Below are 144,179 nucleotides of genomic sequence, written 5' to 3'. Positions count from 1 at the left end.
CCGGTATAATTTCGACCACCTGGGGTTCTTTTACATGCACTGACACTGCACGGTGCATGATGGCCTATTGTTTCGCCTCTATTGAACTGCCCCTGCTGTGGCTGGAACCAAATCTGCATCTTTCGGTTCAGCAGCCAAGCACTCTAGCTACTGAGCCAGCACAACGGGGCGAAGTATCAAAATGCATGCCATTACATTTCCTTCTAGCCGGTGGTTTTCTTCACAGGACTAATGTATACAAGGAAAAGTAAATAGCAAGAAAACACTAGTTTTATTGCACATTATATTCACATTTCAGCAAACATTCTCTAGGAAAAAATTTCTCATAATGTTTGCATGGAAACCATGAACATCTTACAAAAACAAAACAATGCACTTACTCCACTCCAATTATTAATGGGCAAGGTTGCATCTATGCTACTACACTGCACTTATCACAAAACCACAAGCCCCATCTGCTTTGGCCAATCACTTGATGAAACTAACGGAGCCAGATGTCGCACACCACAGACTGGTCGTCTCGCAACATATCTCTGTATATGTTGCATTTCAATTTCATGCCTTTCCACTTAGCTTCAACTGTTGCCAGCATTACTAGTCACCCATCTTTTCTGAAGTTCCTTTTTACGCTGTTGGGATCAGCATCCTTGTTAACGATGGTCTCGGGAATTTTCGATGCTATCATTTTCACATCTTCCTCATCTGGAAGAACAAAGGAAATGACAAGCTTTGAGCAGAAAAAAAAATTAGGGAGACTCCTAATCTCCACCTGTGAGGGTATGGTGTGCCAGCGTTAATGGTTCTTGTCTGCAGATCCCACTGTGGATTCCCGTTAATTTACATGCCTTTTACTACAAACATAATTACTAATTCCTTAATTCATGTCTCTGTTATCTCAGATATACTCATTAGCATACGGTCGTAGGCTGCCCTGTTAGGTGATAGACAACCTGGCATAGACCTCTGTAAGCCTCAACCTTTCTTAATTGGAGCTGAAACGTCCCAGAACATATTTCAAATATAACTTTGTAAGCTTGACTTAACAGCTCCTGCCATGTCGTGTGGACTCGTGACATTTGGCTCGTGGCACTTTTGGCTTGTGCACAGGGGTCATCTGTTAAATGCTGGTTAACATGCATGAAAAATACATTTGCACACAAACTGGTGGCAAATGGTCAAGTGGTGCACTGCAGATTCTGAAATGTATACCTATATGCATGCAAGGATCGCATCATCACATAACATGATCAAGAGTTGTATCAGTACCTGTAGTTACATAGCATTTAAATGCCCATTAAAGGACCACCTCAGACAATGGTTGCTGTTACCACAAAGCCTGTTCTAACAGCATACTGACACCATCCCACTGAGCGATGGACATGTATATGCATACCCTAGATAGCTCATGATTGTGGATCTCATTTATTTCTATGACTTCCAAGGCGTTCCTGAAATCAGAAACCCTACACTTTATGAAATCGGGACAGCTGTCTTGAAAGGTGATGAAAAGAAATAACCAGGTTACCTTGACGCAATGCTAAATTACAGAGGGTGAATATGCTGCATGAAGATAACAAGAAGCTTGTACAAAGAAAAGTGAGAGTGAAATGGCAGGATTTTTGAAACATTGAAATAAACTACAAACTATACTTGTCAAACCTGTCATTAAGGAATGGAAATCATGCAGTAATCAAAAACACAACATGGAGGCCATTTTAGGTCATCTTCACAAAACACATACCCACACCTCACACACAGCTTCATACTTATGAAAGAGGACAAACCAATATGCAAGGAGTGTGGGGATGAACTAACAATAAACCATATCTTACACGTGCGCCAGAGTCGAGAAAAGAGGAAACATTTTGACAATTTTGCAACAGATCCCTTTCCATCCCAGCATGATTCTAGGAGAGACGTGCAAATTTCCTGCATTTTTGGTTTCCTAAAATGTTCCTAAACAAGCTACATCCTAACGAACATTTTAGTCATTACACACAAAATAAATACATTAAACCTTGTTCTTGGTGCATGGCAGCATTAGTCGCTTATGCACCATAAAAATCAACACAATGCTGTAAGTTTAGCTATGTTATATGAGACAAGCTTTCGGTCTGGTGTGGTCCTTATTCACGTGACAGCGCTGTCATGAGGGTCTATGTCCCAGCGATCAGAAAGTGACCTATTCCAATAATTTTACAAACTGAAAGCGATTCTACAGATTTCTAAAGACTGGAGTGCTCAAATGTTTTATCAACGTCCGCCTGCTTTGACAGCCTGGAGTGAAACTGTTGAAGAGAATACATTTTTGTACATTTAACGTGTTTCTGAAGGCGTTGCTTTCAATTACGGGGCCCACAAAAAGCAGCTGAATGTCAAACGGCGCCTAGGTAGGCTTTCTAGCACGACAGCGGTGTAGCGTGGAAAATCGCTCCGCCGGTCCATCGCTGGCGCCGCTGACTTGACAGGCGAACTGTTCAAACTTATAGCTACTGACCACACCTGAAACACTGAACTGCGCATGATCAAGACAGAATTTCTCTAACACTGAGCACTGGTAGCTATCGATTTCGCGCCCAATATTGTGAAAATCTGTCCTCTCTTCGATCATTGATACGTCCACGGTTGAACATTTATGCGCCTCGGGGTAGGCCAGCCGTTGGAACATGGATGTGTGGTTGTAGCAACGATCACTTGCATGGCACACTCTGCAAAATTCCAAGAGTCAGCTTCTGCAACGAAATGTGCAGCGCACATTTTCTACCGCGCACCTAAGTCCGGCGATGCATGCATATCGACCCCATCGTTTCAAAGCTGCGCGGCCGTTCAGTCGGGTCACGCTAACCTCGAGCATGCGGGGGTTTAAACTACATGTACGCAAAATTCAACGACAAGAAAAAGATGCAGGCTAAGTACTTTAGTCTAGTCTTCCCCTAAATACCAAAGAACATTGCTGTTCACAGGGAATTCGGATCATTCGCACTTCCGGCTTTCCGGTTGTGCACTCTTGCGGTGCGGAGTAGGTATTCCCCTCAACGAGTCGATGTGCAGCTCGCCGCAGTAGCAGCGCAGGCCTCTAGTAGATTCGGCATGTCTTCTGCCACGGCTCTGAGGTAGAATTTAAACGAAGAATTTAGCTAGAAACATCCTGTTTCCTCGGTCTGCATGTGAGGAACGAGCATAATGCCATTTCACATACATACTTCGGACTGCCGAATGTTCTGCACGGCGAGGTGTGTTTGTGTTGTGCCGGCGCTAGATCTTCGGAGGTCGATGCAGGACCTAAGACAGCGTAAATGCTAGGAATAGCTCGCTCGCATCACGGGCAGATCGAGGTGATAGTTTAGTGCGAAGCGAAAGCTGCTCGTGAATGTGCGTATCTCGATGCCAGCTGGTGGAGCTGGTGCAGTACGTAGCATCGCCTGCGGCTATGTGCGTGACAGCGTTGCTTGCCGTACACAAGCCTACGTGAAGACCGTGATCTATGTTAGAACGCGGATGCACTCTTCGTAGCACCTCATCGAGAGTTGCGGCTAGCTGATATATCATAGAGGATAAGATTCATTCACGCATAGCAAGCGGAATGTGGCCGTGTTCGACGTGCATATAGCCATGAGCCTGTATATCGACGTCCGCCGTATCTTTACGAGAATCGAATGGATACGTCGGACGTACCTTTAGACACTTCGTTGATTTAATGCAGAGCTCGGCATAAAATCTACCAGTGCAGTCAAGCATCACACCTTTTATTTTCTTCCTGCAATGAAAACCCTGAACCTCAGACACATTCCCCTACCATACTCTTTTTGAAGTTCTGGGGCCTGTCTACTGATATTCTGAGCTCATTTGATTTTATGAATTTCTGCTCAATAGCCTTGCACACTGTGGCCACACATCATTTTTGAGAAAGAGCTTTAAATCATCCATCTTTGCCACCACTTTGTAAAGGTATAGGTGCTTTGTCTGCAAGTGAAATTGTGCAGCATTTACTACTTCAGGTACTGCACGCTATAGGTGCAAGCAACATAGAAAAGCAATGGCACAGACTACTGTAGCCTCCATGCAAATAAAAAGGTACCAATGAGCAGTGATGCCTTGCTAACAGAATACATTTAGTCTCAAAGTGGTCTTCAGCAGCGGAGTGATAGCGGGGGTCGCCAGGTTTGATTTCATGATGGACTGACTTGTATCTCTCATTTTAACAATAACCTTCTCTTACAGCAACAAACGAGAGAAAGCATTCTCTTGAGAAAAAGAACTTAAGGCCCACAGTATTGCAGTATGTGAATTGCCTTGCATATATATTTCTCTAACTGCACTCTTTGCATTACACTCTCCCCCCCCCCCCCCATTCACAGCCACACTTTCCTGAGCACTGCACCCAGTGCAGTCCTCACACCCCTATAGGGACAGCAAGGTTTCTAACCCCTCCTTTATGCTAAAAAAATGCCTTTTTATATCCTGAAAAGCAATCCCACAATGTCTGGACAGCCCGAAATTCAGCAAATACTCGTTTTACTCATCTTTGCACCTTAGTAATGTATAAGAATTTTGTTGCTTTTTTTTTTTTGCTGTTGACATATTAGTTGCATAAAAGGTGGCATATGCCCAGAAAATTTTGTTAAAAATTGGCTATAGTGCATGCTACCTTTATCTTTCATAAGTCTTTTGCAAACTGAAGTGGTGGACCACATTAACTTATTCTTCATTGCATCATGCCATCATTGTGCAATTAAAAAAGTGTCGACTTAGATATATTCACACGTGCTGTTTGATAAATAATTGTTTTTAAACTCTGCGGTTGTGTGAAAGAGATACTAAATGGAAGGAAAAATAGTGTAGCACATATATAACTTTGTAAGTGTAAGGTATAGCTAAATAAGAATGTAAAGAATTTCTGGACTGCAAGCAATCAATGTAACGAATGACAAACATTTACTCAAGGCAATGAAAGTTATTAAAGCATTTCAATGTTTTTATGAACGAAAATAAATGCAGTGTTTGAATATATAACAAACAAATTTGTGATGGCAGTCAGCAGTCTGTTTCAGGCTACAGGTCCAGTTAAAAATCACAATTGACACATATGACGGATGCAAAACTTATTGCCGTGAAAGAAATGCAGAAGACGTAAGACGCTGTTTATTACATATTAGACATGCGAAGGCATGACAAGCTGAAATGGTCCATGTGTTGCATTAGAACAAGCACTAAGTCATTAAAAGATGCATGCATCACATGGATCTCAATTTGACAGCAAACATATGCTGACACTTACAAAACATACAATGCCATTACTCTTCATGTGATATACACTGCAATATTTTCATGTTTTCTAAAGGCTACGCACAGTTCTGTACTACTTAAAAAGTACACATATGCTCCAAGTGCAAGATGGGGATTTGCTTCATTAAACTTAATCTAAAACAAGCCCTGATCATTACATAGTTTTATAATAATCATAGCCCAAATGAGAATAGAATATTCATTAGGCACCTAATTGTTTTTAACAACAGGGTAACCAAAACAGTGAGAGGTCATCCTTTAATACTACAGCTTACTTAGTTTTTTTTTTTTTTCCTAATCAACATATCACTCCCAGCATCACAATTCTGACCTAAAAAATTTGTACAGTCGAATGACCTAGTACGTATCTCTATTCCCTTTGTCCTCGAAGCTTTTTTTTTTTCTTCTTGCCCCCTACAGTCATGGACTAGCTAGCTACTGCAGCTAGGATGTGCTTATAATAGCGCCGGCGCCGCGGTGTTGCCGGCCGGCATCATATGCATTCGCCGGCGCATTAGTTTGGAGAGAGGAAATTAGGCCCTTTTTAGCCAATAAGAGCGGTCACCGAGCGCATTTCTGGTAAAAACAATTCATAATGAACTATTTCGCTTAGAAAAAGACCGAATTATATCGGGACGCGTGGCAACGGGACGGACCACCGTTGCCGACAGCCTGCGCGCCTGAAAGACGTCGCACCGAGAAAGCTATTTTGCAAGGAAACGTTTTGCAAATATATACGAAATGTGCAGAAGAGCGGAATCACCGCAAACATGGTGTGCAGTTGTCACTGGAAAATTCGCCCGGCCGGCCTACGAACAGGTCACACTGCGTTGGCGAACCTCGATTGTTTTTGTCGCCGAACGGTCTCACAATCTAGATAAAGGAAAAGCAATTAAACTGTGATTTCCCCGGCAATTCGTGTGGTGTGACAAGCTGGTTCGGAAACCTCTTCGCGGCTCGAAGCGTGCATATGTTATTTGACGTCGCTGCCGTTTCCACGGTGTCCGCACTGCATGCAAGCTAGGCCTCGTGCCTCTCCGCCGACGGCCATCGGCTGGGTAGCTGCCGTTTGCTTGCGGCGCGCCGCCGGGTCGCGCCCGGGCGCTCTGAAAAGCATGGGGAATCCAGGGACAGTCTAGGGAAAACACGTGCGCCCTACATCCGGACATGACATCATAAATATCACGTGACCCATGACGTTTTTGTGACGTCATATATGACGTCACAAATTTTGGGCCAATCAGCGTTTGCAGCCGAGCTACCCCTAAACGCTTGTCATGAACGGCCACATCGACGATCTGGATGGATACACGGATTGTAACGGGAAGCTAATGCTAGATTTCTGTGAGCGACACGATCTGGTTATAGTAAATAGAGAAACAAAATGTGAAGGCCAAATCACGTGGGAATTCCGCAACAGGCAGACGACCATCGACTGTTGTCTAATGTCGCAGGAAATTTATAGCAAGGTCACAAAAATGGAAATAGACGAAGAAGGGGAGTGTATAGTCTGGGAAGTGATCACAAACGTATTAGTCTGCAGATGGGGCCCTTGATGAAAAGAGAAATGGAACTTAGACAAAACGTAAACGCAAAATTAAACGACGATCAAATAGCGCAGATAGCAGCAGACATAGAGGAAGCAATTGTGGAGAAAAGCCCCATGGAAGACTGGAATTATGAACAGGTAGAACTACTCATAAGGAGGAAAATTCAGGAGGATAAAGTAGCAAACCGCTGGAATGGAAAGAGGAAGCCACGGAGCTGGTGGAATAAGGAAATCAGGGAAGCTATTGAACAACGACGGCCTGCTTCAAGGGAACACCGAGTGGCAAAGAAAGCACAGGTATCTCAGGAGAAAATCGACCAAAAATGGGAACCATATCGACAAAAGAAACTTGAGGTACAGACCCTCGTCCAAAGTAAAATAAAGCAGTCCATCGATCGCTGGATGGCTGACATACACGATGCCTCTAGAGGCGGAGCAAGAAAATTCTGGAACCATATAAGCTGGCTAGGGAAGAAGAATCAAAGAAAGCAGGATCGGATTCAAGATAACGAGGGAAATTGTTTAAAGGGAGACAACGCAGTGAACTACATTACATCATGCAGTTATAGCCGAGTCATTAAAGAGCGACGATAGGGCAATCTCCGCAAATCAGGAAGCAACACAAGGTAGCAGAATACAAAGCAGCTTAGAACTGACCAATCTAAACTGGAAAAAGGCAGAAAAAAATATTCCTAAAAACACATCTACAGGAATAGATGGAATTCCGATCAAGCTGATTAATGAACTCGGTCCAAAAAGTAAGGAAACGTTGTTAAAAGCTCTGGAAACAGTCATAACGAATAAGCAAATTCCGGACAGCTGGCGGCAGAGTGAAATGAATTTGATTTATAAAGGGAAAGGAGACAGGATGCACATAAAATCCTACAGGCCGATTACCATAACATCTGTTATGTACAGGTTAGCCATGCAGGCGGTGAAATTAAAGGTGCAAGCATGGGTAGAAAGTAACAAGATACTCGGAGAACTTCAGAACGGCTTTAGAAATGGTAGGCGCTTAGATGATAGCCTGTTCGTGCTAACCCAATGCATCGAAACATCTAGAGTGGAAAATAGACCTTTGTATTTGGCCTTCCTGGACATAAACGGGGCGTACGACAACGTAATTAGGGAACTCCTGTGGAACATATTAAAAGAAGAAGGTATCGGTTATGAGATAATAGAGTTCCTACAGGAAATATACCGGGATAACAAAGTAGAAATTACATGGGAAGGGATAAGAAGTACGGAGGATGTATATACAAAGGATTAAAACAACGAAGTGTCTAAAGGTACGTCCGACGTATCCATTCGATTCTCGTAAAGATACGGCGGACGTCGATATACAGGCTCATGGCTATATGCACGTCGAACGCAGCCACATTCCGCTTGCTACGCCTGAATGAATCTTATCCTCTATGATATCAGCTAGCCGGACTCTCGATGAGGTGCTACGAAGAGTGCATCCGTTCTAACATAGAATACGGTCTTCACTTAGGGTTGTGTACGGCAAGCATCGCTGTCACGCACATTAGCTGCAGGCGATGCTACGTACTGCACCAACTCCACCAGCTGGCATCGAGATACGCACATTCACGAGCAGCTTTCGCTTCGCACTAAACTATCACTTCGATCTGCTCGTAATGCGAGCGAGCTATTCCTAGCATTTACGCTGTCTTAGGTCGTGCATCGACCTCCGAAGATCTAGCGCTGGCACAACACACACGCACCTCGCCGTGCAGAACATTCAGCAGTCCAAAGTATGTATGTGAAATGGCATTATGCTTGTTCCTCACATGCAGACCGAGGAAACAGGATGTTTCTAGCTAAATTCTTCGTTTAAATTCTACCTCAGAGTCGTGGCAGAAGACATGCCGAATCTACTAGAGGCCTGCGCTGCTACTGCGGCGAGCTGCACATCGACTCGTCGAGGCGAAGACCTACTGCACCGCACCGCAAGAGTGCACAACCGGAAAGACGGAAGCGCGAATGATCCGATTTCCATGTGAACAGCAATGTTCTTTGTGCTTAGCCTGCGTCTTTTTTCTTGTCGTTAGAATTTTGCGTACATTTAGTTTAACGAAGTGTCTAAAGGTACGTCCGACGTATCCATTCGATTCTCGTAAAGATAGGCAACCTGCAATGGAGTTTGCTGAGAAATGTGGCGCCACCTGGAGGCCGACGGGATCTAATACTGAGTCGGCGCAGAAGCTGACGCCGTATATGTTGCGGCCACTGTGTTCCTTCTGCGTTCGCGTTTTGTTATCCCAGTGAGCGTGATTTACTCATTTAGTGACTTCAGTGGCCTCATGCGATGCTTCGACTACTACGGATGTGAACAAGAATAAAAATAAGCGCAAGGGCGGCGAGAAAGACTGCCACAATCACGAAGGAAACCTAAGCGTACCGCTTGCTGGGAGAACCTGGGGAGAATGATGAGAGAAGGAGATATTGGCTGCGAGAGAGTAATGTAACTGAAATTCGTTTTGTTATGGGGACATTGGTGTACAGACACCAAGAAGCTAAAATAAGACGATTACCCGTGAGCGGAGGAAACGGTATAAACTGACTCGGGGAGTCGCACGCTGGTTGGGGCACACTACTCAGTATGCGCTCCGCGCTGTAAAATTTGGCGTGTACTGGTATATGCTGTGCAACATCGAGTGGCATACGTCCAGAAAAGCAACAAAGCCGTGCAGCCGCAGCATCGTATTCCAGCCACATTTCAACGGAGGCGAAATTTAAAAAAAAATGTTCGTGGATCTGTGAACCGGATTTCTAATGCGGTGTCTATTCGGAACCACAAAGCCAAAATATCTTAAAAACTTCCAATTACAGATTCCAATAAGCATATTTATCTGTAAATTAGTTCTTAAGGGGCTGAGAAAGTCGAAGTGGCGGAGCGTAGAGGCCCGTGATACTGTATACGCTGAGAATCGTTCCGCGCCAAATATTTCTTTCACCGACTGCTCAAGCTACTCAAGAGTCTCTTGTCCCAGACGATAGACTATTTCATCATTAGTAGCAACAGTAAAAAATTCTAACTCTTAACGACCCTCCTCTACGAAAGCTTTGCCGTTGAGTGCCAGTATTACCCGCCGGCTTTCCTCAAGATTGAGGTACGGAGGTACAAAATGCATGCCAGTTGTTGTTGTTAAGAGCTTTATTTTTCCAACGGTGTAGGAGACCCCCTACTCCCCGCCCCCGGCACGCACAGTTTTCGTTGATGATGCACGCTACAACCGCACAGTGCTTGCAATCGCCACATCCGTAGCGGGTACCGCACCATGCCTCCTGTAACTTCCGCGGCACTGTTGAAAAGTGCACCACGAACAAAAGTGTTCGTCATGGTATTAAACTGTAAAGCAAAACCGTGAGGAAATTATTATGCTGCTGTAATCAAACAGAAAGAACAAAAAAAAAGAAAAAACGGCGATCAATCTCTTCTCAGGTTCTCTCTGCACTTTCAATGTTTGGGTATGAGGTGTGAACGCAATAGGTAAATGAAAAGCTACGTTTACATCATTTTTCATTCATTTAATTATTTCTTAATTCGTCATCACATATCCGACTGATGCCTTGAGAGAATAAATTTCGTTAAAAAAATTCCGTCTACTCACGCCAAATTCAAATTTGTGCGCGCGGGTGTTCCGTCGCGAGCGGCACGCACTTCGCGGTGACGTCGACACCGTTCACGTTTTAAACATGAGCATTCTCGAACAGGCGGTGTCCTTTCGTCAGTATTGGTTTTCGGAGGTAGCTCTGAAGACATTCGATTGCCTTAAAACCGCAGAAAATGAGAGCCGAGATGCTTCCAGCCGTACAACGCGAACGCAGCCCGACCGCGCCGGCCTACTCAGATTACTCGGCGCCGCCGTTGGCGGCGCTGAACGCTGCGCTCCACTAGCGCCGCCTGACCACTGCAGGTTGCCTATACGGCGGACGTCGATATACAGGCTCATGGCTATATGCACGTCGAACGCGGCCACATTCCGCTTGCTACGCTTGAATGGATCTCATCCTCTATAATGATATCAGCTAGCCGCGACTCTCGATGGGGTGCTACGAAGAGTGCATCCGTTCTAACATAGATCACGGTCTTCACCTAGGGTTGTGTACGGCAAACATCGCTGTCAAGCACATAGCTGCAGGCGATATGCTACGTACTGCACCAGCTCCACCAGCTGGCATCGAGATACGCACATTCACGAGCAGCTTTCGCTTCCCACTAAACTATCACCTCGATCTGCCCGTAATGCGAGCGAGCTATACCTAGCATTTACGCTGTCTTAGGTCCTGCATCGACCTCCGAAGATCTAGCGCCGGCACAACACACACCTCGCCGTGCAGCTGACCATTCGGCAGTCCAAAGTATGTATGTGAAATGGCATTATGCTCGTTCCTCACATGCAGACCGAGGAAACAGGATGTTTTTAGCTAAATTCTTCGTTTAAATTCTACCTCAGAGCCGTGGCAGAAGACATGCCGAATCTACTAGAGGCCTGCACATCGACTCGTCGAGGCGAAGACCTACTGCACCGCACCGCAAGAGTGCACAACCGGAAAGCCGGAAGCATGAATGATTCGAATCCCCTGTAAACAGCAATGTTCTTTGGTATATAGGGGAAGACTAGACTAAAGTGCTTAGGCTGCATCTTTTCCTTGTCGTTGAAGTTTGCGTACATGTAGTTTAAACCCCCGCATGCTCGAGGTTAGCGTGACCCGACTGAACGGCCGCGCAGCTTTGAAACGATCGGGATCGATATACATGCATCGCCGGACTTAGGTACGCGGTAGAAAATGTGCGCTGCACATTTCGTTGAAGAAGCTGACTCTTGGAATTTTGCAGAGTGTGCCATGCAAGTGATCGTTGCTACAACCACGCATCTATGTTCCCACGGCTGGCCTACCCCGGGGCGCATAAATGTTCAACCGTGGACGTATCAATAATCAGAAGGAGGACAAATTTTCACAATATTGGGCGCGAAATCGATAGCTACCAGTGCTCAGTGTTAGAGAAATTCTGCCTTGATCATGCGCAATTCAGTGTTTCAGGTGTGGTCAGTAGATAAGTTTGAACAGTTCGCCTTTCAAATCAGCGGCGCCAGCGATGGATCGGCGGAGCGATTTTCCACGCTACACCGCTGTCTTGCTAGAAAGCCTATCTAGGCGGCGTTTGACATTCACCTGCTTTTTGTTGGCCCCGTAATTGAAAGCAACGCCTTCAGAAACGCGTTAAATGTTCAAAAATGTATTATCTTCAACAGTTTCACTCCAGGCTGTCAAAGCAGGCGGACGTTGATAAAACAGTTGAGCACTCCAGTCTTTAGAAATCTGTACAATCACCTTCAGTTTGTAAAATTATTGGAATAGGTCACTTTCCGATCGCTGGGACATAGACCCTCATGACAGCGCTGTCACGTGAATAAGGACCACACCAGGCCGAAAGCTTGTCTCATATAACATAGCTAACCAAGGTATACCTTACAGCATTGTGTTGATTTTTATGGTGCCTAAGCGACTAATGCTGCCATGCACCAAGAACAAGGTTTAATGTATTTATTTTGTGTGCAATGACTAAAATGTTCTTTAGGATGTAGCTTGTTTAGGAACATTTTAGGAAACCAAAAATGCAGGAAATTTGCACGTCTCTCCTAGGATCATGCTGGGATGGAAAGGGATCTGTTGTAAATTGTACAAAATGTTTCTTCTTTTCTCGACTCTGGCGCACCTGTAAGATATGGTTTATTGTTAGTTCATCTCCACACTCCTTGCATATTGTTTTGTCCTCTTTCATAAGTATGAAGCTGTGTGTGAGGTTTGGGTATGTGTTTTGTGAAGATGACCTAAAATGTCCTCCATGTTGTGTTTTTGATTACTGCATGATTTCCATTCCTTAATGACAGGTTTGACAAGTATAGTTTGTAGTTTATTTCAATGTTTCAAAAATCCTGCCATTTCACTCTCACTTTTCTTTGTACAAGCTTCTTGGTATCTTCATGCAGCATATTCACCCTCTGTAATTTAGCATTGCGTCAAGGTAACCTGGTTATTTCTTTTCATCACCTTTCAAGACTACTGTCCCGATTTTATAAAGTTTCTGACGACAGGAACTCCTTGGAAGTCATAGAAATAAATGAGATCCACAATCATGAGATATCTAGGGTATGCATAAACATGTCCATCGCTCAGTGGAATGGCGTCAGTACGCTGTTAGAACAGGTCTTGAGATAACAACAACCATTGTCTGAGGTGGTCCTTTAATGGGCATTGAAATGCTATGTAACTACAGGTACTGATAGAACTCTTGATCATGTTATGTGATGATGCGATCCTTGCATGAATATAGGTATACATTTCAGAATCTGCAGTGCACCACTTGACCATTTGCCACCAGTTTGTGTGAAAATGTATTTTTCATGCATGTTAACCAGTATTTAACAGATGACCCCTGTGCACAAGCCAAAAGTGCCACGAGCCAAATGTCACGAGGCCACACGACATGGCAGCAGCTGTTAAGCCAAGCTTTCAAAGTTATATTTGAAATATTTCAGCTTCAACGTTTCAGCTCCAATTAAGAAAGGTTGAGGCTTACAGAGGTCTATGCCAGGTTGTCTATCACCTAACAGGGCAGCCTACGACCGTATGCTAATGAGTATATCTGAGATAACAGAGACATGAATTAAGGAATTAGTAATAATGTTTGTAGCAAAGGGCATGTAAATTAATAAGAATCCACAGTGGGATGTGCAGACAAGAACCATTAACGCTGGCACACCATACCCTTACAGGTGGAGATTAGGAGTCTCCCTAATTTTTTGTCTGCTCAAAGCTTGTCATTTCCTTCGTTCTTCCAGATGAGGAAGATGTGAAAATGATAGCATCCAAAATGCCAGAAACCATCGTTAACAAGGATGCTGATCCCAACAGCGTAAAAAGGAATTTCAGAAAAGATGGGTGACTAGTAATGCTGGCAACAGTTGAAACTAAGTGGAAAGGCATGAAATTGAAATGCAACATATGCAGAGATATGTTGCGAGACGACCAGTCTGGGGTGTGCGACATCTGTCTTCGTTAGTTTCATCAAGTGATTGGCCAAAGCAGATGGAGCTTGTGGTTTTGTGATAAGTGCAGTGTAGTAGCATAGATGCAACCTTGCCCATTAATAATTCGAATGGAGTAAGTGCATTGTTTTGTTTTGTTCATGGTTTCCATGAAAACATTATGAGAAATTTTTTCCTAGAGAATGTTTGCTGAAATGTGAATATAATGTGCAATAAAACTAGTGTTTTCTTGCTGTTTACTTTTCCTTGTATACATTAGTTCTGTCAAGAAAACCACAGGCTAGAAAGAAATGTAATGGCATGCATTTTGATACTTGGCCCCGTTGTGCTGGCTCAGTAGTTAGAGTGCTTGGCTGCTGAACCCAAAGATGCAGATTTGGTTCCAGCCACAGCAGGGGCATTTCAATAGAGGCGAAACAATAGGCCGTCATGCACCGTGCGGTGTCAGTGCATGTAAAAGAACCCCAGATGGTCGAAATTATACCGGAGCCCTCAACTATTGTGTTCCTCATAGCCGTAGTTATTTTGGGATGCTAAACCAGATATATATCACATCATACTCTGAGTAAGATGCTATTCATGGTCAGTTAACCATGCACTAAATGATCAATTTTTTTCTGCACGGTACAGCAGCTGTTGTACAATTTTACTTTAGCCTTCATGAAGAATATCACACTGGCTCCACATGGCCTTCTGTTGACCCTTGATATGCGTCACAATCACACACCCGAGTATGTATTTGTCTAAAGGCACTTATGCATGCAAGGAGGGGACCGTTACTTTCCACTTGTCAGAACTGAAATGCATGATCCACATCATTTCTGTAATTCAACTGCTTGCTATTTGAACTGTCCAGCATTGATGCAAGTTTCAAAGAACTGCAATTAGCAAATTAATCTAAGCAGCAAACCATGCCAAGAACTGCTTCGGTTTCATCTTTAGCAACTGTTTGGGAACTAAAATTAGCCAAATGTTGCAAAACATAGATGAGAGGTTACAAAATCTAAAAAACAATGCAGCCTACCTGTGGCATGTAGGGTTTCACATCCTAAAGTGACATATGTAGCTATGAAGAATACCGTAGTGGAGAGCTCCAGACTAATTTGACTGCCCGGGCTTTGTACTTTGCATTGACATCTTGCAGAAAACAGAAGCATTTGCATTTCACCTGCACCAAAGTGCGACTGCCATCACTGGTATTAAACATCACGACCTTGGGGCAAGTAGCCTAACGTGCCACTAAGATGTCGCAGCGTGTACGTACATGCTATACATGTCAACCTTTCTAGCATTAAAGCTGTCACATGCATGGCAGATATTCATGTTCAGCTTTGGACTGACAAGTTTAAAAGTGTACTATTTGTGTTTGTCTAGCATGAAAAACAAAGGAAACTAAGGAAAAACGAAAAAAAAATGAACATAATATGTTGAAAAAGCACTAGTCATCAACACATCAAGCATATTCGTTCCTTTATTAATGATAAAGTGGCCTTCAACAATAGTACAAAGCCTGAACATTTAGAAAGGTGCTGTGCCAGGCAGCTATTTTACAGAAACCTGAACCATTTCACCTGTAGTAATGCGCATCCCGGCGGTGTGGGCTGTGCACTTATTTTTCGGTCCACTCCAACATGCGAAAACTGCATCATGTGCATTCCCATTTTCCGAGTTTTGAGCTCTGTAGTACAGGCTAACAAATTGTCGATGATTTATTTTCGTCTGATTGTTGCACAGCGCGTGTAAATAAATTACCACTGCACCTAATAAACATTGACATGCACGTGCAACATCGCCGATCATAAACGGACACACTGATGTCAGTCCGGACATCGGCGCACTTATCACAGCACTCTTCGTAGTCTCACACAGCACTCTAGTAGGACGTAATCCGTACATCACAGCATCTCACGATAAGCACAAACCATACCTCCAACAAACACGAATGACGCGATGCTTGGGCTAGAGACACGCCGGCGGCACCCAGCTTTTTCAGCGCCGCTTGTATTGTACTACGTAGAACTTGCAGCACCAAACCTCAATGCGAGCAGAAAGCGATGCGTTACGTGACGCATCTCATCACAGATGGAAGTGACGAAACTTTGAAGAATCAAAACTACATAATTACATAACGACCGTCGTAGACGTTAATCCACATAATAACGAGGACCAAAATGAGCGGGCGTGCGGGCCGCGGGCTGGCCGTCAACACCGCGATTACATGCGCTTGCGCTCTGGTCGTGCTTGCCACCCTGCCCCCATGCCGCGGTCCAACTCACGTAAACCTATCATCATGCCATCACGTAGTATATCACCCATTCTAGGCAATATTCTTGCCACTGTACTATTCTTTGTAATTTCACATTTCACGCATTCAGTATGCAGTACATACTTGTTGCCCCTCGCACGTACTACACCTCATACCAACTTCGATTTGGCTACATATGGCTACCATGTTGTTACTACATCTAAAAACGTTGGTTGCTACAACCATGCTACAACCTACAACCACATCTGGGGATCTCGGATCCGTCCGGCTTTCCCGACGGATCCCAAGGCCCATATCGGAGAAAAATGCGTTGGGTCCGTCGGAAGAACCCTACCGATCGGGTCCGTCCGCCGTACCTCTGAAAAATATTTCCCGGATCCGTCGGACGGATCCCGAAGGAAAACGCACCGGGTCCGTCGGACGTACCTTTAGCCACAGCCTACCCTAGTCACACGGTCATTTCAAAGGCGATTGAGTCGATAGCCTCCGAGATTTTCAATCGCGATCGAACTCGAAGGAGTTGTGCCGCTGCTACACGGGCAAAACTCGAAGGCTATTGAAATAGTTGTGGTGTTTGGCGCCAAACTTATATGGCGCTACTATCGTTGCTTTCGGTTTTGCTTATAATCTCTCTATAAATGCAAAATAAAATATAACTGTTACCTTTTTTTAGTAACTGCAGGTGTTTAGTTGTTATTCAAGGACAGCTTTCTTTTTTTTTTTTAACGCGTTAGCGTTCATACGACTGTGCTTTTCATTGTGTTTGTTTTTCTCGGCGGCGCATGCTACAGATAGTAGTAGAGAAGAGTACATAAATAATACGCCTAAAAAAAAGAGCAATACTATTTTAAAACTATTACGGGTATTAATATTTTACCGCGTAAATTAAAGATATACAATAATAACGCTTGTTCACGTTTTTGTATCGTAAACGCGCTGTGCACGTGTGTGCGTGACGCTCCTCGGGTCAACGCTAGCAACCTTGCGCGACGTTGGAAGGCCTTCGAGAGCTCGATCACCTTAAGCTCGATAGAGTTCTGAGCTGTTCCGTTGACTCGATAGACTATCGACTCAATGGCCATTGAAAACGCCCGTGTGGCAGTTTTCGAAGGCCTTCGAAATGCCCGTGTGACAGCGGTATAAATGCTCGAGGTTAGCGTGACCCGACTGAACGGCCGCGTAGCTTTGAAACGATCGGGATCGATATGCATGCATCGCCGGACTTAGGTACGCGGTAGAAAATGTGCGCTGCACACTTCGTTGCAGAAGCTGACTCTTGAAATTTTGCAGAGTGTGCCATGCAAGTGATCGTTGCTACAACCACGCATCCATGTTCCAACGGCTGGCCTACCCCGAGGCGCTTAAATGTTCAACCGGACGTATCAATGATCGAAGAGAGGACAGATTTTCACAATATTGGGCGCGAAATCGATAGCTACCAGTGCTCAGTGTTAGAGAAATTCTGCCTTGATCATGCGCAATTCAGTGTTTCAGGTGTGGTCTGTAGCTATAAGTTTGAACAGTTCGCCTGTCAAGTCAGCGGCGCCAGCGATGGACCGGCGGAGCGATTTTCCACGTTACACCGCTGTCTAGCTAGAAAGCCTACCTAGGCGGCGTTTGACATTCAGCTGGTTTTTGTGGGCCCCGTAATTGAAAGCAACGCCTTCAGAAACGCGTTAAATGTTAAAAAATGTATTCTCTTAAACAGTTTCACTCCAGGCTGTCATAGCAGACGGACGTTGATAAAACAGTTGAGCACTCCAGTCTTTAGAAATCTGTAGAATCGCCTTCAGTTTGTAGAATTATTGGAATAGGTCACTTTCCGATCGCTGGGACATAGACCCTCATGACAGCGCTGTCACGTGAATAAGGACCACACCAGACCGAAAGCTTGTCTCATATAAAATAGCTAACCAAGGTATACCTTACAGCATTGTATTGATTTTTATGGTGCATAAGCAACTAATCCTGCCATGCACCAAGAACAAGGTTTAATGTATTTATTTTGTGTGTAATGACTAAAATGTTCTTTAGGATGTAGCTTGTTTAGGAACATTTTAGGAAACGAAAAATGCAGGAAATTTGCACGTCTCTCCTAGAATCATGCTGGTATGGAAAAGGATCTGTTGCAAAACTGTACAAAATGTTTCCTCTTATTTTCTCGACTCTGGTGCACGTGTAAGATATGGTTTATTGTTAGTTCATCTCCACACTCCTTGCATATTGGTTTGTCCTCTTTCATAAGTATGAAGCTGTGTGTGAGGTGTGGATATGTGTTTTATGAAGATGACCTAAAATGGCCTCCGTGTTGTGTTTTTGATTACTGCATGATTTCCATTCCTTAATGACAGCTTTGACAAGTATAGTTTGTAGTTTATTTCATTGTTTCAAAAATCCTGCCATTTCACTCTCACTTTTCTTTGTACAAGCTTCTTGGTATCTTCATGCAGCATATTCACCCTCTGTAATTTAGCATTGCGTCAAGGTAACCTAGTTATTTCCTTTCATCACCTTTCAAGACAACTGTCCCGATTTCATAAAGTGTAGGGTTTCTGACGACAGGAACTCCTTGGAAGTCATAGAAATAAATGAGATCCACAATCATGAGCTATCTAGGGTGTGCATATACATGTCCATCGCTCAGTGGAATGGTGTCAGTACGCTGTTAGAACAGGTCTTGTGGTAACAACAACCATTGTCTGAGGTGGTCCTTTAATGGGCATTGAAATGCTATGTAACTACAGCTACTGATAGAACTCTTGATCATGTTATGTGATGGTGCGATCCTTGCATGCATATTAGGTATACATTTCAGAATCTGCAGTGCACCACTTGACCATTTGCCACCAGTTCGTGTGAAAATGTATTTGTCATGCATGTTAACCAGTATTTAACAGATGACCCCTGTGCACAAGCCAAAAGTGCTACGAGCCATATGTCACGAGGCCACACAACATGGCAGGAGCTGTTAAGTCAAGCTTACAAAGTTATATTTGAAATATGTTCTGCGACGTTTCAGCTCCAATTAAGAAAGGTTGAGGCTTACAGAGGTCTATGCCAGGTTGTCTATCACCTAACAGGGCAGCCTACGACCGTATGCTAATGAGTATATCTGAGATAACAGAGACATGAATTAAGGAATTAGTAATTATGTTTGTAGCAAAGGGCATGTAAATTAACGGGAATCCACAGTGGGATCTGCAGACAAGAACCATTAATGCTGGCACACCATACCCTTACAGGTGGAGATTAGGAGTCTCCCTAATTTTTTTTCTGCTCAACACTTGTCATTTCCTTCGTTCTTCCAGATGAGGAAGATGTGAAAATGATAGCATCGAAAATTCCAGAGACCATCGTTAACAAGGATGCTGATCCCAACAGCGTAAAAAAGGAATTTCAGAAAAGATGGGTAACTAGTAATGCTGGCAACAGTTGAAGCTAAGTGGAAAGGCATGAAATTGAAATGTAACATATGCAGAGATATGTTGCGAGACGACCAGTCTGTGGTGTGCGACATCTGTCTCCGTTAGTTTCATCAAGTGATTGGCCAAAGCAGATGGGGCTTGTGGTTTTGTGATAAGTGCAGTGTAGTAGCATAGATGCAACCTTGCCCATTAATAATTGGAGTGGAGTAAGTGCATTGTTTTGTTTTTGTAAGATGTTCATGGTTTCCATGCAAACAGTATGAGAAATTTTTTCCTAGAGAATGTTTGCTGAAATGTGAATATAATGTGCAATAAAACTAGTGTTTTCTTGCTATTTACTTTTCCTTGTATACATTAGTTCTGTGAAGAAAACCACAGGCTAGAAGGAAATGTAATGGCATGCATTTTGATACTTGGGCTGCTGAACCCAAAGATGCAGATTTGGTTCCAGCCACAGCAGAGGCATTTCAATAGAGGCGAAACAATAGGCTGTCATGCACCGTGTGGCGTCAGTGCATGTAAAAGAACCCCAGGTGGTCGAAATTATACCGGAGCCCTCAACTATTGTGTTCCTCATAGCCGTAGTTATTTTGGGATGCTAAACCAGATATATATCACATCATACTCTGAGTAAGATGCTATTCTTGGTCAGTTAATCATACACTAAATGATCAATTTTTTTCTGCATGGTACAGCAGCATTTTGTACAATTTTACTTTAGCCTTCATGAAGAATATCACACTGGCTCCACATGGCTTTCTGTTGACCCTTGATATGCGTCACAATCACACACCTGAGTATGGATTTGTCTAAAGGCACCTATGCATGCAAGGAGGGGACCATTACTTTCTACTTGTCAGAACTGAAATGCATGATCCACATCATTTCTGTTATTCAACTGCTTGCTATTTGAACTGTCCAGCATTGATGCAAGTTTCAAAGAACTGCAATTAGCAAATTAATCTAAGCAGCAAACCATGCCAAGAACTGCTTCGGTTTCATCTTTAGCAACTGTTTGGGAACTAAAATTAGCCAAATGTTGCAAAACATAGATGAGAGGTTACAAAATCTAAAAAACAATGCAGCCTAAAAAACAATGCAGCCTACCTGTGGCATGTAGGGTTTCACATCCTAAAGTGACATATGTAGCTATGAAGAATACCGTAGTGGAGAGCTCCAGACTAATTTGACTGCCCAGGCTTTGTACTTTGCATTGACATCTTGCAGAAAACAGAAGCATTTGCATTTCACCTGCACCAAAGTGCGACTGCCATCACTGTTATCAAACATCACGACCTTGGGGCAAGTAGCCGAACGTGCCACTAAGATGTCGCAGCGTGTACGTACATGCTATACATGTCAACCTTTCTAGCATTAAAGCTGTCACATGCATGGCAGATATTCATGTTCAGCTTTGGACTGATAAGTTTAAAAGTGTACTATTTGTGTTTTTCTAGTATGAAAAACAAAGGGAATTAAGGAAAAGCGAAAAAAGAAATGAACATAATATGTTGAAAAAACACTAGTCATTAACACATAAAGCATATTCGTTCCTTTATTATGATAAAGTGGCCTTCAACAATAGTACAAAAGCCTGAAAATTTCGAAAGGTGCTGTGCCAGGCAGCTATTTTACAGAAACCTGAACCATTCCACCTGTAGGAATGCGCATCCCGGCGGTGTGGGCTGGGCACTTATATTTCGGTCCACTCCAACATACGAAAACTGCATGCATCATGTGCATTCCCATTTTCCAAGTTTTGAGCTCTGTAGTGCAGGCTAACAAATTGTCGATGACTTACTTTCGTCTGATTGTTGCACAGTGCGTGTAAATAAATTACCACTGCACCTAATAAACACTGACATGCACGTGCAACACCGCCGATCATGAACGGACACACTGACGTCCGTCCGGACATCGGCGCACTCATCACAGCACTCTTCGTAGTCTCACACAGCACTCTAGTAGGACGTAATCCGTAATCACAGCATCTCACGGTATGCACAAACCACACCTCCAGTTGTACAACAAACACGAATGACGCGATGCTTGGGCTAGAGACACGCCGGCGGTGCCCAGCTTTTTCAGCGCCGCTTGTACTACGTAGAACTTGCAGCACCAAACCTCAATGCGAGCAGGAAGCGATGCGTTACGTGACGCATCTCATCACATATGGAAGTGAGGAAACTTTGAAGAATCAAAACTACATAATTACATAACGACCGTCGTAGACGTTAATCCACATGATAACGAGGACCAAATGAGCGGGCGTGCGGGCCGCGGGCTGGCCGTCAACACCGCGATTACATGCGCTTGCGCTCTGGTCGTGCTTGCCACCCTGCCGCGGTCCAACTCACGTAAACCTATCATCATGCCATCACGTAGTATATCACCCATTCTAGGCACTATTCTTGCCACTGTACTATTCTTTGTAATTTCACATTTCACGCATACAGTATGTAGTACATATACTTCTTGCACCTCGCACGTACACCATGCGTACACCTCATACCAACTTCGATTTGGCTACATATGGCTACCATGTTGCTACGACCACATCTCTAGGATCCGTCCGGCTTTCCCGACGGATCCCAAGTCCCATATCGGAGAAAAATGCGTTGGGTCCGTCGGAAGAACCCTACCGATCGGGTCCGTCCGCCGTACCTCTAAAAAATATTTCCCGGATCCGTCCGACGGATCCCCAAGAAAAACGCACCGGGTCCGTCGGACGTACCTTTAAGACCACTGATCGGGTCCGTCCGACGTACCTTTAGCCACAGCCTTAAAACAAGGCTGTCCTCTATCACCGGTGCTGTTCATGCTTTATATGATAAACCTGGAACGGAGGATACAAGACAGTAACCTAGGTTTTAACCTGTCATATAGATTAGGTGGAAAGGCGGTAGAGCAGCGCCTCCCGGGTTTGATGTATGCAGACGATATTGTGCTGCTAGCTGAGAGTCTGGAAGAATTGCAAACTCTAGTTAAGTATTGCGGAGACGAAGGGGAAGCTCTAGGCTTCAGTTTCAGCGCAGTGAAGTCGGGACTGATGATTTTCAACGGCTCAACTGATCAGGGTCTTAATACAAGGCCATCAAATACCTAGAGTAGCTGAATATAAATATCTGGGGGTATGGGTAAACGAAGGATTGGCATACATTGGAAAGCATGAGCAATCACTTAAGGCCAAAGGGCGAAGGAATGCCGGGATAATGAAGCATTGTGGGGATACAATAGGTATGAGGTTTTGAGGGGTATTTGGAAAGGAATTATGGTGCCCGGACTTACTTTCGGAAACGCGGTTTTGTGCCTAAAATCAGAGGTACAGTCGACATTAGAAATAAATCAGAGATCCGTTGGACGATTAGCACTAGGTGCCCACGGCAAAACTACAAATGAGGCGGTACAGGGAGATATGGGCTGGGCATCTTTCGAAGTACAGGAAGCTCAGGAACGCCTGAGGAAATTGGACAGTAACAGATGGGCAGCTAAAGTATTTAAATACCTGTACTTAAAAAGCGTGGACTCACAATGGAGGAAAAGAACTAGGAAACTAACTAGTAAGTATGCTAGTAACAAGGACGGAAAAATAAAGAGCATTAAGCAACAGGTGAAAAACACAGAAGGTAAAAATTGGATAAATTCGATGGAAAAGAAACAGAGTGTGGAATTATACCGTAAGTGGAAAATGCAGATCAGGAAGGAAGATTTCTTTGATAACTCAAGAGGCAGTGCCCTACTTTTCGAAGCTAGATCAGGGTGCCTTAGAACACGCAGCTACAAAAAGAAATTTAACAATGGAGATGATACATGTGCTGTATGTGGAAACTCCAGTGAAACAATTGCCCAATGATATCCATCCGGAAGTTGATGCAGGCGCAATCACTGTTCCTGAAGCTCTGGGCACTCTGGGGTTTAGAGATACCAGTGGCCGGGTGAATAAACCGGCGGTGGAAACTAGCAAAAAACGACTGGAAGATTGGTGGCTTAAAAGCAGAGAAGTGGCATAATGTTAGTAATGTAGGAACAAAAATTTAATAAATAGAATGATGGTTTAGTTAACCATTCTAAATCACTCATTAAGATATAGGGAGAAAAATGAGCATGATAGCTACTGCTACCACCCCGTTTCAAAGGGGACGCTCCTATATTCCATCCATCCATCCATGTAGCACTCTGCTGGTTGAGGGGGTGCGTTCGTGCGACCGCGGCGTTCTCGCTTTAGAAAAACGCACTGTCTACGTCCACACTTTTTAGATTTGTATTTGGCAGCTATGCAGAGTTTGGATATATTAGCAACTTGTGCTACAACTAAGAGGTTTCTAACTGCAAACGCGTGTCCGATTTCTCTCCGAAGTCCTTGGCGAAAAGTGAATTAAGGCGCTTGTATGAAAATGACTGCGGCGCTCGATTGCCCAATTTTCTGAGGTTTGTGATTCACGGCCGCGATGATAAAGAGTACAGAGACACGCAGGTTTACGTGTGTAACGTGTAAAGCTGTATCCGTATTCCTAATAGGCCGCAGCTGTCAGCACCTTTTTGTCGCGCTTGCCTTCTGGACCGTGAATTTGAATTTACTGTCGGCGCTGTTTATGGAAGAAAGGTGCATAAAAATTGCCACAAGTCATTATTGAACACATCTTAAAAGCTTGCAGTTGCGCATCCTCCGTGCATTATCAGCAGTTTAATCTGAAAATTTTCAGATAACTGTACAATTGCGTATTAGCTGTATTCGCGTAGAGTATGATCGATCGATAGGAAAGGACCTGACAGGAGCTCTAGGAGTGTGAAAACAAGCATTTAGTAGGCATCTCGGGTTGATGAACGGCGGCTCCACTGCTAGCTTCCTTGACAAAACGTACACCTGTGTTAATCATAACAGGCGAGGCGTATATGTTGTAAGCATCCGATTTCTCGCTGGAGCGTGTCTTTTACTACTCTGAGTGCATCAATTAATTTGCTGCCCGAACGCAGTTTATGGCACGAAAAAAAAAAAAAAAATCCGTGAACATATATTTTCGAGAACCACTGTATACGGCGCAAATTTAAGAAGACAACACAAGAAAGAAAAGGACAGTGCAGAGTTCCTAGTTTTTCTTTGTTAGGTTAGTCTCACTGTACAGCGAGCACCACGGAGCGATGCTAGCAAGGTCGCGCCACGATTCTCCTTTTTTTTTTTTTTTTTTTTAACGGTTACGAGACTAGATTTATTTTACAAGAGTCGGACAGTACTGGAGAGGAGAGAAACATGAAAGGGGGAGAGCTTTCTGCTGTGGCTTCGGCATGCTGGTCTTCGCGGGGCGAGCGGGCCATCCGCAGCTTCGGCTCGGGTTTCGCTTGCGCGTTCGAAGTGCGGACCAATTCCTGGAAGCCGTTTGTGTTCTCGTTTCTTCTTCCTGCGCTCTTCTGGTGCCCCCCTATGTGCAGCGTTTTCGACTCGTGTATCCTCCATTTTCTACAGACAGCACGTGCTCACATGGCGTTATTTTATTTCTTGTGTTGTCGTCTTTGCGCCATGTACAGTGGTTTTCAAGTCATGAATGATCGCCGTCATATTTTCGAGCTTGCTCAAGAAGCAAAAGCTGAACTGACAATAGCTGAGTTCCCATTGTTGCGGAAGTTTGTGCCGAGTAAGCGGTTAGCAGGCTTGTACAAGCTTCGCAATTCAATTTCATTAGACTCTATATTTAGCAACATATATATACCCAGTACTGTGAGCTATCACGCACTTCAGCTATAATATGCTGGCTGTGGTCAACAGATATACCAGCGTATTCTTGACGCTTAGTAATGCGTTGAATAAAGTTGTTTCCTAACTACTGGTCCTACTTTTTGTTCACATTCGTGTCTGCCAGCTTTGTGCTTCCTTGATGCAGCATGTCGACAATCCGGCTAGCTGGCCCTGCTTACCCTTCTCCAGGCTTATTGTTTCCACAAGGCCATAGAATGAAATACAACTGAAAAACTAGGCTGGTGTACGTGTCATTGATGTGATCAGGTCATCGTGTATTTATATCCATTAGGGAGGATTTACATTCGCCCCCATTATTTTCCAAGAGCCACATATCTTCGTGGCGCCTTTCCGGTAAGCATGTCCGGCAGCCTAGCACAATGGTTTTGTCATCGGGTGGCTTCTTCGTATTACATCGCCCACCGCAAAACAAAACCTCCGCAATGGCAAGAATACAGCAGCGAAGGGGAAGGCAGGCAAAGGCAAACGGCGCGCAGCGCGCGGTGCCGCGCGCTGCTACATTGAAGGCGGTGGTGGCGGACCCCTGCGGAGGCGCTCAGAACTAGAGGAGTGAGCCCACTACTGCCACTACCCAGTTCTAGCTCACTTTATCATGGAGGAAGATGTTTGTTATGGCATATGTTATGGTGGCTGACAACATTGCATTTTTACGTCGGTTCTGCACCCGACATTGTTGTGGCTGAAGCATCCGACTGCAAAGAAAATGCCTGGGAAATGCAAATTTCAAGGCGCGCGTGGCTTCACAACGACGCTTACAAAGACTCGATTGCACCAGATGCAAGCCTTGCAGCAAGACCTTCAATATCACCACCATGGGCGAGTCGGCATTAAATAGCCATATGAAAAGCGTCAAGTATGCTAGTGTCATGAAGACTGCAGCGAACAGCTTGGTGCGAAATTATTTAGTCCCAAGTACGAGCCAACAGTCAGCCGTCCCGCCTCCTTCGCAGTCGGGAAAGCTAGATGATGCTTGCAAGACACACGAGCTGGTGACGAAATTCTGTGGACTTTGAAGGTTGTCACATCGCATTTCTTCTAGCGGTCATCATCAGATGCAGGCCAGCTATTCCAGCGTATGTTCCCGGACAACGACATGGCCAAAGCGTTTTCTTGCGGAGAGAAAAAATGTGCCTACGTGACGTGCCATGGTCTGAGGCCCTTCTTTGGCATAGTTTCGCCTGGTGTACCCACACTTTGGGGAGAGATTCTTTACACTCCGCTATCTTATGGGCGGAGCCATGACGTCACCTCATCGGATCACGTCAGAAATAAAAAACAACAAAAACAAAAACCGGTGGAGGCGCTGCTGTTGCTGCTGCTGCTGCTGCGTTTTCCGTGCGCGGGCGCGCCTCTGTGTCGTCTGCTATTTGTCCTCGTAGGCAGTCCCAAAATGATGGACAGCGATGACGAGCACCCACAGGAGACCGTAATGAAAGAACATTTGAAGGAGTTGAAGAAAAATGACGATACCGGCTTTCTTGAATCCGATGAGGATCTCGAAGAGTTCGAGAAGAAACTTGCATCTGCTCGCGTCCAGTTTTGCACGGAATCATCGAAGACATTCAAGTCCGGAGCCTGTGAGTTTGCCTGTTTCATGTGTATTATTATGATAGATTCAGGATCGAGAATTTAAGATGATGTTTTTTCAGCTCCCTGTTTGTGTTGTCGGTAGTATTGGCAATGAGGCGCACCGGCGGGTGCGCTATGTTCGCGCGTCTTTATAAGTTTCTATATATAATGAGCATTCAACAAAGTATCTAAATTTACGCGCTTTAGTGCATTGTAGACAATTGGAAAGATTGCGTCGACGGATATTCAGAATATTCGCTTTTCAACACGTCTCACGTGTAGAGGAGAGCGCATTATCCCCATTAAGTATAATAATAATAATAATAATGTTTATTTTTCCATCACCGCAGGTTGATGGAGCTCGAGGTGGGAATAAAAGCTATTAACGCTTCACTAAATTCCCACTCCCTTTATATATATAGCTTGCACATCCACGGAGTTTTTTTTTTATTTTTTTTTTATCAGTATAGTAATTTTTTCAGGTATCCTGTATTTTACCAGATCAGTTTTCAAGCATCAGCTGCAGCGTAGTCCCAGATGAGAATGTGTGAAGAGTAAACTGAATGAACTTAATTTCCTCCGTAGTAGTCGACCGGGATACAATGATCGAGATGGAAGTTCAGGCAGCATATACAATTAAGTGATGTGTGCGCAGAATATATCGCCTAGATGAACGCGCCGACATTGGTTAATTTCTCACGTTTGACATTCTCGGAACACGTCTCGGAACAAAACTTTGGCTGTCCGAGAAAAAGGAAACGCTGTTAAGTAACAAAAAAAAAAAAAAAAAGATATTCGTTTAGCTCGAAATCGGTGGATGCGGGTAAATGAAAATTAAATCAGATGCTTCTAATTTCATATCTATAACCGCTGCTCCAGCCGCAAGAACAAAAATGTATTGTGCCTGTAATTCACGTTCACTTTTCCCCACTCGATGACTTTTTAAAATATTTTTAACGTTCATTCTGTAACTGTCTTAGTGCATTATGACGTGATCCTGCTTTTTAATTGCAAAACGCATGTATGCGCCACACATCCCAACGATCACGTTCCATAGCGAGAAGATCGACGTCGTATCAAAATTGCGCATATGTGCATGCGGTAGCCACTATACAAATCTTTCACTGCTTTACGAGTTGCAGCAGCCTAGTTAGCCTAGTCAGCTCTTGCTCTCGTATGGAATGGTGTTCGAGTATGGAACGTTCCCACGCTGATTCATCAAAAGGTCGCCACAAACGGGCAGTTTTCAACAAGCACGCGGCGGAACCAAAGCTGTAGAAATCGGGCGTGCAACTACAGGAGCGATTCCCTTTGTTTACCGTCCCTGTCGGCGTGTTAGAGGACACAGGACGGTCAGGGATGCGTGGTGCAAAAGGAAACCGCAGAAGCCGCCTCGGGCGGTTCCCATAGCCAGAAACGGGAGAACAGTAGTGGGGAAGGGACCTCGCAGGAGATGGACCAGCGGCCGTGGGGCGCCGTCCGTGTGACCGACCCACTGCGAGGGCGGACGACGGCTTCAAAGGAGCCACTTGAAAAGCCTAGCCTGGCAAAGAACAGGCACTCCGAAGATGCTACGTGCAATCCTCCCCCTAGTTGAGATAGAATCAATGGGGAGGAGGGGGCTGAAGTTTTTCCTATCGATTGCGTCCAGTTGGTCGCTGTATGCCGCACAATAATAAAAAGGAATGTTGAGTTATTACACAAAGTGTGTATGAGTGATGAAAAAAGTAGTCATCCATTTATTGTGTGCCATTAGTTCATCTGTCAAACCATTTCATTCTCAAGCAATATATATATATATATATATTTAGAAAGAGAGAGAGAGAGATCTGTGTCACATATAGTGCCACTTAGAGTACCGAAGTCAAAGTGCCTTGAACTGTAGCATTTTCAGCTGTTAATTGATACTCTGTGTATAAAAAATAAGTTAATGTATTTTTTTTCACACTAATTAATGGTGTTATCTTTTCACACAGCCCAGCTCATGTTTTCCTCAAATCGAGGAGCAGTGCCAATCTCTCTCAACATGCCATTCCGCGTTGTCCGGCGAGTGAGCAAGGACTGCGTGCTGGGCATTGATCGCAACAAGAACAGAAAATGTCCAAGCAGCAGCACGGTAAGGAAACTACACCTTAAATAATATATAAATTATGCACTTTTCTAGAACAGTTACAACTGCTACTCGCAAAACAAGGGCATGATCTTTTTCCAGTAAGAATGACTGCCTAAAATATGAGTAAGATGTCACATTCCCATTGGAACTTCTGCACAACATTCTATTTTGTATTTGAAAGCCTCTTTCATCAGATGTGGATGTGGTTACCTCAATCAGCAGTTTCCAAACTAAACCTTCTGCATGCCAATTACCACCTATCAGATGACCTCATCGGATTCTAGCTAGAGTCCACCAGGGTCATTGTGTTTTCCTGCTCTCTCTTGGTAAACATTTTTGCCAATAACAACCTCCATCTGTGCCATTTTTAACAATTCACTGACTAACATAGCTTGGAGCCAGCAGAAATGCTTTGTGCTTGAATAGGCTCCTTAAGTAAAACAAAAGTCTTAACTATATTAGTCCTGACTGTTATACAGTCTTTCACAATGCATTTTAAACACACCCTCAGCAAGCTATTATAGAATTGCAAGATAATTATAAAGTTGCTCAGACGCAGTTCGGCATTAATTCTGAACAACTGCTACTAACACTTCTTAGAAAATATATATACAGGCAGAAACCTAAATATGTCTTGATGAGCTGCAGATCTACAGATGATGAACATCAGTGTAAAATGGTATAAGTGGACATTTATATTGACTAACAATAAAATTTATTGCTGACAGATGCCTTCATTAATAGTGTGACATCATATTGTGCCATTTTGACAGATGAAAGCAGCAAATATTATCACGAGTGATTATTCTTTCAGACGAGTTGCCCACCTGACTGGCCTCAAGATGTCTTTGGAAAGAAAAGGATGACGTTACAGGAAACAAAGAAAAAAGGATGCACTGCAAGCATACACTTAAAGTGGCTTATTGTATATCCCGACTTCAAGGTAGGCCTGATTTTTCTGTTCCAGGACAAGGATTTAAATTTTAGCAATGTGTATGTGATGTGCAGGGCTTAATATCTGAGAAAGATAAGGAGGAAAAGTCTAAGCGAAGGTATAGCCATTAGCAAGAGGCTTCTGTCAATGGTTGTCTCAAAGCAGCTAGAATGGCCAAAGGTTACTTATACAGGCAACTGAGGATAAAAACTCGTGTTAGAAACACCTCTTGTAGCCTATATCACTTTGTGATTTAAACCCTATAAACCAAATAATCTTAATGCCAGTGAAACCAAGTGACAAAATGCTGTTTTCATTTATTCAAGCATGAAATTAAATACAATTTTCTCATAAAAATAGAACAGGTAAAACTGAAGCTAAAATCTCCAGAATGGCAGGAAAATGTACAAGGTGAATTCAGGTTTATTACTTTGCCCTTCATAATTTTTTGTTCGTCAGCATAATGGGAATGCTACTGACAAAGATGGAATTGTGGTGCCAGGCATTTAGAAAACGAAAGAGCCAGCAGCATGCCTAGGACCATCATAACTTCCTGTGCTGCACGACAGCTTTGCTACAATCAGCAGTTGTTATGGCAAGTTAGTGTCTAGCTCAAGATTCTGTCTCACAGCACTGATGAAAAATGTACATATATGTGTCAAAGTATTATGAAGACAAATAAAAAAGCTGAGACCGTTAAGTTCACATTTTGATGAGAACAGAGAAGCATACCCACACATCAGCTACATGAGAGTTGAAATCATGGCCTGCTCGAAAAAGTCAGACCCAGAACCAAATATATTTAGAAGGGTGGATGATTGGACTTGTTATGTTAGTTCATGAAGCAAGAAAAAAAAAATTGCAGGGCAAAAAAAAAAAAAAGCCAGTCAGGGAACTCCGTGCAAAAAAAAAAAAAAAAAAAAAAAAAAGTTGCCATCGTTCCATAAAATCATTGACTGTCACATAATAAAAAAAAAACATGGTGCAGCGATCTAGTGCTAGATTGGTTTTTCGGCTCCTAATACGTTGAGTTATTTCGCAGAAGGTGGCGGTTGGCTGCACAAAGAAGCACCGGGAAAAATTTGTTAACTACGTCGAAAATGCTGTGTGTGCATGAAATATCTCTCTCCTGTGGCGAACAATGTGTGGGGCAAACGGGCAGATGCCTAAATGATTAGCTGCAATAGCATGGGCCAGACGTTAAGGACATGTGTGGGAAAGGTCTGTTGGCCACTGCCGCATTTGCAAAAGCATTCTTCCCCTTCTCAAAAAAATGCTTGGTTTTAAAAGTGCACGAAAACCGAATAACATGTTAAATAATTGAAGCGAAATAGACTGCACTTTTCAAAGGTGATTGTGTAAGTAGACCCCTGCTGTGCTGTTGCCGAAAGAGCTCGCATATCTAGGAGGTACGCTTTGCTAGTGCATGTTCTGATCGTGCACTTACGATACGATGGTATAAAAACCGCCCTTCCTTTCCAAAATAAATATTGCTGGAAGTTAGCACTGTGCGTGTTTTCTTTTTCTGTCCATGTTTTTTTTGTGCTACGCTTTCTTCCTTGCAAATATATTTGTACCTCTGGCTTAATTTCTAGGAGTGTGAATTCTCTAGTAGTACAATTCACAGTAGCTATCTTACTTAGGTCTGGTGCACCAAGAGTTATAAGCATGCAGCCCAAATATTGCAGAATACAGAGCAAACTGTTTATAAAAATTTTGCACTACAGGAAAACAGGTTATATCAGTATAATACAATAGAATTTATTCTTGGTGATGTCATAGTAATTAAAATAATTCCCAGTGTTATGCAGTATTTAACCATAATGCCACCAATAATATTACATAAGCAAAGGAACAAAACTGTTATAATTACTGGAGGCTGGTTGATATAACTTAAAATGCTTCAATATCCATTGCTCTGATACCTACACATATTAATCTTTTCAAGAAACATATATATTTTGTAGACAATATACACATCTAATAATTGTCATTCCCTTTTGATCATTTTGCATTTCAGGTTGACATCGCTGATGGCACAGGAATAGAAAGGACATACAGAATGAAGGCTGACAAGATAAGACAGCTGGAAAATGAAATAGAAAGAAGAGCGAACATCAGGACCGAGCAACGTATATACATCACAGTGTCATCCATGAGAGTGCACAGTGGGCATGAATTTGAACACATTGCAGGCTTCAGCCAAGCTGTGAGTAAACAAGTATCGGCCAAAATACATGACCTTGTGCACGAAGGCACAACATGTGTCCAAAGAGTTAAACAATGCTTAGACTTTTATGTCAAAGAAGTTCTCTTCGCAAATCAGCCAAAGCCGGACACAAGCTGCCGAGCATTCTTCCCAACTGATGCAGATATACGTAATCATATCCAGGCTGCGCTTCATAAAGACAGGATTAGCTCCCTAGATCAGGAAAATGCCGAAGTCTTGATAGGCACATACCAAAAGGATGAACCAGACAGTAACTTTTTTTACAGATCATACAAAAAGAAAATCTGTAACAATCTGAGATGTGAAAGTGATGAAGTACAAGAAGAATTGGAACAAGAATGTGAAGAAACACTTCTCTTCTGTTATCAATCAAAATTCATGAAAGAGATCATGCTAAAATATGGCCAAACTGTTGCATGCCTAGATGCAACCAATAAGACAACGAACTATGCTTTGCCACTTTTTTTGATCGTTGTAAAGAGCCCACACGGCTATATGACAGTTGGAGCTTTTATACCACAATTTGAAACAAGCACTTGCATTGCAGAAGCACTTGCAATTTTCAAAAAATGGAATCCAGCTTTCTGCCCCGACTATTGGATGATTGACAACAGCCAAGCTGAGATAAATGCTCTGCATGAATCTTTTCCGACAAGCAAAGTTTTCCTGTGATTTCCACCGAGAGCAGTCATGGGACAGGTGGCTCAAAAAGAGTGAAAACTGTGTGCAATCAAAGGAAGCTGTACTTGTTGCTCTCCGGAAGATTGCAAACTCAACTAGTGAAGAGGAAATGGAACAGAACATCAGTGTCTTGAAGAGCTCCGAACATTGGGAGAATGAAAAACTGAAAAGGTACATAGAAGGACATTGGCTGAATGTTAGAGAGATGTGGGTGAGAGCTTACAGGCTAGATTTCAATGTTGTAATAACAACAAACAACGGTACAGAATCACAAAACAAAATTTTGAAGCACAAGTATTTGAAAAGTAATGAAGGAAGAAAAAAGTCTCTGACCACGTTAGTATCTGTTATCGTAAAGATGTTTTTACCAGGAAGGCAACAGGAATACCATAGGCGTTTGATGGCTGCATTGTCATCATACAGGGCTTACAGTGACACTGTACCGAAATATCTACATAACAGACCTCCATCTTTCATCAAACACATGATGCAAAGAATGTACACAGCTCTAGAATACACTGAAAGTGATGTCAGCAGCACAGGTGCGGCCGGAGAGTTCACTGTGCGATTGCAATCTTCCCCTGGCTGGCACACGGTAAACATGTCTCGACCAGAATGTACATGCATGGACTTCAAGGTGACCAAATTTCCCTGTAAGCACTTCTGTGCAGTCTTCCGGCTAACAGAAATTTCATTCGAACAACTACCTGAGGGCTATTTAAACAGTTCATATATCTCTGTAGCAGAAATGCCCACCGCTTCGAAACCGGGCACCGAAGTAGACTATGAAGTGAATCCCCACCAAGAGAGTGACCAACAAGAACACAATAGTCAGAATGAAGAGTCAGTGCTCCCGATAGCCTCATGCTCCTCCAACCAATTAAAACTAAAGCGAAAGAAAGCTCGAAGCCTTGCAGAAAAGTTCACCAGCCTTCTTTACTATTGTACCGATTCTTTGGCTTTGGACGATGCTAATGAGAAGCTCGAGGCAGCTTGTGCTACTTTGAGTGCATCAATTCCATCATCAAGTGGCTTACATATACGAAGTTCTCCGACCAAAGGTTGTTCAAATCATAGGCCCCGTCCTCTGCAGAAGAAAAATCTCAAAGCAAAAACAAGTTCCTTGTTGCCAGCAAGGATGAGCAGTGAGCACTGGCGCACTAAGGGTCGCATTGGCAAGCGTGCTGAGGACTTACGCAAAACAATCAACGTTGACCCTTTTCTGTCGGCAAGCAAATGAATTTACAAAAGCAATCAGAGGAAAATCATTACATTGGTCAGGAAGCAGTATTTATACGAGAGTCTCAACATTTCAAAGTGGCCAACATGTGGAGACTACAATGACGTAACTGCTGTAGTATAGCCCTGATTTCAAAGAAACTGCTTGTGGTTTTAGCCAATACATGAAGTTATCAGTTTTCATAAGCCACTGCTGAAAAATTGGCAGGACTCTGTTATACTGTTTTCCTGTAGGTAAATGGACTAAGAAGAACTCTAATTGCATGGCGGTACAAAAATGCAGCCACAGACTGAAGAAACTACTCTGCGCTACCTAAATAAGGCTATGCTTCCAGGCAGCGAGATGAATTCCCTTTTTGATGGCTGGTTGATTTATGGGGTTTAACATCTCATAGGGACTCAGGCCAATGAGGAACACCGTAATGGAATGCTCCGGATATTTCGGCCATCTGAGGTTCTTCAGCACGCATTGACATTGCGCGGTATGAAGGAGCGCTGAACAAGGGATAAAGGGAGTGGAAGCCTCAGTTTGCAGGTCGAGTCAACGTTTTGACAAGTGGACTTGTCTTCTAGGACGAAGACAAGTCCACTTGTCGAAATGGACTTGTCTTCTAGGACGAAGACAAGTCCACTTGTCGAAATGTTGGCTCAACTTGCGAACTGAGGCATGCTCCATTTACCCTTGCTCAGTGCACCTTCATACCGTGTAAACCATCTTCTTCCTCTCATTCTACCTGACATTGCGTAGCACATGAACACCTTGCTTTTCACCTCCATCGAAAAGCGGTCGCTGCAGCTGGATTTGATTCGTCCTTTGGTTCTGCAGTAGAGCACCCTAACCACTCAGCCACCGCAGCGGGGTACCTTTATTATGTTCAGCAATCTGGTACCTGTGGGCATATGTACACAGTACTTTGATTTTGCATGCAAATTTCCTAACTTTTGTATTTCTCTTTCTTGTGCTCACACGCTCATCTAGTGACATGCTATAACTGCTTACATGTATGTACCACATCTTAGACGGAAAAGTTCACTGCTGTGTTCCCGAGTGCACACAGCTTGTATATTAAGAGATCTTCTTGTTGGGCTAGTTGGTGCCTATTCATTATAAGTTAAAGGCGCCAAAACAACACGCACACACACAAGAAAAGAAGAATGGGACAGAGCGCCGAAGTCTTAATAGGTCCCGTTCTTCTTTTCTTGTGTGTGTGCGTGTTGTTTTGGCGCCTTTAACTTATAATGAATAGCTTGTATAGTATCCTACTGCATTTTCTGTTCCTGTAATTTGTTTGCCTGTTCTTGCATTGACTCCATCATATTTATGATGAGGTGATGCATGTTGACATGCACTATTTACTGTATATTCCTGCATATGCCACCGCAGACTGCTTCATCAGAATGCAGTTTGAACAGACCACTTTATGCCTGCTATGCCGTCTGTATGCACGACAGAGTTGTGCGAGTACTTTTTTTTTTTTTTTTTAAACCTCTGTTGCGGTGTCTCAATGGTAAGGGTGCTCGACTGCTGATTTCGAGAACGGGGGATTTAATTACAACCGTTTCGAAAGGCGTTCCTCTGCTGTGGGATTTGACTGCACAATAAACAATCCCACGGGGTAAATGTCGTGTTAATAATGAAAAAAAAAAAACGACACCAAAACCAGCCTCTGCCATCATCCGTCATAGCCGATGCCGCTTTCATGCGTTCAACCCGGGCCAATATGCATTTCTTTTCTTTTGTTGTTGAAGGCTTCTGTGCATTAGTGAGCCCATTTTGCTTTAGAGAGATGCTCGAATGTTTGGGAAACATATTCCCTGCACCTAATTGTTACCCTAAATATTACATAATACACCTAGATCAATGTACTTTACTGGTAGCGTATTATAATCATTATAATCCCTTTTTGTCCAAGTGCTGTCTTCCGACAAAACTCGTCATTTCTGACAAGGGGAGTAAAACAGCTTCATGTGGGCTTAAATATCAGTGTTTAGTTCGGGAATAAATAATTTTTATAGTCGCATGATAAGATGACCTCCATTTCTTTCGGAATAGTTATATATCCGGCATCTGTTTTGGAAGCAACCCTAATATTTTACTTCGCATAAGATTTAGTCACTACTAAATAATTAGTGATAAAGAAATTTTTAGCCTGTAAAACTGCTTCCCAGAACATGACAGTGCCCATGCGCAGTTTATAATGATGTCTTCGCGGCGAGTAATTCATAGCTTGCACTTTAACGTTACTGAAAATTATTCGCTGATTATTGTAAATTCTGTCAAGTGTGTAAAAGTTCTCTCACAAGGTGAAATTTATTCGCATTGCAAAACAAAATAATTACACTACTAATTTACCGTTATATATTAACATCACACACATCAGAAATCCCTTATACTCTCCTCGGTTTCAGGAAATCATTTACAGTTAGTGGCGCATGCATTAATACACTATCACATTCTATGACAGTGGCCGCAAAATGCATCTCGGCAAATTCAATCCACTCAGCGCTGTACACGTGAACAATCAGCATTCCTGTGCGGCGAGGTTTCCTGTACAGTGTCGGCGCGATCTCATTTTTGGGGAATACTTGTGCGTGGTTCTCTAGGCCAGAATTGATGTGCACTCAGTCTACAGCAACTCGCCATGCAGTGCGCTGCCAATGCTACATTTAACCTGCTTAATCCTCGAGTCAAGTACGATGTGATGAACCAGGCTGCCTCGATTCAATCCAAATTACTGCAGGTCAGAGCACGAACCTTGTATCTGCGTGGGCTTGACACTAAATTCGCCGGTCTCACTCGCATGAGACACGTGCAAACTGTTTAAAAGTCGATAAGAAAAACAAAGCTGTCATTAGGCAGGCCCAAGCATTAGGCGCGTGAGCGCGGTACAGCGCAAGAAACGTGCAAAGTAAATCTAGAAGACTGGTGGTTGCGTGCTTTGTTTTCCTAAAATCCGCTCTTCTTCTGCTGCATTGGCGAAATCCTTGGATGTTTTTCTGCAATATTGTAGAAATACTGCAGAAGACACGTTTTCATCGCCAACAAACCCGCCGTAAACTCGGAAGCAGACCTATGCAGCGTGCGTTTCTGCGAGCGCCGCCGGCTGCCGATCCACACTACCGGAGTGACAGTGGCGCCACCTCTAGGTCGATCTCGCGGCGAATTGTGGTGTGATATTAAGAAGTTTATTGCAGCTGCAAAGAAGGAAGTAAGCCCCCAAAATGTGGATCATTTCACAACTTGTGCGAGTTTGCCAGTGATGTATTGCTGCTAGCAAAGCTTCAATTTGCACTAGGTGTGGCCATGACCCTCAAGCCATTCCTCACTGAGTACCAAACGGATCAGCCCATGGTGTTCTTTCTAGCAAGGGACTTGGAAACAGTAGTCAGGAAGCTACCGACGAAGTTTCTGAAGTGCTTGGTCTTGTCTTCAGCAAAAGGAGTCACTGGTCTCCCGACGGCTTAGTGCAATACAAGTTGTTCCTTGAAATGTATCTCTTTCGATTTTGTTCAGTAAAGTTGGTACCCAATATTGAAAACTACTGCACGTAGCATTGTGCAGAGTCCTTGAAAATACTCCAACTGGGCCTTGAAATTCCTTGAATATCCTTAAATTTGCCCATTTTGAATCTGTACGAACTCTGCATTTACAAGTGCTGAGTCAAGATGGAAAATGTTCTAGTTTCTGTCGTGGCTGTGGATTCATGTGACCAGATGACCAATTAGCTCCTCACTTCTGCCCTGCTCTATTACATTATGCAGCTTCGTCTGCAGTACTATATATAAATTAATATTTGCTGTTATTATTTGCACAAATTTGAGGTGAGAACACGGTGTAAAGTGCAGCCATTTGGTTATGGACTTTTCGCATGTCTGACACACGTGGCAGTTTATTTTCAGCACCTTTACTCTCAAGACCAGAAAAGCACCCGCACATGCTGTACTTGCTGACTGCACGAAAAAGAACAAAAGAGGGTTGATAGCATTTAGTTTCTATGCAGCAAAAGGTATGAAATGTAAAAAATTTGCCAAAAAATTTCACAGGCAGCTGTGCATTGAAACTTATATCGGGTAAAAGGTGGTTACAAATGAGACATGGCTGAACTGAACAAAGTAGCATTATTTATTGTCAGCATACATATTTGCTACTTGTATCAGCAGTACCTGGCAAGATTTTTAAAGAGGTGATATTGGTCCTTCATATCACTGCGAACTTTGTCAACATGAGAGGACCACAGGCTGCGGAGCTTCTCCGATGCTGCACTGGCCTCATCCCATGACCATCTGTAGGCCGGCAGCGCATGCTCCAGAGTGAAAGGACCATACTGGGTTTGTTCCAAGTGCACCACATGAGCGCAGCTATCGAGATCTGCAAACATTGATAAAAAAAAAAAAAATTGTGCTTCGACTTCCATTCCCTCAGCAACACTGATGAGCTCCACAATATGTTACCCTGAAGGCTAATTCCACAAGTAAATCCTCCAAAGCACTGTGGCCATAGGTTCGCACAGCTGACAGTCACACTGCTGCATTCCTTGTTTCCTCATCCACAAAACAAGCCTACTGGGACACTCAATCTTCGCTATGTAGTCAAGTGCCACTACCTCCAGATACAAAGTTTATGTAGTTATTTGGTTCCGAATACAAAAGACATCCAACCTATCAAAATTCATTATCAACTGACAGAAGAGTATGAAGAGTTGTGCATGGATGTCAAAAATGTTTGGAAGTGGTACAGCGATCTCGCAGCTGGTCGCACTGAAATTCACAATGAAGAAAGAAGTCAGAGACTATATTTCCAACAAGATAGCTGCGAAGGTTGAATCATGCATTAAAATTAGAGGGCCACTCTCAATGATCGCTACATTTGGTTCCCGAGATTACTCAAAACATAGCTCATATCTGCACCGTTGGCACACGAAAAGCAACATATATATGTTGGATGACAAAGGAAACCAAAACTTGGCGACGCCACAGGCAACATTTTGGCATGGTTTGGCTTCAACGCTTCGTGGCTATGCGCTTTGCGTGGTTCTGTTTTATGCCTCGCCTTGGATTTAAGTGCAGAGCAGCAGAACAAGTCTAAAGCTCTCCTTGGCACACTTCTTTCTAAAAACCTAGTATGAAGTTTATACACAACTCTATAGTTCATCATACAGGATGGCCCTGCATGAAACCGGGTGGAACTGTCATACTGGATGACCCTGGATTACTCAGTGGCCCTGATTGCTGGGAGAAAAAACGATGTCTAGAAAAAAAGCTGAAAGCTGAAATAACCACAGCTACAAATTAGGAAAATTAAAACAAAATAAAACAAAAAAGTATAGCAGCACTAAAGTGCATTCACCACTACACCATGTCGAGTGCCAACACTACTACCATTATTTTTACGTCTACTGTGTAGCTGCACTTTTCACAGTTTTGGCATTTTTCTAAGCTTTTCACAGGTGTAAACACTCAATGAAGCATTGAACGAATTGCAGTTGGTTCATATGAAGGGCTAATGGTGAAGGAAACAAGAAATTGTGTAAAATAGGCCCCGTGTTTCTTTTTTTTTTTTCTCTACCACACTTCATTTTTCATCCCTTGCTACTATTTAAAACACCCATATGTAGCAGTCTCTACTCATCAGTAGCATGAAGGCAGCTAGGCGATGTCAGCCACTAAACCAGTAGCTTTACTTGCTGCAGACACTGTCAACTCAGTGATGTGCAAACAACTCATCAGCAGAACTAGCCCAGCCATTAAAAGCATTACACGCTCTACAGGGCTGAGGTTACCAGGAATGGGAATTCAAAGGCAAGGCAGATGCAAACATAGTGACAGCTAATAAAGATGCCTGCAAAACCCAGCCAGCAGTAGCTTTTATTTCGGCTGTTGCTATACCGCACCACTCACGCCAGCCACCAATTACGGTGCCCATGTTCATATTGACGGTTGAAATCACAAGCAAATCCCAAGTTTGAATCAGAGCGTAGAGAAAAGACTTTTCAACTCTGAACTCTGCAATAACTGCATCTTTCAATGCCGGCCAAGTGACAACAAATGCAGTCAAACTATCAGATTTTGCTCACAGCAAGAATTTACTGTGAGCAGTTGCCCCTTCTGAAGACATCCTACAATGTCTTGATCACCAAGGACACCCTCACCACTGTCATTATCCACCACTACCACACATTCGTGGCATGAAAAATGTGGCAAATTTCACCTAAATTTAGCTGCCAAATCTTACAGCCGTTGCTGGCATTTACCTATTGTGTTCCATGACAATCTTGCCTCGCTGGTCCACAGTGAAATGCTTACTACCAAGCATTTGCAAGGCATTGGCGCTCCACCTGTCTACTAGAAATGTCTGGTCCAACCTGTGCAGAGTATCAGCTATGCATCATCTCGCTCTGACGAGAATACAGCTCCCAACCAACGTCTGCTCCCAAAATTTTCATGGCTCACAGATTCGCTACCGCTGTGGTTACCACAGTCCAGCACCTCCACCAATCCTGTCACAGAGGGGACAAATTTATTTATTTTATTTATTTATTTATTTTGGTACCTTAAAAGGAGTAGATTACGATGCATATAAAACTTCCGTATGTGATCTGAGGATGATGGGTCAGCATGGAGTAAGATGCTGTTGGGAAAGTCATTTCAGCCCCTTGCGGTGCGAACCAAAAAAAAAAAAAAAATAGATGTGCAGATGTCCAGGCAGAGACATGGTTCCTAAGGCTGGAGGTGTGATAGCCAAGTGCAGTATATACAGTCGAACCTGGATATATCGAATTTTGGTTATATCGAACTCACGGAATATCCCCTTGAAAATCCCATGTAAAAGTATGGGCCTAGTGCGCTGGTATGGAGGCGCCACTGCTCCGGAACAAGTAGCGCCACCTCCCGCCGGCGCACCCATATGTGGTATGTCTGCTCGTCGAAGAGAGGCGGCGGAGTGAACGCGAAGTCTACTCTTCTCGGCAGAAACCTTGTGAGAAGAAAACTTTTGTCGGTCATTTCCTGCCTCGTGTCACACGCGTACATAACAGACACATGTACCATGCGTGTGTGTTGAAAAATAAACCAAAAGCAAAGCGAAAAAAGCCGCTACCCATTCATGCAGTCTGGTAGAAAGCCGCCGGCGCTTTGTGCGCAGCGCATCGTCGGCGCGCGAGCGCTTCTGCTGGCGGCTCTACGGTTTTTTTTCCTTTGAAGTAGGAATTCGGAACCCGAACAATATGGCACTTTGAAAGTAAAGACACAATAAAACAAAAACTGAGCCAGTGTGCAATGCGCAGCACTGGCTTTTCCCCTCGGTGGCAGTGTATGTGGAAACGGCATGCTAGACCCCCCAGAAGCGACAGCCGAGAGCTGGGCTCCGTTGGTCAATAGAAAGGCTCTTAAAAAAAAAAAAAAAAAAATCACGTCTTCCCCAGGACGGGACGAGCAGGCTGTATATGGAGATGTACCCTAAGGCGTCGGGCCTTGCGTGCACGTGCTTTTTCGGCGCTCGGCAGTTCTACCGTAGTTTTTATTTTCTACTCGATGCGTCGAAATAAGTGGTGACGGATCAGTGCGCGGAAAAACAGCCATAGCTGAGCAAGCTCCACAGCGCGTGCTGTTCGGGGGATTTCGCGTGATCGGGAATGTTGAGACTTAAGAATAACTGCTTGGTGCGCGGTCAGAAACTGTACGAAGCCAGCACGTGCGTGGAGTGCGCGGGGAACTTCACAGTGCAGAAGGGCCCTTGGATATCTTCAGAAAATGCGCTAACGAAATGAAAATCGCCTTCTACGACATCAGCTTGGAGGTAAGCTTTATTCGGCCCTTTCGGCGTCTCTTCACCACATATGTAATTCATTTTTTTTTTTTTTTGTATGTAGTTGTTGGCAAACCCACGCAATATCACGGATGCCAGTTGCATCTGCAAGGCCGGGTGCCACTGTTAACGATGCGACACATCGCTCTCGTATGATTTCCAAGGAAACCGCAAAAAACAACAACTTGATTTTTGATTGCCTTCCGACGGCTTTTTTTTTTTATAACTATTATGACACCCATAAACACAACAGCAGATCGAGCTGTTAGTTTAAAAGGACGTTTTCTCTTTGCGGGGAGCCATGAACATGTGTGACAAGTCAGCAAGCGCGCACTCCTGCAATGTGCTTCGCTCTCCATGTCGTGCTTCTACGTCTTTTACGTCAGGCTAGGCTTCCCAAAAGCGAGCGCCGAGAACAGCTGGAAACTATCATTATGAAGTCGTTAGAGAAAAAAGCTCTCGTTGGGCAGGAAGGCTCCGCGCTCTCTACAACACAGGCTGTATCCGAAGGCCTGCCAGCGCTGGTTACAACTTTTAGTAGTTGTTACAACTTTTAGAGCTCGAGTTGGGTCCAGAAGTAAAAAAAAAAAAAAAAGACCCTTTTTTTGTGTGTGTGTTTTTCGCGTGTTGCGCGCTCGATACAAACAAGCGATCGCTCGTGCATGCTTGAAAGAAACCTAGCGTCAAGTACTGTATAAAAAAAAAAGAAAAGCGGGAAATGCGCAGCCGAAACGAAAAGCAATGGGTGCGATATGACATTCGAAATGACTAAGTAATTACAGGCCCTTGTTTTAGTCGCTGTTTATTTTTTATTCTTACGGGGAACCAAAAAGAAATCGGAACACAGCGTCGGCGCTACCCACGGTTGCGGACCCAGACAGCCGCCTTTTACAGCGGCGCCTCCCAGACGGCGCCACATGTTCGGCCAAAGCTGCAGCGCACCAGGCCCATAGGAAAGCCGCGTCATATATCGAACTCAATTTCACCGGTCGTTCGATATATCGATCTCCGCACCACGCACTGGAAAGTGTGCCTTTCCCAAAGACGATCGCATCACCTTCGGCCGTTTGCCTCGTGACGTTTTCAAGCCACGCGCTGAGGGGACAGTTCGTCTAGGGCAGCGCCCCCGCCCATTTCCCAAAGGCGCGCACATCTGCGGTTATCGTTTCCCGAGCGCCAGCACGTGACGTTCGCAAGCCAGGTGCGTGAATGAACCAGAGAGAACCGGTGGGAAGGAGAGGGGAAAAACGCGATAGAGCGAAGCGCATGGGCGTGCCCATTCTTTTGCCGAGCCATCTCTCTCCTTCCTCTTTCCCAGCCTTCACTCGCAGTAGCACGCGCTACGCATGCGCCAAGATAAAACGTTACGAAGCGGTTTTTTTTTTTCTTTTTTTGCGGGAGTCGTTTATTTTTGCATGTATTAATCAACGAAAGCACGCGGTCAGCTGCGATCATGACACTGGCGTTTAGCATTTTTCGCTTCAAACAGCAATTGCAGCTACTGTACCACGCTTTCCAATGATTTTGTGGCAGTGGACTACGCCCGCCCCAAGCGCGGCGTAATAAATCGAACCAGGCTTGTGCAATCAAGCCATCAGTTCGCTCCCCGCCGCCGCAGGAGCTATCAAAAGATAAACACGCCGCGACGTTATCACTGCGCGGCATCTAATGAGCTGTGGATGAGACGACCGAAACGGAGTGCGACAAGCAAGCCAATACGCTGGCGGATTTCTGCCGCGGCGATACAGAAACCTTTTGAGCTGCCGCGGTGGCTCGAACGGCAGAGGGACGCAGTTCCAACAAGTTGGAAATTTTCTGCTCTGTCGCTGCCGCTCGTCGCTGAGATCGCTTAATCGCTTGCATGTGAGCGAGCTGGCCTTAATGCTTTTTTTTTTTCCCCAAATTCTCGAGTGCCAAAGTGGAGGGTGGGTTCATTATGCGAGTGAGTTGATTACGCAACAAATACGGTATCGTTTTTTCGCATCGTAAGTGCCGTCCCAAGCCGATTTCTGTATATCGAACTATTTCGCGATCCCCTTCGAGTCCGACATATCCGGGTTCGACTGTGTATATATATATATATATATATATATATATATATATATATATATATATATATATATATATATATATATAGCGATAGCTTGGTGTGGTATAAATGCGAACATTTGGCGCGATGTAGCGAAATCTGTACATCGTCATTCAGATTATGTACTACAATGTTACGACGGATTGCTAAGTTTGTAAGGTCAGCATTACGTTTTAGTTCGGTGACGCTTGCATGGCAGGAGTAGGCCGAGTAGATGAATCTTGTTGCGCGGTTTTGTGTTGCTTCAAGGATGTTAGTTTGTGTTGCTTCAAGGATGTTAGTAAAGTTACTTTGATGACACACCCAAACAACACTCGCAAATTTCAATTTCAGTGGAATAAATGTAAAATAAGCCAGTAACTTTATTGATGGAGGTGTCAGGCACAGTGTTTGCTGAAAATTGCTTCATTAGCAAACTATGTTATGTGATGTGACCAATTTACATCGTCAGATGAATACCTAAATATTTATATGTTGATACAGCAGGGATTTCCGAGTCCAAGATGAAGTATTTTGAAGACGGTAAAGAGTGACATCGATGAAAAGATAGGCATTTTTTTATGTTTAAGGACATTAGGGATTTGTTACATTAGGTTGTTACACATTCAATGTTAAATTCAAGGAGTTGGGGTTATTACTGTCAATCAAAAGGCAGTAAATAACACAGTGATCGGGAAACATGCACACAGAACATAGGTTAGCTCGTAAGCTATTTATGTAATGGAAGAGAAGGGGACCAAGGAAGGTGCTTTGGGGTGGCCTGGATATAACTGGTGCACAAGAGAAACTTTTGTTAGAAAGGTCAAAAGCTGCCAGTTAGAAAGTTGCAAATCCAATCAAAGACAAAGCAATTAAGGTTTTGACGTGAAAGTTTTAGAAGAGTCATGTATGAGGAACTTTGTCGAAGGCTATTTTAAGATCTAAAAACTACGCGTGAATGGGAATGTTACGGTAACTTTTCGAACTCAAGTCTTTAATGGACAGTGCTAATTGAGTGTCGCAGGATAAACCTTTTAAAAAATCACGTTGACAAGGATGAAAAAAATTGATGGATACTAAGAAATTCATAATATGAAAAAAATATTACATGCTCCATTGTCTGAAAGAATGATAGTGATTGATATGGGTCAGTAATTGTGATGAGAGGAACCTTGTTTTGGAACTGGAATGACTTTGCTCACTTTCCAATTGTGTGGTACAACACCTGATGAAAGAAGTTGCTGAAAAATATATGATAGTATGACGCTAGTAGCACGTTTTGTGTTTTCTGGAATTTTGGTGTTAATGCCGTCAACAAGTTTAATGATGTTAGTTTCAGAGAGTTTATAATTGTGACAACATTGGACTCAGAACATAATATATTAGGAATAGATGGGAAATCAAATGAAGGGAAATCTGGAATATCTCCATCCAGTTCATTGGTGAAAAGTGAGTTAAAGGTTAAGTTTAGAACTTCTGCAACCTCAAGTTATGCAAGTGGATTATTATCATAGTATAACGGTGAATGGAGAATGGCCAGCAGCAGGTCATTTGCAGTCAAAGTCGTAACGCTATGGCCTCGTCCTCTTCCATTCTATCATGGTGTAACGATAAAAAAAAAACTGACACTGCAACACCGTTTCACTGAAAGAACTTGGGAATTTCACTTGCAAATTGGTCGGCAATGCAGTCAGCTTTTCAAACAGAATAAATGCTGGTAATGCTTTCAAAAGCCTAACAAACTTCTTGCTTTTATTAATTTCCCCTTCAGTATCCCTGGCTGTTGGCAAAGCATGTTGGTAGATAGTCAAATGATGAGACGTGCAGAGTCACAGCCATCTCTAGGTGGCGCAGTTTCAAGCAATGAAAAGGCCACACGCTTGGGCACTATCGTCAAAGGCATATCTTGTTATTAGTGACTAATAAGGAATATGGCTGCGGCCATGATGATAGTTGCAACCCTTCCATGAAATGGTGTTTTATTTACTTCAGCATTTTAGATGCTGTTAGCTTAAATTCTAATGATTGTGCTTAGCCCCACAGAAAAAGAATTTACTTATTCTACTCCATTATTATTCTATCATTACACTCAAACTTTGCCTTCATCCCACATACTCATTACTGTACTGCAGCACAGTTTACTGAGTGTATGCAGCCATTATTTTAAGTAGCACAGAATTGAAAATTTTCTTGTTCATAGTTTCAATGATACCTTACTGCTAATGTACTAACAAGTAAAAAGATGTGCTTTCATTTAATACTATTTTATGACTAATTCAAATTATTATTTTTCAATGCACAAGTAACCACACCCACCTGCAATGTATTTTGCACTAGCTGACAAATATAGTAACAGAGGGATTAATTAGCATACATAAGCCAAAAGAAGAGGACACAAAACATAATGGCTGTACTAAGAATGTCCATTTTTAGCACGGTTTCAAGTCTTCAAGCACACTGGAAATTTCAACAACCTACCTTTCCCTAAGTCATGCACAAATGTCCGAGGCGAGAATCCTGGCCCACACTCTATTTCTGAAAACAAAATAAGCCAAAATAATATAAGTGATAAAGTTTGCAGCAGACAATAAAAGTAGGGGTGTGCAAATATTTGAAATTTCGAATATGAATTGAATATGTTTGTTGATTCATATTCATAGTTAAAAAACTGATATTCTAATTTGAAAAGTTTCGAATTCACTGCAGTTTCCTTGTACTGCACGCTTGACCGCAATGCTTGACCGCAACGCTTAACTGCAACGCTTGACCGCAACGCTTGACAGTAACGCTTGACCGCGCGGATTATGCAATGAAGCATCCTCAAAATGCGACAGGGCCGTTTTATCTAGAGGGCCTTCTTGATAGTGTGTGCCAAGCAAAACTAAACGAAACAGAGAAAAAAAACATTGTTCTCACCTGGGTTTCATCTCGGATCCATACAACTATCGTTCATGTGTTCATCAGACAAAATTATTCTGATGCAAAAAGTTTTCAGCAGTTTTTCAAGGACTATTTGATAGTTCCAGCTTTCGGTTAATTCAGGCATTTTTCCTGGTCACTTGAAGGCCGAATTAACGAGATTTTACTGTATTCAGCAGCGATATGACAGCTCCACCCGGTTTCATGCAAGTCCATCTTGTAGTGCTATAAGCTGGGACACAGAATCCTGTACAAAATGTATACTACTGGATTTTTCAGTGGGGTATATGCTTCCATGCAATTCTAATTTAATTGTATTTGCCACATGAATACCACATGAATTGTGAAATAAACAAGATGAACAATGTTTGCTATTTTAAGTTTTCCATTTTTTTTACACTTATCGGATATTCGATACACAAAGGTATTTTATTTTTCCCAAGTTCACATTTGATTCATATTTGAAAATTTTAATTTTACACAGCCTTAAATAAAAGCAATGCTACTATTCAAGTAACTGTTCAAGCATTTAGGCATTTTAATAATACACTCTCTTCAAATTGAAGTAATAAAAAACAAAGATAATTTAGAAATATATCTTCTGATGAGCTATACACTTTAAAAACGAACCTGCCTGCACCTGGAATTGGATAAAATATCAATAAGATATGCTTTTAATGGCTGATCTTGATCACTTCGAAGGTATAGATGGTACTTTCAAATACTAGAATGCAAAACTTAAGAAGGAAGCAACTTTTCATGTAATAAGATAATAGCGGGAAACAAAGAATAACAGGACTGATATGTATGTTTTGGTAACGGTGAAACTGATGCAAGTGTTTTGCAGCAAGTATGATGAGAAAAAATATCTTGAGCAGCTGCCTTAAATGTAGTAGATGGCCCAGAAAACAAGATAAAAGAATGAACTGTGCCATGCAAATAGGAAAATAAAAACCTTCATTGCATGATGCAACAGCATTGTTCATTTTTTTCCTTTTTTGAGTGTCCAACTGAGATATTTGCACCCATTCATTCTTACTCCATCTCTTTTAATGTCACCAAGGTTTTTCACTTGATGCCCTAGAGACATTCAAACATCTGTGACTGGTTTGGTTTGGTTTCTAGGGTTTAGCGTCCCAAAGCGACCCAGGCTATGAGAGACGGCGTAGTGGAGGACTCTGGAAATTTCGACCACCTAGGGTTCTTTAATGTGTCATGTCAGAAAGGTAAAATACAAATTTTACCATCTGCGACTGGTCAAATTTTGCAGTTTACCTTTCTGACAAGACACATAGGTTATGTGTTCTGCAATAACAGATCATGCTTTGACTGCAACAGCGGTGCTCTCGGAGCAATCCCTCCTAATTATTTCCATCGAAAATACAACAGATACAACAGTATGACACATAGTTCTTTGTAGTGCACTTTGGTAGCAACATCACCTTATTTTCTGGCATAATCCTTATCATTTTCAGTGAATTCTGCTGGCTATGAACTTTGCACAAATAGAGGCAGCCCACTGCTTTACAATGTATGTGACACCATAATAGCCAGAAAGATGCTCTCCATACTTTACTTTCATTGCCCCTGAAAGGTGCCCAACCAGCAGTGTACAGTGGGTGCAGTATAAGCAGACTACCAAGCATGACAACATGCTGCAATGCTTTTCAGCTTGCACAGGGTCTTGTGTTATGGCTTTACAAAAGAAAGTTTTCCTTCTAGCTGACTTTAGCACAGTATTGAGAGTTGACAGTGACAGCACCACAGTTCCAAGATGCTCAAATAAATGAGGCCTTAGATGTCCCAAGTTTTCATCCCTTTACCCTCTAGCAACTCTGTCAAGATATTTTCTTGTGAGGGCGAATTCCATCAGCTCTTCTGAAACCATGCCAAAATCAAGTTTAATGGTGACAAGTTTCTAACTTTTCAGAAACGCTACAGGTTTGGTAAACCTTGACAAACTTGCACAAAATGCTCTTCTTGCTCCTAGGTGAACATTATGGCAAACATCTGCCACAGATTTCGAGACAGCAACAATGTGAACAGTTTCCAAAGCATTGAAGCCAATATCTAACTTGAAAAGCAATTTATTGTATTCATCACTGGGAAATTAATAGTCTATTAGAGTATTGATTTTATTGCTGAAAGGTAACTGATTAGAAAGTAGCAGAAAAATTGTAGAGGTTCAATTATCCTTGAACCAAATTTCACGAGCGTTAGCCATCGGCTGCAGCCTCAGTCGCTGCTGCCGCTTCCATCTTGGCTCACTTCTGCGTTTGGTAAGTGTAAAGGTTAGCTTCAGCCTTGAAGAGAAAGCGAAATTCTGGAAGCGGTGAAAAGACACATATGGCTCCCACCGACGTATTGTGGGGGGATGATGGTGCTGAGTCCCTGAATAGAAAAGGGGTGCCCCAGTTGGGTTACATTCGGAGAAAGGCGCAAGCGGTGCAGTACGCCAGGAGACGCCACTAATCGCTACTATGTCGGAGCTGCGTATGGGCGCAGGGGAAAAACCACCGCGAGGTGTATACTCTGTTTCATACATCAAGTGCAACACGGTCAAAGCTACAGCTCTTGTTTGCGCTCTCCGCATCCGCGATGAAAAATAGTGCCTGCTCTTGACGAGAGGAAATAATAGTTATTTTGTCTACAATCTTAATAGATCTTACATTTGCCATCAACTTCATAACGAGCACCTTTTTTAGGGAGAAAGGATCGGATTCGGTGAGTTTGTCTGTTTTTTAAGTCGTTTTCGTCCGTGTCGCGTTTTCGCTGCCCCACAACCTTGTCAGCTGTGCCACTAGATGGCGCTGGCTGTGCCCTCCGCGCTGTGCATCTCTGAGAAAATGATTTCTATAAGATCCACACTGCGAAGATGTCTAGGCATGCGAAGCAAGTTATTGCAAATGTGTATGCTCGAAATAGAGCCTGTTTCCGCAGGAACCACTCGACCACAAAACGAGCGCGTAGTGAGAACTACTTGCGTAGCTTTCGCTGCGTTGCACCTGATATATGAAACTGAGTATAGTGGATCGGGCAGGTGACCTCGATGGACGGCCGTAATGAGCCTCCAAGGATGTCCTAGCTCATTAGTGCCGAAAAGGCATTGAGATTGGGCGCCTTGAGGAATTCCCACGGGATTGGTGAACTGCGAAGGGAAGCTGGCTTGCACGATAGAAATTACGATCATCATATGGCGGCGGCGACGACTTGTCGGTAGAGTGTGGCAGATGACTAATCCCGAGAGATACCCGGGTCAAGGAATCCGCGGAAAGCGTGGGAACGGGTCAGTCTGTCTGGTAGCAGAAAGAATTTTCGGCTGGACTGGAAGGGCTTCCTGGCGGGGCCCACAACATGGTGGGCCAATTGAGGGGCGATCGCTTCTACAGAAATTTGTACATTTAAAGTGAATTTGTTGTTTTCTTTTGTGTGTGTGTTTTGCACTTGGGGAAAGGGTTGCATTCCTTTTCAATATTAGAGGCAGGTCACGTGTTGTGAACAAATAGTGTTTCATGTTTGCAGTGATTGGGGGTAGCAAGATGTGGACAAGGCTTAGGGGTCAGTAAAACCGAGCCTCAGAAGCCGAGAAAGTGTTCTGGGATAGGTTTAGATTCTCTGCATCGTTGGCTATGCCAAGGAGGGAATATTTCCCTGTTAGCCGGATCCAACTAGCACCTCTCCTGTAAATATTGTAAATTCTCAGTGTGTATAAAGTCACCAGTTTCTCATCATAACCATTGTGTTCAAGTCTTCACTTACCCTCTCAGACAGGGCGCTTCTGGAGCAATTAACTTCCACGGCACGTTCATCGTCCCTGACGGAGCACCCCAGGTGCAAAGGTATCAAGAATAGAGATACAACGAACAGATCATTACTGTAAGCTTTCCGGCTGCTAAATTATTCCGGAGCCCTCCACTATAGCAGCTCTTTCTCTCCATCTTCTAGAATTCAGTCCCTCCTTCCTCCTTTACCACCCTAAAGACAGCGTTCGTATGGAGGCTCCCTGTACTACTCTGTTCCTCTCCACTACAGCTGGTGTGTGGTGTATGAAGGTTCATGGGCGGTATGGTTTGGGATGACATAGGTCGCTGGTGCGAGTCCCTAGCGTATACTAGGCTCTGACTCAACTAGTAGTTTCGTGCTCTGAAACACACTAAATCGTTTTATACCACTCCGAACCTTTTGCGTCAAATAGGTGGTCCACAAATTTTGGTGGTGCAAAGTGGTTCAACCTCGATGGTTCTCAAACCGGAGTGTATATACGCCAGATTTTATTACCCTTGCTCGTACGCTGCTAGCGTGCTCCTACTCTCGACTCCGGGTGCCATCTGTCGAGCGTGTGGCCCGGGGACTGCAGGTCGCGTGGACGTCTCACATAGAATGTGTGTGTGAGCAAGCGCTCAATTCTGTCGTTAATGTACTCTACTGCCAAATGCGCTCCATCCAAATCTTATTCTTCTTGTTACTACCGGACCATGAAAAGGAAATAACAAGAAGAATAAGATTGAGATGGAGCGCATTTGGCAAGCACTTGCAGATTATGACTAGCAGCTTACCAGTATCGCTCAGGAGGAAAGTATACAACAGTTGCATCTTGCCTGTACTCACCTATGGGGCTGAAACGTGGAGGCTAACCAAGAGAGTTCTACTTAAGTTGAGGACAACCCAGAGGGCTATGGAACGAAAAATGGTAGGGGTAACATTAAGAGATAGAAAGCATGCAGAGTGGGTCAGAGAAATAACTCAAGTTACCAACATTCTAGTGGAAATTAAGAAGAAGAAATGGACATGGGCAGGACATGTAGTGCGAAGAGAGGATAACCGATGGTCGCCGAGGGTAACAAACTGGATTCCAAGGGAAGGAAAGCGTAGCAGGGGGCGGCAGAAAGTTAGGTGGGCGGATGAGATTAAGAAGTTCGCAGGGGTCAAGTGGATGCAGCTAGCACAGAACCGGGTTAAGTGGAGAAATATGGGAGAGGCCTTCGCCCTGCAGTGGGTATAATCAGGCTGATGATGATGATGACTAATTATGCATGTAGATGTGTGCTGTGCATTGCTATACACATCTCTCCCTATTCCAAAGAGTAGTGAAACAATCTGAAGCCCCCCCCCCTTACACACACACACACACACACTGCTCCCCCGTTGGCCCGATATCTGAGGGTAGTCTACCATGCAGGTTACAAACAGGAAATCACCGGCCATACGCACAAATGTGCTGGCACCTTTGTTGTTCTTTGTTTTTCTGCGGCTGCCGTTTACATGTGATAAATGTATTTAGATTTCTCTTTTTGATTTTTTGCATGATGAAGTAGATTTTTTGTTTATGTTACTCCATGGTGTGAGAGGTAATCGAATCAGCCACCTACACGCTGAAAGTTGCTTAGGCAAAACACGTGTTTTCAGGCACCTGCAGCTCATCTTTGGCTTTCTTTTACCGTTCCTTTACAGGAATGTAAGCACAAAGATCAGCAATGCAGACTGTTATCTCTGCATTTCAGAAAGAAGTTGGAATAGAAAATGTTTGAGCATAGTGTCTTTCTCTGTTAGCATCTGCCTGAAACGCAACAACTAAACCCGATTTCATTACATACTATGACTCCAGCTCTAACGGCTATGCAGGGCTTTCACATACACCAATAGCTTTGAAATAAAATGCTATACTTGTCTTCTGGCCACAGAAGTCATGACAGCTAACTACTCTGTTAATATTTATTTAAGACTTGATACATTAGCAGAATGGTGTACCCCACAACAGTGGCTCAGTGGTTAGCGCTCTTGACTACTGAGGCCGAAGACGTGTGTTCGATCACAGCAGAGACGGGCACACTTTGTTGAAGGCGAAGCAGAAGACGCCTGTGTAGTATGCAATGCCAGCGCACAATAAAGAACTCCAGCTGGTTGAAATTTCCGGAGCACTCCACTATAGTGTACCTCATAGCCGATGCCAATTTGTGACGCTTAACTCCATATACCACATGAAAACTTAGTTCTTTGCTCCAGGTAGCATTTCTTTGGTGCTATTTCTTTATTTGCCATGTACAGCAATGTAAATGCAAGTTTTAAAAAGACATACCATGCGTGACATGCAGACGCTACAGTTTGGTAGACGCTATAGATTTTCCAGGCATAAAAAAAAAACGATCTTAATGTGGCGGCATTAATAAATAAAGCACAACAAAACTTGTCTGCTGTTAGCTTGGCAACTCAGATGAGCACACAGCGATAATATGTTGGTGTGACTGCGCACCACCACGCAGGCGACAACACAGCCCAATTGGTGAGGTTTGATGTAGCTATCAGGAAGGATGAAGGGCATATTGAAAATGCAATTATATGTGAGCAGTACATATTAATAATGCTTGCAATTGTTCAAAACGTTTTCTCGGCTGTAGGGTGCCAAAACTCAAAGAAACCTTTTCTTGCACAACAGCCCAAAAATTATTAAATAAGCTTGGACAGAAAGAATGTTGCACGCAAAGTGCAACCAGTGGGTATAGCTAGCAAAAACCACTCCTTAAGCCAACCCGCTTTTTTTTTTTGGGGGGGGGGGAGCAATTAGTGAAACAGAGTGAACTGTAAGAAAACTTCTAAATGGCCTGTTAAAGTTAGCTATGATTCCTGGAATGATTACACGCAGAACAGGGCACAATATTTTGCCTCATCCTTGTTTTCGGCAGCATGTAAACATCCCACAAAATACTGATAAGATGTAGACCTGATACAGAGTGTAATTTTAAAAGAAACTTGCCATTACAATGCTGAAAATGTCCAAGCAACATGCGTAGCTCCGAGACAGACCCACACTAGGGCCACAGACCCATTACAACACTGCTACAACTACCATCACCAGAAATGCCAATAACGCTAACGATTGTTTCACAATGTTAAAGCAACTGCACGCCTTCTGCATGATTATTACATGCTGTAGGCAACCTGCACTGAATTTTACCATGTCGATTGCAGAACCATAACACAGACCTTAGACGAAGGAGCAAGAATTTTTTAGGCACACTTGTAATGCTTTCCCATAATAACCTGCCTGTGCTCACAGTCATGAGGTCCATGCATAGTGTGCCTCAGCTAACTGGGTTATGCTGAGGACACCTAGGCAAAGAATGTTACTGGCTAAACACATGCCTCTAACTATTCAGAATTTGGTCTAACATTTGTTGCAGCTCTTAAGTGTGCACTGGAACAATTACAGTGCTGTTCGAATGCTGCAGGTTACCTACTCGGCCAAAACAAAAAGTTTATACCCCCTACAAACTTATCAACTTTCACTTTTTTATATCAAGCTGTAGAAAGCAACTATCATGATTTGTAATTCTAGGAAAGGCCCTTTTAAAGTACTATCATGAGCAAAGGTAAGAGACCTCTGCCAGTGCATGCCGAACCATTCCTGAACTACATGCGGGTGCCATCTGATGAAGCACTCCTATTGTTGAGACTGAGGCAGTCGGTACTTATTCAGCAAACAGTTGCACAGAAATGTTATGCAAAACACTCAACAACACAGAGGCAAACTCGTGTTCAGTTCTGCCCTGGTAGTACTGTGATGAGGATAATACCAAGTAAGAAATCGGGCAGGTTGAGCTTGGAGCATTTGATACTGTGGCAGATGGCTGGTCGTTTCATGACAGCAACATGCTCTCTCTTGACAACGTGCTCTGGTGGAATTTCGACCCCATCAGCAGGAGCTATCGTCTGCTCGATCGCACCAAGGAACCGAGAAAATTTCTTCTCCAGCTTCTCTTTTGTGATATGATCTGCAAGGCAGTTTAAATGCCACAGTGTAAGAGTGACTTAAGTGGTGTTTGACATTCACAGTGGCAAAACTCGTGCCTCAGCAGCTTCTAACCTTTTAGGATTAAGTAACTTTCTTTAGGATGAACTTGAAGGGCCATGAAAATTTAATCACCAGAAGTCCATCTTAGGAAGTTCATAAGAAGACCGTCTTGACAGGAGTGCCACCGAAAAAATGTTGTGGCCATGCTACATGTGTCCAAATATATGGTACATAAAATTAATGAATGAAATGGCTTTGCTTGATTGTAATTATGTGCACATTAGAAAAATGGTCTTCAAAAATAGAGTATTGTCAATTTTTTTCATAAAGCAGAAATGAAATAATATAATTAAGAACTGGATTGAATAACACAGCACCTCGCAACAAAAAAAAAAAAAGAGAAAAAATTCAGGATAGAGAAAAAGTTCAACCGTCACTCGCGTTCTTCCATGAAATTGCCAGAAATAGCGAATTTATTCCACTTTAAGTAGTCATCAACACTGCCGACAAGCAGAAAACGACTTTACGAGCATTGAGATGACTTTGGATATCGCACAAGGTAAAATGTAACTAAATTAAGCAAATCCCAAATCGAATTTTTGACACCTACTCATTACGGGGAAGCCATAAGCACTTCTATAGAATGACATTTGTTTTATATTTATTTTTATATGTTTAGTTTATATCGTGCAATACATTTTAACACCTGATGTTTATAAAGTATGTACGATTGTTTCTAGGACACATTGATAAATATTGAAGATGTGGTAGTGTTTTAAATTCAAGTCAAAGTTGTCCATGTTTTTGATAATTTTGAATTTTGGCCAATTTCAAAATAATATGGAAAAAAAACAAACAACTCTGGAGCTTTAAATTTTCGCAGAAATAGAGAACTAGTCCTAAATAATATAGAGAAAAAGTGTCAGCTGCAACACTTTACTTAGTTGTGCCAGAATGTAGGGCTGAATATTGACAATTTTCAAAACCAGCCCTCAGTTTTGTACTTATTTTTATAATTTTAAACGCTATAATGCAACACTTTTTCAGGCCGTAATATTTCTGAGGTAATGAGGATTTTGAGACGGACTTTCATAAATATCGATGACGATGCTTTTTTTTAAGCTGGAATTAAAGTTGCGCCGTTTTTGCAGTTTTCGAATGTTTAACGAATTTGATGCATTGTGGAGAATGCACATAGCAGTCTAGAGCTCCCAATTTTGCCTGAATCTAGGGAAATTATCTGAATTATAAACAGAAAAAAAGACTTAATGCTAAAAGCATTACGCATCATGCCCCTATTTAAGGTTGAAAATGGACTTTTTTGTAGCGCGTTGCTTCTGGAGCAATGTTTTCTATTTTTTACGAAATCAACTGCAATAACAAAACATGTTCTTAATAACTCCCATAAATGTAAAAGTTGCATAAATTCAGTGGATAAAAAAGAATAGATTACAAAATTTTAGTACGCTAGCAGCAGGACTCCAAACTTGCAACTTTTTGAAATGGCAAAAACGGCATTTTCCACCTGTAGTGATATACGATTTTTTCCGAGAAAACTACACCGTATATAGCAAAACTAAAGCCCATTTGATTGTGTTACGACATTTTCCCGCCACATATAAAAATTTCACTGAAAAGAAAAAATGGTCATGGGACATCAATTACCGTTCTTATCTGAACACACCTATATACAAAACAACCAGTAAAGCACTAACAGACGTATACCTGCGTGAAAACTGCAAGTAAAAAAACGCCAGCATTACATTTCATGTTATATCGAGATATAAAATTCAGTCTGCAAGGAAGATAGAAGGCTGGCTGATGCGCATATCACCTTTTTTTTTTTCCGATTTTTTCGGTTAGCACGAGAAGTTGAGGAGGCCTACTTTACCAGAAAAAAGGGTGATAGGTGCATCAGCCAGCCTTCTGTCTTCCTTGCAGACTATGAATTTTTATATCTCTATAAGACATGAAATGTAATGCTGGGGTCTTTTTACTTTCTTGCAGTTTTTGCACAGGTGCATCTGTTTGTGGTTTAATGGTTGTTCTGTATGTGCTTCTTCTGTTTGTTCAAATAAACTTAATTGTGAATCTGCAGTTATCCTGTTCATTACGTGTTTAGTCTGTCTTTTGTAGCACAGTGTGTTATTTCAATCATGGCTTCATTTGCTCCATTCTGCTCCAAAATGCAATATTGCATCAAAACTTCTCTAAACCAGCTGCCTCAATGTTTTGCCATTATAATTAGCAGAACACTATTTTTTTTTCGCGTAGTGTGTAATTAATGATATCTACAAAAATTGTGGTCCAACGCATTACACTTAGGTGACTGACAAATGCAGTAGGGTGATGGCATATTGTTACCTTGAGGCAATATACAGCACGAACAGAGAAGACTGACGAGGAAGTACACATTACAAGCCATCGTCTCGTCCGTTGCCTCTGTTCGCGCTGTATATTTTCTCAAGATGAACATAACCCAACTTGCCATCCTATTGCATATCGTTAGTTGCATGTACAAGTTGTGGGGGCCTCCATGATCAAAACAATGGCTGCACACCAGTGGCAGAGGTACAATGCATCTCGCACTGGGCCTAATACAGAAAAGTCATAAAATTTTATAAACTAGAAAATCATGGAGCATAATCAATGTCTGTTACTAAGTAAATTGAAAACAAGCCAGAAGCGAATGGAGGGAATTTATTGCAAAAAAAGATGCTTTGTGCACACGATAAAACAGCTTCTCTCAGCCTTTTGGATCACCGGTGGTGAGAGAAGCCAGAGCAACGAGCGAAGAGGACACCTAAACACGAGACGTTAGGAAACTTGTCCAAGAGCTGCATGAGTAGTTCTAATGGTTCTGCTGTAAAAACAAGGAGGTACTTAACCACCGAGCCTCTTTTTTTATTAACAAAAGTGTCAATCTTATGTTATACAAATGTATGCTTGAAGCGTTATAGGGGTGGCGCCACGTCCATCAATAATCGTTCTCAAACGTGTTGGAAGGCCATAGGTATACTGCCAATATGATAAAATTAGGGTAACCCCAGTGCAGCTCAAACAAAAGCATGAGGAGCCACTGGCAGAATGCTGTGAAGTGCGCCAATTTTTCTTTTATTAGTGCATTAGGGACTAACTGCAAACAAATGAGGCAACTGCTGTCCCTCAGTCGAACGTAGCCAAATGGAGAGGGTAAAAGGTATGTGCTGATTGGATCGTGAGCTAATGATGTTGCTAAGAAGGGAAGCATAATTTAAATAGTTGTGACGGTTGTGACATCGTAAATATGTTGACCTATAAAGAGAGGGGTGTTCCGGTAATTATTCGTCTTGCACCCAGATGTGTTCACACTTGGTCATTTGCTCCACACTGCATGTATCGACCGGAGCCTCTACGAGTGACGCAGCAGAACATCAGTGACGGAAGAAGGCTCAAGCTGCCTGTCCTATCGTAGGCATGCAGCGGAAACAGAGTAAGAACAGAAATGCCCGCTTGGCTGCGGCAACAGCAGCACGTTGCGCAAAAAATTATGTGAATGACCTTTAATGAAACTGCAAACAGGAGGCAAATGAGTGTAATGCTAACATATTCAATGTAGGAACCGATGATCTTTCTTTTATTTCCTCAATAATACCACTGTACGCTTTGCAAGCACCAGTCTTTTTGTTCACAGTTGCTACAAAAGCGAAGGTAATGTGAAATATCTTAAGAGTGTTTTTTTTTGTACACTGGATCCTATAAAAAAAAAAAAAATATCCTGATGTTTGTTTTTCCCAGGAATTTGTCTTCATTATGCTTGTGTTAACAGAAGCTTGCTATATACAGTAATCCCTTGTTATAACGAAATCGCTTTATTCGAAATATCGTTTTATTTGAAATATCTTCCGGTCCCGACCCAAATGCACGCATTTTAAGCCGCATTACTCGAAGTGCACGAAGAGCTTGACCCGCTTACAGCGAAGTGGCGAGCAGAGGTGTCGCCGAGCGGCAGCGTCGCTTTTGCGCATACAGCAGTAACAGCCACTGGCGATGTGTCACGCGACGCCAACGCCTGTTGTTGCCGCTAGCGCATACCGCATCGCACGGAGCGAGTATCTAAAAACCCAAAAACTGAGCGACAGCAACGAGCAGCATTGCTTTGGCAGTCCTCAGCCGTCGCGTGGCCTGTCAACTCCGGTAGGAATCGTATCGCTGGTGTCCCCCATGATAGAATCTGCACAAAATTGATGTTTTTCTAATGATTTGCGATGCCAGAAAAGCGCGGTCTCTTGGATGCTGAAGTGGCCAAAAGACCGCGTTGGCATGGGGTGCGTTCGGTGAGCAAATTTTTACTGCTGTGAAGAACTCTTCTGGCACTAGCACAAAAGAAAAAAAAAGTCCGTCGTTAGCTTTGTTGCTCTTTTGACGGTAGAAATCGACGGACAGCTTTCCGAAAACACACGAATTCGAGCGTCGCAGGCGGCGAGGCCAGCGAGGCAGCGGCATTTGTGGCGCTACCGCGCTACCCAGCGTCCAGCGCACCTCCCCCCAGCTCCCGAAGTGGTGGATTCGCTTAAATTGACGGACAGCTTTCCGAAAACACCAGCAGCGAGGCAGCGTCAGCGGAATTTGCGGCGCTACCCAGCGTCCCGCGCTAGGGTACCTCGATGCGCGCCATGCACGCGCGCATGGGGGCGGCGGGAGACCGCGCGCATCAAGGTACCCTTTCCCGTGCACCTCCCCCCCCACCTCCCGAAGTGGCTTCGCCTTCCCTCCCCGAGATAGGCATCTGCGAAGTGCGCATGCGCATCGACTGTGCGATCCGTTTGAACTGCCTGCTGCCAGTTTTGAGTGCCGTCGCTGTTCCTGCCTCCTCCTGACCTCGCGAGGCCTTCCGTGCTTCATACTTCTCGGAACTCCGGTCGCCTTTCTTCCGTCTACACACGCGAAGCCTGCCATTGCAACCGTCATCCCCAGCATGCTCCGACGAGGACAGCGAGATGACCTGAAGGCATGACCACAGTTTGAAGCTTCTGCTGTCTGCTTCGCCCGCCGCTTTTGCTTTCGCGCCGACGGCCCATGCATTTGGATCCGTGCTGCAGGCCACGTGGTTGCGTGTTATTCGGAATGCTACGTTAGCCTTGCCTCGCGTGTGCTCTTGTGGTCTACAGTGACAAATGACTCCGTCAGTCTCCAGGCGAAAATGTCTGACTTTGGAGCAGAAAGTTCTGCTGATAAAAGAAGTGGAAAAAGGCCGCTGGCAGAAAACTGACATCGCGAAAGAATTTGGCATACCGCCGTCAACTTTATCAACTGTGTTGAAAAATAAGGACGCTGTGCTGGATGGCTTTGAAAAGAGCTTCTCGTCAAAGAGAAAGAGGAATCGTGATTCAAAATATCCGGAAGTGGAGGGTGCACTTCTACAGTGGCTGAAGAACGCCAGGAGTGCAAATCTCCCTGTAAATGGACCTGCACTTACTGCAAAAGCCGAAGCTCTCGCCCTCCAAATGAGGCATAAGGATTTCAAATGCAGCAATGACTGGCTTGAGCGCTTCAAAAAACGACACGGCATGACCTTGAAGACGATCATTGGCGAAAGCGCAGCCGTGAGCCGTGGCCCTGCAGACGTATGGCGCCAACATCGGCTCCAAGCTCTACTTGAAAAATATGAAGACAAAGACATCTACAACCTTGATAAGGCAGCAATTTTCTACAAAATGCTACTGAATCGCACGTTCATGACCCCTGGCGGATCTTCATCCGGAGGAAAACAGAGCAAGGAGCGTGTCACAGTGCTCTTTGGTGCTAATGCAACAGGCGAGGACAAGCTTCCCTTGTTGATACTGGGAAAAGCGGAGAAGCCGCGGTGCTTCCAAAATGCAACTGTTCCAAATGAATGCGTCTACAGAAGCAATAAGCGAGCTTGAATGACTGCTGCAATTTTTGAAGACTACGTGCGCCTAATGGATAGACGGTTCGGCGCAAAGAATCGGCAAGCGCTCTTCATTATTGACAATTGTCCGAGCCATGGGAAGATTGACCACCTCAAGGCGATCACTTTGGAATTTTTGCCTGCCAACACTACCGCGGTATTGCAACCGATGGATCAGGGCATCATTGAGACCACTCCGAAGCTGTACCGCAAGGCTCTTTTGCAGCGCATGCTCACAGCGTACGATGCTAGCAAGAGTTACAGCATTGATTTGCTTGGTGCGATCCATTTGCTAAACTTTTCATGGAAAGAACTTGCACCTTCGAAGATCGCCAACTGCTTTGCGCACGCCGGCTTTTTCCGTGCCGCAGTCACCGACCCTGACGATGACCAGCCTGACGATGACCAAACTTGCTGCGATTTGTATGAGGCTGTACATAAAATTGCTGGCGAAGAGGTAGACGGTGACCTCGACACATTCGCGTTAGCTGACGCGGCTGCTCCCGTGGTCGCTCCAGCGACGGACGCGGAAATAATTGACGCTGTTGGTGGCCCCGACGAGGACGAAGAGCCAGCAGACGAAGAGTCACGTGAAGTGCGAACTATGGTGCAGACACGGGAGCACCTACGCCTGTTACGAAATAAGGTTGAATGTATGGGCGGCGACCACGGCCTCGTGCAGAGCTTGTTCAAATTAGAGCAGGGGTTGCTAGCGCCTGGTAAGAACTTCAAGCAACCAAAGCTCACTGCTTTTTTGCACATGAATAAAGTTTTGATTCACTGAAAATATTTATTTTCACTTGCTTGCAGTTTTGGTGCAATTAAAGCCCGACTGGTCAAGACTTTGTCAAGTGGTCGCTTATATCGAAATACCGCTTATAACGAATTTTTTCGCTGTCCCGCTGATTTCGTTATAACGAGGGATTACTGTAGTTAGGGCCTGGCTTCTTTTTTAAATTCATCATTGCTCATTTTCAAATTTTCCCTACAACCAGTTTATTATTTCTTTTTTCTGAAAGGGGAGGGGGGGGGGGGGGGGGGGGGGGGCAAAGTGGTATATATACATTTTTTTCCAGCCAATTTTTGTAGAGCTATCAATGTTCCTGCAATTAAACAAAAATACTTATTAATCATTGGTGAGGTATTTACATCTGGAGGCTGGACATTTTGGTTTTATGTTTACAAGATTTTTTCCTGTACCATCTGAGGTTCCTCTACAGCGAGAACTTATCTCTTTAAGCGATACAAAGGGCAAAAAAAGTTTCCTTGTATCGCCAGGTGCTGCGATACAAGGAAACTTGCGCCTGACAAGAGCAATTTTTTTTTGTCGTTGATCACAGAGGCCACACTCTGCCGCCATCCCCTTCAAATTGGTGACATATGCTTTCAACAAGAACGTCACAAGTTTGAATCAACTGGTGGGAAGATATTTACATCAAAGTTTCTTGGTGTGAAATCTGCCTTCTGCTGCCGGACAAACGTCAGAACAGCCGGAAAAAGTAACAGAATTAGTTTTCATCATCATCATGATCATGTAAGTTTTTATTCCAGAAACAATAGTTGAATGATGTTGCCCCTAATGTTCCTTCAAATTGGCTTTCCCACACTGTACTTATACACACCACACATGCACACGTAACACAACCTACCGCCTGTTTTTTTGATAAGATGCTGAAAAGAACCACAAAACCCATACCCACTCAAGGCTTCGCAGCAGCATGCCAGTTACTAACTTAACTTCAGCCAAGCCTGGACATGAAAGTCAAAGCCAGAGCCATTTGTGAAGTCTGTATCACACACATTTCCGGCCTGGCCTTCACACCACGGAATGACGAACCAGGCCAGCATGATGCTCGCCCATATTAATATATACAAAGAACTGATTGAGGAACTCTTAGAAAGAGTAGGCTTTCTGCCAGTGGTCTAAAGAAAATGCGGATTTCTGGCACAGGCTTGGAATACTCATATTTTAGCAGTGTAGTAACATGTAGCAGGCTTTGAGTGCAGAAGTTCACTGTAAATACAAGAGAAGCAAATAAAAGCAAGAAGACCTAATGTTAACATACTGCAATCGCATAATAATTTAGCACTTTTTTTTTTTTTTTCTGTCTGCCAGAGTATTTGAACTACCAGTAATTGGCAAAAAAGTAAATTACTAGCAAAGGAGTAATAGCTGTGCTTGGAGAAGGAAATGCTATCACCAGCAGAGGGAAGTTGAATGATACAACCATTAGACAAAGTAAAAGTTGGCTTCTGAAATGTGGGGTGCCATGTTATCACTGGGTGGTTGCACTAGGCTGAGAGCGGGCCACCACATGGCACGAGTCATTAGTGATGAAACTGTGGCTTAACTGCCGCAGCAGCCAGAGTATTTCATGGTGCATGGTTTTAAGTGTCTCTGCATGCAGTGTAGACACTTGCCTAAGTATCTCAGGTGATGACACTACGCTAGCAGATTACATTTGGCAAAGAAGTGAATCTTTCCAGAATACACAGGCATGTAAAGGTAGTAGAGCAATACCTCAAGACCAGGAGTGTGCATATTTCATTTTTTCAAACCGAATCGAATACAAAGAGTGTAGCTCTGCTGCCAAACCAGATACAAATAGTGTAGCTAAAAACTTCCAATAGTGATAGGACCTGAATATTCATGCTGATATTCAATATTTATAGAAATATTCATACAAAAAGAGCAACCAATTTGAACATTAATGCAAGTACGTAGTATCACTGTGGTACAGTCCTGTAACTTACAGTGACAGCTGTTAAAAATTGCAACACTAATCCTGATTATTTGGATGCAACATAAACTTAATGGATGACGAAAAACTGTTATTTAGTCACTCGCCAATTGACTGAATGTGTTGATATTAGAACCTTTGACCTTCTTTGTTGCTGCTGACCAAATTCGCTTTCATATCTGCTCATAATCATTTTATATGGTGCACCATGGATTTCCATAACTAAAGACCCTACAGCTCACATATCCGCTTATATTATTCAATTCAATTAGTATTTAACATTTTACTTCAATATTAGTTTATGAATCTTTCTTTTGTCCGATTATACGTACTGTACTACTGATCAGCAAATTAATAGTTTTTCTTGCAGAGTGTCGTCTGATGTCTAAATAACATCGACAAAACATACTTGTGTCCGTATTTGTTCTGGAACGCCTTCATGGGGAATTGCAAAGTGCAGACCAACCAGTGCTATCTTGTTGATGCCAACTCAATCACGTCACGTGAAATTACGCAACCCATGTTACCTACTGTTACGATTCGCCACCGATGGGTGCGACAACCAACGCGGCCCCAGCGTAGCATCAGTCAAAGCAGCGAGCATTTCGGCCATTTCAGCGCTGTGCAATCGGCCGCCCAACGCTTCCTCCCGTGGGCTTGCTCCAACACGTTAGAAATACACGTGTCATAATGTGTGTGTGTGCATGTGTGTGCAAATGCTGGCCAAGCCCGGCGCTCGAGGGAGAGAGCGTCGCCCTCACCCGTCAACAGGAGGTGGAGGAGTTTCTGTCGCGACACCGAGACTGAATCATCACTGCTTGCTCGGACATGAATTTCTCCCTTTCCCTCTGAACTGACGAGCATATAAAAAGCAGCGGCTGATTCCGCTGCAAGAGAGACACTTCAGAGAGACTACTTGAGAGACTTCGGGTGAGACTTCGCAGAGTTGACGCCAGACACCTGCTTTGCGACAGTGTGTCAGTTATCCCTCCGGGCCTGTTTCTCTGCCTGTTCCTACGTGACGCTGTATTAAACATTGTTTTGTTAGGCGACGCCTTGTCTTTGCCGGGACCGCTGAGGCCTTCCGCCAAGCCACGGAGCCGCAGGCCAACGCTACCAATGGGGCCGCAACCCACTTATAACAACTGGTGACCAGCGGTGGGACGACCAAGCCGTGACCGTGGTCGGTGAGATGAGCCAGGCCTGACCGTGGTGCAACCGCTGGTAGGCAGAGCTGAGATGTCCCAAGCGTGACCTATGCAACAAGCAGCTCAACGGAAAGCCGTGAGCAGTGCAACGAGCCTTGTGTGATGGCTGGTTGCCTGCAGCTCAATGACTGCAATGGATGCTTGGCTGCGAGGTTTGGTGAGTGCGGGACTTTCTTTTGCCAGGCTTTTGTTAATGTAGAAAACAGAGCTGGTAATTAATTGTGTTGTCGTTGTTGCTGGATTAATTTTCAGCAAGGCAATAGTGGGCAGTACAGAAGGCAGCACTCGGAACAGTCACGGATTTGAAGTCATTGCGCAAACCGAACTTGCTGGAGCTTGCAAAGGAGTTGGGTTTGAATCTGTCAAACTCAGAAAACCAGAAGTGCTAAAGACTATTCTCACGTTGGAAGCTGAAGATGAAAAGCTTTCGGAATGCCTTGAGATCATTGAGGAACGTAAATGTAGGGAAAGTCATGAGAAAGAGGAACGTAAACGTAGGGAACGTCAAGAGAAAGAGGAGCGTGAAAGGCTATGAGCGCCAAGAGCCCGAGGAGAAAGAAAAGCGGTTTGCCCGCGTAACGAAACTGATGCAGCTGGAGATTTCAGCACTTCAAATGAGTTTGGAAAGGCTTAAAGCTTTAAATGCCACTGAGTGTAATGGTTTGAAACCGCGAGACGGTCTGAAGCCGTTCCTAATTGCCGAGGATATGGCAGAGTATTTGGCAGACCTTGAAAGTGTCTGCAGAAGGAAGCGCTTCGAGCGAGACAGTTGGGCACAGAGATTGGTCGCTCTTCTCCCCGCTGAAGCGTCTTAAGAAATCAAGCGCTTGTTAGGCGAACACTTGAAAAACTACGATGAACTCAAAGAGTCATTACTGGTAAAATATCAGCTGTCGCCTCAAGACCTTCGGAAGAGGTATGAGCACGAGAAAAACTGTACCAAGTCATACTTTGATTTGGCGTATCAGTTGAAAGCCACTGTAAGCGAATGGCTAGACAGTGAGGAAGTTTCGGAGCAAATAGAACTTGCACCGGAGAGTGAAACACAACTTGGGGAAGCGGCCAAGCAACGTGACCGCAGCAGCGAGCCGACTGAGTCTCGAACAGAAGAGCATCGGGTTACCTTCGTCGAGCCAGCAGCTGAGACAGTTGGCGGGGGCTCCATCGGCGAGAAATCCGCAGTGACGCCGTCAAGCGAGGTGAACTGCACACCGACCCAAGTAGCTGTAGGTGATCCGATTCCATCAAATGAGAGTGGAGAGCTATCAGTAACTGAACTGCCCCTCGAGTCAAAAGCAGAAGCTTGTGTGGAGCGTGGCGGAGATGGAAACGAGCGAGGAGATGACAAAATTTCAGTTTCCGAAGTCCGCTTCGTCGTAGAGCAGGGCACGCAGAAAGACGAAGTGCCGGTCAGTGAAACTGCACAGCCCACGAGTTCTGATCAGCCAAAGCAAACCCACGATGAGTGCGTGTCCGCTGCGGAGAGCCACACTTGCAAGGCGACAGTGAGCGACCAGAGTGGAGTCTGCATCGTTCGTGCCCTGACACCACGCCGTGTTGTATCAACACCACCAGTTGTAATGGCGAAAGCAACAACCCCAGTGCGAACGCGGACGTGGCACACGAGGCCCTCACGCAATTCGAAGCGCCCCAGCTGTCGAAGGAGCTTGATCGTGCGCCAGTTAGCACTGAGCAATGCAGCACACCGGAGGATCTGGCTAACCTGAGTGGCGAGCCGCCTGAGGAAATGCCCAACTTGGGGGCTGGCATGAGCTGTTGTCGTTCGGACATGACTGAAAGTGAGTCATGCGTTGCTGGCCGCGATGCAGACGCAGCGGTGCACTTTGAGCACTCAGATGACGCCGGTACCATACTCGCTCCGGTTGCCACTTGCTTGCCAGAGCTGGCGTCAAAAGAAAGCAGAAAGTGGGTATTCAAGAGCTGCCGCCGAAAAAAAAGCGGCAAGGCAGACGTGAGAAAGAATGCTTCCATCGTAAGGAGAGGAGATTCAAATGATTGCAAAATAAAAAGAAGCGACAATCCCAGCGACACAGATGCGCCCGTGCAGAGAAAATGCGTGACTGGAGCGCAACGCGTAAGGAGAGGGATAGGTCGTTCAGCAAAGCGAATGACTCGTGCTCGTGTGTTTCTTCGCATTGAAACAGTTGACATACTTAATTTTATGACCTTGAGGCTCGAAACAATGAAAATGAGTACAATGGTGACTGCAGGCTGAGAAACAAAGTTATGAATTGGAAAAAAAAAAAGCCAATTGAATGCAACTTTTCACTGACTAATGTAGACCAATGCCTTTCAAGCTATAATATATTACTTCTGTACTATAACATACATGCTTGCATGGATTGTTAGTGCACTCATGCAGGCCACTCACCGATGTGGATGCAAAGTAGCTTTTTGCTTTTAATCTTATCAGCAAAAGGCCCACTGAAAAGAAAGTAAGCAATAACAGCTAACAAAGATACTTGTCTGTTAACACTTGGGTCATGGAATTCACTGTCATTATTTAGGAGAACATAAATTTGTTTCACATATATGGAGTTTGAATTGAGGGAAGACTTCTCAATAAAGTAGTCAAGGGTTCGACGAAGGTTCGTCTGGTCAGGCATGGCAGTTGAGTAAAAAGAGTTTCAGTCACTGACCAAGTCAACATGAAAAAAGAAGATGTTTCGGAACCCCTACGGGTTCCTTGATCACAATGAGGCGGACAAGGCGAGGGAATGGAAATTTAAAGGCGAAGCTGGTGACGTAATGATTGTGAATAGATTAATGGCATGTTTCCTGTTGTGCGATTCATGACTCCGGTTGTCGTCTGGATGAAAGACGACTCAAGCAGCAGCCGCGTTGTCAGATTCTTTTCTTTAGCTAAGATTGTAGCATCATCCCAGGCAATCATCCCAGTTTATTTCTCAATAAACTTGCTATTATTGTGATCGGACGAGTTACGGAGACCGCCGCATCGGATCTTAAGAACGCAACAACAACAGAGACTGGAAGCAGGTGTCGCGGAACCCCCCCACAAGCCAGAGCGGGGGGATCGTCCGGCTGTGAACGCCCAACATCGGCGACGATGAGACGCCCTTGCACCTCACATCGGCCGGCCGGAGGGAGCAGTTCATCACCCGGAGGCAATTACCAGGTGGGGTCCCACCAACAAGTTGACAACCGGACAAAGGAGAGGAAACGACCAATTTCCGGTCCCTTCAAGTGTCAAGCACCGCTACGGAGAGTGGGCGTGCATTCTTCCCCTTTTACCCGTGGTGGGATAATGGGGCAGCTTTCGGCTGGGTTGTCTCTTTGAATGCCACCCGGCGATGTCGGGACTGATGAGCCAGCCCAGGTGCAAGCACGCACGGTGACAACCGGCTGACGCCATCTACACCGTCTAGACGACCACCTCCTCACCCTCAAGCCAGGACCAGTGTTAGTATGAGTGTGTGAGAGTGCGGGAGAGTGAGGTGACAGAGACACTCCCTCACAATCTGGCCTGCCTTTCATCTAGGGAACATATGGAATCAACCCTATAAAAACTAGCGACAACTGTGCGTCGTAAAAAGGAGACTGTTCCTCTAGTCAGTCTCCGATTAATCAAACGCTACCATGTAAATACTGTATATAAAGTTTCACATCTCACTTCAAAGTCTGTTTCCAGTCGCCTCGTCGTTGTTCCTGCCCCGACAACTCAACCGGGCCTACAACAAGCAACCTCGGTCACGACAATATTGACAAGACCGCAGTATCAGGAAGTCTAAATTAGGCAGCTCTATATTAATAGAAGTCCACCGTATATACAGATATGCAAGTGCACAGTGGGATAGACAGATACATAAAAAACTTAAAATATCTTGAAAAAAAAAACAAAAAACAAAACAAAACAAGAATATAAAAATAAAAAATTCATAATAGTATACAAAAGGTGATACAATGCCTCTTTTCTTTATAAAATATAGCTTGTATGTGGTAAGTTTAATTTTTTGGCATTAACTCTTTCAGGACAGCGGAATATAGGAAGCAACTCTAAAAAGTCTTGGAAAACTTTTGTTTATTGAATGAAATATTTACAATATTCTGCTATAATGTACGCTAAAATTCAGGCATTTACATAGACTGTCTTTTTGCAGTTGCAAATCCATAAGTAATATATTCCCTGAAAGCTAAATAAACACTATGTCTGATGATCCCAAATCTAAAAATAGTCATTTTTTTTTCTTACAAAACAAGTAGCATGAGCAATGCAAATGAAAAAGTGCCAACTTTCTGCTCAATGTGACCATGACAGACTATTGAAAATCACGAATAGCCAAGTGCAATATATATTCTGAAAGAGAAATTAACTATCTATTAGAAGGTAGCAAAAATCAAATCAGAAAGAAGAAACTTTACCATATTTAAAATTTAGCTAGTCCTCTGCTGAACAGCGATGAAGAGAAAAAATCTAAAAGTCAATTTTGTTTATAAAACCAAGTCTAATCCCAAATTAACTCTTTCTCTATCACGCCACAAGAGCATTGTCAGACTGCTAACTATAACTTCATGCGGCGATTTCGGAGCCTTCTGCATTGCTAATAAACATGCTGCCCTATTTGGCATTTAAGTCTACAACTAAAGTCTGAAGTTTAGTTTTCAATGTGGTTTTCTTTTTGCTCTCGCTACTCAATTTTCTGAATGCACCCCGAAGATGCGGTACATTTATTAGGCCGCTAACAATGGCTTCCATGCCAATTTCGGAGCCTTCTGCATTGCTTATGGACACACTGCAACATTTGGCATGTAATCAAATAACTGAAGTTTTCTTTTCAATGTGCTGCTTTCTTTTTGTTTTCTCGAAGTGCTTTTTTGAAAGCATTTTGAAGGCACGGTAGCGTCAAAAACAAGACTGGCCAGCTCATAAGCACTACAAACCTTGTGACATCACCTAGTCTCCGGATGATTTTATCGACAACCCAAACAGTCTGAACATGCTGCTTTACCCTTCAGTTGCGACAGTGACGCCGACAGAAACCAGGCTGGAGCATCAGCGTCCATGTGCACCGGTTAGTTTCATTTTTGTCGTTGGTCTTGTACTAAGAATACTATGCAACTTATCATTTTCATTTTTTTTTTTTTACAGTTAGTGGCCAAAAGAAGCTAAGTATTTTGTACATTTTGTACACTCCAAAAACATTTTTACATTTTCTTCTAAGTACAGGTGTATATTTACAAGTATTGTTCTTTTCTTTTTTTTTTTTTTTTGCAAGTCTTTTTGGCAATTAAAAATTTGTATTGCAATGCAAATTTAGTTGTCAAACTTATATGCCTATGCCTAAAAGCACGGTTATTTAGCTTCCATTTCATGTGTTTGATAAAATTAATGTTATTAGCTTTCGCATGCACGCACACACACACACACAAACACACACACAAACACACACACAAAAGAAGACTACCATAACCTACATAAAACGGTCATTTTCCCCAAGGTAAGGGAAGAGTTAAGAAACCTATGAGCTCAGTTCAGTGAGGCATCTAAGTACTAGCTGAAATATGCTGGTACTGTGTGCTGGTTTCCACCCGCTCTTACTTTGCAAACAAACATGCAAAGGAAAATAAAAAAAAAATAAAAAGAAAGGTTCTCACCATATGGAGCAGTACCAGTGACATCACCCAATGAATTGTAAGTAGAAGTTTCAGTTCCGAAGGATCCTTTCAAAACAAATTTCTGAAAATCCAAAAAATGCATTAACTCACACTGCACCTTTGCATAACAACATTGCTGCAAACTGGGAAACAAACTTTAAAAATGGTGCGTAGATACATACATTAAGAAATGTAAGAGTACACTGTGGGGCCAGTTGATCGGAGTGTAAAGAAAGGACTAGAGAGACGAGGACAGGACAGAGCTACAACTGCAATAAGGCTTGCACAGAGTGAACATTGCTCATGAAGGGGGCGAGAACAAATAAAAGCTCTGTTCTCTGTGCAAGCCTTATTGTAGTTGTAGCTGTGTCCTGTCCTCGTCTCTCTAGTCCTGTCTTTACGCTACGTTTTTCGCTGAACATACATTAAGCTCAGAAAGGATAATGCAGTCACTAGAATTGACCACTGACCTAAAGTGGTTCCGTTCTCCGTTAACACTGAGTTACATTTTCCACTAGACAGACTTTTTTCCCATATCATGCTGCCACATAAATCCAAAACATTATTAATCACTGGTCTTCAATCCATCCCTGCTAACACTGACCGGCAGCAGAACATTGCCCCCAAATCAAAGAGGAGAAAAGCAGCAGCGTAGCCCCCACAAGAAAAATAGTAGAGTCCACATATAACAATACTGAAGTGACACTCTTACACCCAATGACTGCTTTAACCAGAAAAAAAAAGAAAGCCAAGACAAAGATTCAAACATTTTAATCAACTGAAATTGGTTTCTTAATTCAAAGAGAAGCCATAATCTGTCAGCTTTGCTTGATTTATGCAAAGTTGAACATTTCTCTCCCGAGATCATCCAGTTGTTCCACATGGTCAAGTGGAAGATTCTTCGAACAAAGTCCTCGAGGTACTTGATCATCCGCACAGCCTTCTACGAGAACACAAATCGGAAAGGCTGATCGTGTCATTATCAGCATTGTCTGCGTCACCCCAACTGTTCTTACCCGCCACTTGCACATAGGCCATGACTGCCTCATCAGTGTGATGCTCAGATCTTTCCACAGCATCATCTGCATGCAGAAACTCTCGTTGAGCACGGACCACAGTTTCAGCATCACTTCATTGGTTGGATCTTTGCAAGCATCACTTGCAGCGGCCATGCGGCCCTAAACAAAGCCAGCTAAGCAGTTCTTCACTGTAGAAGCCCTGACTTTGGATCGTGCATCAAAGATCCTATCTCAAAATCAGGCTGGTCACTTCGTGTAGCCATTTCCATGGACAGCACTAACCTACTCAAGATGCGGCAGAAGCAGTACAGCACCTTGAAATTGGCAATTACATTGGCATCCATAGGCCAAAAACCTGAAGCAATGTTAGGAGGAAGAAAGAAGACTTCCACGCTTGAGATCTAGAGACCCAGCGTAGGCTGGTAACTCAGGCAAGAGCGGCAGCCCAGGCCACTGGGGTCTTGAAATGAAGACTCCACTCACTGCCCCCCCCCCCCCCTTTTTTCTTTTTTTCTTTTTTCCTTTCTCTTTTCATTTTCTTTTTGAAATAAAGTTTTCTCTCTCTCTCTCCACGCTTGACAGCGCTGGAATGGAATGATGCACACTGAAGTTATCGAGCACCGGCACAATCATCCTCTTTTGATGTTCCATACATTCACTGAATTCTGCAGACCACTCAAGAAAAAGCACTTGCGCAATTCATGCCTTGCCATGTGGCAGTAGCGTATGAGGATATTGGAGGCGCCACTTCGGAAGCTACGGCGATGCTTTGATGTTCTGATAACTAATGCTGGGCACTTATTACTTCCGTCCATATTCGTGCATAAGAAAAGTCACACACAACTTGCCCTTTTTCCCCTTGCATGGGTTCCCTCTGAGCACAAGTTTTGGAGGGAAACATTTGAAAAATAAAAAAACAAAAAGTCTGGCTTTGCCACCACTGCAGATATTGTTGTTTACATACTCTTAAAAGATGCATGGCAATGTTTCTTTCCCCAACTCGAGTTTCCGCCTCAAGTGAATCTGAAGCTCTCTCGCTGGTGATGGCTTTGTATACAATTCCATACCAGTCCTTGAATCACTAAAGCCAGCCACTGTCTGGATGGAAGTCATAGTTGCGAAGAAGGGCAAACTGGCTCTCTTTTGCTGCCAGAATTAGCCGACAAATCGGCAGATTCTGTGCACGGATGCTGAGAAATGACTGATATAGGACTTCTTCCACCTTCTTGTAGGTGCCCTGCCGAGCACTTTCCCACCCATTGTGCACCGAAATAGTGCACTCATTCTCAAGGAAGCTTCCTTCAGGATTCATACAGATTCAAAAGGGGCAAATTTAAGGATATTCAAGGAATTTCAAGGCCCAGTTGGAGTATTTTCAAGGACTCAACACAATGCTACACGTAGCAGTTTTCAATATCAGGCACCAATTTTACGTAGGCACAATTTTTCTCTCCGCAAGAAAATGCTTTGGCCACGTCACTGTCAGGGAACAGACGCTGGAATAGCTGGACTGCTTCCAATGATGACCGATAGGAGAAATGCGATGTCACAACCTTCAAAGTCCACAGAATCTCAGCTTTCGTCACTAGCTCGTGTGCCTTGCAAGCATCGTCTAGCTTTCCCGATTGCGAAGGAGGCAGGGCGGCTGACCTTTGGCTCGTACTTGGAACTAAATACTTTCACATCGAGCTGTTGGCTGCAATCTTCATGATGCCAGCATGCTTAGCACTCTTTATACGGCTCTTTAACGCCGACTTGCCCATGGTGATGATATCAAGGTCTTGCTGCAAGGTCTGCATCTTGCGCGGTGCTCACTCGTCGTATCTGGTGCAATCCAGTCTTTGTAAGCGTCGTTGTGAAGCCACACGCCTTGAAATTTGCTTTTCCCAGGCATTTGCTTTGTAGTCGGATGCTTCAGCTGCAACAAATCGGGTTCAGAACCAACGGCAATATGGAATGCCGTCAACCACCATAACAAAGTGGCAAAATCGAATTGAACTGAACTGGCTCAAGTTGGCTTCAGAGCTGAGTGGCTCCAATGTGGCTAACCGTCGCGCAACATTGGCTATATTAGCACCACCGTGATTAGCACAAACTGATTTATCACGCTTGAAATGCAGATACGAAAATACGATATTGAAAAAACAAATATTTTGACTGCATCTTTCCTGATTAAGAGCCTTTTGCATGCACTATGCTAGTGTTGTCGACAGAGACGCCACGCACTTTCGGCCCACGGACGGAATTCGCGCAGACCCTCTCCGGGGTCCCGCCTCGGACTCGACGGGGGGTGCTCTGCTCCGCGCTGCGAAGTAGCTCTCGGGTTACTCGGCCATTCCAACCCCGGACATCTGGTGGGAGAGGGTGTGCGGAGAGGGACCGAGTGGACCGTGCCGCCACTGAAACGTCCCTTTTCGGGCAGTGTGTGTTCTGTACACCGTGCGAGCGAGTGTTGTAAACGAAGGGACAATAAATCTGTTCCGTTGTTTTGTTTTAACGACTGTGTTGACTACAGAACTTTTCGAAAAGGTCTGGCAGAAGTACTTGAATGCGCGCCAAGTTACGCTACGCGACAGCAGCGAAGGTGCACCGTCCAAACTCACACTTGCCGGAGAAAGTGTGACAAATACTGTGCCTTTCCTGTAAACATATTATAATTATATGTAGCACTGCAACGAATGCCAATAAGAGGATCCCGACCAACGGCGGCTGCGTTTCAATGGAGGCGAAACGAAGAGGCGTCTGTGTGCTGTGCGATGTCAGTGCACATTAGAGATGCCTGATGGTCGAAACAACGTTACTAGAACCAGCTTCTGTAGAGGGATGGAAACTTAGACAAATGCAGGGGACTGCGTTGCGTAACTCATCTTTTCTTGTCTTCAAGTTGTTGCGCTAAGTTCTTCACACTGCGCACTGCTTTTTTTTTTTTTTTTTTTCAGAATTGTCGGAATGTAATGGGCCCGGTCAGCGTGGGCGGGTCTTTGAGCGCGCGCTTTAGTAGTCCACTGACTGACTGCGCGTGCAGTATCACGGAGAGGGACCTTCAACCACGAAAAGGACTCAGAGACATACGCACGCTTTAAAAATGAACTTGGAGGCAGGATTAATAAAATGGTTCCTTTTAGAACACTACATGGGCTCGGCCCGAGCCTGAAAATGACTGTTTTGCCAGGCCCAGGCCGGGCTACGGCTTGAAGTTGCGGACTCGGGCCAAGCTAGAGCTAGCTGTGTAGTCTTCTTTCGGAAATGAAGGAATCCCGGCATTAAAATCATTCAAATGGTTTATGAATAAACCACTAAATGTACATTTGCTAACGTGGAATGACGGAAAGCTCATTTGCAGACTGATTTTAGTCAGCGGTACTGGTTTGCCCAAGTCACTTTGGACGCGCACACTTGTTTAACTACACAAGCAAAAAAGTTCAAATGAAAAAGTGCAAAACCCTGCAGCACGGTCTACTACGGTATAGGTTCGTGGACCGCTGCAATGCATGACACAAGCCTCGTTTATATGGGCACGTGCCTGCAAAAGTGAGAATTTTCAGCAATCAGTGAACACCAAGGAGGTTGCATAGAACTATATAACCTCCTTGGTGAGCCCATTCCGTCGGATCTAGCAGAAGGCACTCTTGTATCTTCTCGATGTTGTGTTTGTGCTACCTTAGTGACCGGTCATTTGAAGCCTCATAAGCTCGGCTGGCAGCCATCTTTTCAAAGATAGCCTTTCTCTGCCTTAGCCGCCTCCTCCCCCCCCCCCCCCCCAACCATCTCTACGCTATGATAAACGACATAGAATAAGAGCGTACAGCAATAGGAACGTTCGGGTATTCAAACCCAAATACATGCACAATAAACAGGCGTTTTGCTTTTTGTCTCCATAGGTATGCGGAGTGTGGCATTGAACGCTTCACAAGAATATGTAGGTTTTTTTCTTCTCTTGTCCTTGCTAAAACAGGTTCTTGAGGCATAGTTGCCGGGAACAGCCTGTGTGACTGAGCCAATAATATGCCCCAAGAGCTAATTGCTAATAAGAAGCTGTGATGTCTGTGCGGTCATGTCTGTGAAGGCGCCAGCGTGTCGTCATTGCCAGGAGCACTTGAGGAAGCAGATATCAACCTGGGCATAGCAACAGGCCTGCCTCGACGACGGCGGTCAAGGCCCTGCGCGAAGCAACAAGCTTGCGTTTCATCGGATACCCAGGTGCGGCGAACGCTCCGGGAGTCTGCCCTTGAAATTACGCTCTTCCCAAAGGCAGCGGTGGAAGAAGGAGGCATACATCGCGGGCCCCGTATTGTGGTCGGTTTACCGTTACCAAGAGCATGCCTGAGAGAAGAGACGCGCCGACAATATGATATCCTCGCTTCCGCAGCGTCAAGAACCAGGTCTATCCGTGGGAAGCTGGTGACGTATTCGCCCATGTGCCGTGGCCTATGTGAAGGAATTCGGAAGGCGTGTCTTCATGGTGCTGTGTGCAAAAACACCAAGTGGTGCTCTTCGATTGGCCAGTGCTCAAGGACAAAGGATTCCCTATCTAGGTACCTAGGGACAAGACAGTAGAAAAACCGGGGCATTTCTGGGGACACTGACAGACTTTCTCTAAAATCTCTACCATCATGTAAATAAATTTGCACTGCTCCTCACTTCCATGGTGCCTCGTCGTCTCGCTTCGCTGGCGTTCGCTACCTTTGGCTCTGGCCCTACCGGCGTCGCAACAACTGGTGGCAGCGGTCTGATCGAGCCTGACTGACCAACGAAAGACAGCACGCTGAGATCGCAGAGACTGGCAGTTACGGACTGGTGAGTGCTGGCATTGCTTTTTGGTTACCAGGCTGTTAAGATAGAGGTGTAATCTTCTCCCTGGTGAGGCCAACCACAGAAGCGTAAATTGAAGTACTTCTGGGTGGAGGCCACGGCATTGTTGCACTGCTGTCAGTTCTGGATGTGAAGCGGCTACTCAAGACTCAGCTCGTAAGTCTGAGTGAGGAGCTAGGCGTTAGGATTAGTCCAGAGATGACGAAATCTGAGATTATAGTAGCAATAGAATTTTCAGATATCGAAAGTGGACTAATAAAAGAAGCATGGCAAGAGATTCAGAGATGTCAAGCGGCAGAGAGAAAACAGCTAGAGCTGGAAGTTGAGAAACTCCGCTTGGAAGTTGAGCTCAAAAAGACGATTGGTGTTCAATCAGTAGAGGCAGTTGCACGACAAGATCTTTATGACCTATCAAAACTGTTACAGCCCTTCAAAGTTGGGCAAGATATAGGCCTCTATCTGGTTAATTTTGAGAGAGCTTGCGAGAAAGCACAGTTTGGACGCAGCTCTTGGCCATGACGTTTGTTGAGCTTGCTACCGTGCGAGGCAGCGGAAGTAATCGCTAGACTCTCTGCGGAGGACTCTGATGACTACGATAAAGTTAAGGAGAGCCTGCTCAAGAGATTTCGTCTGTTGTCAGAGGCTTTCAGGCAAAGATTTCGGAGCATTACGAAAAGTCAAGGTGCTAGCTATGCAGAGTTTGCCTATGAGTTGAAGGCAAATCTGATAGAATGGATGAAAGGCGCCAAAGTCAATGATGAGTATAGTAAAGCTCTCGAAGTCATCTCTATCGAGCAGTTTCTTTCGAAGGTTCCAGAGTCAATGAAACTTTGGACCCTGGACAGGGCGACTGTCAGCTCGGTGCAAGCAGTGGCCGAATTGGCTGATGAATATGTGTACCGCCGAGGGAACATACGAGATGAGTTTTCTTCCGCTAAGCCGGTAGACAAAGGGAAGAGCTGGACAGAATGCCAAGGGAGAGCGGCAATTAAGCCTAAAAGTGGAACAGTGGATGCTACAAGGAAGCCTACTAAAGTTGAGAAGTCGGATAATGAGTCGGAAAAAAAGGAGATTGATGAACGCTCAAAGAAAAAGATTTTTGAGGCGCGGAAGCTGCTCACGTGCTACAACTAACGAAACTGGGCACATTGCTGCCGGATGTCGCAAACCAAGAGTCACATTTACTTACGCGTGCGATTCAGCGACAAATGAAGAGTTGCTCAGTCCATATCTCTTCCGTCTCACTATAAACGGAAAAACCTGTCGGGTGCTCAGGGACAGTGGAGCGACAATTGATCTTGTGCATCCGGACTATGTTGAGCAAACTCAGTACAACGGCAAATGCACCCGGATAAAACCTATACTGGAGGAAGCAAGCGTTTGTCTCCCACTAGCGGACGTGGTTATCAGTGGACCGTTTGGTGAGGTTCGAACTGAGGCGGCGGTTTCAAACAAGCTACCACCCCAGTACTCATATTTGTTTTCTAACTGAACGGACCAACTTCTTAAAGAGGAAGGCAAAAGTTTGACAGGCGTTCAGGTTCTCACGAGAGCTAAGGCGCGTGCTCTAGCTGCTAAGTTGGAGATGAGAGAGCCGAACTCAAGAGAGGATGTAGTAGAAACACCTGACACATGTGCGCAGCCTGTAACTTTGCAGAAGTGCAGTCAAAAAGAGAGTGAGGCTATGAAGCCAAACATACAAAATAATGAACTTGAAGAGCAACCGCCCACATCACTCCGCGAGGGAACGGTAGCAGAAACGGAGGAAGCCAGTTCAAACAAGCCAGGGCGATCAGAAAGCAAAGTGATCGAATGTGAGGGGCTGTTTGTGCTTCCGTCATCAGATTCGCTAGACCGAATTCTGGGGGAAGGTAACCAGAGAGACCCTTATTAAAGAACAGGCAGAAGATCTGACTCTCAGAGATAACTGGCCCACGGCAAAGGAAGGAGTCGCTCGTAAATATTGTTACGAAGGGGGTAAGACGTCGGAGCGCTGAACTACAAGACGATAGGGTAGGGAGCTCAGCTGGTCAACGGCAGCGCGTCCGGCACGAGAGTCCTTTTTCAACGTCTTTCTCCTTCACTTGTCTTCTAAACTTCATCTTCTTCCGTACTGTTACATTTTCCCCCTTTGCAGACGAAGCCCCCCGGGCGAGGTAGTTATTCGTTTCCACGAGAGTGACACGGCTTCATCCGGGCGACATGGGCAACTTCAGTTCTGACTGAACGACGACCACTTGCTGTCATACGTGCTATTTGGTAGTTCACTTCACTGACGCGTTGAAGCACAACGTAAGGGCCAGCGTAATGCGCCAACATTTTCTGCGCTAAACCACGCTTTCGGAGAGGTCGCCAAAGCCACACTAAATCTCCAGGGGCGTAAGACACATGGTTATGCCGGCTGTCGTACCGAGCTTTTGAACGCTCTTGAGAAGCGAGAATTCGCAAACGGGCGAGACGGCGAGCTTCTTCGGCTCGACAAAGAGTTTCCGCAATGCACGGTTCATCATGGACGGAGTAAGGAAGAATGGTATCTAGACAATACCGAGGAGGACGGGCATATAGCAGGAAGAACGGGCTGTAGCCAGTAGTCTCATGGGTTGCGGTGTTGAATGCAAACGTTATAAATGGCAGTACAGTATCCCAATTCTTGTGGTCAGATGCGATGTACATAGATAGCATGTTCGTGAGTGTGCGGTTTGTGCGCTCCGTCAAGCCGTTGGTTTGAGGGTGATATGGTGTGGAATGCCTAAAATGCGACGCACACAAACGAAGAAGCTCTTCCACAACGTCTGCCATAAACTGGCGACCTCGGTCACTGATGATCACTCGCGGAGGTCCATGGCGGAGGATCACAGAACGGAGCAAGAACAGGGACACGTGGTGAGCGGTGGCTGAAGGAAGAGCTGCCGTTTCGCAGTAGCGGGTGAGGTAGTCGGCACAAACCACGATCCAACGATTTCCGTCGGATGACTTCGGGAAGGGACCCATAAGGTCGATTCCGATTTTCTCAAATGCGCCACGTGGTGGAGTCACAGGATGCAGCAGGCCCTGTGGCGTGGACGTAGGGCGTTTGTGTCGTTGGCACTCAGTGCAGCTCGCCACATATCGCTCAGTTGTCTGGCGCATCTTTGGCCAATAAAACCGTTCGCGGGCACGATGGAGCGTTCTTGCAGAGCCCAGGTGACCGGAAGTGGGGTCGTCGTGCATGGCGCGTAAGATGCACGAGCGGTAGCTCTCGGGAACCACAAGCAGAAAATTCGTACCGGTGCTTGAGTAAGCCTTTTTGTACAAAAGGCCATCACGGAGACAAAATGGGCTGGAAGCAGTGGAATCCCGCGCCTCCGCAAGCAGGGGCTCGAGGCTTATGTCGGTCTCTTGCGCAGTCCGCAGAGCCGAGGCGTCGGGAAACTCAGGCACGACGGAGGCGATGTAATGATCGAAATCACCAGAGTCACATTCGGTCGTAGGAAGAGGAAGGCGTGAAAGACAGTCTGCATCGGCGTGTTTGCGGCCACTCTTGTACGAAACAGTGAAGTCGTACTCTTGCAGACGAAGGGCCCAGCGTGCCAGACGACCAGATGGATCACGAAGGTTGACAAGCCAACACAGGGCATGATGGTCCGTCACAACCGTGAAATGGCGTCCATATAGGTAGCACCGAAACCGCTGAACAGCGAAAACTACAGCGAGACACTCCTGCTCCGTAACAGTGTAGTTACGCTCAGGTTTGCTGAGGGAACGGCTTGCATACGCAATTACATGCTCGCCTGTTGTCGAACGTTGCACAAGCACAGCGCCAACACCAATCCCACTTGCATCAGTGTGGACTTCAGTCGGAGCGGAGGGGTTGAAGTGCCGTAGTATGGGATGTGACGTTAGCAGAAACTTTAGTTGGCGGAAAGACGCGTCGCAATCTGAGGTCCAGTCGAAAGGGACGTCCTTTTGTAGAAGGGATGTCAGAGGGTAGGCGACATCGGCAAACCTTGGAATGAATCGTCGAAAGTAGGAACACAGGCCCAGAAAACTGCGGAGCTCCTTTTGAGTCTGTGGTCGTTGGAACGCTGCAACTGCTGCAGTCTTCTGTGGACCTGGCCGAACTCCATCGCGGTCGACGAGATGCCCGAGTACCAGCGCTTGACGTTCACCAAAACGGCACTTTTTAGAATTCAGGACAAGGCCAGCCTTCTGTAGGCAATCTAACACAACAGCGAGTCGCGTGTTATGTTCAGTAAAAGTCCGGCCAAAAATAACAACATTGTCTAAATAGCACATGCAGATTTCCCACTTGAGGCCACGAAGTATTGTGTCCATAAATCTTTCAAATGTGGCCGGCGCATTACATAGGCCGAAGGGCATCACGTTAAATTCAAATAGGCCGTCCGGGGTAACAAATGCTTGTTTCTGCTTGAGGTTCCCGAGAGCTACCGCTCGTGCATCTTACGCGCCATGCACGACGACCCCACTTCCGGTCACCTGGGCTCTGCAAGAACGCTCCATCGTGCCCGCGAACGGTTTTATTGGCCAAAGATGCGCCAGACAACTGAGCGATATGTGGCGAGCTGCACTGAGTGCCAACGACACAAACGCCCTACGTCCACGCCACAGGGCCTGCTGCATTCTTGTTGAAAAGGGTGGGAGACCAGCGAGGCGACGGCTCCGACGAAGCTCCAGCGATTGAGGATGCGTCTTGAGGGTAGTCGTACCCAGCACCTCCACCAATTTGTTACGAAGGGGGTAAGACGTCGGAGCGCTGAACTACAAGACGATAGGGTAGGGAGCTCAGCTGGTCAACGGCAGCGCGTCCGGCACGAGAGTCCTTTTTCAACGTCTTTCTCCTTCACTTGTCTTCTAAACTTCATCTTCTTCCGTACTGTTACAATATGTTAGCTTCCCGGTGAGAAATGGAATACTGTATCGACACTACAGCTGCAACAAAGGCCGCGTCTTTGACCAGTTGGTAGTGCCAACCAAGTATCGGGCCGAAATCTTGTCCCTTTGTCACGGAGAGAGTTGGTCTGGACACTTGGGTTGTTTCAAGGACGTTGAAGACTATGTAAGGGCATGCGACACTTGTCAGAGAGTGGGGAAGCCGTACGATAAAAGTAAGGCTCCGCTCAAACTGCTGCCGATAATTTCGGAGCCCTTTCGACAGCTGGTAGTAGATATCGTTGGGCCACTCCCAGTGACAAAATCAGGTTATCGATACTTTCTGACCGCTATTTGTCCAGCCACAAAGTTTCCGGAAGCCATCCCCATCAAAGAGCACAGCTCGGTGGAAGTAGTAAATGCACTGCTGTCCATTTTCTCAAGGGTAGGATTTCCACAGAAAATTCAAAGCGATCAGGGCACCATGTTCACTAGTGTTCTTACCTCGGGTTGCCTAGAGAAATGTGGAATTAAAGGCCCACTGAAAGGGGTCACCAAGAAAGGTAAACAACGCCATAACACTGATAGTTATTAAACCACCCATCATTCTCCCGCAAAAATTTTCGATCTAGCTTCTGCAACACCAGAGATATCGGCGATTAAAAATGACCCTTCCAATTTTCCCTCTCAACTCGTACGCCGAAGGGAGCCATAAAAAAAATTAAGAATACAAGCAAGTTCAAAGCTCCGCCCAGACATACGTCACTTCGACGAACTTCTGGTTGCCGCGCGCTCGCTCGCTGACGTACTCGCGTCAACCCGTCCTCGCTCGCACACGCCTGAGGAGTTTGCCAGTTCGCGCAGCGACGGTTAGTGTAACCGCGAACCCGTGGTTACTCTATGATACACGGCGGACTAAAACATGGTTACACCACTAACCGCGGTTATCACAAACCGAGCTTGACGACATCGTTAACCGAGATTATGACGGAGTCTGTTGACGGAAGCTACTCATTGGCGCCCGAGTGCGCGAAACGTACGAGCGGGTCTGCTTAACAAAGTTATTCATTTGCCCACTGTATCACGTTTAAAGATCGATGTATAGAATATGATGCCGCCCGACGTCTTCGATTACGGCCGACAGTGCAGCGACTGCGTACTGAAGCCTTGTCTTGCCTGCAGTATCGTTTGAACGGCTTGTTGCTGAGCAGATTGTCAAAAAATGCGCGGCCTTAGCTATGAAGGTACACGAGTTTGCAACGCTTGCAGCACGGGATGCCGCGAGCAGGCTGAGGTATGTTACACAATTATCGGGGGGTGGGGCGCGCGAGCGCAGCGAACGACGGCGCCATGCGTGATTGTCCCTAGTCGTCACTAGGCCTAAATTGTTTCGCTTCGAAGCCGCGGCGGTCGACGCTTTGGAACATGATCAACGCTGTCGTAGATCGTCTACTTATGAAACTGCATTATAGTGAATCCTATCCTGCCATAGTAAAATAATTATAGGATTAACTCTGCCGACGCATTAATCGCAGAGCTAGTACGAGCAGATCGGATCAGCCAAAATGCACCAGCGGCAGCTGGCTTGAGCAGAAACTAGCTTGTATCACGGCTATCGCTCTTACCAGCAATTTGCTGCTGGTCAGCGATCCTCACGAGGGCTTCATACTTGATATTCGGCTCAGTATTTCAGACGGCAAAAAATTTTAGCACGCTTTATTGCGGACATCAGTGCTAACGATCCGCCGCGTCGTTCGCGAACGGTATGCGGGAGGAGGGGCCACAGCGGCGGTGTCAAGGCTTTGGCGGTGTTTACGGTGGTCGAGGAGGTGCTGCCATCGTGCGGTGCTTGACCGTGCTGTTGACACCTCGTCGGACGACACTCCGGTACTCCAGAAACCACGTTATATAGATAAGATATTTGTAAATGCAGCTTCGTTCTGCCGATCCCTGCGTCACTTCGGTTGTTGTACTTAATGGGCAATGGCCACCTAACTGATAAGGGCGGCGAGCTGTGTAACAGCCCGCACAGAGTTCGAGCTATGGTGGCATAGTTCGAGCAGCGCACGAGCAGACGACTTTCGCAGCTACCGGAAGTGTGTCCGTGACGTAATGGCTGCAGCGGCCGCAGCGAATGGCAGCTTCTAGCAAGCCTTGCCAGTCAACTCACCCGTGACGTCACGGGTTAAGGAAATAGTTCCATGCGACACCGCCAAGCGACATTCTCTCTGCCCGCGAATTTCAAAAAACGCTGTTTTTAAAAACTAATAATAAATCGCTGGCTTTAATCCAAGGAGTTATACTTTGCATCAATGTTCAAAAGGATGTGTTCTACACACTGAACACGTTTATCAGTGGCTTCTTGGGGGCCGTTTCCGTGGACCTTTAAGATAATTCACAGCTCTCATAATCACCCACAGTCGAACAGCGTTGAACGGTATCACTCAGTCATGAAGCGAATACTGCGAGCGCTAATCTTTGAAAAGAAACGCCAGTGGGACGCATGTATTCCCGCTATGCTGTTTGCTTTACGCACGGTCACTCATGAGGCGACTGGATTTAGTCCGTCTGAGCTCGTGTACGGGCGAGCCTTGCACTCACCTTTACACCTTCTGATAGAATCATGGGAGTCTAAAAACACAGATCCAACAGTAGTTGAATACATCTTGGACTTACTAGGAAGGCTTCACCGCTGCCGAGAAATCGCAGAAGCAAACATGAAAGAGGCACAGTTAAAGGCGAAAAGTTATTACGACTGTAATTCAAAGCTGAGGTCGTATCAGGAGGGAGATCAAGTCCTTGTACTGCGACCATCTCGATTAAATAAACTCGAGGTTCAATGGGAAGGGCCATTCAGAGTTGTGAAGAAGCTTTCTGAAACAAACTACGCCATTGAGCGGAAAGGTAGGCGCAGAGAGATAATGATTTATCATCACAACCTCATTAAACGATATGTGGCAGAGGTTCAGACAATTAATGCAGTCTTAAATGTCAGTGAGGAACTAATTACAGAAATTTCTCGAATGTAAGGTCCTAAAGAAAGTATTGGGGCTGACGACGTTATGAAAGTGGCAGCGTCTGCTAAAAGCCTGACCGAAACGCAGTGGAAAGATTTGCATAGTTTAATCTCGGAATACGACGGTCTCTTCTCTGAGAGACCGGGGCGAACCACGCTCATAGCACATGATATCGAGCTAACTTCTGAAGTACCCGTAAAGTTACGGCCTTATAGACTGGCTCCGCGACAGCAGGATATACTAAAGGCGGAGGTAGAACGCATGCTCGAACTGGGAGTTGTTATTGAACCATGCGAAAGTGCCTACGCGTCACCTATTATATTAGTAGAAGTTCCGGGCAAAGACCCTCGTCCTTGCATAGATTATCGAAAGTTAAATGCAATAACCAAAGATCAAACATACCCGATTCCAAACGTGGAAGAGCGCGTAGAGAAAGTAAGCACTGCGAACTACGTGTCCACTCTGGATTTATACCCCGGTCAGACGAGCAAGTTTAGTGTCACTTTCAACGAGTGCACTCGCGTTTAGTGTCATTCGCATCGTGTCACACGATGAACTTTAATGACACTCGCTGCCGAACACACTCGGCGTGAAGTGAGTTTGGCAAACTCACTACACTTTGTCCGGCAGGCGAGTGTGTAGTCTCGACAGCAGGGCAGTGACATATCACTCATACATTTTTTGAGAATTACAATGTTTTGAAATGTTTACCGTAATTTCATGAGCATTTCTATTAATAGGCAAGAGTTAGCTGTCACCAACTGAAAACGATGCGTACACATGAGTAGCTACCCTCGCTCACAGTGCTTGCGCTAAGGCGAAGGCGTTCGTCTGCTGCTGCACTTCGATGGTATGCGGTATCTCAAGCTGCATCAACGAAGTTGGAGTTATTTGTAACCCAATCTCTAGAAAGTCGTCGCTTGACAGGCAGCATTTTGCTCAAGCGCCAGCCGAAGACACCACCGCCTTTCCTCCCACAAGCCGCCAGCGCCAAGCCAGCACCTTTAGGGCGCATCCTGCCCCGCTGTCACCGGCGTCAGAAAAGTGTGCGAGAATTAGTTTTTCCCGTAAATAATGATCCCTGAAGTAAAGCAATGTCAGTAATTAATCCTTCTTGGGGATCGTTGACCTATACCGAGTGGCTATAGTAGGTACAATTGCTGCGACCCGAGCAAATTTCTGCTCACAACTTCATAGCCATCGTCGCCGGTGGCGCGGCGCAGCTCACCATTGCAGTACACGTATACGCTACCTAAGTCTTCAATTTGAATTGTACCTGTCTCTTATTATGAACAGACAGCAAGTTTGACAATAAGGCAGTGCCATGAGTGAGCCATATATCCTATTAAGGTGGCCATACGAAAGCGCCGCCCACTGATACTTCGATGCGAAACAAACTATAGGCCTAGCGACGACCACGGAGGAGCGCACAGCCAAGCGCTGCTTGCACCGCGCGCTCTGCCGTTCCCGGGCGCTCGCGGGTGGTACTACAGCGGAAAGCTAGTAGCATCCGGTGCTGTGAACACTGCGAACTTCTCGCCTACTCTCGTGATGCTGCGGAAACCGGACTTTTTCCGACGTTGTGTACGACGGCAAGCAAACGCTGTGAAGACGTGACGATGCTGCCGTATGGGTGCTGCGCCGCTGGACATTTTAGGCTGCATAGGAGCACTGTCGGACATGATTTCGTGTGAAAAATGCACGCTGCTCTGAATCATACTAGCTCGATAACTTTTCGCGCTCGAACACCAGTGACTCCGCTCCATATGTCCAACATGCCCGTGCAACATCGCAATGTCTTTTTAGTCAAATCCATGAACTCAAATGCCCAAATAAAGTGAATATTAGCTTGGGGTCACTGTGCTTGCTATACAATTAACTTTAAGGTATTTCAGCGAAAACTAATTAATTTCCACATAGGGCTACAGCATCCGCATCGGCACTGCCGTCATTTCAAAATGACACTTGATTTTGTCGTGTGGCAGCGAGCACCGAAAGTGTCATTCTTCCTAAGTAAGTGCACTTCGTGAAAGTGTCACTAAACTTGCCCGTGTGACTGGGGTATTAGTCCGAGGCTACTGGCAAGTGCCTATGACCCAATGAGCTAGCCAGTATGCTGCTTTCGTCACACCTATGGGCACCTTCAGACCTCTCGCGCTGAGTTTCGGCCTAAAGAATGCACCATTCTGTTTTTCCAGACTCATGGACCGAGTGCTGAAGTGTGCTGAGAGTTACGCTCTCTTATACTTAGATGATATAGCTATATTTTCAGCTACTTGGGGAGAACATCTTTCTCACCTTCGCGACATTTTCGGCCGTTTGAAAGGTGCAGGTCTTACTGTGAAGCCAGCAAAGTGCCAACTGGCGCGAGCAGAAATGAGATACTTGGGGCATGTCGTGGGACAAGGTAAAAGGAGGCCAGATGATTTGAAAGTTGAAGCAGTCTCTGAATTCATGCAGCCGCAAAACAAAACTGGAATAAGAGCATTCCTGGGGCTTACAGGGTATTATCAAAGATACATACCCCGTTACTCTGAACTTGCCGCTCCTCTGACCGACACTCTGAGAAAAAAACGCTCCGGAAAGAGTACGATGGAGTAAAGAAATGGACAATGCTTTTGAGGCGCTTAAGGCAGCTCTGTCCAGCTCCCCTGTACTGCGTGCACCGAGATATGATCGATCCTTTATTGTTCAATGTGATGCGAGTAACCGTGGTTTAGGGGTGATTCTATGTCAAGAAGACGAAAATGGAAATGAACATCCGGTGCTCTTCGCTAGCAGGAAGCTGACGGCGAGAGAAGAGGCCTATAGTGCATGTGAAAAAGAGTGTGCTTGCCTGGTTTGGGCGTCCCAAAAACTGGCATGCTACCTCTACGAAATCCCTTTCGTCTTTGTAACCGATCACTGCCTGCTGACATGGTAAAAGCATCGATTGCTGAGATGGAGCCTCGCGCTCCAAGATTTAAGTTTCAGCATGCGATACAAAAAAGGAAAGGCAAATGCTAACGTTGATAGCTTGAGCCGTGCCTATTGATTCTTAATATCTGGGCAAAGAAATATTCTTTGATGTAACACAAAGTGTTTATGTGATGTTATTTTGTCCTTATAACCGAGTGAATTACTTGTTGTTCAAGAAAAGGCACAAGGCATTCTATTTAACCGCAGTGCGACAGTGACCGCGATTACGATGAGGGGCAGAACTTTTTCTAATCACACCACAGCCTGGTTGCCAGAGAGTTTTGCTGGTGCTTGCTTTGTCTGTGGCGTCAGCCTTTGGAATTTAGGTGTGATACACCCCTTGAACGAAGATGCTGATCTCTTACGTCAAGCAGCTGACACTCCTCGCCTTCCGAGATCATCCTGTCGGCGGAGGAGCTGTGATGTCTGTGCGGTCACGTCTGTGAAGGCGCCAGGCGTCAGTGTGTCGTCATTGTCAGGAGCACTTGAGGAAGCAGATATCAACCTGGACATAGCAACAGGCCTGCCTCGACGACGGCAGTCAATGCACTGCGCGAAGCAACAAGCTCGCGTTTCATCGGATACCCAGCTGCGGCGAACGTGACGTATTCGCCCACGTGCCGTGGCGTACGTGAAGGAATTCGGAAGGCGTGTCTTCATGGTGCTGTGTGCAAAAAAGCCAAGTGGTGCTCTTCAATTGGCCAGTGCTCAAGGACAAAGGATTCCCTATCTAGGTATCTAGGGACAAGACAGTGTAGAAAAACCGGGGCATTTCTGGGGACATTGACAGACTTTCTCTAATATCTCTACTATCATGTAAATAAATTTGCACTGCTCCTCGCTTCCGTGGTGCCTCGTCGTCTCGCCTCACTGGCGTTCGCTACCTTCGGCTCCGGTCCTACCGGCGTCGCAACACAGCCATATTTAAAATTCCTATAATCTATTGCTTTCAAACCATAAACCTTGATTTGTGATAACGAAACATTTAAGCAGTATCAATTATTTATTTTAAAAATACCATCAGGACTAAGGCTACATAAAAAGCACACCCATAGCAATAAACTAAAAAATTACACATGAAATACAGTCATGACCAAAGGAAAAAAAATTTGTGAACAGCAAACCTACAAGCGTTAAATCAGCAATTTAGATAACAGAGAGAATTACCGCTCTTAGCACATACAATATTATTGATAAATTTATCACAATCTCGTTTCGGACTTTGTGCATACAGAAAATAGGTGGGCAGTTCCTCGTGTGATAGCAACTATACCTGAATCTAGCAACCAACTAGCCCAGATAAGAGCTTTGGTAGTACAGTCTTGCACTCTTTCTATAACAAAGAAATACTTCATGATGAATAAACAGTGCTACAGACTAGGACGGAGGTCAAGAACAAACAGGACAGGCGCTGACTCGCAACTGAAGTTTATTGAAAAAAATACAGTATAAATATCCCAGCCAAGCAGCACCAAACCACACATTAAACAAAAACCAAATCATGATGACCCCACACACACACCACGTTCAAGAAACCCAACCTCATTATCTGTTAAAGCGATTGACGGTTCCCTAGCACATTTTTCACCTATCACATGATATGCCTGGCCTTAATGATTTCCCGGTTAATCTGTGCCGGAAACCAGGAAATCATTGAGGCCAGGCAAATCATGCGATTAGATGAAAAATGTGTTAGTGGACCGTAAATCACATTAACAGATAATGAGGTTGGGTTTCTTGAACGTGGTGTGTGTGTGTGGGGTCATCATGATTTGGCTTTTGTTTAATGTGTGGTTTGGTGCTGCTTGGCTGGGATATTTATACTGTGTTTTTTTCAATAAACTCCACACACCACGTTCAAGAAACCCAACCTCATTATCTCTTAAAGCGATTGACGGTTCCCTAGCACATTTTTCACCTATCGCATGATATGCCTGGCCTTAATGATTTCCCGGTTAATCTGTGCCGGAAACCAGGAAATCATTGAGGCCAGGCATATCATGCGATGTGTGGGGTCATCATGATTTGGCTTTTGTTTAATGTGTGGTTTGGTGCTGCTTGGCTGGGATATTTATACTGTGTTTTTTTCAATAAACTCCAGTTGCGAGTCAGCGCCAGTCTTGTTTGTTCTTGACCTCCGTCCTAGTCTGTAGAGCTGTTTACTCATTATGTCCCCGTACCAACTCGCTCAGATGTCTCTTCTATTACAGAATACTTCATGCAGTCTTTTGGAAATTTTTTCTTCTACGCGCTTGGTTTCGTAACAAGTTATTTGGAAAGTTGACTCTTTTATGTACTGTTGCATGTAAATGAGGACTAAACCATTTATGATGGAATAAAAAAAGCGTTAAGCATTTCATTTTTCACCATAACTGTACATATTTAAGCAATCCGCTCAGACTGACTGCTGGCCCTGGGCAAGGGCGAGACTTAGAGTGGGCCCGGTTCGGGCCTGCTTCATGTCCCCGTGGGCCCTGGCCGGGCCGAGGCCTGGAGCAGTGAGCCCGGGCTGGGCTCGATCTTGAAATGATGGGCCCGGGTTGGAAAATCAGGCCTGCGCAGTGCTCTAGTTCGTTTCCTATCCTTCTCGCGGCCGTTATTAGGTGCAGTGGCAACTTAGCACACCATGCCTACAAGAATGAAATCTATTACTCAACTTAGCGAACTATGGAAAAAAATCAAGAAAATAGGAATACTAAATTCATCATACTTCCGGACCCGCTAGGTTCCACGGCATGAAGTCAGCGCTTTGAACTCGCGAGCACGCGGCTGAAGCACCTGCAGCCTCTGGCAAATGCGCCGGCGCGGTGAAACTTAGTTCGACTGCAGCGCCACTCGCTGCGCAAGGCAGCGGCAGCGGCGTGCGGCGCTCCAGAGTTTTTAAACTGAAGCTGGTTATAGTAACGTTGGGTCGAAATTACTCCATAGCCTTCCATTACGGCACCCCTTTCTTTCTTTCCACTTTCATTCCCACCTTCCTCCTTTCCCTTATGGTGCGGTGCAGGTGTCCACAGAGCAAGTATGACAGGTACTACGCCTTTCCCTTCCTGTGAACCAATTATAAATGATGAGAGGCAAATAATAGGAAAGGGAGGGTAGGCTTTCGCCATTCTCCTCTCAAGAGACATCTAAGAGACACTAATTTTTTTTTTCTTTTGAAGCTGGCTCAAGTAGCCCATTTTAATTGTTATAACTGTTAACATGGCAACAGAGCATCATAGGAAATGAATATTTTACTATAGAACACATAGTAAATTTGATCATGCCAATATATTGTTATAACTGGTATTGTTACAATAGGACTCGACTGTATATGAATATTTTGTGCCAAAGCTGAGTTAGTGACAATGAGGTGCACCATACTCCAGGGCTACAGATAAATTTCACCCGGATTAAATGTTTCAGTGAGAAAACGTTACAGTAACTGAGCTATTTTACACACTGTCCCTCCTGCAGCCATCATGGCTAGGATCAAATCTGTAACTTAGTCTTCGGCATCCAAACCCAAAACCATGCAGAGTGATGTACTATCACACTCAACATGACTTGCAACACTTCTGCCATGAACAAACTTCAATCAATGTGCAATCACAAAGAGCATCAACCTTGCACAAACATTCAGTGTACTTCGTTGTTTTGTTTGCATCGACAGCTAACTGTGTTGATTTGCAGCAGCACCATTTGGGCTCACACTAAACTGTGAACTTAGTTCTTATCCCACCTTACATGTTGCAGTTCATATTAAGCTCCACAGTACGCAACTCAGTATTTTACATACACAAGTGAACGCAATGGCAAATCACAACCAAAATTTTAAGCACAAAACAATGCAACTTACAACACACATGAATAACAAACATGAAAAGTGTGCCACCATTGATGCAAAGTTACTGCTTACCTGCATGTATTACTTACCCTATTTGAAAGTCTCAACCAGCGTAATGCTGTGATATTTGTTCCCACCGAGTAGCCTGGAAGTGGATGGGTGCATTAGTAATTTATAGCAATAGCTAGTGCACGGTTCGGGATCACGCCTAATTCATAGCATAGCACCCTCTATGCAATATAGGGAGTTATACAGTAGGTGGTGGCCTGGAGTGTGTTGTGAAGAAAGAGGCAAAAGTGGCACAGACTTAAAAAACGGCAGGCTCCTCCCATATGCACTGGCAGCAGGCTGTGCCAGTGTGGCTGGGCCAGACTCTGAAGCGGAATGGCAATACGAATCAGGTGCCTCTTTCTCAGCACGCAGAATGCTGTCTTTTCACACTAAGCTCTGTGTAGGGACTATAAATAGCTGCAAGAAAGGAAAGGCACAGAAGCGGTTTCATAGTGAGTGGAAATCTGGACTGTGTCGTAAAAGAAGGGTTGAAAGGAGCAGAGATCGATAAAAAACATTTTTAAAATTACATGTTTAAGCTAGCTCTTGCTGTTTTTTTCACTTTAAGCAGCAAGAATAAACCCCTTTTTATTTTTATTTGTTATTATGTTTGGTTCAATGTGCACAGGAAATACAGGCTTTGTGTGCCATAAGAAATTAATCTGAACACAAGACCCACCAATAATAGAACATCACAAGTTTTTTTGTTTTAAATGAGCAAAACCCATTTAATTAGGAATTGAGAAAAGCAGGAAAGTTTCTCATAGCATTAACTGTAGTGATATTTAGGCTGCTATGGTGTCCTGGACGAGGAAGACAAAATGAACACTGGTGTATCATGGAGCACTCGTGCTAGGCCTGCTGCCATTATTAAGTCTTATCATCATCATCCGTCATGCTCCGCCTTCATAGGCTCGCAGCCACTAACACTTGGTGAGGCTTGCTGGGTGATATCCTCGAAGAAAGCGTTCTCAAAGACCAAGAGCATTCCTGAAGCCACCCACAAAGGGGAAAAAAGAAATATCATACTCAAGAAGCGAGCCAGAAAAGTTCAATAGGAGAGCAATTACGTTAGCAATGGCATCAGCCACTGGATGCTCGAGACAGGATGAGGGACTAAACCTGGAGCCGAATATTATTGCGGCGACATACAATGAAGAAGTGGCACGAATGGTAAACAATGTGCAAGCAATTCAACTTGATGGCAGGACATACCAGGTCAGTGCATATGTGATGGTACCAGAAGGTATATGCAGAAAGCTCATAAGAAGCAACGACCCAGAAAAGACAGATGAAGAAATATGCAAGTACACTAGAGCAAGGGACATATAGTGCTTTTAGCCAAGACGTTAAGAAAAGTTACTACAGCAGCGATTACGATGGCAGAAATGTCTGTTTCTATGTAGAATACCATGCCTCAAAATATTATGCTACTTGGACAAGAAGACGGCACCGAAGAGCTAGAGCTGCGGTAAGGTGGGACACAGAGTGGACGCGTGCCCAAACCCAAAACCGAAAATCTGCAAAACAAAAATGCAGCGAAGACAACCCAGAAAGATATTAGTGCGACAATAACAGAGGACCAACTCAGACCAGTGCAGGAAGAAATTCCAGACTCTGCACATAATAAGAATATGGAAGGTGGCAGAGAAGACTCAAGCTAATGGAGCAACACAGCACAAGGTTCGAACCAGGACAAAGGAGGTAGATTTAGGTCAATGTCCATGTGCTGGGCACCTCAGGACAGGAGCAAATCCAAAGAAAAAAAAGTTCCCACAACTCCAGGAACCAGAAGCAATAGACAAGCAGAAGAAGATGGTGGAAAAGGTGAGCTGGGCAGCATGCTTGCAATCGCCTGCTTAACGCCAGAAGTCAGGGAACTAACAGGCGTAAACAAGAAATAACAGAAACAATAAAGATAGGTGAAACAAAAGAAGCTACAAAATGAAAGTGATGAACATAGGCGTGCACAAGATTCTGTATTAGGGGGAGCGAAGTTTCACTGCAGTGCTCCCCCCAGGTCCCTACAGCCAAAACACAGCACGAAGATGAGGAATGGCTATAAAAAATTTATTTTGATGTGATGGTTTAGCAACACACAAAAAATATTCTGCACTTAAGAAACAAAACAAGCTTTGCCATGGATGTAGAATTGGAGATTACTCGACGACTCACTTCTTGCAATGGTTCCTTACTGGGTCCCCGGCTTCCACAGGAAAAGGGGGCTTGGAACGCAACAGCAGGAATTCTTGGCCACCAATGTAGTAAAAAAGAAATCTTTATGGATATAACCCTCCACTTTTAAAAACGACGCACAGGTACGACAGAGTGAAGGTATGGGGGAAAACTTGGCACCCCCCCTTAGAGGATTAGGTGGGGGGGGCCTGCCACCCACCTCTGCGCATGCTTATGGTGATGGAGAAATGAAGACAAAGACATACCGCAAAGGACGCTAACAAGCGAAACGCAGTATACGCAACAGACCATTCAATGTATATGGCACAACAAATATAGCAGCAAGCAAGACAAATATTGCAACACTCAAAGTGGAAAAGAAGTGATAATGCCAGTCAAGCGCACAGTGGGCAGCAAGAAGGATTAGACAGAAGATAAGCAAGTTGAGTCACAAGGGATAGTGACAGCACTGACAAAATGGTTAAGAAACTAACAATATGGCAAAGAAACTGTAGATGTTTCAGGCAAAAACAAGCAATTTTACATGTATTGGCACTTTTTATGAATTATAGGCGAGACAGTCAGACCAAGATGGCAACAGCAGGAAGGGCCCCGTCTGTGATCAGCCTGGGTGCAATAACAAGTTTTCTTGATTCCACAACTGAATCGCACTATATCACACTATTTAACTGGAGGTAAGCTCCTATTTTTATCTAAACAGTTTGCATTAGCCGATGTAAAAAGAACTAATTGCAAACTGAAGGTTGCCGGCCTGTGTGTGGAAATTTCCACTGTACAAGCAAAATCACACAAAATCATCGCCTGCATCCAGGGCGCTTTCAGCAATGTCAAGGTCACCACCACTGCTGAGTGCCCCTGCATGTCGGGGAAGTCAGAAATATACACAGATGTCTTGGGTTTAACCTTTCACTGTCACTCCCAAGTATACTCGTGTTGCCTTTTTAACTCACTCCTTGCCACTCCCGATACTACTCCTGTCTGTGAAAAGAAATATTACACAGGCATCTCACGCCGTCTATAAAGAGGCCACATAAACATGTAGAACTTGTTGGGTAAATTTCAAACAAATACAGCGCATGTTTCTAGATCCGCATCATCATCACCGCATTGTTTCTTTCTCGTCTAAGCAGTGCAACCATGGAGCACTGTAGCCATGTGCCAGGTGCACCGTGACAGATGAATAAAGAACTGTTCATGACTCTGGCTCACATGCAAGAGCAGCTCAGCTAAATGACTAGTCGAGTGAAGAAAGTGAGGAAGAGCCCCTGACACCTAAGAATACAAAGAAGAAGATGAAACCTGACAAGTGGAATAAAGAATGTTTATATATGCCCTGCAGAGTATCATACTGCATTACTAGCATAAAATTGGATAGAACTAAGATGGAAAAAATGAGCCCGGAAAGCATGCAAAAGAAAACCCGACGAGGAGTGAGGAGCAGGCAGAAAAAAAGAACTCGGCAGTGAAAGTATTAATGCTGCATTGTTATAGGTAAGCGAGGCTTTGCGAAATAATGGCATTATGCTAAAATCTAAAATGGTTCACAATGGTTTCCCTTTCGACTGTAGTCTGTTTGAATTTAAGTTCAGGAAGCCAAACCCCAATACAATTTCTGTGAGGCAACCATTTCCGACAAGCAAAGAGTAGCCTTATATGTACAGTCGTGAGCAAAAGTGGTATACAACACTCAGTAGGTGACGGAGCTCGGGAAAACTGCATCGAAAAGCCATCTAGCGACAGTGACAGGGATAGCGACAGCGACACTTGGATGTGGATGAAATGAAGCACCGCGACTATTGTCTCGATCCCAGATAGCTTTTGCTAGATGGAATCGCAATGCTGTTTTCCCGAGCTTCGCCACTGGTTGAGTGTTGTATACCACTTTTGCTCACGAGTGTACATTCAGAAGCCCACTTTTTAGAGTGTTGTAGCAACTGTGCAGCTGAAGCAAATCTTGGAGCGCAACTGCTATGCTTAGGCCAACGTGCTTTTTTAACGCAGTATTGCTTCGGCATAAGCCCATACCATAAAGCCCTGGCTCGCTCTGCAGAGGCCCACTCGAGCGCTTCGTGACAGCCTTGCTCACATATATATTGCGACGTAAGCTTGGGGTGCATGTCCCCAGAGGAGTAAGGGCACGAGCAGCAGATGCAAACTCCTGTACCTGCTTCCAACTCCTGGGTGAAGTGAAATTTACCAATGGGTTCTAGTGCGTAAACTTACCCTTTGCTGGCGGATTAACTCAACCTGCCTCGCCACTTTATTTAGCTGCTTGTCTACTGACTCCCTCAAGAGCGATCATCTGTCGCCGCTCCGGCCTCATGCTTAGCATATGCAACCCCCAGTGCGAAATTAAACGCTGCGAGAGGAAAATGTGTTGTGTTGTGTTGTGTTGGGTTTTTTGGTGCATAAGCAACTAAGGCTATCATGCGCCAAGAGCAAGGTTAATTTGTTTTGTGAAAAAAGGGGGAAAACGGGTTTTTTTAGAAATTCTCTTTTTAGGAAATGGGTTGCGTTGGTTTTTATGGCGCATAAGCTGCTAACGCAATGATGTGGAAAGCATGAGGTTTTAATTTGTTTACTGATGCACGCTTGATTTATTCTACAGTTTGTGTAAAACATTTGCTTCCCTTAAAAAATTGAAAACACACGACAAATCTACAATTCCATCTTCGACTAAAATCAGTTTTGGGTGAAAAGGAATGTGTTATTTGTAAAATGGGGTAAAATATTTTTTTCTTAGTGCTTGGAGACCTGTGCGTGAGAATAAAATGTGGTTAATAGTTAGTTGTTTTCCACATTCTTTGCATTGAGGTTTGTCTTTTTTTGTCAGCAAAAAATTATGTCAGGTGTGTGTGTCCAATGCGCAGGCGGCATAGTATTACTTCTATGATACGTTCCTGATGCCGGCACGACCTCCATTCTCCCAAAATGGGCTTTACTAAGTGTAGTTTGTTATCCACTTTACTATTCCAGGAAGACTGCCATTTTTATTTTTGTCTGCGATGTACAAGTTTCATACAGTCTTTGTAGGGTATGTTTATACTCTTCATTTGCTTGTCACGGGCTTTCGCAGCACATGTGTCTGCTCTCTCGTTTCCTTTATTGCCCACGTGACTCGAGACCCAGCAGAATTTTATGTTATATCCTTGAGCGATGGCTGTTGCTATATTGTGTATTATGTCTCTGAGTAACGGAGCGGCTGCATTTCTTAGATTTAGAGCTCTGAGGACAGCTAGGGAGTCTGTGTTAATAATGCTGTTTGTAACATTCTCTTATTATTTTCTCTACGGCAACAGAAATGGCGTGGGATTCAGCAGTGAAAATAGATGCACAGTGTGGAAGTCTTATTATTTCCTCGGAATCTCCTCGCACAACTGCACTTCCCGTGTACACAGCTGTTTTCAATCCATCGGTATAAAACTCTGTGAAGCTTCTGTAGTCCTCCTGAAGTTTAAGGAATTCCTGAATAATGTGCTCTTGTGGGGTTTTAATCTTTGGAAACTGTGTGAGAGTGAGACCCCAGATTGTGGGAAGATTGTACCATGGCGGTAGAGGGCTGTTGTTCTGAGGGATATCCGGTAATGTGTCCAGAATATGGAGTTTGCAACATATCTCTTCGTCATGTAGATGCGCTGAACTTTAATTCAAGACAATTCACTACCACAAGACAAGACAAGACTGGTAGCGTGCCTACATGATGATGGAAAACCAACTAGCCGCCATTACAACATTGCTTGTGATATCTCTTCGAACCGCATTATCAATGGCCTCGTTGACTGAGGTCTATTTGTGAAAATGACTCTGGAGGGGCAAGTTGTGACTATTGGATAGAAAAGATGTTTTTTTTGTGACATTATTCTGAGGACATATGCGCATGTAAGCAAAGCTCGTCTATCTTTCAGTGAAGACTCGCTAGTTTCCACATAGAGGCTATCCACAGGAGACGTTCTGCATGCACCACAAGCAAGGCAGAGGCCTAAGTTATGCACTGGGTCTAATTTCTTTAAATATGATTGCCTAGCTGATCCATAAGCTATGCTTCCATAGTCCAAGCAGGAGCGCACAACAGAGCGATACTGTATATATGCAAAAAGCATGCCCTATCAGATCCCCAATGTTTCCGTGAAAGGACCCTCAGGATGTTTAGGGATTTGAAGGCTTTCTTCTTTAGTGCTTGTATGTGGGGGAGAAAAGAGTGTTTTTTATCAAAAGTAATGCCTAAAAATTTGTGGTTATTGTTTACGGACAATTTAATTTCATTTAGGTGTAAGGTAGGGTTGGGCTGTATGCCTCGTTTGAACGAGAACATAACTGCCACTGTCTTCTGCAGAGAAAATTTAAACCCATTATCACTGGCCCATTTCGTTAGCTTATTTAGTGTTAATTTGACCTGTCTCTCACATGTGGACATGTTGCACGATGTGTAGGCTATTTGAAGGTCGTCCACATAGAGTGAATACATTATGGAATTTGGCATTACTTTGCTAATCGTATTCATTTTTACAACGAAAAGCGTTGTGCTTAAAATGCACCCTTGGGGTACACCATTCTCCTGCAGAAAGGTTCTTGACAAGGTGGTCCCAAGACGTACTTGAAACGAACGATGTGACAGAAAGTCACTTAAAACCTTTAGCATTCTGCCACGTATGCCTAAATCTGCCAGGTCGTGCAATATCCCGAACCTCCAAGCTGTGTCATATGCCTTCTCGAGGTCAAAGAAAACGGCCACGACAATGCTGTCAGTGTATAAAAGCCTCCTGATAGTGTTTTCGAGACGCACGAGATGATCAGTTGTTGAGCGTCCTTTTTTAAAACCACACTGGTGAATATTTAAAAGTTCGTGAGATTCTAAAACAAAAGTTAGTCTGATGTTTAAAATACTTTAAAATGATTTTGCTGAAACACTGGTGAGAGCAATGGGCCTATAACTACCAGGAGATGTTGGCTCCTTTCCAGGTTTCAAAAATGGTACGACAACAGCTTTTTTCCACGCCTCTGGCAATTTTCCTATGACCCAAATTTTGTTAAAAAATTTTAATAGTGCCTCTATGGCAGGTTCGGATAAGTGGGCGAGCATTTCATAGTGAATTTGGTCAGGACCAGGTGCAGTCTGTTTACCGGTAGCTAGGACATTTTTTATTTCTTGTTGTGTAATTAAGCTATTACATGGTTCTTTTGTACCACCACTTGTTGGGAGCTTTTGTTTCCCTGCTGTGTTTTTGTATTTTAGGAATGTTTGAGTGTAGTGTGATGAACTGGAAACTGCAGAAAAATATTCACCTAAAATTTCTACCTGTTCTTGTATAGTTGTCTGTACTGGGGGGGCTGTTAGAAGGGGAATGGTGAATGAAGAGTAGCTGCCATTTAGCTTTCGAACCTGTTTCCATATTTGTTTTGATGTTGTTGAGCTGTTTATTGATGTTACATAATTCTGCCAGGAGGTTTTTTCGGCGCGGCGGCGGATGTATCGGGCTTTAGCTCTTGCTTTTTTAAACTTTACGAAATTGTCCTGTGTTGGGTACCAGCGAAAAATTCCCCATGCTTTGTTTTGTTCCTTTTTTGCTACTTTACATTCTTTTGAATACAAGACAGTGATTTTGTTTCACCACTCCAGAAGACTGAGGAATTGCTATGTGCGCTGCAGTAAGGATGCAATTTGTGTAAGCATCATTTAGTTCATCTATATTATATTTATCTGAAGCAATTTTTTCTAGGCTGGCCTTCTCTCAGAACAGTGCCCAATCTGCTAAATGCAGCTTCCAGCGTCGCAGCTTGGATGGGATGATTTGTGATGAAGATGTTAAGCTGATTAGTACAGGTAAGTGATTGCTTCCGTATGGGTTATCTAAAACGTCCCATTTAAAATCTGTAAATATAGAGGGTGAGAGCTGAGAGATAAATCAATACAGCTCATTTTTCCTGAACTAGATGAACAGTAGGTTGGTTTCACGGTGTTAAGGAGACAGATATTATTACACAGTATAAAATCCTCTATGACTTCGCCTCTCGTATCTGTTTTTCTACTGCCCCAAAGGATGGAATGTGCATTAAAATCTCCTACTAATAAAAATGGCTCCGGAAGCTGCTTTAAAAGATCTTCTAATTCATGAATACTAAATTTAAGGTGTGGCTCTAAGTATATGCAGCACACACTTATTGTTTTAAAAGCCTGTAAGGTCACCACTATAGCTTCAAACTTAGTTTTAAATTTGTGTTCTCGAACTGCTCCTCCATTTTTTACTATGATGGCAATGCCACCTGAGAGCCTGAGAGCCTGCTCTCGGTCGCGACGGAAGACTGCATAGTTTTTGAGTATGTTCTTATGTTTGGGACCTAAATTTGTTTCTTGCAAACACAAGGCTAGTGGTGAGTGAGTGGCTAATAAGTATTTTATGTCATTCATATTAGTTAAAAGTTCTCTGCAGTTCCATTGTATAAAAGCCATTTTGTATTAAATGAGTAAAAAAGGCTAAGTTTTGCTTTTGGGCCCTCTGATTCGGGGCTTATCTCTTTTTTGTCGATCCAAGGAGCTGTGCCGCCCGTCCGACATCGACGGCACAGGACTGCCTTGGCTTGTGTCCATCGAGTCTTCTGACACGCTCGACGCCCGTGCAGACCGCACAGGTACGTTTGTGTTTGCCCTCACCGCATGACGAGAGGCCTTAGGGCCGGCTGACCTGGGGGTCTGCGCAGCCTGTTTTTCTGGTGGTGGCGTAGCGCTGGCCGCAGCCACCAAAGGCACGGATGGCCCTGCTCCCGGTTCACTGTGTTAAACCAGGGCAGGTGCCAGAGTCTGTTGTGGCTCAGTGCCCTGTTGCACCACAACAGAATAGGCAGGCTTATTTGACAGAACACGATTTCGTGCTTCCCGGAAAGTTATGTTTTCTTTGACCTTGATGGTAATGATTTCCTTTTCTTGTTTCCATATTGGACATGTACGTGAATAGGCAGGATGATTGCCCTCACAGTTGGCACACAAATGTGGCTGAACCTCACATTTCTGGGAATCGTGTTCACGGGAAGCACATTTTGCACATCTCTGCTGGCCGCGGCAGGTCTGAGAGCCGTGACCATAGCGTTGGCATTTGAAGCAGCGGCGAGGATTTGGAATATATTTCCTGAGTTAAAGTTTCACATAGCCTATTTCGACTGATTCGGGGAGGATGCTTTGTGCAAATGTCAGGACTAGGTGCTTGGTTGAAATCTCTTTGTCATCATGCCGCATTTTTATCCTATACACATCTCTTACGTTTTGTTTTTTTAGGCCCTCTAGCAGTTCCTCTTCAGTCAGGTATCTGAGGTCGTCGTCAGAGATAACTCCGAGGACAGTGTTCAGAGAACGATGGGGACTGATGGTCACTGGGATTTCGCCAAAAGACTTCAATGTAGACAGTTTTTCGTGCTATGATTATAGATTTCCAACAGAACGTCTCCGTTCGGAAGTGTCTTCACATTGTAACCCTGACCTATTACTTCTGTCAGTGCCTTGGTTAGCCATTTTCTCGGTGTTGTCACTGTGTACTATATGATATCTTGGGAACCTGTTTGGATTTTTCAGGAAGAATTTGGAGGTTTCATCGGTGCGACCCCTTTTTCGGGATCGATCATGTGAGAGTAAAGAAGCCATAAAAAAATTGGTCTGGCTTAGCTTATGGTTAAGCCTAGGATGCGAAGCATACTAGCCTAAAAAATTAAACATTACCTGGCTATACCTGGTTAGCCATTCATAGACAAGACATTACCTGGCTATATCTGGTTAGCCATTTCATAGACAAGAACAACTCATGTGTTACTCTGCTTCTTCCTTTATTTTTCTCAAACCAATAAATACACTATGATGATCAGTCTTCAGCACGCATTTTCCATTTGGTAGCATTTCGCCGCTCGAACTGAGTAGAAGTTCTCGAAGCTTTATCCTTCACCTCGGCATCGGTTGTCGAACACTGCCGTCTAGCTGCATACTGTGCACGTCGCTTGGCAAGCCGTACTTCTCGTTCTTCTCCCGTTTCCGTGGCTGTTTGTAACTTGTGCTTTGCGGTTTGGCGAGCCGCCCTCTTCCTGGCAGACATCTTACTGCTCAACTGACTCAACGAGTGCGTCGCCTTTTATGCAATTGCGTGACGTCAGTATCTCCTAGCGGTAGGAGCGGGAGTTAGGCCGCCGGCGGAGGCTGCGCGTCCGCAAGCGAGCGCACGAGTTGAGCCCCAGCTTTCACAGCTGTTGTGACGTCATATCACGTGGTGCGCCGATGTAGGTCAAGTGGTAGCTACGCGGCCGCGCGCGGCACAGCAAGGAAGAGCTCGGTTGTGTGGCTAGTATGCGGCCAGGGTGGCGGCCACCCACCACCGAGCCCAACAAGGGGACGGGACAGGAGCTTCTGAGAAAGTTCAGCCCACGCCAGCCTTACACACTGACTATAACCATATATGGCGTAACACAGGGTGGTTAGCCACACAAGGTTAACCCTTGCCACGTGGAAAAGAAAAAAATCCAAGAAAAGAGGAGGAGACAGGACAGTTGTAAGAAAGAAGACAGGAAAGCAAAAGATGCAGGGGAGGATAGGAAAAGGCGACTGCCGATTTCCCCCGGTCGGGTCAGGCCAGAGGTGCCGTCTATGGGAAGCGTGGGCCAAAGTGGTGTGTTGTCTCCGCCGAGGGGCCTTAAAGGTCCAAGCACTCGGCATCGGCTCAATGCCGACACTTTACCTGAAAGCTTGGGTTATGACGAGGTGCAACATTGCGAATGTTACGGCTGCGTTGAGGCCACAACTAAATCGGTCAGTCACAATTAATTAAAAAACAAAAAACAAAGCTACGATGGCATCGAATCATTACTTGGGGAGGATGAGGTTGTCTCCCTGAAAATGCTGCAAACGCACATCCACTGACGCTGAGACTGGCTTACCAATCCTCTGTTTCTGCGCTAAAGCAGCATTCTTTTTGGGCTGCTACCAGCAGGAAACCGGAAAGCGTGGCGTGACATGGTCCATAGGGTCACGAAGAGTCGGACACGACTGAACGACTGAACTGAATTGAACTGAACCAGCAGGAAAGCAATGGAATGATATCTTCCAGCTTCTCCATCTTGTTGACGAACAGAAAGTCAAGCAGTAGTGCTGCCAAACCCTTCTTTTTTTGCCGGATCACAAGAGCAACTGCTGGGGGTAGATGGTACAGGGGTGGAAGCAGGCTTGAGCATTTTGGAGCAGCTTTGGGAGCAGTAGTAAGGCCATTTTGAAGCAGTTTGGAGCATTTGAATTATGTTTTGGAGCACGTTTCTAAAGTCAAACGCATTTGATAATTGCAGTTTTCTTTTTCTGAAGTACGAAATCTCCAATCTTTGCACTCATCTCTGACAAGACAAACAACCAAAGCATGTAAAGATATAAACACAGGCCGAACTTAGCAAAAACTTGAAAAAGACTAGCAGCAAACGTAACGCTTGCAGGTGCACTTTTAACTGAACATCTAGTCTGACCTAATGCGCTTAACTACTTTGACTTGATAGATTCAAATTTTGAGTCTACCACTTAATGGGCATGACATTTCCGCTCCCTATCTTGTGCATATCTATTTCATTTTATTTATTTAGAATATACCTCAAAGCCCCCAGACATGAGGTATTACATAATCCTTTTTGATCCTATGTCGGGGCTGATAAATTCCCGAGCACATGGATATTTTGTCTGCCAAAAAAGCACCTTCAGACCACAATAATGCACCTTAACAAGCTTGGCTACTCCTGTGCTTTGTGTCTACCATAGGATTGCAGACGACTGCAGCACGACCTCGATTATCTTGTCTGTTTGTAAATATGGCAGAGGTCTTAACAGAGGTGGGAGCAGGCTCAGGCATTTTGGAGCAGCTTTGGGATACAGATAGATGGCATTGAAAGGTAGCATTTCCATCCTACAGCTTTTTTACTTTGCTGCCTTTTGCTAACAGTTCATCATTCTTTGCTTGAGCAAAGCTGGGGCTCATTTTTAATATTTTGGCGATAGACCCCGTATGCGTTTCCAATACTCTTGACAAGCTTCCTAGTGATTGACAGCTTTGGCGTGCCAACCCGTAAGGCAAACTCATTAAGAAAATAATTCTCAATAACCTATATAAGCATATGGAGAAAGGCGTAATGCAAACACTGCGTCTCGCTTCAGACCAAAGCTATCAACCGATGGTACCCTACTACAACTAAGAGGAAGTAGATATGGAGAGGAAGAAGCTGAGAAGTAAGCAACCAATATATTAGCATTAGATCTCAAGGGGGTATTGGACAATGTCAAGCACAAGACTCTACTAAACCTACAGAAGATGAACTGCAGTGAAAGGACATACAGATGGCGCCACCAGTGCCCTCGCTGGGAAAGTGGCTTGTTTTGCTTCACCATCAACGCAGACGATGTGAATATTTGAATTCTTCTGATCGAATAGGGCAAGCATTCCTAACAAAAGTGGTTTGAAATAATGACACTATACTCGCAGACATGTTTTCGTGGCTATGGTGCCAAGGCTACGGGGCAGAGCTTTCATTATGGTGTTACTACACAATGTCGTTCTGGCATATCTGGCCTCAGGTTCGGTTTCGGTTTCAGTTCCGCCTTTGCTTCAAATAATGGCTTCCGAGCCTCCAACGATACAGAGATGTTTTTCTTTACGCTACTTAAAGTATAAATGAACATATATTTGCGGTTAATGAATATCGCGCGCTACGTACGTTGCTTAAACAAGCGCATTGCGAAAGCGCACAGAAACCGGCGGGTAGATGCAGCAGCAGCAGCCGACGTACGCCTCGGGAGATTCCAGGCAGATGTCGCAGCCATCCCGTTTGCATGGTGTCGTATACTGATTTTAAAATGCACTACACTAATGTCTTACTGTCCTATATTGTAGTGCAATCTTGATATAATAACAACATAGGCATTTCTGTAACTATATAATATTCCAGAGCACAATCGGCACAATTTATCAAGGGACTATATTTTGCTACGCAGTGAGCTGATGCGTTATGGCTCTGTAGCTTTGGCTGCATAGCCACAAAAACTTGTCCGGGAGTATTCCAACCCTCCCTTTTGTGCAATCATCATCATCAGCCTGACTATACCCATTGTAGGGCGAAGGCCTCTCCCATGTTCCTCCAATTAACCCGGTCTTGTGCTAGCTGCATCTACTTGACCCCTGCGAACTTCTTAACCTCATTGGCCCACCTAACTTTTTGCTGCCCCCTGCTACGCTTTCCTTCCCTTGGAATCCAGTTTGTTACCCTAAGCGACCGTCGGTTATCTCTCTTCGCACTATACGTCCTGCCCATGCCCATTTCTTCTTCTTGATTTCCACTAGAATGTCAGTAACGAGTTATTTCTTAACCCACCTTGTACGTTTCCTCTCTCTTAATGTTACCCCTACCATTTTTCGTTCCATAGCCCTTTGCGCTGTCCTCAACCATTTTTCGTTCATAGCCCTCTGCGCTGTCCTCAACTTAAGTAGAACCCTTTTTGTTAGCCTCCAAGTTTCAGCCCCATAGGTGAGTACAGGTAAGATGCAAATGTTGTATACTTTCCTCTTGAGCGATACCAGTAAGCTCTAGTCATAATCTGCGAGTGCTTGCCAAATGCGCTATATCCCAATCTTATTCTCCTTGTTATTTCCCTTTCATGGTCTGGATCTGCGGTTACTACCTGTCCTAGTAGACATATTCGCCTACTACTTCCAGTGCTTCGCTATCCCAATCGTATTCTCCTTGTTATTTCCCTTTTATGGTCCAAATCTGCAGTTACTACCTGTCCTAAATAGACATATTTGCCTACTACTCCCAATGCTTCGCTACCTAACGTAAATGCTGTTTCTTCCCAAGTTGTTAACATTACCTTAGTCTTCTGAATATTGATTTTCATGTCTAGGTAATCAATCATTCTTTGCAGTTCATCCCCTGAGTTATTTAGAAAGACAATGTCATCAGCAAATCGCAGATTACTGAGGTATTCTCCATCTACCCTTATCCCTAACTGCTCCCATTCTAAGTCTGTGAATACAGTCGCCTCCCATTAATACAAAGTTCACGGGGACTGCAAAAAACTTTGAATTAAACAAACTTCCAATTAGGCAAAGAACACAAAAACAGCATCTTTATTAGTAGCAAAATCGAGTATTATCTAAGAAAAATAGTCTGTCATCTTGCTCTGCATCTTCTTGCCGAATCCCGCTGCTGAAAGCAAGTTCTGCAGGCTGCAGATGTGGCGGAACGCTTCTACTGTGTTACTTTCGGCGGCAAAAAAGCACTCCACGAGAGCAAGGCCCACGGCTACATCGGCAGCCTTTGGTTGCGGCTCATCTTTAACGTCGTCGCTTTCCTGGGTCGATTCCTGCGGCCAGGTAGTCTCTACAATCTCGCTATCCGTCAGTGTATCGCACGTTTCGACCGCCTTGTCTACAGTGACGTAATCTTCAAAATTAACGTCTCCGAGAGCGTCATCAAAATCAGTACCATCAAGCTCACTTTTGACGCTTCCTCTGATGAAATTGCAGAAGTATGCACCGAAGAAGATGCCACAAAACCCCAAGCCCTGAAGCAGTTTGCGATTGTGTCTTGCTTCACACAATCCCATGCTCGTGCTAACATGTGGATGGTACTGAGTAGGCTCACCTCATATTTTGTGGAGTTATCCATACACAAAATCATGCGCTCGAGGAGGTGCCACCTTTACAGGACCTTAACATTCTTTATGATCCCTTGGTCCATTGGCTGCAGAAGGCAAAAATGCGAGGCATATCGCACTCAAGGCTGGCACATTCACGTGAGCACTGCATTGGTCCACAAGAAACAACACCTTGCAGTTCAAAGAAGCAAACTTGCGGTCCAATTTGGTTATCCAGCTCTTGAAGATTTCGGCCATCATCAATGCTTTCTTGTTCGACTCATAGTCTACAGGCAGTGTCTTTACGCCTTTAACACCTCGGCTTGGTGCTTTCCCGATCACAAGTAGCCGACATCGTTTCGTGCCAGTCATGTTTGCCGCGATCAGCACCGACATCCTCTCCTTACTATGTTTGCCCCCGGCACAGTCGTCGTCCTTGAATGTCAGCGCTGTCTCTAGTAGAAGCCGATAGAAGAGTGCAGTCTCATCTGTGTTGAATATGTCCTTTAGATTATATTTGCTAAGATATTCACGCAGCTTTTCGTCCTTCCACGCTGCACATGTTTATTGGTCAACAGACGCTTTTTCACCACGCACGCTCTTAAAAACCAGGTCGTGGCGATCTTTAACCCTCTTGCTGTCACGAACGTACCGGTATGTTTTCGCCCCCCCCCCCCCCCCCCCCCTTCAGTGTCACCGACATACCGGTACGTTCTCTATCATGCATTAAAAACTTTACACCGGAGCGCGAAGTTGGCGCGCTTGGACAGGCTGTGCCATCTATCAAGTCTTTCTACAAGTTCATATTTTCGCCCCACGTGTTGGTACCTATATACTGAAGGCATGGAGCAACCGCGCCCACCCCCGCCACCTTCTTTGCCGGGGAGCGCGTTCGCTTCACGCGTGCTACTCTACTGCGCTAAGTGATCATGCGGCACGCGCGTTTCGCGGCGTGTGCATGCGGTTACGGGTTCAAGGTTTGTTCTGCCATCTGCCGCAGGTTTGCAGGTCTTAATTTTTATTCTGTTGGCGTGTCTGCTACAACGCGTCACGTTCAGGGGCTCGCGCCGTTGCCTCTCCAATAGGTCAACACATGACTCGATCGCTGCTTTCGCTCTCTCTTGCCGCGCCCTTGCTTGCGCTAGCAGCAGCATAGGAGGTTGTTTTAACCTCTTTCCATCTCCCTCTGTCATCTTGATTTCACAACTTACCATTTATCTCCGTTGTGCGGGCTACCAAAAGTGCGCCCTCCATGCGCGCGGTTACTTTCAGATGGCTGACCGTGCGGGGTCAACTGCGGATTGGAGTGATGGCTTTTTTGATTATAGATACGATTCGAGCTCAGATTCGATCTCTCAGGAAGTATCGAGCAGTTTTTTTCTTATATTATCCTCATTATAATCTCTAATCTAATCTCTAATTTATAATCAGGCTGATAATGATGATGTAAATTAACAACACCAGCAGAACACTGAAATGTGCATATTCCGTTGACTATGTTATTTGTATAGCAATCATAATAAAAAATAAATCGCTATGCTTGTTCCTTGATATGCTCGTTCCCTGAAACCAAGCAGACACTGGGGGTGAGTCACGGCCAGAAACGCCCAACAGCGAAAGGGTTAAAGCACGTCAGCCATCCATCAGAATAAACTAAAGTCATCGATCCCCAACATTGCTGCAAGCGTTTGGGCTATTGTCACAAATCTATCTCCACTGAGAGGAAGTTTATTGCTCCGGGCCTCCCTAATCCAAACCAGCAGAGCCTTCTCCAACTCTGGATAAGGCAAGGTGCGCATTCGCTTCCGAGACGTCTTAGACTTGTCGTTCTCAAATGCATCCATTATTGTGCACTTGTTCTTGATAAATTTTGAGAGCATGTTCGACTTGATCCCGTACTTACGTGCAATGTCTTGTTTGGCAGCACCTCCCTTCTCAACTTCCTTTAAAACTTTGACTTTCATCGCCAGGTCGAGCGTGCGATAAGAGCCACAGTTTCAATCAATGGCACGACTACGGTCCAATTCCGAAATGCAGAACCGCCCGCGAAACAAAGTGGCCGAGCACATTAAACACAATGCAACAAAAGGCTCGACCAACACACGCACCCACGCCTCACTGCTGGCTGCGCACGCTGCGAACACTGCAAGCCTAATCTCGTACAATCTTGCCACTGCCAGTATGCAGCGCTGCGCGCATCTATGGCACCTGCGTGGCCTCCGCACCGCTGCAAAAAGTGCGACACTGTGATCGGCTGCGATGGCGATGGTACCAACGTGGAGCACGGATGCTGTTGTAGCACTTGAAAAATTACACATTCCATCAAAAATAACGGTCACCTCGAAGATCCTGACTGAAAATAACCTTCCAATTAAACAAAACAATTGGCCAAGGACTTCGAATTAATGAGCAATTTTTTCCATAGGATTACATGCAAAACTGAGGGGACCAGCACTTCACTTCTAATTAACCGAAAATTCCAATTAAGCGGCTTTGAATTATCGGGAGTAGATTCTAATGATGCATTCGATTGGAGAGACGAGAGCAGAGGCGCAGAGCAGTACAGAGCAGTACAGGAGCACGCCGAGTAAGGGTGTAACTGTCCTCCCACGGGAACGCTCTCTTCGTGTCGAGAGCAGAGCGCCACGACCATGTAACCGCACTTCTCTCCCCAGCATTCTCCGCCTGCCCGCAGTGGCGACAGTTGCAACCCGAGGAGAGGCCAACGCTCCGTGTAGAACCGTTTGTTTTGCATGCCTTTGTTCTCACAGTGCGGCGATCTGCCTCCTTTGACCCTTTCGACGACAGCAGCGACTCTCAAATATGCATACAGCACTTGAGCAATGCTTTCCGCTCGCCGAGCGCCGACACTTTGCAGCCGCCATTTTGAGCGTCGCCGACGCAAAAGAGAGAAAAAAAAAAGAAAAGATGGCACAGATATGACGCTTTATGCCATGTGACTTCCTCTACTCTCGCTTTAGACGAGGGAGCAGCCGGGAGTGCACTCGTGTGCTCTCAGCGGAGGAAAAGCCCTTCTTCTCTACCATTGGAAGTCAGTGATTCTACTCCTGCTCTCGCACTGGAGGGCGCCTGCTTGTCTGAGAGCACTTTCGAAGTGCTCTCGAGCGTCCCTGCTCTCCCACTCGAATTCGCCATAAGCAAGCTGTGGATAGTACTGGGGAGATCGTGTTTCCTTGCCTAACACCTTTCTTTATAGGAATTTTGATACTTTCTTTATGCAGAACTATGGTTGCTGTGCAGCCACTATATATACAGTAAAACCTCGTTAATTCGAAATATTTGGGACTGCAAAAAACCATCGAATTAACCGAGGTTTCCAATTATCAAAAACAGACTAAAAATTGAAAATAATTGCACGATACCTTGGTGCATCAATACAGCCCCTTTATTTAGATGTTTACTTGAAGTAGTCATCGATGCGCGACTGCTTGGCACGGTAGTTCGCAGCACTGTAAGTCATGTCCTCCAGTTGACTAACAATGCACAGCATATCACTGTCACCACCACTACACTCCAAAAAACTGTGCACGTGCAGTGACTCTACGACCGCAGCTAAAGCCGGTGCACAGGCAGGTTCAGCGCCAGTATCGTCGGAATGTCTTCGGTCAGAGATCTCACTTTCGAAGTCCGCATATGACGTTTGTACATCACATTCTGCATTCATGTAGACCATGAAATTGCAGCTGCCGTCGTCTTCAGCGATGTCGTTCATGCGCACACAGAGTACTTCCCCTTCATTGCCTAATGTACTATCAATATCAGACAAGTCATTGCAACCATCACTCTCTTCATTGGGCAAACCGGCATTTTCCCGCTTAGAAAACAGCGTGCTTGAAACAGCACTGAATCAGATCGCCTTTTACCTGCTTCCAGGCATACGCAATTAAACAAATGGCACCTAAAAGATCCACAGAATATTCTTTGCCATTGTCATAGCAGAGGAGGATCCTTTTCAACAGATGGTAGCGATATATCTTCCTTGCATGCAGGAGTATTCCTTGGTCCATGGGCTGAGATTTTGCGGTCACATTCGGTGGCAGAAAGATAAGCTTAATCACCTCCAAATTCTAGATATCACTATGAGCTGGGCAGTTGTCCACAATGAAAACAACTTTCCGCCCAGATGCAGCAAACTTGAGGTCGAGGTGGCGCACATACTCCTCGAAAAGCGCTGCTGCCATCGAGGCCTTTCGGTTGCTTTTATTGAGCATATCGTCCTTGGAAGGGAGTCGGGCATTTTTGAAGCATCGAGGCTTTGCTGCTTTCCCAATGATTAGCAGTGGGAGTTTATGATTGCTGGACATATTTGCTCTGAACAGTACGGTTATCCTGTCCTTCAGTTGTTTTTTTCCACTGACAACCGCATCTTTTGGTACAAACATCTTTGTTGGAAGCATTTTGTAGAACAATGCAGCTTCGTCTAAATTGTAGACATCATCCTCTGCATACTCTTGAAGCAGTGGAGCCAGTTTATGTGCCTTCCACTGCTTGACAACATTTGTGTCGACACTCCCACTTGCACCGCACACTGTCACGAATGTGAGGTTGTTACGGTCTTTAAATCGGCACAACCAGCCATTGCTGCACTTAAATTCCTTATGGCCCAGCCGCAGGGCAAGCTCATTGGCATTTTCACGTAGCAGCGTGCCATTAGCAGGTAGGTGCACTGCATTTGCATGCTGTAGCCATTTCAGTAGAGCGCATTCAATGTCTGATAGGTTGGAAAACGAATTCTTGTCCGCTGTAAGCTTCGAGAACCTTCGCTTTGTTTTTCAAGATAGTCGAAAGGGTTGATAAAGGCACGTTGTGTTTTTCTGCCGGCTGCGTTTTGGACCTTGTCCATTTTTCGGCCTCTTCAATCGGGCACACCTTTTAGCATGGAGTCAAGGCTTTATACTTGGGCATTTTCTTCTCAGAAACTCCGTGCACGTGGTCGGAAATGAAGAGCACAGCACACACACGTCCACTCAGGGCACAGAACGGGTCGAAATGCGGCAAAAACGATGAGACCGGACCATGCGACGACCGCGACGCAAATGGTAGACAAGGAACAATGGAAACTCTGAAAGACCTAGTGGTGCTAGTGGCACCTAGTGGCATCTCTGAAAACTGATTCTAGCCTCCGAGACGTGCGTCGCATAGCACGGTTCACTGAGGCCATAGTCAGAACCGACAGATTAACTGAATTGAGGCGCGCTGACTGTTCAATTTATCCAGCAAAATTTCATAGAAAATGTTGGGACCACTGAAAACCTTCGAATTGCGCAGGATTTCGAATAAGCCAAGTTCGAATTAACGAGGTTTTACTTATCTTCTAGCACTTTCACGTACGGCTCGTCTATACCCTGATTTCGAAATGCCTGCATGACCGCCGAGGTTTTCTACTGAGTCAAATGCTTTTTCGTAATTAATGAATGTTATGTATAAGGGCTGGTTATATTTCGAGCATTTTTCTATCACCTGATTGATTTTGTGCAATACTTGAGCTCAAACAATTGAGTGGTTCAATAGAGAAAAGCATTCTACAGGGTGCATATAATTGTGGAACACATCGTATAACACTATAGACCTTTGCAATAGGGGCCTCTTGGGCGTTGCCATATATGTAGTTCAGTGGACTGTCATATGCACCTCGCGCTAGCATGTGGAAGTGGCAGCAAAACTGGTTTTTGACAGTCCAGAGAGGAGCCGTTCAGACAGCCACCTCCCCCAATAAAGCCTATAGTGTAGAAAATTGAGAGAATGTGTGACGCAAGGTAAGGAGCTAGACGAGGAACAAGGAGTAACACTGAGAGGATATGAACAAAAATGCACTGAATGTGAAAAAAAAACTTTAAAGAAATTTTCCTGACAACTACGAGCCACAGTGCACACACTGTGGTGCAGAGATGGACCTATACTATGAGCTTGACAAAACAGGAAATTGAAAGTTTAGAAAAACTGATTGCTGAGCAGCCCAGGGAAATGCTGTCCAGCTTAAACACAAAAGTTCAGCAGGAGCTCACCAAAAGGGCAAGAGTGGCTGCAAGATCCAACATGCTTTCAGAATAGAGAGATCACCCACAAATTTCAAAGCCAAATAATGTTTTCATAACCTTCATTTGAACACTGTACCACTACGGTATAATTTTAAATTCGTTTCTGTTTGTGAATTTGGTTCTTACAAAAAAAAAAAAAAAACTCTTATTCAAACTGGCTCTGACCAATGAGGGCAGGTTTTCATGGGTCACAATAACCCAAAATGATGGTGTTGCTATACAACTGCACAAATACCAATGAAAGATTTTGAAATATATGAAAAGAGACAAACATTCAAACCTGATTAACTGACCTGAAATGAACCTGGTTCCAGTTTCTTTTAAAACTAGATAAAGTGTAAAGTACGCTCCACTGTTAAAGGGAACATCCCCTTTAACAGAAAGAGGAGGGGGGGGGGGGGGGGATTGTGTCTCCTTCAATAATCACCGAGAATTGAAAACATCAGGCCCATGTGCAGTGAGTGCGAAAGGTGGAGTCAGTATTGCCTCGTCTCCCATGACGCTCTCCATGCACTTGCCTTGTGGAGGTGGAATATCTAGAATGTGAAAGCTGAACTAAAACTGTAAACTGCACTTCACTCCCTGACATATAAAAGATGAGTATTTTCAAAATATATTTCTTTCATTATCGATTCTTCGGATGGAATTTTCCGTGTAACAGAGGTGACGAAGGAGAGATCTACTTCTTGTCCACTTTCTGTTCTAAACCTATGACACTTTCATGTTGCTGCAGTGGCGAGATCATAATGGGAAAAACTAAGCAACCCATCAGGGCATTCTCCTGGCTCTGCTTTATTGCATTGCGGTCACACTTGATAAGTACAGTCGTGCCCCGTTAATATGGAAACTCGCTGTCCGGACAATGGACAGGGGAAGAATGCAAGTGCCCCACTTGAGCCCATGTATTTTTGTCTCGTTAATATGTACAGTGCTTGAAAAAAAAGCAGAGTAGTCCGAACGCAAGTTAAAGAAGGGCACGCCGCCCACGAACCTACGCGACAGCCGATACGGCGGGATGCCTGAACGAATCCTGTGGGGTTGGAAAAAACCAAAGCCTGCATGTAGCCGTACTAAGGGAGGGGGGAGGGGAGCGCAAGAGCGGAGCGGAACGTACACAGAAAACCGAGGGTCAGCGTAAGAAAGACCCCGAAAGGGGGGAACCAGGAGATTTCTGGATGCAGCGGAAGTGCCGCCGCAGTCGGGAAAACAGCAACATGTGGTTGCAATAAATTCTGCTGAACGTGAACAGAGAGGCCGGTAAAAGCGTAAGAAAGAAATGACAGGAAGAAAGATAAGTGCCTACAGTGGCGGCGGGAACTGAAGTTTTCTTTCCCAAAGCGCAATGTGTGTTCCATGAAGCCGTTAACGCTTTTCGGTGAGAGTTAAGACACACTCACAAAGTAGAGCGACAAAAGAAAGGCGACGTACGAACACGCAACCGGGTTCGGGCGTCCCGTCCTGGACGCGCTTCCCTCTCATGCTCGTGGTTTTCGTCCCTGTTGCGCTACCGAACTGACAAACTTTGCACACTAGGCGGTCCATATGTCGGCTTCGCTTTGAGTCAACGATGCGGCCTTGACAAGGTCTGAGCCCATCGTAGTCGGCTAGCCGTTGTTCTAAACTATACTTCAGCTTGCAGTGTTTGTTTTATGGGAACACATAAAAACGGCGCCAAGAAGATGGGATGTTCGATAGCCCTCTGCATAGCAGCTTGCCAACTTGACTACCTTGCTTCCTTACAGAAACAGTACAAGGCAAAAAAAGAAAGAATCAGAACGGAAAGGCAGAAAGGTTAACTAGGCAAAAAAGTGCACAGCATCAGGAGCCTGTAGCCCCCAACTTGAGTCTGGCTTTTGGCAAGGCGGGAGTTAAATGCAAAAGAACAGAGCTGGACGTAGACGCGAAGAAATCTGTGAATATAAGCAGCAAAAGCCATCTCAGTCAATCCAAGCTGCGAGGGACTAGTATCGACAGCTCAGCTGTTTCCTCGCCTCAGGAGAATCTGAAGCAGCTACTTAGCGGCTACTTTGCTCAGTGAAGAGGCCAGTTTGGAAGTGGCGGTGAGTAGAGAATCAGACGCTGATTCATCGGTCAGTGAGGAGTTCGTGCTCGAAAGTTCGACCAACACAAAACCCAACATCACGGGTGTCATGGTAAGCGAGTCGCTTCAGACTGCACTAAAATTTTTTAAGACAACAATGAAAAGGATAATGCACTCAAAATTGCCGGTGTTCTGTGGAATTTTGAGTCCAGTGCACACCGTTATGTACAAAAGCAGTCGTTAATTACAATTCTCTTTTCTCAATAAAATCCTTTTTGTTTTTATTCATGACCCATTATTATGGATGACTCGCTTTATGGACAGTTTTGGTCGGAAACCGAAGTGTCCATATTATTGAGGCACGACTGTACTTCTTTTATTGTGATAGCATTTATTGCCTCATGGTTCGTGTGACCAGAAAATGTCCTTCGTACCGGACAGTCACACAGAGATCAATAATAAAATCAGTAATAAATAATTAATCATGACAAATATTTAATTAGTCATAGTTATTCATATTCTGTCATGCTTAGTCATAGTCAGTTTCGTTGTCATATTTATTAAGTCATGATTAATCATAGTATGTGATTGAAGTTTGTGGTTTGTGGGGTTTAACGTCCCAAAGCGACTCAGGCTATGAGAGACGCCATAGTGGAGGTCTCCGGAAATTTCGACTTAACATGCACTGACATCGCACAGCACACGGGCACCTTACTTTTCGCCGAATCAAAAAGCTTGGATTCAGAAGCTGAGATTCGATCCCGTATCCTTAGGCACAGTAGTCGAGTGCCCTAACCACTGCACCAGCACGGCGGGGTAGTATGTGATTGACTAACCATAACAATGACTGATTACCCATGACTATGACCAAGTAACCATGACTGAAAAGCCATGCTATTAATATGCCTAATGACGACTAGACTGACCTTGACTGTGAGCAACTATGACTATGCTATGACTAGCTTTGTCTATGACTAACCGTGATGACTAATTGCTGACTATGAATATGACTGACTAATCATAAATAACTACCAATGACTATGACAGTGGCTAGTCATAGTCTTGGTTAGTCACAACTGTTTAGTCATAGTCCATATTCATAATTAGTCTTGGTTAGTCATAGTCATGATTAATCAGTCATAATTAAACTAAGACCATGACTAACTATTAATGACTGACTAACAAAGACTGATTATGAATACAACTATGGACTATGATGAACCATGACTGAGTGACTATGTCTATGATTCTGATGACTGCCTAACCGTGTCTGACCAACTATGACTGCTATGACAAACCATGCTATAACTATGCCTAATGGTGACTAACATGACTGAACTATGACTGATGATGACTCACCATTACTATGACTAAATAACAGTGACTGATTATGAATATGATTGTGACTAACCATACATGACTACCAATGACTTAATATGACTATAACAATGGTTAGTCACAGTCACTCATAATCATAGTTTGTCATAATAATTAGTCATAGTGGTAATTAGTCATATTCATAGCATAGTCATAGTTGCTCACAGCCATGGTTAGTCAGTTTGTCATAATGATAGTCTTAAACAGTCACAGTTATGGCTACTCACTCAGTCATTCATGGTTAGTACACAAGCACAGTTATGATTAGTCATAGTCGTAGTCATAGTAATGGTTGGTCAGTCAGTCATACTAATATGATCGCCCACTGCATCAAGAGAATGTCATAGGTTTAAAACGGAAAGTGGACAAGTAGATGTCTCCTCCATGACCTCTGTAACACAGAAAAATTGCTTTGGAAGAATCAATAAAAAAAGAAATATATTTTGAAAAATACTTGTCTTCTGCATATCAGCGAGTAGAATGCAGTTTATAATTTTAGTCAGCTTTTGCATTTTAGGTATTCCACCTCCACAAGGCAAGAGTAGGGAAAGTGCCGTAGCAGACGCAAAGCTGACTCCACTTTTCACATTCACTGCACATGTGCCTGCTGTTTCCAATTCTTGCCAATTATTGAAACGGGAGTTTTGCGGAGCGTTGTGGCCATGCAGCGAAATGTTCCCTTTAAAAGTGCACCATACTGTACAGCACTACCTTTTAAAGGCTGTCTGTGTATGTACAATCATGAGCAAAAGTGGAGAGTCCCCGGCTTCAGTGGCAGAAGCAGCTGCCAGGCCATATGATGCTGCTATCTTACGCCATGTGCTCGTTGTGAGAGTACTCCAAGTGACACAAAACTTCACCTTCACTCTTGCGTCGCTGCTTATCATGCCTGACAAATTTCTAGTGCAACATTTCACTACTCAGTTGCTGACATTCGCGATAAAAGGAAACATGCATCGCAGAGCATCCTGGGCATGGCCTCATTGAGCATTATCAGAGCAATCAGACGGTAGTGCAGTGTTAAACCACTGCACTTTCACTAAGTGGCACACGTGAATTACATTTCAGCTGCATCTATGTTCAGTATTTTTCCCACACTAAAGAATTTTTCTGCATAATATTTTCCCCGTCCAATGGTTCTGGTTTGTGGGGGTTTAAAGTCCAAAAGTGACTAAGGCTATGAGAGACGCCGTAGTGGAGGGTTCTGGAAATTTCGACCACCTGGGGTTCTTTAACGTGCACTGACATCGCACAGCACACGGGCCCATCTAATAACTTATTTCAGTAAGAGATTTAGAACAAGCTTTCTTGCTGCTTGGATCAGAAAGCACATATCGAAGGGCAATTTAGATTCAGGTCCTGAGTTCTGTCTACCGAGGCACAGCAATGCATTTGTATTCATTCGCTTGCTACGTATTGCTCCGGACTAAAGTCTAGAAAAATTAGGTAAACCATAGGAGCAATGCCAGATGTGCTTGTAAATGCCATATTGCACCGTGTGCCTGCATGTACTATTCCTAATATTGCTGGCCTGTTCACTCACGCATTTCTATATTACACAAATTTTTGAAACAAAAGGCGCAAGTAGCCACAAAGCTGTTGAACGTGTGAGCAAGACTAGAGCATAGATTTCTTTCGTTCCTTATTGTAGAGTGCATACTAGCACAATGAGCATGGCATGCCGTCGCAAACAACCTACTGTTTGCACTGGACTCCTGAACCCTTCGACAGAGATGGTTACATCAAGGCAGAAAATGCATGAAAATCTAGCTACCTGCTTCAAACCCGTGGAATATGTGTTAACAAAGTTTCGATTTCTAAAAGGCTCTTTATTTTCGTGAACAAAAATGACTGCAATACTAAAACTCCACTAATACTGTGCGAAATAGCCACAAAGAATACAATTGCGCGCAGACGTCAAGTGACGTCTTGTCCGCGGGCTTACGGCGTTGCAGCGGCCCAAAAGAGGGTTCTGGAGCCGAAATATGCTACGATCACATCACAAAAAGTGTCACAAATCGGTGACAAACTGATTGGCTAGCCCCGCTCATATAGACCTTATGCAAAAACTGCCGCCCCCTTGCACTGACTGCGCACATTTTCGCCATGTTGGGGGATTCTGGATACCACCGCAGTATATGGCAGTACATGATTACCTACGCGCAAGTTGACATTTATCGTTACCTAAGGTACCCAAACATTGCTGTGTAGCTTGACGTACACAAAAATGAGCTAAGGTTCACCCCGGAAATGAAGTGAGGGTGCCAACTTTGTGCAGTTTATATTAATGTGCACCATTACTTGGCTCATGTGTGCTATGCATGAAATGTGTGTAGAGAATGTGTCTGCAGTGGCTATGTAGGTAATGTTCAGTATAATAGCCACAAGTGTTACATATCTGATTAGGTTATGACGAGTATAACTGCACTTTACTAATTTTAGGTCTCAGTTAACTGCCCCTAATTAATCGAGATTTAGTTAAAATTTACGATACATCATTAAGTCATATATTGTTAGATAGCTTGTCAAGTACAGTTGTTCTGAAGTGAATGTATATCAATTCATTACTGTTAATTAATAACTATAATTAAACTGAGCTTCACGCTACATCAAGCCATATATCTCTGGATAGCTTATATTGTGTGAAACTGCACTATACTAACTGTAGTCCTTAGTTAATAACCATTAGTTAAATGCGATTAACTTGAGGCTACAATGTGGTACAATGTACCAACTAGCTCAGTTATCTGCCCTCTTAATGGAGCTATATATCACTGAAAAGGCTTCGATGAATAGATTCCAAAATAGAGCGCTAAATTACGCAAAAACCCTTTTAAACTGATAAAACCGTGCATTAACCGAGCTAACATTTATCTAACTCAGTTAAAAAACACGCAACAGAAGCAAAGCAGTAGAACTTATTTATATGCATTATCAGCAAGTAAGGAGAGATTAAGTGCCCCGGCAGTCTTTTTTCTCGCTGGGATCACAATATGAGATGAGCGAGAAGTCATTATGGGATATAGCGTTCTTTTCAAGAGCAATAATTGAATCGAAGAAGTTAGTTCGCAGAAAAAAGGCCCAAACGTTAGCCGTTTGCTTATCTTGCAAGTTCCCAAGGAGCACTTCGTGGTTTGCGAGTATCATAGGCGAATGGATCCGGAACAAACTTTCAGCCCGGCGCACGCAATAGGTCATGTAAATTCATATTTCACCGCTTGCGGTTGGCTATTCAGTCTTCCCGCATATTTTGCGAAGATCGAATCTTCTAAGCAGAATTGTACACGCTATTATAGTGTGCACCCACACTGCAGCATCGGCAGTCATGGTTAGGCCGCCATTCTGCCTCTGCTAAGCAACCGCTATCGTGGCACCAAAATGCATGCAGCAATGCAAATTATCAGGCAATTCTATTTTAGTGCATCCAAGCTACACCAAGGCTGTGAAGCACACAGTAGTAGAGGGCTACGGATTAATTTTGAGCACCCAGGGATCTTTAACACACACAAATGTCAACACACGGGCATTTTAGTTTTTCACTTCCATAAAAAAAAAGGAAAAAAAAAAAGGCCGCTGCGACCAGGAACGAGCCTGCATCCTTTGGCTCAGCAGCAAAAGGTCTTTAGTCAGCCTTAAACACTCTAGCAACCAGCAAGCTTCAACAAGGTGTACTAATCGAGTGTGTGATCATGATACGCGTTGTCAGCGCAATGCGGGCGCGGAGCATACCTGAACCTCAACAATATGATTGTTGATACAAAAAGAAAACAGACAAACAGAGGCCAATGACTGAAGAACAATGCAAGTCCGGCATTTCAAAACAAAAAGATATTCTTGGCCAGTGCATTTCGTCTTGAACGTACATGGTTGTAAATTTCTTCACTGCTGCAGTGCCTCTCCAATTGCGTTTTTGATGCATAATCTGTACCTGCCAAGCCGCTTGGAAATGTGGACAACACAGAAATGCCCACAGATCACTTGTCAATCATCATTTCTCCGCCAAACCTGTATTAAGGACCGCCAATCCAAGAAAGCCCCTCATACGTTCCGCATCGGGCAATCACGTGACCACAATCCCTCAACATGACACTGCTTATTTGTTTGTTTCCTCCAGTTGATGGAAGCACTTTTGCATAGTCTATTGGTCAATTCCGACCGGTGGACCTGTCGACTAATTGGAGGAGAGGCTGACTGGCAGGTTTGTGACAGTTTTTGTGATATGATCAGAGCGTAATCCGGCCCCATATCACCATTACTGATCATGCCTCAGACATTTAGAGCGTGCCAGTCGTTGATAGGATGCTTGTCATATTCCTGGACACTTTGTGATGCGCACTCCCGTTCGTCGAGACTGCCAGCAGCAGAGCAGTCAGTCAGTATGTTAACTCTACGGAGCAGTCGAAAGCTGCACTAGAATTTTCTAAAGATTGATAAGCATCCATGTGAAAGTGAGGGGTACTCTCACAGCTAGCGCACAGCACGAGACAGGTGCAACGTGATACAGCCAGTACGGCCTCGCAGTCATGGTCGCTCCCCTATGCTCACGATTGTAATGCATGAAAAAAATTTGTTCCTGCTTCAACATGTAAGGAAACTCACCAATCACACCTCGGGCAAAGTTATCCAAATACCCAATCGGAAGCACATGAATGGCATAGTGCTGCAGGCGAATGTCCAAATCTAGAAAGAGCAACAGCATCGGCATTTCGGATGAGCACACCAAATGTGTGATGAGCATGTGCGACTATGGTGTTTAAAGCACCAGAAAATAGTTCACACTAAACCCTGTAAGCAGCGACTGAGAGGTACTGAGACTGCTGTATCTGTTGATGTTTACCAAATAACATATGGCATATACCCACACAGGGGGATCAACCAAGAATGGACCATTTGCAGAAATCTGCAAGTCAGCTTCTCTACAGGGCTTGTTTTCCAACCAAAAGGTCTCAATTCCAGACGCCACTCTTGCTGTCTGCGTGAGGCTGGCGATTCGCGAAAGTGTAACAGAGGGAGGGTCCGTGACGAATAGGCTGAAACCAGTCATGCTCGAGAAGCAAGGCGCTGGACAATTTCCACCCCCTTCATCCTCTTTTTTTACATATAAACGGATGGTATTCAATCATTGCACCTTTTCGACACCTCTCCCCGAGTCATCATGAAGTCAACTGGAGACATTCCAGTTTACTTAGAAAAGGGGATTTGCCTGTGTTCGTTTCTTCAAACAATGCGAGTGGCGTGTGGGAAGGGGACCTTTTGGTTGGAAATATATTGAACTAGAATATTTATGCAGATAGTCCATTGGCCACTGCCAATAAACACACCGCTTCTTTCTTTATTTACGGAATGAGAATGCCCAGAAGTTATCTTCGCCAAATTTGCAATAGTCCAAGCGCATAAAAAAATAAATGAACAGAGTGTTTAAGCGGAGACATGCAGTGCAATAATGAACTTTCTTAACTGTTTTCCACTGACACAATACGCACCGTAGTTAAAAACCAGCAGTAGCTTTTCTGTGACGTCCTTAAGAGACTCGCCCTTCTCTTTAAGCACCGGAAATATTGCACGCACAACTTTTCTTGTCTCTCTCACCAATGTCTGTTTACCAACTAGAGTTGTAGCACCCATTTCTATGAGAAAACTTGGTCGCGCTACGGCTCGCCTGCTGATTGACGCCTTGGCAGCATTAGTATAGCATTAGGGTCCCTAGAAATATTCTAGCAGCATGGCTAGGGTGGCTAGAACTTGCATGGCTGGCATGGCGGCCGAGTTCGAGTCTTGGATTATCTTGGACGAGTCGCCGACTTCGGCGTCAACACGCAGTCGTCGGTCGGTGTGAGGGTGGTATCTCACAACATCCTAGACAGAATATTTTTTTTTTTTTTTTCGGATGCAGCCAAAGTCAGAGCTTTTGGCTGCGAAACGCCGTTTCAAAGAGTGACCGAATTTTGTACGCATTTTTGGCGCCGTCTCCTGAGACCCAGTTGCGGCAGCGAAATACTTCTGACGTGTGCAGTAGCAACGTTACTATAGGCACCGTGCAGAAACCCAGGGGGCAGCACTCGCTGCGAACAGGCAGCGCCACGAGTGAGCGCCGGAACAGTTTGATAGGGAGACGCGCGGCCGCCTGGGCAGGGCGCGCGCTTGAAAAAGGCGGCCTGCGCAGCGAAATGGTAGCAGTTTCAGCCAGCTCGAGCGACGTAGCGAAGCACAAACAATGCGAGAGCCACACGACACAAGACGCAGAGACAGGGACGAGCCCTGGCCGCCCGTTGGGCGTTTATTTCTAGGATAGAAACACGCGAAACAGAAGACGACAGGAGAAGAGCGCGCAGTTGGAAAAGGCCGAGCAAAAAACGAAGGGGGTAGGAGGGTGGGGAGCGTAAAAAACACGGTAAAAATGTAGAAAAATACAAAAAAAAAACAATTGTGGCTGTACCACACCTCCCAAGTGTGGTACAGCTTCACAAAGGCCAGCTCGAATGCCCCAAGCGGGGGTGGGTGAGAAAAAAAAAAAAAAAAAAAAGCTGCGGGGAATCGAGCGGCCGAGAAGGACGGAACGAGTATGGGAGAAGAATAGGAATGAATGAAGCTGTAGTCGGAAAAGAGAAAAAAAAAAGCCTAAAAAATAAAAAGCGACAAGCCTGAAAATGCCGCAGGCACTTATATTACGCAGACGGATTTTGAAGAGCGTTAGCTGTTTTCTGGTGAGGCGGTTGCCACTTTTCTCGGCGATAAAGGAAAGGATGGCAGATAGCACGCGGTCGCTGATACAGTGACACAGCTATGAGAATGAAAACCCCTTACAGCACTGCACAAACGCTCTACAGTTTCCAATACACATGCATGTCTTCCTCTCTGTCACATGTCAGAATTGTGGCATGCTTAATTTTCTTTTTCGTCGAAAGAACGTCCTGCCTCATCCCGACTTGAATGCTAGTTTTCTTTCGTTTGTTTTTTTAACGATCCTTAATGCCTCTTTAATGGTACTTTCAAGTCCTCTGCCACAAAATTAAGTTTTGGCAGGGGAAGGTAGCAGGTGGCAGTCAGCCGCTCGACAACTTGTTTGGAGCAGGATGGCATGTAATGAATGCCAGATCTGTTCAGAGCGTCCACAAATAAGTAAAAAAAAAAAATACATTCATTTTTTTTTTACTTATTTACTACTTCAGTCTCGATTGAGCAGTATCGCATGAGAAACAGCTTATCATTCGAGGTTCAACAGCTCAGTAGACATCGAAATGTCATTAACACGACTAAATGAATAAAGCGTATGGAATGACATCTCCTGAATCACATATACAGAGGAGGACGAAGCGGACAGCGAAGGAAAAGAAAAAAAAGGAACGAGCTGAGAGGGAGGAAAAAAATAATGAAAGCAAGCAAGCAAGCAAAAAAAAAAAAAGTTGGCAAGGTAAATTCGCGAAACTAATGCGCAAGACATAGTAAATGCGCCATTAAAACGCTCCATTCCTGTTGATTACACTCTGCATTGTACTGGCTTATGCAAGCTATCGCAGACAGGGAAATATAGACCACAGGACACATACATAAAAATTATGCAATGAACAACTGCATTCACGAGCGCGGCCCACTGGGCGCGCACGGCGGTCCCAGTAGCACTGATGCGAGTTGCCCAATTTCTTTAAATATTATTATTATTTTTTTTTTTGCAGGTTGAGAAAGGATGCTAATGCAGGTGAAGGTATAGTGTGTCCTCTTTCGAAAAAAATGCTTCGCGGTAAATCTGGAAACGGCAATACCCGGGCATGATTGCCAGCTCACTGCTCATTGGAAGGCAGCGATTCGCACTTAGCGTCTCTTCGCGTCGTAAAGCTCATTCGGTGACGCGAAAAATATGTTATCAGGCCAGTGAAAATGTGTGCAACAGCAGCAATGCAAGGTCTGCAACCTAGCAATTCATTTGTGACCATAGAATGCCGCGAATCGAAAGAACGAACGGCGAATGCGCCCCACGCACAGCAGATCCGCCGCGTCTCCGCTGCACGGCCGGGCGCACGTCTCCCTACCAAACTGTTCTTCCCACCGCGAGGGGCGCGCGCGTCGCACCGCGGCCGTGGGCAACGTTACTAGAACAAACTCAGTTTGTTTTTGTTCTAGTAACTATAGTGCCTAGAATATACTGGCTAGTGTGACGAGCGCCCGCGCTTCCCTATGGGCAAGGATGGCGCTATTTGCAATGAAAGCCAATTGTTAGCGGCAGAGGGCGCTGCTTGTCGGGAGGGTGCCACCTGAGCAGACGACGCAGTTTTCTCTGTTCAGAATACGGCAATCTGTTGGTGTTGTGCGTGCGTGTTAAACCTGCTTCTGCGCGTCTTTTGCTTTCACGAAGGTGCAGTAGTTTATTTACGGTGTAGGTGTTTGCTAATGCGAGTCGTTCCGCACTTGTACCTGCTCGGCGACGATTGCATCGGTTTTTTTTTTTTTTTTCTCGTTTTGTGCACGCGTTCTGTGCTCGCCTGTATCTTTTTTTACTGTGTCGCCAGTGGTCAAGCGCGGTTCCCGATTGTTGTTTCCCCAGTGCCTCTCACTAGACTGCAGAGAAAAATGCCAAAGAGAAAGCGGTGGTGCACAGAGAAGACTTGCTTTTTTGGCAAACGGGGCTACCGCTAGAACAAGGAGCGTACGTATTACTGCGCTATCTGATGCTACGTAAGTACGCATTCTGTACAATGGGAACGAAGCATCGATAGAAATGACGGAAGGTAAACGACAGCTGCTTTTGTTGGCGAGAAACATTTTTTAGAGCATGCAGTTATATTCACAAGGATGGAAACTTGGGCGAGTCGGTAACGGTGCTCCATGACAGTGTGTAGCACAGAGTGTACACAATCAGGCGCTACAGGCAGCACCTGTGTTGTGTATCTTTTCTGTGTCCCTCGATTGTCCTTTCGCGCTACACATATGTCATACGGATGCAGTTATATATTAGGCGCATGTTTCACCGTAAGCGCGGCATTACCAGCGAGCTTCATCGCGATGAACCGGCCGCGTCTCGTGCATATTGTGTATCTGACAAAAAAAAAAAAAAAAAAAAAAAAAAACTTCGTCAGCTTCTTCATTCCAAAAGATGGTGACTTCGGCAAAACCTTGTGCAACAGGCCGCGATGTACCTTAGCCGCTGTAAGTAAAGGTTCCTCGTTTGTGCTCTGCTGTTTTTTTATTTTTTTTTTTAATTCAAATACCTCACGGGCTCCGATTGGAGTATTATGTGAGGGGGGTTACATAACTGGGGTGCGAAACAGAAGCATGTAGAAGATGGTTATTTTAACATCGTTATTTTCAAAACGTTAACATTTACCCTCCACACCTTGTGCCCAAGACGGCACCAAAAAGGAAGGAAAGAAACATATGCGAGCAGCAACCAGCTCGTAAACGCCATAAGCGGGACGCAGGGACTGGACCCGGCGATTCGGGCTCGGAAATCAACGAGGACTCCTGTTTTTTCGAAGCTGGCTTTCAAGACTGCAACGACTCCTCCGGCTCCAGTGAAGCGGGCATTGTGGGTGAACAGAGTGGCAGCCAGGCTACACTGCAGACACCTAACCACCACGGAGGCCGTCATCCGTTTGATGACATTCTCATTCCGGTTACATGGATGCGGATACCTTCCGTGGATAACAGCCTAGCTTATGCTTAAGACCCAATATCTTTGAAAAGATGAAAAAGGTTGACCTTGCATTCCAACTTTTTGGAGATGAGGTTATTAAAGGACTTTTTTTGCACCGGCGGCATGTGGAGACTATATACACTCGGGTGCAACCAACAGAAGACTTCGTCAAGCTAATCAATCGCCTGATACGAGTAATGACCTCCAGGATAACCAAACGTGCACTTAAGCCGGGTAGCCCAGACATGCGTTTCTTGGAAGACTTTTTAGGATATCTGGACAAGTGGGAAGAACATGCCAGCATTGCCTTCCACTCGCATTATCACCTTTGATTAAACATGCTGCCTTCGTTCTATTAAACCGAACCTTTGTTTCGTGACTTGTATTCTTTGAGTTTGAATTCCTCCAAACGCGAAAGCTCTCATGTGCGTTTACCGGGTTAGCGTGTGGCTCACGTACCGATTTAGCTTTCAAGTTCGAGCAATCCGCACAAAGCAATTCGATATTAACATTAGCATGTTAAAACGTTATATCAATCCTAAGCTCCTGAAAGAGCTCTAAAACAAAGTATTAGACGTGAGCCAAAGCAACGCGCAGCTCCCTTTCCAACTCTCAGCAGCGCGGCGCAATGTGCGCGAGAAACCGGCTCGCACCACAGCGCCGCTATGCGGCCGCCGGCGGCTTTCATTGCTAATCGAGCCATCCCAGCCGGCGCGCTCGACACACTGGTCAGTATATTCTAGGCACTATATAGTAACGTTGTTCTTGGGTTCGGTTCCCACCATCGGCACGTTGTTTTTCCTTCTACTTTGTGTTTATATATATTTCTCCTAAACAGATTACATAACGAATTTGTGTGATATCGAAGTAAAAATAAACAAAATAACAAATAAAAAGACAAAGTACAATCTCCAATGCTTTCCTTGGCCACGCCGACTGTTAGCTTCTTTCCTTCATGCATTATAACGAGCACCCTCATTTCCCCTTCATTTATCTGCTTAGAACAAACCACGGAACAAACTCAGTTTCACAGCTCCCCATACCGGATGGATGGATGGATGGATGTGCTGTCACGGCCGGTCTCGAGGGAGAGTGCGCGCGCTCTTTCTTACGGCCTTCTCAATCGCCGCGTGAACAATGGGAACTTTTCTCCTTGAGTCACGCTCTCCGCCGCCGCAAGGGGCGCGACCTGCTCACTGTTCGCTCCGCATCTGCTTCAGTGGCGGCGGGTGGCTTTTGCCTGGTTTCGCGCTGTCGCCCGCGGGTTTCGTGGTGAGTGCAGCCCCTAAATGAAAGATTACAGTAGGTAGATGCTGCAGCGGCATCCTGTCAGCGTGCTACACACGTGAATGGAGTCTTTATATTAAAAAACACTGTCGCTCAGCAAACGCTCGACAAGCATATGACATGTATTGCGACATTGTATCTACTTTTGTTCATTTTAATCTGAATTTTAGAGCGCAACTCTTTGGCGGCCGTTCCTGGGTTTCGCGTCGGCGTCGGCCTCGTAACCAGTTCCGCCCCCCTTTCAGCCCCCCCGTTCGAGCCGGCGCTTTGGCCACCGGAGCCTCGCAGGAGGAGGGGGGGGGGGTAAACTCAGCGGCGAATGATGGGGGCAGGAGCGCGCGCAGCTACCGGAGCACACGAGGAAAAAAAAGGGGGTCGCCGGAGGCAGCGCTAGCAGCGACTGACTGACGTCGCTAGTCAACACAGCGTGCTGCGTAGAACACCGTCGCCGCCATGCCCCCCCTCCCTCTTCCTGAGTGGAGCGAGGGTGCTCTCCGGTTGCGGAAACGCCGACCCGCTCCGCAAGTATGCGGGCGCACCGAGACGACCGGTCCGGAGGGGGATACATAAGCGCTCGCATCCTTCATCCGCAGAAAGCAACCGTACAGCGGCGGATCACGGTGCGTGCATCCCGTTCTCACTCGCTTCCAGGCTCGCTTCACTCGCTAGCGGCGTCAGCGAGTCGCTGCTATCTGTTCGTTGCGCAACGTTCCTATGGACCCACGCGCTGCCTCCCGCAACCTCCCGATAACTCAATTGCTCTCTTCATTTCTCGGACCACAAAGCTTCTTTCATGACAGCCAAGAACTGTTAGTGGAGTGTTTCTTGAAGGAATACGTGTGAAAAATTAAAAAAAAAAAGAAGTATGTAATTGTGCTTATGTGCCTTGCTCGAAATCCTTGCCTCTTTTTTTTCTCTATTGGTTCACGGGAAAGGAAAGGCGCAGTATTTGTCACATTTGCTCTGTGGACACCTGAACCGCGCCGTAAGGGAAGGGAGGAAGGTGGGAGTGAAAGTGGAAAGACAGAAAGGGGAGCCGTAGTGGAGGGCTACGGAGTAATTTCGACCCCCTGGGGATCTTTAACGTGCCCTGACATCGCACAGCACACGGACGCCTCTTCGTTTTGCCTCAATTTATCAAAAAGATGAAACAGCTGATGAGCTGTGCTCAAATTTCGCATTAGGAAGTAACATAATCGTGGGCATTTTTTTACCCAAGCCTGTACAAGAAGATGAATAAAAAAAGTGAATGAGCAGTGATCACATCGAAGCTTCTTCAAGGCAAACATAACAGCAACAATGGCAGAACCGTCTTTCAGCGCTAGATGAGAAACCATCGAGGTAACACCGAAGATGAAAATAATTTTATAAAAATGTAATGTAAGTTGCACAATGCTTACATGACATAACGTGTTAGTTGTATAACGTCAGAGTAAACGATTTTAAGTTTTGTTTTCAATTTTGCTATAATTTATAGACCAGCAAATGTTTTATGTTGTATTATAAACATTATTTTAATTTTGCAAATAAACGTTGGTTTAATGAAATGTTTACATGATATCATGATTATTTGATGAAAAAAACAGGAAATCTATTTCAAGCACTAATTCCTAGCAATATTTTCTTTCTTTTTCTAGTATGTTTTTGAACTAATAGTTCCTTGTAACTATCTGTGCAGTAATGCCTGTCTTAGAGAGCAATCGCTGCCCCATTATTTTGGTAAAATGCGTTGCTTATTACACATTCGCCACTGTTACTCAAGGGACACTCCTCAATAATGGATATAAAAGCTTTTCTCTGTGCTATTTATTCAGAGGTGACTATAGGAGTTGTATGTCGCCCTGTATTGCGCGCCTAGGCACCTAGTGTCGACACCGACGAAATCATTTCAGCTCTACCGCAATCAGTAACCGAGGAACTGAAAGAAGTGATGGTATCTCCTGTCATCCCATTACCCACTGTCACGTATTCTGGTTTAGCTTACGTCGCTGGATACATTGTGAAGTTAATCAGTGACTTCGGGTGTGACGCTTGTGCTATCCTTCTTGAAACCAGCGAAAGAAGCAACCCCACGTACGCTATTCTGCGGGGACAATATTCTAGCGGACTGCATTATCCAAAACCAGAGTTTGTAGCCCTCTTGGACAAGGTTGTGTCTTTTTTTGAAAAAGCTGTCGTGCACCTACCACACACAAATGTCCTTGAAGTCCTTCAAATCTTAATCCAGCCAGCACTTGAGAACTCACCTTTGCTGAGTTGCCCGGAAGGCATTGACAATAGCCAAGGTCCGCTTCTTTAATATGTGAGAAATTTCTCAGACTCCGTCTTGTCAATTATGCTAAGAAGGTGACAAACAGGAACGAAAGGCCAGCTCCTTATGTGCACAAACCATCCAAAAAGATTTTGAGTCTAATTTTCTAGCCGCAAGCACCGTTTTGATGAATGAGTGCAATGTGTTAACTTTGAAGGATATTTTTTTTATTGCTTGCTGCTCTTTTCAATTATGCATATCTGTTTATGCCCATATGTCCTTGATTAAATGTTTTTTTTTATTACTGGTATTAAACAGACTACGACTGTCTACGTGTGCGTCAGTCGCGAGGCTACGTATACATTTGCTGTCTTTCAACCTACTGATTTATTTCAAGCGAAGCTAGAACAGCTCACTCCACTAGACAACTGAAATTTTAACTGTATGCGTAAATTTTTGTTCCTCACTCTGAATCTGAGACGTGCTATGAATTTTCGTCAGTGTCTGTTTTGCTCTAAACGAAAACGGCAGCGGTTGACAGAATACTTTGAATATCCACCGAACAGTTTACCATGCAGACTAGCGTCAGGTCGCGCTATACCTGCTTACAGCTTTCAAAGGCACACTGCATAAAATGGTACATATAGTTTTGTGAAAAATTTAGGGGCAAAAAGTGTTGATGTAAGTCCACCCGAAACTTCATTCGACCGTGCGCGACAGCACTGACGAAGGCGCGCGCACGCGCATTATTGACTATTTTATTGCTCATACACGATAAATCAGACGCTGATTACGGCTTCTTCCTATAAGCCATAAGGGGTGAAATATCAGAACCTGCCGGTTGCAACCGATGCGGGCGGAGCGAAGAGCGAGCGCGCGTTTCCCTTGCGCGTGAACGGCTGTAGCGGAGGAGCAGCAGTGGGGCGGTGGCGACCCCACCTAGGCACGGCGGGCGGTGGAAACAGACCCCATTGGAGAGGCCGTAAGCGAAGAGAGAAACACGCTCTCCCTCGAGCATGGCGCTGTTTATTGGTTGCCAGATGATTTTTACTTGCTAAATCGGGCACATGAAGATGGTTTGAAGCTGGCAACGTAGATCGTGGGAAGACGGCGGCGTGCAGTTAACTGGCGGCTTCTACAGGGTCTTGAATATTTGGGGGCTGGGATTTAAAAAATTCCTATGCAAAATCTACTACACCATTCGATCTGAAATATCGTTCACAAAGTAGCAAAATATAGTCTACGTTATCTGATAAGTGATTCAACATCGGTACTTGCCTGGAATTTCCGAAATCGAGAGAAAACTGCTCTCGGTGGCGTGCACAATTTTCGCAGAAGAAAGTCGAAAAGCTATTTTGACATGGTACGTCATCTGTCGGGCAGCGAGGCAAGCGCGCCAACGGCCGGGATGGAGCTTGCCTCACTGCTCGACAGATGACGTACCATGTCAAAGCAGCGTTTGGACTTTCTTCTGCGAAAATTGTGCACGCCGCCGAGAGCAGTTTTTCCTCGATTTTGAAAAATCTAGGCAAGTAACGATATTGAATCACTTATCAGGTAACGTAGACGATATTTTGCTACTTTGTGAACGTTATTTAAGCTCGAATGGGGTAGTAGATTTTGCATAGGAAGTTTTTAAATCCCCGCCCCCAAATATTCAAGACCCTATAGTTCACTGTACTGGCGGCTACAAGGGTCCCTAGAAATATTGGGTGCGTTCCAATACCCCCTCGTAGACGTCTACTTAGACGGCTACGCGAGCAGCCGCCATCTTGGGACGCGTTCCAATTCTCGCGAAGCAGTCTCGCGAAGACGGCTTCGCCGAAGTCAACATCGATGCAGACTACTTTGCTGTCTAAACATGGCGGACAGAGCGCGTTTCGCGCTGAGCGAGTCGTGCGTGCGGTTGTTGCAGTAGTTGTACGGTGGTCGTGCTCTTTGGGAACGCCGGAGTATATGCATATGAACGATCTTTCAAACGTGAGTTGTTACGTCAATGTATGCGCTAGCTAGAGGCTAATTTAGCTGTCTTTATGGTCGTGAGATTCATAGCACTGCAGATTCTTTTACCGCGCTTAAGAGGAAAGCTGCGTTAGATGCTGTTGGTCTTTTTTAACTTGACGAGTTTCTTCAGTCGTGATGTTATCGACGAACTCGTCACTTTCTGGGCACCTCGCCGAGAGTCAAGACGGCTGCTGTACGGCGCACGTGTGTGTTTCTATCTTGCTGTAGTAGCTGTGGCAAACTTCCGCGGATTTTCAGTTAATCTCGGAAGAACGAACTCGCCTGACGATGCCGACTTGTTGCGCATTGATTTTTTTGTGCCTGTACATTATTAAAACGAGTTGTTTTCTTTGGTTTCCTCGTCTAGTGACTACAGACAACAGGTGTAACGGCACAGTTTTTCGTTTGCTGTAGCCGGTTATCACCTTTCGTCCGTAATCCCCTCAAGTTTACAGTATTTTGCATGTTTTCATTCTTACAGCTGTGTGAATGAGACATCTGAGAAGCATGTACACTTCAGCATCAGTAATAAAAAAGGAAAAAACGGACTAACGTTCTCTTCCGTCAATTCGTGATAGGGCTCATTGCGTGAGAAGTAGGTCTGCTACAAGTTAATCTATTAATAGTCTATCTGGTCTATCTACGTTGTGGCGATTACACATGTAATATTGTTGCTGCAAAAAATCGGCGAACCGTTAAAAACGTGATTTTTACCTGTATTGTCATAAATCTTTAAAGAAAACAGCGCTATAATAGTTGTTAAAACGGTTTAGTTCAACCTTTATGCCGCGAGGTGACGCTAGGCGTAAACAGGTAGACGCGTTCCAATACGCGAACCTGTAGACGTCTACGAAGCAGTCTTGCTAGACGTCTAAGAATTGGAACGCATCCATTGCTAGTCTCTCGTCCGCCGGCCGCGACGGAGGCGGCCGCTGAATCATCGCTGCGGTGGCGCTGCGGTGAAGCGGAGTGCCACTGCCGACGGAGCAGACGACGCGCGCGCCCGTGCGCTTCGAAATGCATTCGCTGCATGCTCATTGTCAGGTGCCTTGTACATGCAATGCCGCTCTTTAGTCTTTGAGTTCAGTTTAGTCGTAATATTGAATTCGCAGCCGAGTTGTTGGCATAACCACAGATACGATTTTTTTTTTTCGTAAGCGAAGTTTTGCGCGCATGCCTCTGAGCCGATGTAGAAACGAAGCTGCTTTTTATACCCTATTATCCTGCTGAAGCTACCGCCGTGCCGTAATGTAATGAAGACTTCTGAGGATTTTGTGCAAACAGTTGCGCTTGCATGGAGGACTATACTAGACGCACATTCTAGGCTCCAAGAACCATGTGTGCGAGCAACAGAGCGCTGTCGCCGGCGTTTTCATTCACGCTATAGTTTCATCTTAACTTCTTCAGACGTTTAGCTACGTTATAACACGTATGTAGAACTAGAAACTTTCGGATGCATGCACAATTAAATCACGCAAGATGGGAACCCGAGCCCTTCAAATTGCATCGCGCTTCAGGCAAACTGCTGATAGGCATTCTTTGGTGCTTATGAAGCCTAGTAGCCACTCATCAGAGTATGCCATCACTTTTGTTGACTTGCGTTTTGCAACCTCTAAAACATATTTTAACAGCCAGCTGTTAGTTGAGAGCAAGGGCATGCTTCTTTCAAACTCTGTCCTTGAAAGGTGTTCATTTTCATTTTTCATTTCACCTAGAGCTTTTACCAGCTTTGCCACCTTGTCCTTCGTACGACCAACTGCTCGAGACTTAAAAGTCTGTTTCTTAATTTTTTCTTCTTCTTGACAGGGTGTTCTGAGTTAACTTTCGCAAGTATTTGCAGGCTATATGCATGCTGCATCAGAAATAACGGTACAGTTCGTCGCAAATTAAGTAACGCCCATTGTAGGAGGGAAAGGTCTTGGTAATAGGCTTCAATCCGCTGCCAGGACACAAGCTGAGTTTCGCAATGTCCTGAAGAAGATTAATTACCTCTTCTGTAGACTTTACAGCTATCTTCTTGACTTTGTTTCCTCGAATGCACACAGCAGCATTCATGGCAGCTTCACCTGTATCACTGCGATGGAACAGAACTCGCCGATTTGCGTAGATTGCCTCCGGAGATTCGTCCTCGCTTGAGTGGCACTATGCGAATGTTAATTGCTCAACATCAGAAAGATCGACATTGTCCCCAGTGGCGGTGGCATTCAGCTTTCTGCATTCCTGGAGCAGGCTCGCGTCACACGATCCACCACCGCGGCTGTATTCTTCAACTGACTCCACTGATGCTTAAGGATCAGTGCGCTTTTTTTCTTTCTCTGCAGGTCTCCCTGCTGACTGTTTTTGCTCGTACAAGTTGCGCTCCTTTCTCTTGAGAGGCAGGGGTTGCAACAAGTATTTTGGAGTGTCAGGAAACAGCGTTGAGATGGTATCCTTCGTGAGTTGCGTAACATCCCGGGGAATCTCAGTTACCTTTACCTGTCTTAAAACTTCGCTCAGTAAAGCAGCTAGGGTTTGAAGTGTCGCTCACAAACGTCGACACTAGCATCGTGTTACAGTAATGTGAGGGCAACCCCGATCCGGATCCTCCGATATTTATACAAACGTCCAGGATTTCCTGTCTGCAACTCACAAAATAATGAGGAAGATATTCATCACTTGTGGGTTTGCCCGCCACTGAAGCCGACAATATCGGCACTTGGTACGGCAGTGGGCCTTTCGCCGAGCAACCCCTCTTCGTACATTGCTTGCACGCAAGGGCCTTATCATCGTTCTCTCTCGAACTTTATTAGAACACAGCCAACCTATTTTCTTTCATTTATTACGCCTTTTAAATTTCGTTTTACATATTCCTTTATGCCCTAGCTGAGGCAATAAGCAATGTTATTGCCTTTGCCGCCGCGCTTGATATGTTGCGCTCTCACTCTTGCTTCTTCCCTGCGTCTTTCGGTGTCCTGAAGAGAGAGCATTTCACCTTGCACGAGCGCTACCCGCTCTTGCACCCGGGCAAGAAACACGTGCTATCACGCTTACCCCGTCTGGACATGACGCGATCACATATCCATAAAAAAGGTACACTTGCACACATGCTAGCTAATTTGCGCGCATTCCGGCTCGCGAGCGAAAAGAAGTGCACGTGGTGCACGAGCCTTGCCACGGCACCAACGGATCAGCGCGGCGCAGACTTGCAGCACGGCACAACCACCACAGCACCACGTACACAACGCGACCACGCTCCGATATCGAGGGACTTTACGCTCCGAATGCGTGCAGCGCCCCCTGCGCTTTCATCCTGGAAGCGGCCAACCGGTTCCGTAGGGAACCCCGCTCGGACGGCAGACTAGCAAATACTTCTAGGGATTTCAAATACTTCTAGGGACTCTACGGCTACTGTGCTACTGTAGAGTAGGTGCTGTAAATAACGGCAGAATCGCCGCGTCTGGAGCATTTCTGGTGGTATGTTGCGCCGCGTACCTAACATCGCCTAGGTGTCCTGCCTCTTCCGAGTTGTTATCGTAAGGCGGGCTATCCCTGCGATTGTTACGCGCTTCGCATGCATTTCGTCTGTCGAGGACACATGCATCTCCTCTGTGCCCGATCACCTGAAAACACGTCAGAAATTTGCTTTGGCGCAAGACGGCGACCACAGTATATTAAAAAAAAAAAAAAAAAAAAAAAAAAAGTGACGAATTCCACAGCAACGGCCCTTCTTGGTCTATCCCCGGATGGCTAGTGCTGCATACAGTAAATGTCAAAGGGTGCTCGTGCTCATGTGTGTTTACTGTTGATTTGCCTTGTGTGCGTATTTTTTATTTTGTTTCCGTTTATAAATGTCAAAGGAGTTAGCCTGTGGATCTCGTGCATTTTTTTACCTTGCGTTTCGCATAGGATGAAGTTAAAGTATCTTTTCTGGCGCGGGACGATGTCGCAATGGGATTATCTCACCACAGCATCATCTCCAGCCATTTTAACAGCTGTTCGTTCTTCAGTATATACGGAGTAGCAGTTATGAGAAATCAGAAGTACGCTAAATAATATCGTCTTTATTACCGCATGTATAAGCGATGCAAAACATTACTCTAAAACAAATTTAGATGCCACTGAAAACACTCGATCATTCACCTTTTAAAATTAGCATAATGTGTCCCCTAGCAGGCTGGGGAAATGGCTATAAGGAAGCTGAATATACTTAAAAATAAACAGGATCATAATGGTTTTTGTGCATCTCATGGCAAGACATGCACACAGTGGAGCATATCACTGAAGACCTTTTATTCGAATGGCAGCCCGAAGTTAGGGACTGAGCATTTTAGTCATCTCATAGTGTGCACTTTCACAGCCATGTAGCATTAAACGAGATCATTTAAGTATATCATAATAATGATTAATTCGTGGAATGCCATGATGCATATATGGGCCTGCCAAAGCCAACAGGGCTTGTAGGGCAGTTTTTAGCAGCGTAAGACAAGTCTGAGCATACATGCCTGTCAGCTGACATAAAAAAAATAATGTAAAACTAAAGATTAAGCAGGAAAAAAAAAAGAAAGAGGAGAACAAGAGGGAAAAAAATCAAGCATACAAATTTAATCTAGCATAACTTGACTTGCTTGAAAGAAAACTCTAGTTGGCACAGGTATTATTATGAACACCTATTATGAAATTTGCAAATATAAAATGTGGCACGCGGCTCACACGTGAAGCGATATGCTGGATCCTTTTATAGCTGTTGCCTTGTATACAGCTATAGTGCCTAGAATATACTATAATACAGCGCAGGAAGGCGCCATCGCGATGCATGAAAGAGCAAGCACCTGTTTGCTATAAGCTTCTCGTTGTTTCAAGTGTCTGACCTTGAGGCGCTCGAAAACTGGAATTTGAAACCAAAACTCAAAGGGCGTCTGCTACGTCTGCTCTCAAACATGGTTTCCAATCGTTCTACATCATTCCTTTACGACCAAGAAGGTGCCTGAAAGATTATATAATGTGCTTAAAACTTGAAAACAATGTATATAAATTTCCTACAGTTGTGTTATCTGCAGCGGTTTTTAAAACTTTTGTTCAAACCTTTATTCATTTTTGACGCAGTGAGCAGAAACTGTGCTGGCCACAATGACAAATTTGATACAGTTTTTAGCAGCGTAAGACAAGTCTGAGCATACATGCCTGTCAGCTGACATAAAAAAATAAGGTAAAACTAAAGATTAAGCCCGGCATGGCTGCTGCTGGCCATGCCAGGCAGCAGCCATGCCGAAGGACGACCGAAGCCGAAGCTGAGTACTTTTCTTTTACCAGTTTTTATATGTAATCGTATAGTGGCGGCAAATTTAGATTATAATTTAGCTTAAGATCAGAGACGGGGAAGTGAAAACATATAGGACTTAAATCGCTTAAATAACACAGAACAGCGCTAGGAAAAAGTATTTAGGCCTAGTCCGGAAAAATTTTCTGAGCAAGGCGAATTCTGTCGCAGAGTTGAGGCTATGGGGCGGCCGGCCAGGAAAGCAAAGGGTGGGGATCCTGGGGATCTCGTCCAGTGCGGAACGTGTGAGCGCTGGTGCTTCCTGGACGAGACAGGGTTTGAGACCATGATGGAAGCTGAGGAGGCCAGCTTGAAATGCAAAATATGTACGGCGGTGGAGAAAGTAGAGGGGGAGCTGACCAAGGAGGTAGAACGGATGAGGAAGGAGCTTCAGGAGGAAAGGAAGAGAAGGGCGGAGTTTGAGACAAGAGTCGAGAAGGAGTGGGGCGTCAGGGTGGAGAACCTACAGCGCGAGTTGAGAGAGGTACGCGATAAGGCAAGCAGATTGGAAGATCAGGTGGAAGAGTGGACAAGGAGACAGGCAGAGGGACGGAAGGCACTCCGCAAGAATGCAGGCAGTAATGCCACCCTGGACGACGGGGGGGCGGACGCGTCACAGGGGGCGCGCAGGGAGAATGTAGCGATTATGAGGGACACGAGCCCCGATGGTAACCGGAGGGAAGAGGGGACACAGGGGTCGAGACAGCAGGGACTAGATACCACTGACAGGGAAGAGACAGGAGCCGGCAGCAAGAGGGTATGGGTGGTAGGGAGCTCTAATGTCACGAGAATTAAAAAGGCAGTCTTAAAGACAGTGAAGTTTACTGAGAAAGTACAAGTGGAAAGCAGGCCGGGCGAGTGTTTTGGGCAGGTAGTGGAGAGGACAAGGGATATGCTGTGGGAAAATAGAGAAGGAGACAATCTGGTAGTCATCCATGCCGGAGTAAATGACGTGCTGAAAAACAGGGGACAAAACCTAGGCAGGCAGATAAGAACAGGCGTGGCGAAGCTACGGGCTACAGCTGAGAATGTACACATAGTGCTGTGCACAGTGCCAGCAATCAAGGGACAGGGCCCGTATGTAGCCCACCAAGTACTGAGGGCTAATGAGATGATCTGGGAGGTAGGGAAGGCCCTCAGGTGCGATGTCATGGATGTGAACAGGGTGATACATGGGGATAGGAACTACCCCCCCTTCACGCCTGATGGCATCCATTACACCGCACCAGCGGGATGGCAGCTTGGGCTGCGGATGGGGCGAAGGGCGCTAGCTTTTTTACAGGCGAGCAGATTGCCCCTGCATACCGAGAAGTAGGAGACAAAGATGGAGGGAGGAAGGGCAGGACGAAGGCACGGAGGAGGAAAAAGAAACAACCCGTAAATTTGGCCTTCATTAATATGCAAGGGGGTAGAAGTAGAATTAAATGGGATGAAATTCAGGAGCAGCTGCAAACTGGAAATTTTGTAGTATATGGTGTAGCAGAAACCCACCTTAGAGACAGTGAAGAACCTCCACACATTGAAGGATACTCATGGCTGGGGTGCAATAGAAAAGGGAAGGACCGAAAAGGAGGTGGCCTGGGGGCGCTAACCAAAGGCCAAGATTGGAAAAGGATAACAGAAAGCTGCAGAGAACATATATGGCTCCAGGGTAGAGTGGGAAACCTAGATACAATACTAGGGTTTGTTTACCTAAAAACAGGAAATGACTCGAATGAGGAAAATTCAGAACATTTCAGATGTTTAGCTAAAGACATAGAGGAATTTGGCCAGAATAAGGAAGTGATAATCTTAGGGGATATGAATGCCCATATGGAATTTTTTGATGGAGCTACCGATACGACAGGCAAAATGTTAGGAACATTTTGTGAAACCCAGGATCTCACAATAGTTAATTCAGAAATAAAGTGTGAGGGAAAAATAACATGGGAAAGAAATAACTCTCATTCCACAATCGACTATTGTCTGATGTCCCACAAGCTGTATGACAGGTTAGTAGGTATGGAAATTGATGAAGAAGGGGCGAAGAGCTTAGGAAGCGATCACAAAAGAATTAAACTCCAATTTGGCGGGACAGCGGCCGCAACAAAAATGCAGGTACGTGAAAGCAACCAGAAACTCAATGATAGGCAGTTGGAAAAAGGGTCAAAACGCATTGAAGACATAGTAAACCAACAACCAAATAGAGAATGGACATACGATGACCTAGTAGAAGTATTTAAAAGAGAGCTAAAAAAGGGCAAGATTAGAAGAGGAAAGAGAAAATATAAACCAAAAAGCTGGTGGGATGCTGAAGTTAAAGCAGCCATAACGAGGCGTCAAGAGGCATCCAGAGAGCACAGATTAGCAAAGAAGAGGGGAGCCACACCAAGGGAAGTAGAATCCAAATGGGAGGAGTACCTTGAGAGAAAAAGGGAGGCGTCAACCTTAATCCAAATCAAAATAGGAAAAGCTGGGGTCCAGTGGATGATGGACATAAGTAAAAAAGATAAAAATGCTGCAAAGAGGTTTTGGAACCACATAAGGCTACAAGCAAAAAAGACGGAAGGGGTCCAACATCTCACTGACCACACAGGAAGGAAAAAGAGTGGAGGGAGAGGAAGCACAGGAATATGTTAGGCGCACAATAGAAACAGCCTTTGCCAGTCAGGAAGTGAATGCCGCAGAAGAAATGGAGAATAATGAGGACCACAGGGACGAGGAGCAAGAATACAAGGAGATGACAGCAAGAGAATGGGAAAGAATAAAACGGAAGGTCCCCTTGGGAACAGCGACAGGACCAGATAGCATACCCATGGGATTGATTACCAGATTAGGACAAAAAAGCAAAGTAAAATTGCGACAGTTGATTGAACAAGCAATAAAGGGCGGTCAAGTACCAAAAGATTGGAAATTAAGCAGGATGAGACTAATATACAAAGGCAAGGGAAGCAGAGATAACATAAAGTCCTATCGGCCAATCACAGTTACATCAGTTATATACAGGGTAGCAATGCAGTTAGTAAAAGTAATGATGGAGGAATGGGCAGAAGGAGGGAATATCCTCGGAGAACTACAAAATGGTTTCCGCAAGGACAGAAGACTAGAGGATAATTTATTTGTGGTTATCCAGTGTATAGAAACAGCAGCTGCAAGTCAGAGACCATTATGGATAGCGTTTTTAGATATTAAAGGGGCATACGACAGTGTAGATCAGAAAAAACTGTGGGACCAGTTGAAGGAATATGGCCTGAATAAAAACCTGGTTCAGTTCATACAAGAAGTGTATGCAGATAATGAGGCAGTGATAGTATGGGAGACGGAAACAACAAAACCAGCAAAACTAAAAAGGGGGCTTAGGCAAGGGTGCCCACTGTCACCGCTGCTTTTCATGATATACATGAGCCAAATGGAAAGGCGCCTGGAGGAAAGTAATAAGGGATTCGATGCAAGCTATATGCAGGGAGGACAGAAAGTAACACAAGTTCTACCAGGATTGATGTACGCGGATGACATTGTACTGCTGGCAGATAAGAGGGATGGGTTGCAGGAGCTGCTTAAGATCTGTGGAGAAGAGGGTGAAAAGCTGGGACTGCAATTTAGCAGTGAAAAATCAGGAATAATGGTATTTAATGATGAAAGGGGGGACGTGCTGGAAATACAAGGCACCAAGGTTGAACATGTGGAGAGCTATAAATACCTGGTCATATGGATCAACGAAGGAAAAAATTACCTAGAAAAGCATGAAGGAATTACGATAGACAAAGGAAAAAGAAGTTCGGATATTATGAAACACAGGGCCCTCTGGAATTATAACAGGTATGAGGTTGTTAGAGGGGTATGGAAGGGTGTTATGGTACCAGGACTCACTTTTGGAAATGCAGTCCTGTGCATGAAATCAGAAGTACAGTCAGGCCTTGAAATCAGACAGAGAAAGGTAGGTAGATTGGCATTGGGAGCACATGGCAACACACCTAATGAAGGAGTCCAGGGAGATATGGGCTGGGCATCATTTGAGGTTAGAGAGGCAATTAGCAAACTAAAATATGATCAGAGACTAACCGAAATGGAGGAATCAAGGTGGGCACGAAAAATGTACAAGCACCTCTTCATGAAAAGCCTGAATACGAAATGGACTAACAGAACCCGAAAGCTCAGATTTAAGTACCTAGAGTTTGGAGATACACCGCAGCAAAACAGCAGCATTGAAAAGCAGGTAAAGGAGGCAGAAAGGAAAATGTGGGAGGAAAGAATGCAAGGAAAATCAGCATTGGGTATGTATAGAACTCGAAAACAGGATATAAAGAAAGAAAGTTTATTCGACAACTCACGAGGGAGCTCATTGCTGTTTGAGGCTAGGACAGGGGCCCTCAGAACAAAAACGTACAGGAAAAAAATTCAGGAAGTAGATATATTATGCGCGGCGTGCGGAACTGAGGAGGAAACAACGGAACATGTTGTTCTAAGGTGCCAAAAACTTCGTCCTGCCCTTCCCGCGGAAAAAGCGGCAGATCTGGAGGGAGCGCTGGGATTTGCTGGGGAAGATGGACAAATGGATGAAGAACGCGTTCTGATAACAAAAGAGAGGTTAGAGGATTGGTGGAAAAAGTCAAGAGAATAAAGAGAGGAAAAAAAGGGAGGGGGGCAGATACGGGCGAATTAGAAGCTAAAAACGGGGAAGAGATAAATATATTTCTTTTAATTTTTTGGCTAGGCGGCGCAAGCTGCCGCCCGATTCAAAGGGCAGAGCCACTATCATCCATCCATCCATCCATCCATCCATCCATCCATCCATCCATCCATCCATCCATCCATCCATCCATCCATCCATCCATCCATCCATCCATCCATCCATCCATCCATCCATCCATCCATCCATCCATCCATCCATCCATCCATCCATCCATCCATCCATCCATCCATCCATCCATCCATCCATCCATCCATCCATCCATCCATCCATCCATCCATCCGTGCTATGACAGTGCTTAGAATATACTGGCTAGTGTGACGAGCGCCCGCGCTTCCCTATGGGCGAGGATGGCGCTACTTGCAATGAAAGCCAATCGTTAGCGGCAGAGGGCGCTGCTTGTCGGGAGGGTGCCACCTGAGCAGACGACGCAGTTTTCTCTCTTCAGAATACGGCAATCTGTTGGTGTTGTGCGTGCGTGTTAAACCTGCTTCTGCGCGTCTTTTGCTTTCACGAAGGTGCAGTAGTTTATTTACGGTGTAGGTGTTTGCTAATGCGAGTCGTTCCGCACTTGTACCTGCTCGGCGACAATTGCATCGGGTTTTTTTTTCTCGTTTTGTGCGCGCGTTCTGTGCTCGCCTGTATCCCTTCTTTTTTTACTGTGTCGCCAGTGGTGAAGCGCGGTTCCAGATTGTTGTTTCCCCAGTGCCTCTCACTAGACTGCAGAGAAAAATGCCCAAGAGAAAGCGGTGGTGCACAGAGAAGACTTGCTTTTTTGGCAAACGGGGCTACCGCTAGAACAAGGAGCGTACGTATTACTGCGCTATCTGATGCTACGTAAGTACGCATTCTGTACAATGGGAACGAAGCATCGATAGAAATGACGGAAGGTAAACGGCAACTGCTTTTGTTGGCGAGAAACATTTTTAGAGCACGCAGTTATATTCACAAGGATGCAAACCTGGGCGAGTCGGTAACGGTGCTCCATGGCAGTGTGTAGCACAAAGAGTGTACACAGGCGCTACAGACAGCACCTGTGTTGTGTACCTTTTCTGTGTCCCTCGATTGTCCTTTTGCGCTACACATATGTCATATGGATGCAGTTATATATTAGGCGCATCTTTCACCGTAAGCGCGGCATTACCAACGAGCTTCATCGCGATTAACTGGCCGCGTCTCGTGCATATTGTGTATCTGAGAAAAAAAAAAAAAAAAAAAACTTCGTGAGCTTCTTCATTCAAAAGATGGTGACTTCGGCAAAACCTTGTGCAATCGCAGGCCGCGATGTACCTTAATTAGCCGCTGTAAGTAAAGGTTCCTCGTTTGTGTTCTGCTGTTTTTTTATTTATTTATTTTTTTTATTCAAATACCTCACGGGCTCCGATTGGAGTATTATGTGAGGGGGGTTACATAACTGGGTGCGAAACAGAAGCATGTAGAAGATGGTTATTTTAACATCGTTATTTTCAAAACGTTAACATTATACCCTCCACACCTTGTGCCCAAGACGGCACCAAAAAGGAAGGAAAGAAACATATGCGAGCAGCAACCAGCTCGTAAACGCCATAAGCGGGACGCAGGGACTGGACCCGGCGATTCGGGCTCGGAAATCAACGAGGGCTCCTGTTTTCTCGAAGCTGGCTTTCAAGACTGCAACGACTCCTCCGGCTCCAGTGAAGCGGGCATTGTGGGTGAACAGAGTGGCAGCCAGGCTACACTGCAGACACCTAACCACCACGGAGGCCGTCATCCGTTTGAGGACATTCTCATTCCGGTTACATGGATGCGGATACCTTCCGTGGATGACAGCCTAGCTTATGCTTAAGACCCAATAACTTTGAAAAGATGAAGGTTGACCTTGCATTCCAACTTTTTGGAGATGAGGTTATTAAAGGACTTTTTTTGCACCGGCGGCATGTGGAGACTATAATACACTCGGGTGCAACCAACAGAAGACTTTGTCAAGCTAATCAATCGCCTGATACGAGTAATGACCTCCAGGATAACCAAGCGTGCACTTAAGCCGGGTAGCCCAGACATGCGTTTCTTGGAAGACTTTATAGGATATCTGGACAAGTGGGAAGAACATCCCAGCATTGCCTTCCACTCGCATTGTCATCTTTGATTAAACATGCTGCCTTCGTTCTATTAAACCGAATCTGTGTTTCGTGACTTGTATTCTTTGAGTTTGAATTCCTCCAAACGCGAAAGCTCTCATGTGCGTTTACCGGGTTAGCGTGTGACTCACGTACCGATTGAGCTTTCAAGTTCGAGCAATCTGCACAAAGCAATTCGATATTAACATTAGCATGTTAAAACGTTATATCAATCCTGAGCTCCTGAAAGATCTCTAAAACAAAGTATTAAACGTGAGCCAAAGCAACGCGCAGCTCCCTTTCCAACTCTCAGCAGCGCGGCGCAATGTGCAAGGTAGCAATGTGCGCGAGAAACCGGCTCACCCTCTCGCACCACAGCGCCGCTATGCGGCCGCCGCCGGCAGGCATCAACTCTGGTGCCACCGCGCCGCCCGCGCTCAGCACACTAATCAGTATATTCTAGGCACTATAAATTTGATGATGGCGACGTGAGCTAGTAGCAACGTTTGGCTAGTAGGAAAGTGAGCTAGAATGGGGTAGTGGGCTCACGGGGGCTCCTTCCCTGACGCAGTGTATGTTATATGCACTAGGTGGCGCCACCGGAGACTTCAATGTAGCGCTCTGCTGGTTGAGGGGTTGCGTTCGTGCGACCGCGGCCTTCTCACTTTAGTAAAATGCAGCGTCCAGACGCTGCTTCGTCCAGACGTTTTAGATTTGCGTGTGGCAGCTATGCAGAGGTTGGATATATTAGCAAGTTGTGCTACTACTGGTGCTATACGATAAGCTAAGAGGTTTCTAACTGCAAACGCGTGTCCGATTTCTCTCCGGCGTCCTTGGCGAAAAGTGAATTAAGGCGCATGTATGAAAATGACTGCGGCGCTCGATAGCCCCATTTTCTGACGTTTGTGATTCACGACCGCGATGATAAAGAGTACAGAGACACGTAGGTTTGCGCGCGTAACGTGTAAAGCTGTATTCGTATTCCTAATAGGCCGCAGCTGTCAGCATCTTTTTGTCGCGCCTGCCTTCTGGACCGTGAATTTACTGTCGACGCTGTTTATGGAAGAAAGGTGCATAAAAATTGCCACAAGTCATTATTGAACACATCTTGAAAGCTTGCAGTAGCGCATCCTTCGTCCATTATCAGCAGTTTAATATCTGAGAATTTTCAGATAACTGCACAATTGCGAATTAGCTGTATTCGTGTATTTCTCCTGGATTCCAAGGGAAGGAAAGCGTAGCAGGGGGCGGCAGAAAGTTAGGTGGGCGGATGAGATTAAGAAGTTCGCAGGGGTCAAGTGGATGCAGCTAGCACAGAACCGGGTTAAGTGGAGAGATATGGGAGAGGCCTTCGCCCTGCAGTGGGTATAATCAGGCTGATGATGATGGTGTATTTCTCGGAGTCGGTGTTGTGGGGGCACGACACCGACTCTTGCACGATGCTCACCCCGGTATTGGCCTTCCAGGTGCTGTCGTACTGGCTCTCTGCTGGTACGCACCGTGGCCTGGACCCCTGCCCCTCACCTACACTGCACTTCCCAGATTCTTTGGCTCCGTGGATGCCTGAACAGTCATCTGCTGTATCAACCGGACCTGACCGCCCATATTTGGCGCCGCTCGACGCCTTCGCCTGGAAACCACCGCCATCGACTACGTCATCAATCACATGGCCAGAGGTAACAGTATTTAATCTGCAGCACACCGTCAGCTCGGCGGGGCACGACACCGACTCTTGCACGATGTTCACCCCGGTATAGGCAACCTGCAATGGAGTTTGCTGAGACATGTGGCGCCACCTGGCGGCCGACGGGAGCTAATACTGAGGCGGCGCAGAAGCTGACGCCGTATATGTTGCGGCCGCTGTGTTCCTTCTGCGTTCGCGTTTTGTTATCCCAGTGAGTGTGATTTAC

General features: G+C 44.9%; 1 protein-coding gene across 4 annotated transcripts; it reads right to left on the bottom strand.

The window, feature by feature from the left end:
* Positions 1-38,205: 38,205 nt before the first annotated feature.
* On the bottom strand, positions 38,206-120,838 carry LOC146206727 (pseudouridylate synthase TRUB1-like). Of its 4 annotated transcripts, XM_084591533.1 has the most exons (8): positions 120,522-120,835; positions 119,638-119,718; positions 90,770-90,825; positions 71,196-71,261; positions 70,180-70,261; positions 54,468-54,665; positions 46,456-46,512; positions 38,206-38,474 (listed from the first exon to the last, which is right to left on the bottom strand). In XM_084591533.1, exons 1-8 carry the CDS (start codon positions 120,661-120,663, stop codon positions 38,260-38,262), a joined length of 897 nt encoding a protein of 298 aa, XP_084447659.1. In that variant the 5' UTR covers positions 120,664-120,835; the 3' UTR covers positions 38,206-38,259. The 4 variants fall into 4 exon arrangements, with proteins under 4 accessions (XP_084447659.1, XP_084447663.1, XP_084447660.1 ...); XM_084591537.1 differs by lacking the exon at positions 54,468-54,665 and having other exon boundaries at positions 120,522-120,838; XM_084591534.1 differs by lacking the exon at positions 71,196-71,261 and having other exon boundaries at positions 120,522-120,833.
* Between the last annotated feature and the right edge of the window lie 23,341 nt (positions 120,839-144,179).

This window comes from Amblyomma maculatum, chromosome 1 (genome assembly GCF_055883805.1).
Source record: "Amblyomma maculatum isolate TAMU_Amacu chromosome 1, ASM5588380v1, whole genome shotgun sequence".
NCBI lineage: Eukaryota > Metazoa > Arthropoda > Arachnida > Ixodida > Ixodidae > Amblyomma > Amblyomma maculatum.
Note: the sequence above shows the minus strand (reverse complement) of the source record. Positions and strands in the feature narration are given on the sequence as shown.

Excerpts from the sequence above, each read along its gene's own strand:
- LOC146206727 (XM_084591533.1), bottom strand. The coding sequence starts at position 120,663 with ATGGGTGCTACAACTCTAGTTGGTAAACAGACATTGGTGAGAGAGACA. Across the intron at positions 90,826-119,637 it reads CTTTGCCCGAGGTGTGATTG|GCTACTCGGTGGGAACAAAT; the intron begins GTGAGTTTCCTT and ends ATCCACTTCCAG. Across the intron at positions 46,513-54,467 it reads CCTGCCCGATTTCTTACTTG|AAATAGAGTGTGGGCCAGGA; the intron begins GTATTATCCTCA and ends TTTTGTTTTCAG.